The sequence below is a fragment of the Oncorhynchus kisutch genome, linkage group LG27, assembly GCF_002021735.2.
Source record: "Oncorhynchus kisutch isolate 150728-3 linkage group LG27, Okis_V2, whole genome shotgun sequence".
NCBI classification, from domain to species: Eukaryota; Metazoa; Chordata; class Actinopteri; order Salmoniformes; family Salmonidae; genus Oncorhynchus; species Oncorhynchus kisutch.
The window spans coordinates 43,526,056-43,670,234 of NC_034200.2; the positions used below are offsets into that span (position 1 = coordinate 43,526,056).

The 144,179-nt window shown below is 45.3% G+C and overlaps 3 protein-coding genes and 1 non-coding gene across 11 annotated transcripts in view; all 4 read left to right on the forward strand.

Moving 5' to 3' along the window:
- The window catches only part of LOC109880791 (NADH dehydrogenase [ubiquinone] flavoprotein 2, mitochondrial), a 22,226-nt gene extending 9,173 nt beyond the window's left edge, over nt 1-13,053 (forward strand). For all 3 annotated transcript variants that reach the window (XM_031806772.1, XM_031806773.1, XM_020472978.2), the window contains 2 exons: nt 3,498-3,574; nt 12,771-13,053. In XM_031806772.1, the coding sequence (XP_031662632.1) occupies nt 3,498-3,574; nt 12,771-12,864 (171 nt within the window). In that variant the 3' untranslated portion in view covers nt 12,865-13,053. The remainder of the gene's footprint in view (nt 1-3,497; nt 3,575-12,770) is intronic.
- LOC116357857 (U6atac minor spliceosomal RNA) lies at nt 10,305-10,419 on the forward strand. Its single transcript, XR_004205899.1, has one exon. It is a non-coding gene; the product is annotated as a U6atac minor spliceosomal RNA (small nuclear RNA).
- Nucleotides 13,054-25,766: 12,713 nt separating the features above from the next.
- On the forward strand, nt 25,767-84,358 carry LOC109880789 (ankyrin repeat domain-containing protein 12-like). 5 transcript variants are annotated; one of them, XM_031806498.1, is made up of 15 exons: nt 25,767-25,922; nt 53,245-53,381; nt 55,907-56,063; nt 67,999-68,085; nt 69,203-69,349; nt 70,038-70,241; nt 70,661-70,803; nt 71,062-71,209; nt 71,962-75,208; nt 75,257-76,484; nt 79,406-79,657; nt 80,983-81,081; nt 81,387-81,563; nt 83,028-83,126; nt 83,463-84,358. In XM_031806498.1, the coding sequence occupies exons 2-15, from the start codon at nt 53,304-53,306 to the stop codon at nt 83,646-83,648; spliced, it is 6,252 nt and encodes a 2,083-aa protein (XP_031662358.1). In that variant the 5' UTR covers nt 25,767-25,922; nt 53,245-53,303; the 3' UTR covers nt 83,649-84,358. The 5 variants fall into 5 exon arrangements, with proteins under 5 accessions (XP_031662358.1, XP_031662355.1, XP_031662357.1 ...); XM_031806495.1 differs by having other exon boundaries at nt 71,962-76,484; XM_031806497.1 differs by having other exon boundaries at nt 71,962-76,484; nt 81,387-81,530.
- Nucleotides 84,359-99,756: 15,398 nt separating this feature from the next.
- Nucleotides 99,757-139,896, forward strand: LOC109880790 (twisted gastrulation protein homolog 1-A-like). 2 transcript variants are annotated; one of them, XM_031807274.1, is made up of 5 exons: nt 99,757-99,942; nt 102,997-103,181; nt 125,530-125,629; nt 126,021-126,281; nt 139,182-139,896. In XM_031807274.1, exons 1-5 carry the CDS (start codon nt 99,861-99,863, stop codon nt 139,361-139,363), a joined length of 810 nt encoding a protein of 269 aa, XP_031663134.1. In that variant the 5' UTR covers nt 99,757-99,860; the 3' UTR covers nt 139,364-139,896. The 2 variants fall into 2 exon arrangements, with proteins under 2 accessions (XP_031663134.1, XP_031663135.1); XM_031807275.1 differs by having other exon boundaries at nt 99,760-100,131.
- The last annotated feature ends 4,283 nt before the right edge of the window (nt 139,897-144,179 follow it).

The following is a 144,179-nucleotide window of genomic DNA, read 5'->3' on the forward strand; positions in this document are numbered from 1 at the left end:
AAAACGGTGCTCCTGGTACCTACTACCATAGCCTGTTCAAAGTAGAGGTCGACCGATTAATCGGAATGGCCGATTAATTAGGGCCGATTTCAAGTTTTCATAACAATCGGAAATAGGTATTTTTGGGCGCCGATTTAAAAAATAAAATATATATATTATTTTTTAGACCTTTATTTTACTAGGCAAGTCAGTTAAGAACAAATTCTTATTTTCAATGACGGCCTAGGAACAGTGGGTTAACTTCCTTGTTCAGGGGCAGAACGACAGATTTTCACATTGTCGGCTCGGGGGATCCAATCTTGCAACCGTACAGTTAACTAGCCCAACGCAATAACGACCTGCCTCTCTCTCGTTGCACTCCACAAGGAGACTGCCTGTTACGCGAATGCAATAAGCCAAGGTAAGTTGCTAGCTAGCGTTAAACTTATCTTATAAAAACAATCAATCATAATCACTAGTTAACTACACATGGTTGATGATATTGCTAGATATTATCTAGTGTGTCCTGCGTTGCATATAATCTGACTGAGCATACAAGTATGTAAGTATCTGACTGAGCGGTGGTAGGCAGAAGCAGGTGCATAAACATTCATTCAAACAGCACTTTCGTGCTTTTTGCCAGCAGCTCTTCGTTGTGCGTCAAGCATTGTCAAGGACCTCTGGCAGTCTCTATGGGGGTGCCACAGGGTTCAATTCTTGGACCGACTCTCTTCTCTGTATACATCAATGAGGTCGCTCTTGCTGCTGGTGAGTCCCTGATCCACCTCTACGCAGACGACACCATTCTGTATACTTCCGGCCCTTCTTTGGACACTGTGTTAACAACCCTCCAGGCAAGCTTCAATGCCATACAACTCTCCTTCCGTGGCCTCCAATTGCTCTTAAATACAAGTAAAACTAAATGCATGCTCTTCAACCGATCGCTACCTGCACCTACCCGCCTGTCCAACATCACTACTCTGGACGGCTCTGACTTAGAATACGTGGACAACTACAAATACTTAGGTGTCTGGTTAGACTGTAAACTCTCCTTCCAGACCCATATCAAACATCTCCAATCCAAAGTTAAATCTAGAATTGGCTTCCTATTTCGCAACAAAGCATCCTTCACTCATGCTGCCAAACATACCCTTGTAAAACTGACCATCCTACCAATCCTCGACTTTGGCGATGTCATTTACAAAATAGCCTCCAATACCCTACTCAACAAATTGGATGCAGTCTATCACAGTGCAATCCGTTTTATCACCAAAGCCCCATATACTACCCACCATTGCGACCTGTACGCTCTCGTTGGCTGGCCCTCGCTTCATACTCGTCGCCAAACCCACTGGCTCCATGTCATCTACAAGACCCTGCTAGGTAAAGTCCCCCCTTATCTCAGCTCGCTGGTCACCATAGCATCTCCCACCTGTAGCACACGCTCCAGCAGGTATATCTCTCTAGTCACCCCCAAAACCAATTCTTTCTTTGGCCGCCTCTCCTTCCAGTTCTCTGCTGCCAATGACTGGAACGAACTACAAAAATCTCTGAAACTGGAAACACTTATCTCCCTCACTAGCTTTAAGCACCAACTGTCAGAGCAGCTCACAGATTACTGCACCTGTACATAGCCCACCTATAATTTAGCCCAAACAACTACCTCTTTCCCAACTGTATTTAATTTTAATTTATTTATTTATTTTGCTCCTTTGCACCCCATGATTTTTTATTTCTACTTTGCACATTCTTCCATTGCAAAACTACCATTCCAGTATTTTACTTGATATATTGTATTTACTTTGCCATCATGGCCTTTTTTGCCTTTACCTCCCTTCTCACCTCATTTGCTCACATTGTATATAGACTTGTTTATACTGCATTATTGACTGTATGTTTGTTTTTACTTCATGTGTAACTCTGTGTCGTTTTATCTGTCGAACTGCTTTGCTTTATCTTGGCCAGGTCGCAATTGTAAATGAGAACTTGTTCTCAACTTGCCTACCTGGTTAAATAAAGGTGAAATAAATAAAATAAATAAATAAAAATTGTTGTAATTGTCATTATTACAAATGAATAAATAATTGTCTGATTAATCAGTATCGGCTTTTTTGGTCCTCCAGTAATCGGTATCAGTATCAGCGTTAAAAAATCATATTCGGTCGACCTCTAATTCAAAGGTAAATAGACTGGTGTTGTGGCGTTACTGGGTAAATAGACTGGTGTTGTGGTGTTACTGGTGTTGTGGCGATACTGGGTAAATAGACTGGTGTTGTGGCGTTACTGGTGTTGTGGCGATACTGGGTAAATAGACTGGTGTTGTGGTGATACTGGGTAAATAGACTGGTGTTGTGGCGATACTGGGTAAATAGACTGGTGTTGTGGCGTTACTGGTGTTGTGGCGATACTGGGTAAATAGACTGGTGTTGTGGCGTTACTGGGTAAATAGACTGGTGTTGTGGCGTTACTGGGTAAATAGACTGGTGTTGTGGCGATACTGGGTAAATAGACTGGTGTTGTGGCAATACTGGTGTTGTGGCGATACTGGGTAAATAGACTGGTGTTGTGGCGATACTGGGTAAATAGACTGGTGTTGTGGCGATACTGGGTAAATAGACTGGTGTTGTGGCGATACTGGGTAAATAGACTGGTGTTGTGGCGTTACTGGGTAAATAGACTGGTGTTGTGGTGTTACTGGTGTTGTGGCGATACTGGGTAAATAGACTGGTGTTGTGGCGTTACTGGTGTTGTGGCGATACTGGGTAAATAGACTGGTGTTGTGGTGATACTGGGTAAATAGACTGGTGTTGTGGCGATACTGGGTAAATAGACTGGTGTTGTGGCGTTACTGGTGTTGTGGCGTTACTGGGTAAATAGACTGGTGTTGTGACGTTACTGGGTAAATAGACTGGTGTTGTGGCGATACTGGGTAAATAGACTGGTGTTGTGGCAATACTGGTGTTGTGGCGATACTGGGTAAATAGACTGGTGTTGTGGCGATACTGGGTAAATAGACTGGTGTTGTGGCGATACTGGGTAAATAGACTGGTGTTGTGGCGATACTGGGTAAATAGACTGGTGTTGTGGCGATACTGGGTAAATAGACTGGTGTTGTGGCGATACTGGGTAAATAGACTGGTGTTGTGGCGATACCGGGTAAATAGACTGGTGTTGTGGCGATACTGGGTAAATAGACTGGTGTTGTGGCGTTACTGGGTAAATAGACTGGTGTTGTGGCGTTACTGGGTAAATAGACTGGTGTTGTGGCGTTACTGGGTAAATAGACTGGTGTTGTGGCGATACTGGGTAAATAGACTGGTGTTGTGACGTTACTGGGTAAATAGACTGGTGTTGTGGCGTTACTGGTGTTGTGGCGATACTGGGTAAATAGACTGGTGTTGTGGCGTTACTGGGTAAATAGACTGGTGGTGTTACTGGTGTTGTGGCGATACTGGGTAAATAGACTGGTGTTGAGGCGATAGGATGTTATTGTGACGTTTCTGTCCTCTGCTTTCCAGGAAGACCTGAGTCCAAAAGACATCGATCAGATCATTGATGAGCTGAAAGCTGGGAACGTTCCTCCGCCTGGGCCCAGGTATGAACGTCTACCCTCCTGTCTGTCTCATGAACACAAACAGCATGTCGTTTAGCAGGGAACTATAAAGACGAGAACTGGACTGGTGCTCGTCCTGTCCCTGCAATGCAACGGCATTATGTTACTTGTCTAGCAGGGGAACTATGAAGACTGTTTGGGGATGTAACGATTTCACCGTCGGTCCCTGGTTTAAATGTTAGTAGTGCACTAGTCCGGGAGCCCAAACCGATCCAAATGAAGCATTCATGGGACAGAAAACAGATTCAAAAGTTATGAAAATCGGGCCTCCCGGGTGGTTAAGGGCGCTCTAGAGACTCTGGGTTTGCGCCCTGGCTCTGTCGTAACCCGCCGCGACCGGGAGTTCCGTGGGGCGACGCACAATTGGCCTAGCGTCGTCCGGGTTAGGGAAGGCTTGGTCGGTAGGGATATCCTTGTCTCATCGCTCACCAGTGACTCTTGTGGCGGGCCAGGCGCAGTGCGCGAGTTGTAGCGATGAGACAAGATAGTAGCTACTAAAAAAAAACTATTGGATACCACGGGGTAAAAAAATATGAAAATCACCGCTTCACTAATGTTTTTACTCATGGTCCCCCCCCCCCCCGGAAAATATCTCCTATCTGTTGTGACCGAATTGATATGTCCTCTCCTTCAGTTTAGTAGACTTATCGAACGTTATGCATGTAACTGCGTTGTAATAGGCTACATGAGTCGGCAACCTTTTCTCATGCCACTTCTACAGTTATGATTTTCACATCTTCACATTTTTTGTGAAACAGTTTCACTTAATTTATAATAATGTCTTCATATCTCAATCAAAATTATATCTAAATGAAGAATTATAGTCCTAAAAAGTAACTTCTATTGCGAATGCCAATATGTAAAAAAGAATCTACATAAAGCCAACAAATAAACATTGCAGACTGCCAGTAGAAAATATCCTGATTAAAAAAAAATCTATATCCTATAAATCACATTTGCTACATGGCCTGTCTGCAACGAATTTGAAATATTGTGTCAACTAACTTGGGTCAGCTTGCCAAGTGAACTTGCAACAATATATAAAATATTCAGGAACGCTCAGTTTCCACAGCTGTAGGCTATTTGCGTACAGGATAAGAAGCAGTGCTTGACCTTGGCAGAAGCTCACCGGAGCGGAGTACGGGCGCCTCACGTTTTCTACTGCTTGAGCTCCTGTTCCTCTTTATAGAATATTATCTAAAACAGTATTGTGGAGTTCCTGTTCCTCTTTATAGAATATTATCTAAAACAGTATTGTGGAGTTCCTGTTCCTCTTTATAGAATATTATCTAAAACAGTATTGTGGAGCTCCTGTTCCTCTTTATAGAATATTATCTAACAGTATTGTGGAGTTCCTGTTCCTCTTTATAGAATATTATCTAACAGTATTGTGGAGTTCCTGTTCCTCTTTATAGAATATTATCTAACAGTATTGTGGAGTTCCTGTTCCTCTTTATAGAATATTATCTAAAACAGTATTGTGGAGTTCCTGTTCCTCTTTATAGAATATTATCTAAAACAGTATTGTGGAGTTCCTGTTCCTCTTTATAGAATATTATCTAAAACAGTATTGTGGAGCTCCTGTTCCTCTTTATAGAATATTATCTAACAGTATTGTGGAGTTCCTGTTCCTCTTTATAGAATATTATCTAAAACAGTATTGTGGAGTTCCTGTTCCTCTTTATAGAATATTATCTAAAACAGTATTGTGGAGCTCCTGTTCCTCTTTATAGAATATTATCTAACAGTATTGTGGAGTTCCTGTTCCTCTTTATAGAATATTATCTAACAGTATTGTGGAGTTCCTGTTCCTCTTTATAGAATATTATCTAACAGTATTGTGGAGTTCCTGTTCCTCTTTATAGAATATTATCTAACAGTATTGTGGAGTTCCTGTTCCTCTTTATAGAATATTATCTAACAGTATTGTGGAACTCCTAAATCTAATACAGTACCAGCATTCAAAATGAGTACCGGAACCTATTTCTAGTGGTGTAAAATACCCCAAAAACTACTTGAGTATCTTTACATTTACTTCACCATTCCTAAAGAAAATATTGTACTTTTTTAACTCTCATACATTTTCCCTGACGAGCCAAATGACTCGTTACATTTTGAATGCTTAGCAGGACAGGGAAATGGACCCACGTATCAAGAGAACATCCCTGGTCATCCCTACTTCCTCTGATCTGGAGGACTCACTAAACAGAGAACATCCCTGGTCATCCCTACTTCCTCTGATCTGGCGGACTCACTAAACAGAGAACATCCCTGGTCATCCCTACTTCCTCTGGTCTGGCGGACTCACTAAACAGAGAACATCCCTGGTCATCCCTACTTCCTCTGATCTGGCGGACTCACTAAACAGAGAACATCCCTGGTCATCCCTACTGCCTCTGATCTGGAGGACTCACTAAACAGAGAACATCCCTGGTCATCCCTACTTCCTCTGATCTGGAGGACTCACTAAACAGAGAACATCCCTGGTCATCCCTACTGCCTCTGATCTGGAGGACTCACTAAACAGAGAACATCCCTGGTCATCCCTACTTCCTCTGGTCTGGAGGACTCACTAAACAGAGAACATCCCTGGTCATCCCTACTGCCTCTGATCTGGAGGACTCACTAAACAGAGAACATCCCTGGTCATCCCTACTTCCTCTGGTCTGGCGGACTCACTAAACAGAGAACATCCCTGGTCATCCCTACTTCCTCTGGTCTGGCGGACTCACTAAACAGAGAACATCCCTGGTCATCCCTACTTCCTCTGGTCTGGCGGACTCACTAAACAGAGAACATCCCTGGTCATCCCTACTTCCTCTGGTCTGGCGGACTCACTAAACAGAGAACATCCCTGGTCATCCCTACTTCCTCTGGTCTGGCGGACTCACTAAACAGAGAACATCCCTGGTCATCCCTACTTCCTCTGGTCTGGCGGACTCACTAAACAGAGAACATCCCTGGTCATCCCTACTTCCTCTGGTCTGGCGGACTCACTAAACAGAGAACATCCCTGGTCATCCCTACTTCCTCTGGTCTGGCGGACTCACTAAACAGAGAACATCCCTGGTCATCCCTACTTCCTCTGGTCTGGAGGACTCACTAAACAGAGAACATCCCTGGTCATCCCTACTTCCTCTGGTCTGGCGGACTCACTAAACAGAGAACATCCCTGGTCATCCCTACTTCCTCTGGTCTGGCGGACTCACTAAACAGAGAACATCCCTGGTCATCCCTACTTCCTCTGGTCTGGCGGACTCACTAAACAGAGAACATCCCTGGTCATCCCTACTGCCTCTGATCTGGAGGACTCACTAAACAGAGAACATCCCTGGTCATCCCTACTTCCTCTGGTCTGGCGGACTCACTAAACAGAGAACATCCCTGGTCATCCCTACTTCCTCTGGTCTGGCGGACTCACTAAACAGAGAACATCCCTGGTCATCCCTACTTCCTCTGGTCTGGCGGACTCACTAAACAGAGAACATCCCTGGTCATCCCTACTGCCTCTGGTCTGGCGGACTCACTAAACAGAGAACATCCCTGGTCATCCCTACTTCCTCTGGTCTGGCGGACTCACTAAACAGAGAACATCCCTGGTCATCCCTACTTCCTCTGGTCTGGCGGACTCACTAAACAGAGAACATCCCTGGTCATCCCTACTTCCTCTGGTCTGGCGGACTCACTAAACAGAGAACATCCCTGGTCATCCCTACTTCCTCTGGTCTGGCGGACTCACTAAACAGAGAACATCCCTGGTCATCCCTACTTCCTCTGGTCTGGCGGACTCACTAAACAGAGAACATCCCTGGTCATCCCTACTTCCTCTGGTCTGGCGGACTCACTAAACAGAGAACATCCCTGGTCATCCCTACTTCCTCTGGTCTGGCGGACTCACTAAACAGAGAACATCCCTGGTCATCCCTACTTCCTCTGGTCTGGCAGACTCACTAAACAGAGAACATCCCTGGTCATCCCTACTGCCTCTGATCTGGCAGACTCACTAAACAGAGAACATCCCTGGTCATCCCTACTTCCTCTGGTCTGGCGGACTCACTAAACAGAGAACATCCCTGGTCATCCCTACTTCCTCTGGTCTGGCGGACTCACTAAACACACATGCATCTTTTGTAAATAACGTTGGGGTGTGCCCCTGGCTATCTGTACATTTTAAAAACAAGAAAATTATGCCGTCTGGATTGCTTAATATAAGACATTTGAAATGATTTATACTTTTGATACTTAAGTATATTTAAAACCAAATACTTTGACTCAAGTACTATTTTACTGGGTGACTTGAGTAACTTTATTAGGGTATCTATACTTTTACAATTGGGTACTTCTTTCATCACTGCAAATTTCAGTCCAAGTCCAGCACTGATAAGAGGTAATCAGGTAGGACTATTTGTATGGATCAGAGCACTGATAAGAAGTAATCAGGTAGGACTATTTGTATGGTGTATCTATTGGATCAGAGCACTGATAAGAAGTAATCAGGTAGGACTATTTGTATGGTGTTCAGAGCATGACATTGTTCCCTTTCACGTTGAGTGGTTATCGAAAGGGAGAGAGCTGGAAACATCTTTCAAATACATTGAGGAACTATTGACATTTTCAATGGATGGAAAAACAGACTTCGTTCACTTTCTGTTTGAGGTGAAGAAAACATTGAGAAGCTCCACAGCTCATTGGTGGTGGGGCGTTAATCAATCAGAAACACTATCAGATCCCCAAATGGGCACATTATTATGCCTCTGTTTTCACGCAGGCCAGGTAGCCTATAGGTCTACTTTTATGTGTCATCAGGTAGTCTATAGGTCTACTTCTATGTGTCATCAGGTAGTCTATAGGTCTACTTCTATGTGTCATCAGGTAGTCTATAGGTCTACTTCTATGTGTCATCAGGTAGTCTATAGGTCTACTTCTATGTGTCATCAGGTAGTCTATAGGTCTACTTCTATGTGTCATCAGGTAGTCTATAGGTCTACTTCTATGTGTCATCAGGTAGTCTATAGGTCTACTTCTATGTGTCATCAGGTAGTCTATAGGCCTACTTCTATGTGTCATCAGGTAGTCTATAGGCCTACTTCTATGTGTAATCAGGCCAGGTAGACTATAGGTCTACTTCTATGTAATCAGGTAGTCTATAGGTCTACTTCTATGTGTCATCAGGTAGTCTATAGGTCTACTTCTATGTGTCATCAGGTAGTCTATAGGTCTACTTCTGTGTCATCAGGTAGTCTATAGGTCTACTTCTGTGTCATCAGGTAGTCTATAGGTCTACTTCTATGTGTCATCAGGTAGTCTATAGGTCTACTTCTATGTGTCATCAGGTAGTCTATAGGCCTACTTCTATGTGTAATCAGGCCAGGTAGTCTATAGGTCTACTTATATGTAATCAGGTAGTCTATAGGTCTACTTCTATGTGTCATCAGGTAGTCTATAGGTCTACTTCTATGTGTCATCAGGTAGTCTATAGGTCTACTTCTATGTGTCATCAGGTAGTCTATAGGTCTACTTCTATGTGTCATCAGGTAGTCTATAGGTCTACTTCTATGTGTCATCAGGTAGTCTATAGGCCTACTTCTATGTGTAATCAGGCCAGGTAGTCTATAGGTCTACTTCTATGTGTAATCAGGCCAGGTAGTCTATAGGTCTACTTCTATGTGTCATCAGGCCAGGTAGTCTATAGGTCTACTTCTGTGTGCTCGTCCTTATTCAACATTCACAGGAGCGCTCCAAATAGAAGACAATAAATAAATTGACAGAATTTACGTGTTTCTCACAAGTAAGTTGTGCGCTGTGCAGATCCCATCCTATGGAATAACAGCTGCATAGTGAGGATCCCAGCCTACAGAACAACAGCTGCATAGTGTGGATCCCAGCCTATAGAATAACAGCTGCATAGTGTGGATCTCAGCCTATAGAATAACAGCTGCATAGTGAGGATCCCAGCCTATAGAATAACAGCTGCATAGTGCAGATCCCAGCTTATAGAATAACAGATGCATAGTGCAGATCCCAGCCTATAGAATAACAGCTGCATAGTGTGGATCCCAGCTTATAGAATAACAGATGCATAGTGTGGATCCCAGCCTATGGAATAACAGCTGCATAGTGCGGATCCCACATATGGCCAGCTATGTCAACTTCAACATTGACTTATTCTGCAATAGATGGCATTCAATTGGTAACATACATTTATGTATTCTTCTAATGCCTCTTAAGGGGAAAGTAATCTAAAAGTAACTGAATAATCAGATTACGTTACTGATTTACAACTGGACAGGGTAACTAGTAACTAACGGATTACATTTAGAGAGTCACCTACCAGCCCATAGAGAATACACAGCGAGTAGCAGCAGTGTAGAAAACAAAGGGGTGCCGGTGGTGCCGGTAGTGCCGGTGGTGCCGGTGGTGCCGGTAGTGCCAGTAGTGTCGGTGGTGCCGGTAGTGTCGGTGGTGTCGGTGGTGCCGGTAGTGCCGGTGGTGCCGGTGGTGCCGGTAGTGTCGGTGCAATCCAAGAGGCCATTTCATTCATTGTTCTGTTAACTGCTGGACGAAAACAAACTCAACTAGTCGACTAAATGGGTTCAGCCCTAAAGTTAACGTTCCTGTATCGTAACAGAGCCCATGTGTATGGATAGATGTGTGTGTGTATAGATGTGTGTGTGTGTGTGTGTGTAGATATGTGTATATAGATGCGTATTGAATGATTCATGAAAGGAGAGATGCACATCCCTATAAAATGATAGACAATCACTAGTGCTTGTTACACACAAAGGGTTGATGGTTGAATACTATTAAATAAAAAATAAAACGTTTTTTTGTCATAAATCTTGATAAATGAGAACTTCTCAACTGGCCTACCTGGTTAAATAAAGGTGTTCTCAACTAGCCTACCTGGTTAAATAAAGGTGTTCTCAACTAGCCTACCTGGTTAAATAAAGGTGTTCTCAACTGGCCTACCTGGTTAAATAAAGGTGTTCTCAACTAGCCTACCTGGTTAAATAAAGGTGTTCTCAACTGGCCTACCTGGTTAAATAAAGGTGTTCTCAACTAGCCTACCTGGTTAAATAAAGGTGTTCTCAACTGGCCTACCTGGTTAAATAAAGGTGTTCTCAACTAGCCTACCTGGTTAAATAAAGGTGTTCTCAACTGGCCTACCTGGTTAAATAAAGGTGTTCTCAACTGACCTACCTGGTTAAATAAAGGTGTTCTCAACTGGCCTACCTGGTTAAATAAAGGTGTTCTCAACTAGCCTACCTGGTTAAATAAAGGTGTTCTCAACTAGCCTACCTGGTTAAATAAAGGTGTTCTCAACTAGCCTACCTGGTTAAATAAAGGTGTTCTCAACTGACCTACCTGGTTAAATAAAGGTGTTCTCAACTAGCCTACCTGGTTAAATAAAGGTGTTCTCAACTAGCCTACCTGGTTAAATAAAGGTGTTCTCAACTAGCCTACCTGGTTAAATAAAGGTGTTCTCAACTGGCCTACCTGGTTAAATAAAGGTGTTCTCAACTAGCCTACCTGGTTAAATAAAGGTGTTCTCAACTAGCCTACCTGGTTAAATAAAGGTGTTCTCAACTAGCCTACCTGGTTAAATAAAGGTGTTCTCAACTAGCCTACCTGGTTAAATAAAGGTGTTCTCAACTAGCCTACCTGGTTAAATAAAGGTGTTCTCAACTAGCCTACCTGGTTAAATAAAGGTGTTCTCAACTAGCCTACCTGGTTAAATAAAGGTGTTCTCAACTAGCCTACCTGGTTAAATAAAGGTGTTCTCAACTAGCCTACCTGGTTAAATAAAGGTGTTCTCAACTGGCCTACCTGGTTAAATAAAGGTGTTCTCAACTGGCCTACCTGGTTAAATAAAGGTGTTCTCAACTAGCCTACCTGGTTAAATAAAGGTGTTCTCAACTAGCCTACCTGGTTAAATAAAGGTGTTCTCAACTAGCCTACCTGGTTAAATAAAGGTGTTCTCAACTGACCTACCTGGTTAAATAAAGGTGTTCTCAACTAGCCTACCTGGTTAAATAAAGGTGTTCTCAACTAGCCTACCTGGTTAAATAAAGGTGTTCTCAACTAGCCTACCTGGTTAAATAAAGGTGTTCTCAACTGGCCTACCTGGTTAAATAAAGGTGTTCTCAACTAGCCTACCTGGTTAAATAAAGGTGTTCTCAACTAGCCTACCTGGTTAAATAAAGGTGTTCTCAACTAGCCTACCTGGTTAAATAAAGGTGTTCTCAACTAGCCTACCTGGTTAAATAAAGGTGTTCTCAACTAGCCTACCTGGTTAAATAAAGGTGTTCTCAACTAGCCTACCTGGTTAAATAAAGGTGTTCTCAACTAGCCTACCTGGTTAAATAAAGGTGTTCTCAACTAGCCTACCTGGTTAAATAAAGGTGTTCTCAACTAGCCTACCTGGTTAAATAAAGGTGTTCTCAACTGGCCTACCTGGTTAAATAAAGGTGTTCTCAACTAGCCTACCTGGTTAAATAAAGGTGTTCTCAACTAGCCTACCTGGTTAAATAAAGGTGTTCTCAACTGGCCTACCTGGTTAAATAAAGGTGTTCTCAACTAGCCTACCTGGTTAAATAAAGGTGTTCTCAACTGGCCTACCTGGTTAAATAAAGGTGTTCTCAACTGACCTACCTGGTTAAATAAAGGTGTTCTCAACTGGCCTACCTGGTTAAATAAAGGTGTTCTCAACTGGCCTACCTGGTTAAATAAAGGTGTTCTCAACTAGCCTACCTGGTTAAATAAAGGTGTTCTCAACTAGCCTACCTGGTTAAATAAAGGTGTTCTCAACTAGCCTACCTGGTTAAATAAAGGTGTTCTCAACTGGCCTACCTGGTTAAATAAAGGTGTTCTCAACTGGCCTACCTGGTTAAATAAAGGTGTTCTCAACTAGCCTACCTGGTTAAATAAAGGTGTTCTCAACTGGCCTACCTGGTTAAATAAAGGTGTTCTCAACTGGCCTACCTGGTTAAATAAAGGTGAAATAAAAAATGTAAACATATTCCAGGCTTTGGATCTCAGGCTGCAATAGAATGTTGTGTTTTAACTTACTAATGATACACTTGACCAGGGTTTGATTATTTAATCTAGAATGAAATATACTGTATATAGACTCACATTCTATATATATATATATATATTTTATTTTTTTATCTTCCAGGAACGGGCGTTTCTCCTGCGAGCCAGCAGGAGGACTGACGAGTCTGTCTGAGCCTCCCCCTGGACCTGGTTTCGGTGTCAGAGCTGATCTATAGAGACCTACAGTGTATTTCAACAACTCCCTAGCCCCTATATAGTGCACTACCGAAGCCCATAGGGCTCCAGTTCAAAGTAGTGTATTTAAAAAATATATATAAAAATATATATATATATATACTGTATAAGAACCGTACTGTTCAGGGGAAATATTGTAAATAAAATGTCGATGTGCTCATGGGGTGTCAGACTGTCTCCTTGTGTGTCAATTTAGATAAGACACTAATTATCTGTCTCAAAGAGAAATCAACACCGATTTGATACAGTAGTTCTATTAGAAAACGTTTACTACACTGTCAACAACATGCAGATCAAGAAACTATGTCATTTAAAAGTCAGAAAAAAAACTGCCGGAAAGAATAGGAACTCGTGTGAATTTTGTTAAAGTTGCCACAAGCCTCACACAGAAATGTATTCTTATTGAGAGCATCAATAGATGGGGTAAAATGCGTACAGTACCAGTCAAAAGTGGACACAACTACCAGGGTTTTCCTTTGTTGTTTTACTATTAGAATAGAAGAGAAACTATAACACACGGAATCAAAAATATTACATCAAAATATTTTTTAGATTTTTCAAAGGAGCCACCTTTTGGCTTAATGACAACTTTGCACAATCGTGGCATTCTCTCAACCAGCTTCACGAGGTAGTCACCTGGAATGCATTTCAATTAACAGGTGTGCCTTGTTTAAGCCAATCAGTTGTGCTGTGACAAGGTAGGGGTGGTATACAGAAATATCCCTATTTGGTAAGACCAAAGCTGTGTTTGAATACTAACTTCCCTAACACTACTATTTGTGAAGTGAATTGAGTATATAGTATACTTATTGGTCATAGTTTAGTATGCCAAAAGCTCCCGGATGACGTACTAAATTCGCCAAAATACTAAGTATACGTGCAGTGGACACTATTTCCATGCTTATAGGACCCATAATGCAATTATTCAGAAAATGGGCGTGGCTTCGTGTTTTCAGATTAGATGAAAAATGGTGGAAAATATGCAGCCAAAGTCAGACACATTCATTGCTCATAAACATATGTTAAGAAAATTGCAATATGTAATAAAGTAATGCCTTTTCAAATACGTTACACGTTATGTTGGCTGACAATTTGTTAGCTATGCTGTCCTTACGAACCGCATTAGCATTACAGCAGTATGTACCGGTATGTTAGCTAGCTACTAATACATCGAACATGCCAGGCAGTATATTAACTAAACTACCCAACAACGTTTATTGACATCATTAGCCATTGAATCGTACAACTTTACCACTTAGCTATCTACTCTGATTTCAGAGCACTCTCCCACAGAATAACTGATGAATTTACGAACATTCAATACCTGTTGAATATGGCCGGTGTGTGCAAAAAAAAAGCGTAATTAAATTGTTGCCAGCAGCACATTTAGTCACCAACGCTCTGGATAACACAAACAACCTAACCAGCTTTGCTAGGGGGAGAAAAATGGTCAGAGTGAGGTGTTCTCTCATGATGTGTCTGGCCAACGTTAGCCAGTTAGCTTTGGTGCTTGACTGCCGGTTGAACCCTCGGATCAACCGTAGCTCCTCCGCCAGAGCGTCCAGTGTGCGCTCTGAACGCTCCGAGAGTTTGAATTTACGAACAAACCCGAAATCGTAAAATGTTTAGCTAGTAATTTGTTAAAATAACAAGCGGTTGCATAGCGAAAGCATAGACTTTCCGGGTAGACAGGCGTAGCTCAACTGAAAGGATACCATTCGTTTCCAGTATACTAAAATGAACTAATAGTATGTAGTATATACTCATTAAATATGTAGTATGCACTATGTTAGAATGGGTATTCGAACACAGCTCAAGTCTACATTATGGCAAGAAGAGCTCAAATAAGCAAAGAGATACGACAATCCATCACTACTTTAAGACATGAAGGTCAATCAATCTGGAAAATTTCAAGAACTTTTTTAAAGGTTTCTTCAAGTGCAGTCGCAAAAAACGTCAAGCGCTATGAAAGGAAGACCCAGAATTACCTCTGCTGCAGAGGACACGTTCATTAGAGATACCTGGCTCTCATGAGGACCACCACAGGAAAGGAAGACCCAGAATTACCTCCGCTGCAGAGGACACGTTCATTAGAGATACCTGGCTCTCATGAGGACCGCCACAGGAAAGGAAGACCCAGAGTTACCTCTGCTGCAGAGGACACGTTCATTAGAGTTACCTGGCTCTCATGAGGACCACCACAGGAGAGGAAGACCCAGAGTTACCTCTGCTGCAGGGGATAAGTTCATTAGAGTTACCTGGCTCTCATGAGGACGGCCACAGGAAAGGAAGACCCAGAGTTACCTCTGCTGCAGAGGATAAGTTCATTAGAGTTACCAGCCTCGCAGTTCAAATTATTTGTGTCATAATTTGGCCGTCAGTTTATATACGAAAATATATTTCCTCATATTAGTGCATCGCAGTTGCTAGCTGTGCCACAAGAGATCCTGGTTCGAATCCAGGCTCTGTCGCAGCCGACCGCGACCGGGAGACCCATGGGGCGGCACACAATTGGCCCAGCGTTGTCCAGGTTAGGGGAGGGTTTTGGCCCGCAGGGATGTCCTTGTCCCATCATGCTCTAGCGGGACAGGTGCATGCACGCTGACACATTCGCCAGGTGTACGGTGTTTCCTCTGACACAGTGGAGTGGCTGGATTCCAGATTAAGCAGGCATTGTGTCAAGAAGCAATCCGGCTTGTATGGCTCTCGACCTTTGCCTCTCCCGATTCCGTATGGGAGATGCAGCGATGAGACAAGACTGTAACTACCAATTGGATACCACAAAATTGGGGAGAAAAAGGTACAATTTTAAAAAATACAAATCTGAATTCAAGGCACACTTAACCAGCATGGCTACCGCAGCGATAGCCCATCTGGTTTGCTCTTAGTGGGACTATCGTTTGTTTTTCAACAAGAAAATGACCCAACACACCTCCAGGCTGTGTAAAGGCTATTTGATAAGGAGAGTGATTGAGTGCTGCATCAGATGACCTGGCCTCCACAATCACCCAGCCTCAACCTAATTGAGATGGTTTGGGTTGAGTTGGACTGCAGAGTGAAGGAAATGCAGCCAACAAGTGCTCAGCATATGTGGGAACTCATTCAAGACTGTTGGAAAAGCATTCCTGGTGAAGTTGGTTGAGATAATGCCAAGAGGGCGCAAAGCTATCATTTTGGCAAAGGGTTGCTCCTTTGAAGAATATCAAATTTAAAATATATTTTGATATGTTAAACACAGTATAATATGATTCCTTATGTGTTATTTCATAGTTTTGATGTCTTCACTATTATTCTACAATGTAGAAAATAGTCAAACATGAAGAAAACCCCTTGAATGAGTCGATGTGTCCAAACTATTGACTGGTACTGTATATAAACAAATACTCCTGCAATGGAACTGCAGAAACTGTGAATGATCCGTTGCTTCTGAAGCATAGATAGATATGATGCAATGACCTCCTGTTCAATACCATCGCAACCCCCACAAAAGGCCCTTATGTTTCAACTGCAAAAGCCATTCAAGCCTTAATGGCTTGTCACAGTGTCTAGCCACTGCCCCCCCCCCCCATTCCAATTTTCCTCTTGTGATTTTAAGCTTGTTCATCTTCTGCAACATAATGTCAGAGAGGAAGAGGCAAAGCAAGAGGTTTTATTCCGCCCAAAAGTTGTCTATGAAAATAAGCCCATGATATGGTGAGTTTTTGTTGGTCGACAACAAAAAAATATATTGCTAATTTGCTACGTGAGGCTCATTCAATCTAATAGAAATGTAGTAATGATTAGGATGTTATTGAATGCACTGATATAAGTGGGTGCACGTTTGCCTGGCTACTCAGACTCCTTGCTCTGGCCAACGCTATGCTACGCCTGGAAGAATTTGGTCTGAAGCCCCATTTTTTAAATATTTATTTAATGTATTTTTGTATATAAAAATATATATTAGTTGTTTTGGGGGGGTGATAAAACATGTTACTTTTTCCTCAACTTGCTTCTAACTTTATAGCAAGTCAAGCTAGCTTGCACTGCAGAGCAGCTAGCTAAAAGCGAGGCTAGTTTGAAGATACCACTGTAGCTATAGCGACCTCCACCTAATAATTATTATAAAAAACAAATGTCATTACCATCAAACTTGAACGGAAGGCAGTCATAATTGGCTTATTAAGAAAAGTACTCATTTATAGGAATGGGTAATTGTTTACTAGTTCCTACCGAAAACCACATTTTTATTTTCTTCTGTGGTTTGGTAACTTCCTGTTCTTCGACAGACTCAAAGATATTAGAGAGAGGAGGAGAGAGGTAATCCCATTGGGTAATGAATGGAGGCACGTATAACGTCCCACCCAGCAGACTAGACAAATCACATTCACTTTGTCATGCTGCGTCACGCGGTTGCTGAGCTAATTGTCCTTCAATCCCTTCTCAAAATCAGGTTGAGTCGACAAACCTGCCTATTTCCCTCAAGTATGTAATGTCACGATTCCAAAGCTATACGATATTACAGAGAACAAGTTACAGACATACAGTAGAGAGGCTATATACAGTAGAGAGGCTATATACAGTAGAGGCTATAAACAGTAGAGGCTATATACAGTAGAGGCTATATACAGTAGAGAGGCTATATACAGTAGAGACTATATACAGTAGAGAGGCTATATACAGTAGAGAGGCTATATACAGTAGAGAGGCTATATACAGTAGAGAGGCTATATACAGTAGAGACTATAAACAGTAGAGGCTATATACAGTAGAGAGGCTATATACAGTAGAGAGGCTATATACAGTAGAGAGGCTATATACAGTAGAGACTATATACAGTAGAGAGGCTATATACAGTAGAGAGGCTATATACAGTAGAGGCTATATACAGTAGAGAGGCTATACACAGTAGAGAGGCTATATACAGTAGAGAGGCTATATACAGTAGAGAGGCTATATACAGTAGAGAGGCTATATACAGTAGCGAGGCTATATACAGTAGAGAGGCTATATACAGTAGAGGCTATATACAGTAGAGAGGCTATATACAGTAGAGGCTATATACAGTAGAGAGGCTATATACAGTAGAGGGGCTATATACAGTAGAGACTATATACAGTAGAGGCTATATACAGTAGAGGCTATATACAGTAGAGGGGCTATATACAGTAGAGGCTATATACAGTAGAGAGGCTATATACAGTAGAGGTTATATACAGTAGAGAGGCTATATACAGTAGAGAGGCTATATACAGTAGAGAGGCTATATACAGTAGAGGCTATATACAGTAGAGGCTATATACAGTAGAGGGGCTATATACAGTAGAGGCTATAAACAGTAGAGGCTATATACAGTAGAGAGGCTATATACAGTAGAGGCTATAAACAGTAGAGGCTATATACAGTAGAGAGGCTATATACAGTAGAGCCTATATACAGTAGAGAGGCTATATACAGTAGAGAGGCTATATACAGTAGAGACGCTATATACAGTAGAGACGCTATATACAGTAGAGAGGCTATAAACAGTAGAGGCTATATACAGTAGAGGCTATAAACAGTAGAGGCTATATACAGTAGAGGCTATAAACAGTAGAGGCTATAAACAGTAGAGGCTATAAACAGTAGAGGCTATATACAGTAGAGAGGCTATATACAGTAGAGACGCTATATACAGTAGTGAGGCTATATACAGTAGAGGCTATATACAGTAGAAATTATATACAGTAGAGGCTATATACAGTAGAGGCTATATACAGTAGAGAGGCTATATACAGTAGAGAGGCTATATACAGTAGAGGCTATATACAGTAGCGAGGCTTTATACAGTAGAGGCTATATACAGTAGCGAGTCTATACAGTAGAGGCTATATACAGTAGAGGCTATATACAGTAGAGGCTATATACAGTAGAGGCTATATACAGTAGAGGCTATATACAGTAGAGAGGCTATATACAGTAGAGAGGCTATATACAGTAGAGGCTATATACAGTAGAGAGGCTATATACAGTAGAGAGGCTATATACAGTAGAGATGCTATATACAGTAGCGATGCTACACAGTAGCAAGGCTATATACAGTAGAGAGGCTATATACAGTAGAGGCTATATACAGTAGAGAGGCTATATACAGTAGAGACTATATACAGTAGAGAGGCTATATACAGTAGAGAGGCTATATACAGTAGAGAGGCTATATACAGTAGAGAGGCTATATACAGTAGAGACGCTATATACAGTAGAGACGCTATATACAGTAGAGAGGCTATAAACAGTAGAGGCTATATACAGTAGAGGCTATAAACAGTAGAGGCTATATACAGTAGAGGCTATAAACAGTAGAGGCTATAAACAGTAGAGGCTATAAACAGTAGAGGCTATATACAGTAGAGGTTATATACAGTAGAGAGGCTATATACAGTAGAGACGCTATATACAGTAGTGAGGCTATATACAGTAGAGGCTATATACAGTAGAGGCTATATACAGTAGAAATTATATACAGTAGAGGCTATATACAGTAGAGGCTATATACAGTAGAGAGGCTATATACAGTAGAGAGGCTATATACAGTAGAGGCTATATACAGTAGCGAGGCTTTATACAGTAGAGGCTATATACAGTAGCGAGTCTATACAGTAGAGGCTATATACAGTAGAGGCTATATACAGTAGAGACTATATACAGTAGATGCTATATACAGTAGAGGCTATATACAGTAGAGAGGCTATATACAGTAGAGAGGCTATATACAGTAGAGGCTATATACAGTAGAGAGGCTATATACAGTAGAGATGCTATATACAGTAGCGATGCTACACAGTAGCAAGGCTATATACAGTAGAGAGGCTATATACAGTAGAGGCTATATACAGTAGAGAGGCTATATACAGTAGAGAGGCTATATACAGTAGAGACTATATACAGTAGAGAGGCTATATACAGTAGAGAGGCTATATACAGTAGAGAGGCTATATACAGTAGAGGCTATATACAGTAGAGAGGCTATATACAGTAGAGACTATATACAGTAGAGAGGCTATATACAGTAGAGAGGCTATATACAGTAGAGAGGCTATATACAGTAGAGAGGCTATATACAGTAGAGGCTATAAACAGTAGAGACTATATACAGTAGAGAGGCTATATACAGTAGAGAGGCTATATACAGTAGAGACTATATACAGTAGAGAGGCTATATACAGTAGAGAGGCTATATACAGTAGAGGCTATATACAGTAGAGAGGCTATACACAGTAGAGAGGCTATATACAGTAGAGAGGCTATACACAGTAGAGAGGCTATATACAGTAGAGAGGCTATATACAGTAGAGGCTATATACAGTAGCGAGGCTATATACAGTAGAGAGGCTATATACAGTAGAGGCTATATACAGTAGAGAGGCTATATACAGTAGAGAGGCTATATACAGTAGAGAGGCTATATACAGTAGAGGGGCTATATACAGTAGAGACTATATACAGTAGAGGCTATATACAGTAGAGGGGCTATATACAGTAGAGGCTATATACAGTAGAGGCTATATACAGTAGAGAGGCTATATACAGTAGAGGTTATATACAGTAGAGAGGCTATATACAGTAGAGAGGCTATATACAGTAGAGAGGCTATATACAGTAGAGGCTATATACAGTAGAGGGGCTATATACAGTAGAGGCTATAAACAGTAGAGGCTATATACAGTAGAGAGGCTATATACAGTAGAGGCTATAAACAGTAGAGGCTATATACAGTAGAGGCTATATACAGTAGAGGCTATATACAGTAGAGAGGCTATATACAGTAGAGAGGCTATATACAGTAGAGAGGCTATAAACAGTAGAGAGGCTATAAACAGTAGAGGCTATATACAGTAGAGGCTATAAACAGTAGAGGCTATATACAGTAGAGGCTATAAACAGTAGAGGCTATAAACAGTAGAGGCTATATACAGTAGAGGTTATATACAGTAGAGAGGCTATATACAGTAGAGACGCTATATACAGTAGTGAGGCTATATACAGTAGAGGCTATATACAGTAGAGGCTATATACAGTAGAAATTATATACAGTAGAGGCTATATACAGTAGAGGCTATATACAGTAGAGAGGCTATATACAGTAGAGAGGCTATATACAGTAGAGGCTATATACAGTAGCGAGGCTTTATACAGTAGAGGCTATATACAGTAGCGAGTCTATACAGTAGAGGCTATATACAGTAGAGGCTATATACAGTAGAGGCTATATACAGTAGAGGCTATATACAGTAGAGGCTATATACAGTAGAGAGGCTACATATAGTAGCGAGGCTACATATAGTAGAGAGGCTATATAAAGTAGTGAGGCTACATACAGTAGAGAGGCTCTATACAGTAGGGAGGCTATATACAGTAGAGAGGCTATATACAGTAGCGAGGCTATATACAGTAGCGAGGCTATATACAGTAGCGAGGCTACATAGTAGAGAGGCTATATACAGTAGAGAGGCTACATATAGTAGAGAGGCTATATACAGTAGAGAGGCTACATATAGTAGAGAGGCTACATATAGTAGAGAGGCTATATACAGTAGAGAGGCTGTATACAGGCACTGGTTAGTCAGGCTGATTGAGGTAGTATGTACAAGTGTATATGGTAAAAGTGACTATGCGTGTATGATGAACAGAGAGTAGCAGTAGCTTAAAAGAGGGGTTGGCGGGTGGCGGGACACAATGCAAATAGTCCGGGTAGCCATTTGATTGGCTGTTCAGGAGTCTTATAGACTGTGGGTGGGGTTATATCCTTCCTGTTTGGCCCTGTCCGGGGGTGTCCTCGGATTGGTCCACAGTGTCTCCTGACCCCTCCTGTCTCAGCCTCCAGTATTTATGCTGCAGTAGTTTATGTGTCGGGGGGCTAGGGTCAGTTTGTTATATCTGGAGTACTTCTCCTGTCCTATTCGGTGTCCTGTGTGAATCTAAGTGTGCGTTCTCTAATTCTCTCCTTCTCTCTTTCTTTCTCTCTCTCGGAGGACCTGAGCCCTAGGACCATGCCCCAGGACTACCTGACATGATGACTCCTTGCTGTCCCCAGTCCATCTGACCGTGCTGCTGCTCCAGTTTCAACTGTTCTGCCTTATTATTATACGACCATGCTGGTCATTTATGAACATTTGAACATCTTGGCCATGTTCTGTTATAATCTCCACCTGGCACAGCCAGAAGAGGACTGGCCACCCCACATAGCCTGGTTCCTCTCTAGGTTTCTTCCTAGGTTTTGGCCTTTCTAGGGAGTTTTTCCTAGCCACCGTGCTTCTACACCTGCATTGCTTGCTGTTTGGGGTTTTAGGCTGGGTTTCTGTACAGCACTTTGAGATATCAGCTGATGTACGAAGGGCTATATAAATTGATTTGATTTGATTCTTATGGCTTGGGGGTAAAAACTGTTGAGTATACTTTTTTTCCTACACTTGGCACTCCAGTACCATTTGCCATGAGAGAACAGTCTATGACTGGAGTGGCTGGGGTCTTTGACCATTTTTAGGGCCTTCCTCTGAGACCGCCTGGTGTAGAGGTCCTGGATGGCAGGCAGCTTAGCCCCAGTGATGTACTAGGCCATACGCACTACCCTCTGTAGTGCCTTGCGGTCAGAGGCCGAGCAGTTGTCATACCAGGCAGTGATGCAACCAGCTCTCGATGTTGCAGCTGTAGAACCTTTTGAGGATCTCAGGACCCATGACAAATCTTTTTGGCTTTGTCTTACCCTCTTCATGACTGTCTTGTTGTGTTTGGACCATTCTAGTTTGTTGGTGATATGGACACCAAGGAATTTGAAGCTCTTAACCTGCTCCACTACAGCCCCGTCGATGAGAATGGGGGCGTGCTCAGTCCTCCTTTTCCTGTAGTCCACAATCATCTCCTTAGTCTTGGCTACGCTGAGAGATATGTTGTTATTCTGGCACCACCCGGCCAGGTCTCTGACCTCCTCCCTATAGGCTGTCTCGTCGTTGTCTGTGATCAGGCCTACCACTGTTGTGTCGTCTGCAAACTTAATGATGGTGTTGGAGTCGTGCCTGGCCATGCAGTCGTGGGTGGCAGGTGTCTTCACTGACATTTTCAACATGTCCCTGATTGAGTCTGTAATACCAACATGGCAAAATAAATACACAAAGGCAACCCAAAGGCAAACTGCCTATATGACTACAGACCCGTAGCACTCACGTCTGTAGCCATGAAGTGCTAATTATGTCACATCTCAAAAAAAATAAAAAATGGTAACGTTGTATTTCTTGTTCACAAATTTCATGCTCATGCTGGGTATTTTAGCCAGCGCCCAATTGACTCCCATTCACTCCTTGAAGGAGTCCTCTCTTTGTCCTAGCATCACCCTGAATGCACTGCGCTACCCATTACGACAAATGGGCAACATACACAATGGGCGTTAATACGATTCCAATGGAGTTTCCCCATCTCCTCAAAAGTATATCTGACAGACTCTGGCTGGACTGAGGACGACGCAAAGTTTGGAAAATGTGTCTCGCAAACGGAGCCTTAAACCGCAAGCGGGTGTGTGCTGCCATCCTGTTAGAAGGTAACAGATTATTTTATTACAATGGTTAAATTGGATTTTCATTGTGTTCAATGGTGTTATTTGCCCCCTAGTGGAGCTTTCTGGTACTTAGAAAGACTACGCAAACAGGAAGTACAGAATTTGTTCCGCACGCATAGAAGCAGCTACAAACAAAGCTACGGTGCAGGTCTTTCAATGTAGTTATTTCTTGTCACGCTTCAGCCTTGGAAGCAACTCTATCAATAACAAGATTATCATCATTAGCTAAATGCTTGAATCGAACTTACAAACAAATATTTTCCAAGGCTGAGGCGTTTAAGTTTATCGTGATGGTAATGACGTTTGTTTTTATTAGGTTGAGGTTGCTAGCTACAGTGGTATCTTCAACCTAGCCTCGCTTTTAGCTAGCTGAGTTGAGGGAGGAAAAAAAGTAACTAAAACAAAACATGTTTTATCATTTGAAACAATATATTTATCCTGTCTTGAATGAAAAGGTAATATTTTGCACTTTGGGGTTTCCTGAACGTGGGCATTCCTGCATCTGCAGGAACACCTCTTTATGCTTCTATTGGTCCATTTTAAAGCTAGGAGGAGGAGGAGGCACTTCAGTACAATAGGTGGGCGGTAATGCACCATTGGATGCCAACCGCAGATAAACCCACAGAAGAAGAGGCAGACTGTCCTTTGCCCTCGCCTGTCGGGCACTTTTTCCCCGCAGTTCTGTTAATGATGGCAGTTGTTCTGTAAACATTTAGGACACTGGGTGCTAGCTAGCTAGCTAGTTAGAAAGATAGGACTCCAGTACACTGTGCAAGCAGGAGGTGGGGATAGTTAGGTAGCTAGCACACCGGTAGACAGTGTCCTTCGCCCTCGTCTGTCGGGCACTGTTTTCCCGCAGTTCTGTTAACGACTCTGGTACATAATAGCAAGCAAAATAGGTACCTAAATAGAGATAGCTAGGACACCGGTGTCCTTTGCCCCCGGCCTGTCGGGCTGTTTTCACACAGTTCTGTAACGACAGCGAGGGCATGTATTTGGCAAGCGGGAGCGAAGGACACTGTGTACTAGCTGGTTAGCTAGCTAACTAGGACACAGCAGGCAGGATAGGTAGCTAGCTAGGACACTGGTAGACAGTGTACCTTGCCCTTGCCTGCCAGGCACTGTTAGCTAGCAAGGAGGTCTCCGGTACACAGCAGGCGGGAGGCTGGGGCGACACCGGTAGAAAGTTCAACTGTCTGTTTAGTAGCGCAGCAATACTCTGTGAAGATGACATAAGACATCACAGTGGTACCGTGAGTCTTCAGGCTAGACGCATGTGGCATTTTGGCAAGTCTGATAAAAAAAATAAACAAATACTTTATATCAGAGTTGTCTCTTGTCATAGAGATAGATAGAAGACTCATGATGGGTATGACCGCTTATAGCATGGACATTGCAATTGAGGCCTTCCACAATTTTAAATGTGTCAAATGGATGGGGATACCTATGAGTTGAGAATTATCAGCCAATGAGGAAGAAAATGGAGATGGCTTTCAATGCAACAGCGTCACGGACGCTATAATGACACAGATAACAAAGATGAGTCCTATATCTATCTCTATGGCCTGTAGATACACGCGTATCTACCCTCTCATTGGCCACAATGGTCCCACCTGATCTCGCCCCCTCCTCCTCATGCCTTCCATCTTTGAGGACATGTATTTCTATTGTTCGAGCGGGCACTCGAATCTCTTGTCAATATAATAAACAATCTTTCATAGTGTTCTCCCAATCGCGCATGCGCTTTAATACCCATATAATGCAAATATCACTGCGCCACAACAATTCGATATAGACAGAGCGGCAGGAATGATGCAACACATCGACGGAACTAGAATACAGTGTCTATGCATTCATATAAATGACAATTGAATGCACATAGTCAGATTTTACCTCTCTGTTATGTCTTCATTCGACATGTTCGAAAAACATTCCCTAAAGCCGCAGAGCGGAGCGGAAAGGATGACGCGCCCAGCGTCACCCACCTCTCCCTCTCCGATATGCACCCCAAAAGTTGACTTGCAAAATACTCACCATTCGGTATCTATACACGCAATAAAACACGACTTTAAAATGTACATACTAACCTAACGAAGATTTTTATTTTATTATATCGAAGCCATTTCTATCAGTTCCGGGAAATGTTTAAAATGTGGTAAATAGCTTGACATACCCATTTTCCAGCAGACTTTAGACCCTTAAAAAAAAAAAGATTGTCAGGACTCACGTGACCAATATGACTGTTCTCCGCCAATGGGAGCGACGTTTGCATGATTTGCTGGGGGGAGTTTCTTCTTGAAGACGAAGGACGGACTGGGGATGTTTTCAAACCCAGCAATAAACTGGACGTCACACATAGCCCGTAGTCTAGCTACTGTTCATGTTCAATATTTTGGGAAATTACTGTTTTACAAGCTACGTAGTTTTATCTTCACGATCTGAATGAACAGGCAGAACCTGATGGGTATTGAAAAGGTAAGCAGAAAGTTAAATGTTCATATTTATTTAGATTTGATTGCTCATGATCATAGGTAAAACCCCAGCTAGCAAGCTAATCAACTTTGACGTTAGCTATGGCCACAACTTTTATTGTTATTTTTGGACTTGTATGTCACCTACTTTTTTTTTATGGACGCATTTAAGTAACAGGTGTTTTACTTATGTGTCAAAGTTGCTTTTATGCTAATAATATGAATAATTATAGCTGTGTGTTGAAGGGAAAAGCTGGGTGACAACTGGTGGCTAACTAGTTAGCTTCAGCTAGCCTGTAAGGTATTCGCCTCAGCGGGCTTTTGTCTACACGGGATGTTTTTTTGTTGTTTTTGTTCTCCATGTAACTTACACATTGAACGATTAAAAAAAAATATATATATATATATCTCTTTAAAGTATTTTTTCCCCCTGCAACAGACTATGGTTACACAGTAAATTGACCGAGACTTTTGCCAGGTAGCAAATTCGACACATTTTATGTAACGTAGTCTACGTAGTCTCCAGAAGGAATAGCTAACGTCAACTTAACTACTGTAGCCCTCATTACAGGCGTTCCAGCGCCGAACGTAGCGTAAGTATGCTATTCTCTAAACACTATCCACGTTAACCCGGGCTAACTAGCTAGCAAGCTAACTGTATTCGCGTCCATTTATGTCCATATACGTTTAAAACGTCTGAATATTTGCCACGTTGGATATGTAAAACAAAAATGCACATAATAATAACAATTATAATTATTTGCTATTTGTAAATCTGACAACAGTACAGCCAAGGTACAGCAGCGAGTGAAGCATTTTTTTTGGGGGGGGGGGGTGTGTGTTGGTTGAACCGCTTGTCTGTCTGGTGTGACCGTCCTTCGCTCTGGAAACCTTTTGTCTAAAGGACGTATCACTCAGATCCTATACAAAAACCAAGCCACCAGTGCGAGCTGAATAATACTTCACGTCTCTCGTTCATGACAATGACAGAATAAATACATTGTATTATAGCCACAATGGGTGCAGAATGAACTGTCTCCATGAAGTATGATGAAATATCAAATCAAGGGTGATGTCATTTCTACCCTCCCATGCTGTTGCAGTATTTTGTATAGCCTAATATCAGAGCAATACAGGTTGAAATTGATATCCAGCTATTGTCTTCAGTGAGGCAGCAATGATAATGACACTGAATCTATGCATTTAGTTGCAAGTAGGGCTCCGCTTATCTAAATAGTTTTCCCCTTTTTCCTACTACCAAATATAGCTGTATGCCTTTCACCCTAAATAATCAAAATCATAGTAATGTGTGTGCAATAAAGAAGTTAATTACAGAATGCATAGTGACTAACCCTAGGGTTTGTCTTAAACACTTAACATGTTGAAAACAAACCCTCTCCCCCAAAATACTAGTCCTATATATTTTCCTATATACTTTAAAAATGGGCCTTTGATACCACCCTGAATTGTTATTTAGCTCGATGACAGAATTCTGGTTTGAATGTCTGTTTAACTTTGATCATCACTACACTAAAATTGTATTTTGTTGTCACATCATGTTCCTCATTTGTGTTACTGTAGTACCAAGTACTTAAAACTCACTATCACTGAGTACATTATCACGAGTACATTTTGCATATTGAACTTATTATGTCAGTCTATGCAGTAGTTATGTGAACACCGTACTCTGCTTATCTTAATTGGCGTAAGGTCATAATCGGAGGTAAGCATATGCCGTTTAAAAACACCTGGTTTTCTGAGTAATCAAATTATTAGGACATGTAAATACCTTAATCGGCGTTCCAGCGGTGCGTTTGATTCGCCCATACACCAGGCAAGCACGCTTGGCGAGTGAGTTGTACTTGGAACAGCTGCATATATGCTTCTTTTAGAAGTAGCTTTCACATGTACTTTATATGTCCAAACTCAGAATCAAATATGCTTCCCAAAAATAACATGTTTGATGTGCTAGAATGTTTGTTTTTGATTAGTGATTTTCTGCATTTATCGGTGCCGTCAAGGTTGCCTGATTTCAGACGTGTCCATGAAAACAGGATTATTATGGAAATCGGTCTTCTTCCAAAGCATGTCAAAGTTGTAATCAAACTTGTTAAAAAAAATGTAATCTTTATTTAACTGGGCAAGTCAGTGAAGAACACATTCTTAGTTACAATGACAGCCTTGGAACAGTGGGTTAGCTGCCTTGTTCAGGAGCAGAATGACAGATTTTGACCTTCTCAGCTCGGTATTTCGATCTAACAACCTTTCGGTTACTGGCCAAAAGCTCTAACCACTAGGCTTCCTGCCACTCCTAATCTCACTTTCCACAATAATCGCATTATTGTATGCATGACACTGACAAAAAATAACCCACACATTTAGGGCTGGTATGATATCAGTATCGCAATATCCCCCCCCCCCCCCCCCCCCAAAAAAAAAATGATAACACAAAGCAGATTTCACTCTGTTCCTGAATGTAAAATAAATGAATCCATGTGACTCTGGATGACATCACAATGACGTTTGTTTCCAACATCCGTGTTGTTTTCCTTAAGAAGTTAAATCCCCCTTTTTTGTGTTTTTGTTTCCCTGTCACGATACAAATAGTGCGATACTGGTATCGTCCCGACCCTAATTCACATGCACGCGCATACCGACACAACACGCCCGCACGCTCTCGTATGCGGTTGCTACTCTCTTCTCTTATGATTATCTATCCTGATGTCTAGTCACTTTACCCTGCCGTTATGTACATTTATAGTAGAGATGTGCATCTTTCCCTTTTCAAGACGATACAGGAATGATACGTTTTTAGTTTGAATAGAGGAACGACTCGATAACATAATAATAATAACATAATAACATTTGTTTGTGTAAACGCATTCATTATCCATTCTAAATTTAAAGTCTGCTTCCGATGAAGCTTAGTGGCTTCTCTGATCTGGATCTGTCTGAGCTTCTCTGATCTGGATCTGTCTGAGCTTCTCTGATCTGGATCTGTCTGAGCTTCTCTGATCTGGATCTGTCTGAGCTTCTCTGATCTGGATCTGTCTGAGCTTCTCTGATCTGGATCTGTCTGAGCTTCTCTGTGTGTTTGTAAATGATGTCTATGTTGGCACCTGAGCTGAGTCAGAAGGGAAACTAGGCATCTAACACCTACTATCAGATAAGGAGGGGGGGCGGTGGCAGTGTGTGCTTTTTCTCCCCTCACTTTTTATCGGAAATCACCATCACCCACTAATTCATTTGTTGTTCAGCATGCACAATTACTTGTTGATTTAATGACTGTCAACTACAGTGCATTCGGAAAGTATTCAGACCCCTAGAATTTTTCCACCTTTTATGTTACAGCCTTATTCTAAAAATGGATGAATCCCCCTCAATCTACACACTATACCCCATAATGACAAAAACATTTCTTTAAACAAATCGTTGTCGAGTTGTGTTCCTGTTGGAAGGTGAATCTTTACCCCAGTCTGATGTCCTAAGTGCTCTGGAGCAGGTTTTTATCAAGGATCTCTCTCTGTACTTTGCTCAGTTCATTTTTCCCTCGATCCTGACTCGTCTCCCAGTCCCTGCCGCTGAAAAACAGCTATGGATTCATGGATTCAGGATTCATTCAGGCCAAAGAGTTCAATCTTGGTTTCATCAAACCAGAGAATCTTGTTTCTCATGGTTTGAGAGTCCTTTAGGTGCCTTTTGGCAAACTCCAAGCGGGCTGTCATGTGCCTTTTACTGAAGAGTGGCTTCCAGCTGGCCACTCTACCATAAAGGCCTGATTGGTGGAGTGCTGCAGAGATTGTTGTCCTTTTGGAAGGTTCTCCCATCTCCACAGAGGAACTCTGGAGCTCTGTCAGAGTGACCATCAGGTTCTTGGTCACCTACCTGACCAAGGCCCTTTTCCCCTGATTGCTCAGTTTTGCCAGCTCTAGGAAGATTCTTGGTGGTTCCAAAAATCTTCCATTTAAGAATAATTTTTTGGTACCATTCCCCAGATCTGTGCCTCGACACAATCCTGTCTCGGAGCTCTACGGACAACTCCTTCGACCTCATGGCTTGTTTTTTTTGCTCTGACATGCACCGTCAACTGTGGGACCTTATATATGACAGGTGTGTGAGAAACATCTCAAGGATGATCAATGGAAACAGGATGCACCTGAGCTCAATGTTGAAAATAATGTATTTCTTTTTTTTTAATGAATTATAGTGTGTTGTGTGTAGATTGAGGATTTTTTTTTCCATCTATTTTAGGATAAGGCTGTAACGTAACAAAATGTGGAAAAAGTCAAGTCTTGAATACTTTCCGAACACACTGTATACTTATTATTTTTTACCGGGGACTTTCAGACGAGTCTTGTGAGGCTTGTGGGCAAAACAACCTACATATACAGTACCAATCAAATGTTTGGATACCTACTCATCCAAGGGTAAAAAAAAAAAAAGGTTACTATTTTCTACATTGTAGAATAATATTGATCAACTTATGAAATCATGTAGTAACCAAAATAAAGGAAAAGCAGCCAACAAGTGCTCAGCATATGTGGGAACTCCTTCAAGACTGTTGGATAAGCATTTCTCATGACGCTGGTTGAGAGAATGCCGAGACTGTTCAAAGCTGTCATCAAGGCAAAGGGGTGGCTACTTTTGAACAATCTCAAGTATAATTTTTTTTGTTTTTTTGTGGTGTCTCATGGCCTGGCAAAACACCACTCTAGCTCTGCCACATCTCACTGCACATGCAGAACGGCGATATTTGCAGATGTGGTAAATTGAGACTCCGTCCGTGCAAAAAAACCCCAACTAAAAATAGATTATCTGTTAATCTAAACTTACATCGGTTTCAGTAACAACCAGTGAGCAATGGCAATTACTTGCCATTCATCTTGGACTCTCACAATGAGTATAATGCCCTGTTATGCCTTATTTGGATTAATTTCTTAGTCATTTAGTATTAATTCCTCTATCAGTAAAACTGACTTTAAAAATAAATAAATTAAAGGGGCATTTCTAAAATGTTCTACTTCATATTTATCTGTGTTTCCAATGACCTCCTCAACCAATTAGTAGACAATGCCTACTCATGAATAGTTAAAATCACACGATGCACACTGATGTCATCAAAAACACTTCTCTTCCTTCCTGTTTTTTTATTTTTTTTAATTTTTTACTACAGAACATAGAAATGTGTTTACATGTTGGGGGTGAGTTCACAAATATTATGTAGGATGTTATGATTCACACCTATCTAAAGGCACTGCATCTCAGTGCTAGAGGCATCACTACAGACAACCTGGTTCGATTCCAGGCTGTAGCGCAACCGACCTGCGATTGGGAGTCCCAAAGGGTGGCATACTATTGGCTCAGCGTCGTCTGGGTTTTGACCTGGGGTAGGCAGTCATTGTAAATAAGAGTTTGTTTAAGCACCAGCTCACAGATTACTGCACCTGTACATAGCCCATCTATAATTTATCCCAAACAACTACCTCTTCCCCTACTGTATTTTGCTCCTTTACACCCCATTATTTCTATTTCTACTCTGCACATTTTTCCACTGCGAATCTACCATTCCAGTGTTTTACTTGCTATATTGTATTTACTTCGCCACCATGGCCTTTTTTTGCCTTTACCTCTCTTATCTCACCTCATTTGCTCACATTGTATGTAGACTTATTTTTCTACTGTATGTCAAAAACACTGTATTAACTTGGTCTTGCCCAGATCTCACGTCAGCATACTTGCAACAATGTATTGAATATTCTGGGGCCTCTGTGTTTCCTGTACCAGTGAGCTCTGGACAGACACAGCTGTAGACTATTTGGGATAAGTAATCAGACCTGTTTTTATGACGTTACCACTGGATTAGAGCACCCCCCCCCCCCACCACACAGATTTTTGTTCACTTGCTGTTTTGAGGTGAAGGAAGTTATTACTTTTGAGAAGCTCCACATTTAAAATGGTGAGTTAAGACCATCAGAAATGGTATCATATCCCCAGAGGGACACATTTATAGGCCTACATTTGCAGGCAGGCCAGATAGAGTAGGTCTACTTCTATGCGTAATCAGGTTTGTGCTCTTACTCAAAGATTTGACCAGAGCAAACAAAAAAATGAATAATTTGTCAATAACTAAAAGGTTGTGCGCTCTGCAAACATGTCCACTCTTACAACGACAACGTTAAGACGGTAATATGACTATATTGAATGGATTTAACAGAACTTACTGTAGCCAAACAAACACTGTAAATTCCGATAATTTCAAATCAACAGTAAATGTACTACTGTTGATACAGGTTTGCCATTCAGACTGAATCAGACTGCTGTCTCGTGTGCCATACATTTTTATTTTTTAATACATTTTTTTTTATATACACTGCTCCAAAAAATAAAGGGAACACTTAAACAACACCATGTAACTCCAAGTCAATCACACTTCTGTGAAATCAAACTGTCCACTTAGGAAGCAACACTGATTGACAATACATTTCACATGCTGTTGTGCAAATGGAATAGACAACAGGTGGAAATTATAGGCAATTAGCAAGACACCCCTAATAAAGAAGTGGTTCTGCAGGTGGTGACCACAGACCACTTCTCAGTTCCTATGCTTCCTGGCTGATGTTTTGGTCACTTTTGAATGCTGGCGATGCTTTCACTCTAGTGGTAGCATGAGACGGAGTCTACAACCCACACAAGTGGCTCAGGTAGTGCAGCTTATCCAGGATGGCACATCAATGCGAGCTGTGGCATGAAGGTTTGCTGTGTCTGTCAGCGTAGTGTCTAGAGCATGGAGGCGCTACCAGGAGACAGGACAGTATATCAGGAGACGTGGAGGAGGGCAACAACCCAGCAGCAGGACCGCTACCTCCGCCTTTGTGCAAGGAGGAGCACTGCCAGAGCCCTGCAAAATGACCTCCAGCAGGCCACAAATGTGCATGTCTGTTTCTGACCGTTTGAGCAGACTCCATGAGGGCCCGACGTCCACAGGTAGGGGTTGTGCTTACAGCCCAACACCGTGCAGGACGTTTGGCATTTGCCAGAGAACACCAAGATTGGCAAATTCGCCACTGGCGCCCTGTGCTCTTCACAGATGAAAGCAGGTTCACACTGAGCACATGTGACAGTCTGGAGACGCCGTGGAGAACGTTCTGCTGCCTGTAACATCCTTCAGCATGACCGGTTTGGCGGTGGGTCAGTCATGGTGTGGGGTGGCATTTCTTTGGGGGGCCGCACAGTCCTCCATGTGCTCGCCAGAGTTCGCCTGACTGCCATTAGGTACTGAGATGAGACCACTTGTGAGACCATATGCTGGTGCAGTTGGCCCTGGGTTCCTCCTAATGCAAGACAATGCTAGACCTCATGTGGCTGGAGTGTGTCAGCAGTTCCTGCAAGAGGAAGGCGTTGATGCTATGGACTGGCCCGCCCGTTCCCCAGACCTGAATCCAATTGAGCACATCTGGGACATCATGTCTCGCTCCATCCACCAACGCCACGTTACACCACAGACTGTCCAGGAGTTGGCAGATGCTTTAGTCCAGGTCTGGGAGGAGATCCCTCAGGAGACCATCCGCCACCTCATCAGGAGCATGCCAGGCGTTGTAGGGAGGTCATACAGACACGTGGAGGCCAAACACACTACTGAGCCTCATTTTGACTTGTTTTAAGGACATTACATCAAAGTTGGATCAGCCTGTAGTGTGGTTTTCCACTTTAATTTTGAGTATGACTCTAAATCCAGACCCTCCATGGGTTGATAAATTTGATTTCCATTGATAGTTTTTGTGTGATTTTGTTGTCAGCACATTAAACTATGTAAAGAAAAAAGTATTTAATAAGAATATTTCATTCATTCAAGATCTAGGATGTGTTATTTTAGTGTTCCCTTTATTTTTTTGTTACTGCTCGATTAAAAAAAAAAAAAAATCTTTGCCAGCCAAGGAGTCTACCAGTTGACTAAATGGGGTCAGCCCCAATAGGCAGACATCCATTGGTAGTTTGATGTAAACAAGATGGTGGCCTCCTCAGGGTCCCCCCCTTTTATCTGTTTACATACAGAGGCATCTTGGTAGTTTGATCTCAGTATATGGTAAAACCTAACTATGGTAAATACTTGTTTGAACTAACCTACCTAATGTAAACACTACATTGTTTTTGTCAAGTAAGTGCGTACATTGATGGACCACTAGAGTGGTAGGTCTAGTTGTTTGTTACCATGTCTTAGGCCTACCTAAAGGTTTCTGGCAAGTAACAGCAGCATGTCCACCTTTTCTGCCCCAGAGTAGCAAACTCCGCAGGATGATAAACTAGTAAATGTTGACTGAGATTTGTAGTTTGGCCATCCTTTGCCTTAGTAATCTGTTTCCATATTCTCCAAGTGATTTTGGTCAGGACTACTGGCTCACCTTGATCATTTAGCGTGAAGCTGAAGAACTGGTGACGACGTGCTTTTCTTTCCCACCGAGTCCGCTATCGTTTTATTCATATTTAACTGAGGCTGGCTCTGCCGTAGTTGCTGAGGCTGGCTCTGCCGTAGTTGCTGAGGCTGGCTCTGCCGTAGTTGCTGAGGCTGGCTCTGCCGTAGTTGCTGAGGCTGGCTCTGCCGTAGTTGCTGAGGCTGGCTCTGCCGTAGTTGCTGAGGCTGGCTCTGCCGTAGTTGCTGAGGCTGGCTCTGCCGTAGTTGCTGAGGCTGGCTCTGCCGTAGTTGCTGAGGCTGGCATTGTTTTATTCTGATTTAGATGTCTAGATGCGTTTCATAGCAGAGATCAAGTTTATAAATTGTCTGGCTGGGCTGATGAGACAGTGGATTGCACAGTCAGATGGAACAGCGTACATAGGCATTTTAACGTCATGGATTTAGCTGGTGGTAACTTGTGGAATAGACACCGGCTGGAATGCGGTTTTAACCAATCAGCATTCAGGATTAGACCCACCCGTTGTGTAACTGTTTCTAAAAGCTATGCTAATATAACTATTTTAGTATTTTTACGGAGGAGAAGTATAGCCCTACCAATTGGAAAATCATTCTGCAACTCGATTTAAAAATAACTAGGAATAGCAATGTGTCCTTTTTGTACTGTGTTTTCCTGCCAATTGTCCCCTCCCTGTGCAATTTGTCTGAGGTCTTTCCTTCCCGTGGGAGAGACGTTTTCTCAGCTTCCCATTTGAACTGTTTTCAGCTATTTTCACTGTCTCTGCTACTGTATTTAAAACCCTTATTACTCCCACATCCTACATTCATGACCCCCCCCCCCCCTGTGCGAGTAAATTTCAATTGGGTCGCATTGCTGTGAGCTGCACAATCTACACAGTCATATAACATCATAAAATCCAATTGTTGGCAAAACCCAGCTGTCACGTTGTCATGGTTGACGAGAGGAGGTTCTCCACTTTCTGTGGGTATATTTGACATGGCTTTGAGATACTTGGCACACAAAATGATTATGTACATTGGCCATACCGATTGCAGAGGCCTCATTGGACAGCGGGCTTACATGGACTGTTTTTAGTAAATGGCTACTAGCAGTGGGTAGTATATTTACAGTTGGTGATCTAGCTGTGTTTTGAGTTTCTACTTACTCGGGTAGATATTAGCCCCAAATAAATTTGCCTAATGATGTTAGTGCATATAAAGATACATTTTTCAATACCGATTTATTGGAAGACCAAAAAAATCTGATACCGATTTTAATCGGCCAATTATTTATTTATTTGTAATAATGACAATTACAACAATACTGAATGAACACTTATTGTAACTTAATATAATACATCAATGAAATCAATTTAGCCTCAAGTAAATAATGAAACATGTTCAATTTGTTTTAAATAATGCAAAAACCAAGTGTTGGAGAAGAAAGTAAAAGTGCAATATGTGCTAACGTTTCAGTTCCTTGCTCAGAACATGAGAACATATAGCTGGTGATTCCTTTTAACAGGAGTCTTCAATATTCCCAGGTATGAAGTTTTAGGTTGTAGTTATTATAGGTCAATTTCTCTCTGTTTTGTATTTCATATACCTTTGACTATTGGATGTTCTTATAGGCACTTTAGTATTGCCAGTGTAACAGTATAGCTTCCGTCCCTCTCCTCGACCCCCTACCTGGGCTCGAACCAGGAATACATCGACAACAGCCACCCTCGAAGCAGCGTTACCCATCGCTCCACAAAAGCAGCGGCCCTTACAGAGCAAGAGGAACAACCACTCCAATTCTCAGAGCGAGTGACGTTTGAAATGCTATTAGCGCACACCCCGCTAACTAGCTAGCCATTTCACATCGGTTACACCAGCCTAATCTCGGTAGTTGATAGGCTTGAAGTCATAAACGGCTCAATGCTTGAAGCACAGCGACGAGCTTCTGGCAAAACGCACTAAAGTGCTGTTTGAATGAATGCTTACGATCCTGTTGGTGCCTACCATTGCTCAGTCAGACTGCTCTATCAAATCAGACTTAATTATAACATAATAATACACAGAAATACGAGCCTTAGGTCATTAATATGGTAGAATCCAGAAACTATCATCTCGAAAACAAGACGTCTATTTCAGTGAAATACGGATCCGTTCCATATTTATCTAACGGGTGGCAACCATTAGTCTAAATATTCCTGTTACACAACCTTCAATGTTATGTCATAATTACGTAAAATTCTAGCAATTTAGGCGTCCCAAACTGTTGCATGTCCACTGACTCTGCGTGCAATGAACGCAAGAGAATTGACACAATTTCACCTGGTTAATATTGCCTGCTAACCTGGATTTCTTTTAGCTAAATATCCAGGTTTAAAAATATATACTTCTGTGTATTGATTTTAAGAAAGGCTTTGATGTTTATGGTTAGGAACACATTGAAGCAAGACAGTCCTTTTTCGCGAATACGCACCGATTTATATGCAACGCAGGACACGCTAGATAATATCTAGTAATATCATCAACCATGTGTAGTTAACTAGTGATTATGATTGATCTTTTTTTTATAAGATAAGATTAATGCTAGCTAGCAACTTACCTTGGCTTACTGCATTCGTGTAACAGGCAGTCTCCTCGTGGAGTGCAATGTAATCAGGTGGTTAGTTAACTGTAAGGTTGCAAGATTGAATCCCTGAGCTGACCAGGTGAAACTCTGTCGTTCTGCCCCTGAACAAGGCCGTTAACCCACTGTTCCTAGGCCGTGATTGAAAATAAGAATTTGTTCTTAACTGACTTGCCTAGTTAAATAGAGGTGTGTAAAAAAAACGATGATATGATAACTTGAAATCAGCCTTAATTAATCTCCATTCCGATCAATCGGGCGACCTCTAATGAAGATACAGGCAAATTAATCTCTTTGTTGGGAAACAATATATATTTTAAATGACACCAATTCTGGAACTGTATTTTAACTGTCAAATTTAACATCATAATGACTGGATTAGTTTGCACATATAAAAAATATATATTGCATGAAAAGATAACTTATTTCCTGAGTACCATCTCTGTTGTCATCACACATTTAAAAAAATAAACCGCTGTGAATGACTAAGATGTTAAAATATATTTATATTGCTTGCTTCCACAGAAAGAACGAATTGTTGCGATGTAAAATCACTGACTGAATGAATAAATGTTAGGTCTAGAACCCTCTCCCCAGTGTCCCATAGCCTTGGCTTGTATTTAGTTTAGGTATGTACAGAACACTCAGTACCTACTTGTACACAGATCTGTATATTGATTGAGGAACACGTGATTCTTCGTAGCCAAACTGTATATGTAAGGCCTAACTGGTCGGCTTCGTACCACAGACTTCTCGCTTTTTAGGAAACCAATGTCTTCACCATTTTGTTTTAGATCAAGTGGGAATTCTCATTTTGGGCCGAGGGTGACGTTGGTTTTTACCTCACCATGAAAGCGTGATTCCTAAAGGATCTCAGTTACATATACAGTTGTGGCTACAAAGAATCACGTGTTCCTCAATCTACAGCATGTATTTCTATCTGAACCGTCAAGGTTACATCATGTATTTCTGACTATGCAAGGCCCTAGTTTAATTTGTCTGAACAAGCCTCCAAACATGCCAGCTGTCTATGCAAGAAGAATCATCTGTTCTACATGATATATTTCTATGAACCTTCAGAAGAATCATCTGTTCTACATTATATATTTCTATGAACCTTCAGAAGAATCATCTGTTCTACATGATATATTTCTATGAACCTTCAGAAGAATCATCTGTTCTACATGATATATTTCTATGAACCTTCAGAAGAATCATCTGTTCTACATGATATATTTCTATGAACCTTCAGAAGAATCATCTGTTCTACATGATATATTTCTATGAATCTTCAGAAGAATCATCTGTTCTACATGATATATTTCTATGAACCTTCAGAAGAATCATCTGTTCTACATGATATATTTCTATGAACCTTCAGAAGAATCATCTGTTCTACATGATATATTTCTATGAACCTTCAGAAGAATCATATGTTCTACTTCTATGAACCTTCAGAAGAATCATATGTTCTACATGATATATTTCTATGAACCTTCAGAAGAATCATATGTTCTACATGATATATTTCTATGTGAAACTCTCGGGCCAACTGACTGTTTGTTTCAGACCACGTTCGTGTCATTTGGGCTGGTTTTTATGACTTCATGATGTAGTAGTATAGTCATGCTGTTTGTCTCACTGTGACGACGGAACACACCAAGCAGTCATTTCCTGTGATAGGTACTTGTGGTGTTACTACTAGGCACGCAGGACAAGAATCTCCAGTAACTTTACTCATACTGATTCAAAGACAAACCTACACGTTCCTCTTTTTTTTTCTTTTTACACCATGCATTGTGTCTCCTTAGGGACAGTTGTTTGAAAGTATTACGTAACATCAGTCCCAGCAGTTAAGTTAAGACTACTTTTGACACGCACATTTTGTTTTACTATCCTTGTGGGCATCAAATCAAATGTATTTATAAAGCCCTTCTTACATCAGCTGATGTCTCAAAGTGCTGTACAGAAACCCAGCCTAAAACCTCTAACAGCAAACAATGCAGGTGTAGCAGCACGGTGGCTAGGAAAAACTCCCCTAGAAAGGCAGGAACCTAGGAAGAAACCTAGAGAGGAACCAGGCTGAGGGGTGGCTAGGATAAACTCCCTAGAAAGGCAGGAACCTAGGAAGAAACCTAGAGAGGAACCAGGCTGAGGGGTGGCTAGGATAAACTCCCTAGAAAGGCAGGAACCTAGGAAGAAACTTAGAGAGGAACCAGGCTCTGAGGGGGGGAGGTTACACGGCACCAAACAATTGATTCCTATTCAAAATCTTTCTTCTTCCCCCTAATTATAAACCTAAACTTGTCTTTTTTCTTCTTGTTGGGACTGGAGAAATGTCCTCTCCTTGTCTTTTACTTTCCTTGTGAGGCCTTCAGGTCCAACCACACAGACATATCACTCAGAAAGAGAGAGAATTTATTTGGCTCAATGCAGCAGGGTGTGAATGAGGCTGTGAAACTGAAAGTGTTATGATATGAACAGTCGGTACGATCTGCCCTGCAGTTGGCTTTAGCTCCCCCATCTCACTAACTGTGAGGCTTCAATGTGTGTTCAGAGAGAGACGCGGTGGTAGGGGGGGGAGGCCTACAGATTACACAGCAGCATGTTAGTCAAGCCAACAGCAGAATATGTTAGTCTTGGTTTTGTTTAACACTCTCTCTCATGGCTCTCTCCCTTCATCCTTGTTACTTTTTCTCTCTCTCTCTCTGTTTCTCTCTCTCGCTCTGTCTCTGTCTCAGCAGTATAAATTCAAACTTTATTAGTCACCTGCGCAGAATACAACAGGTGTAGTAGACCTGACAGTGAAATGCTGAATACAACAGGTGTAGTAGACCTGGCAGTGAAATGCTGAATACAAGAGGTGTAGTAGACCTCACAGTGAAATGCTGAATACAACAGGTGTAGTAGACCTGACCGTGAAATGCTGAATACAACAGGTGTAGTAGACCTTACAGTGAAATGCTGAATACAACAGGTGTAGTATTCAGCATTTCACTGTAAGGTCTACTACACCTGTTGTATTCAGCATTTCACTGTAAGGTCTACAACAGGTGTAGTAGACCTTACAGTGAAATGCTTACTGACAAGCCCTTAACCAACAGTGCAGTTCAATAAGAGTTCAAATAATATTTTCAGAAAAAGTAACACATTAATGAGTTGATGTGCAGGGGGGATACTGGTACCGAGTTGATGTGCAGGGGAACAGGTTAGTTGTGGTCATTTGTACATGGAGGTAGGGGGGGGGGGGGTGATAGTAACAGCAGTGTACAAATTAAATGGGGGGGGTTGTCAATGTAATACTCCGGTGGCCATTTTGATTCATTGTTCAGCAGTCTTATGGCTTGGGGGTAGAAGCTGTTAAGGAGCCTTTTGGTCCTCCGGTGCCGCTTGCCATGCAGAGAGAACAGTCTATGACTGGGGTGGCTGGAGTCTCTGGCAACTGCCATACATACTGCCATACACACTGCCATACTATGACAGGGGTGGCTGGAGTCTCTGGCAACTGCCATACATACTGCCATACTATGACTGGGGTGGCTGGAGTCTCTGGCAACTGCCATACATACTGCCATACTATGACAGGGGTGGCTGGAGTCTCTGGCAACTGCCATACTATGACAGGGGTGGCTGGAGTCTCTGGCAACTGCTATACATACTGCCATACTATGACTGGGGTGGCTGGAGTCTCTGGCAATTTTTTGGTCCTTCCTCTGACACAACATTATATAGGTCCCGGATGGCAGGAAGCTTGGCCCCAGTGATGTGCTGGGCCGTACGCACTACCCTCTGGAGCACCTTACGGTCAGATGCCGAGCAGTTCCCATACCAGGCGGTGATGCAACAGGTCAGGATGCTCTCGATGGTGCAGCTGTAGAACCTTTTGAGGATCTGAGGACCCATGACAAATCTTTTCAGTCTCCTGAGGGGGAAAAGGTGTTGTGCCCTCTTAACGACTGATTGGACCATGATAGTTTGTTGGTGATGTGGACACCAAGGAACTTGAAGCTCTCAACCAGCTCCACTACAGCCCCGTCGATTATTAGTGGGGGCCTGTTCGGCCCGCCTTTTCCTGTAGTCCACGATCAGCTCCTTTGTCTTGATCACGTTGAGGGAGAGGTTGTGGTTCTGGCACCACACTGCCAGGTCTCTGACTTCCTCCCTATAGGCTGTCTCATCGTTGTTGGTGATCAGGCCTACAACTGTTGTCGTCAGCAAACTTAATTATGTTGTTGGAGTCGTGCCTGGCCATGCAGTCGTGGGTGAACAGGGAGTACAGGAGGAGACTGAGCACACACCCCTAAGGGGCCCCAGTGTTGAGGATCAGCATGGCAGATGTGTTGTTGCCTACACTTGCCACCTGGGGGTGGCCTGTCAAAGTCCAGGATCCAGTTGCAGAAGGATGTGTTTACTCCCAGTTCCCATAAAATCGCTGAAGTTGGAGACTTATCTCCCTCACCAACTTCAAACATCAGCTATCTGAGCGGCTAACCGATCGCTGCAGCTGTACATAGTCTATTGGTAAATAGCCCACCCTTTTTCACCTACCTCATCCCCATACTGTTTTTATTTATTTACTTTTCTGCTCTTTTGCACTCCAATATCTCTACCTGTACATGACCATCTGATCATTAATCACTCCAGTGTTAATCTGCAAAATTGTAATTATTTGCCTACCTCCTCATGCCTTTTGCACACATTGTATATAGACTCCCCCTTTGGTTTCTACTGTGTTATTGACTTGTTAATTGTTTACTCCATGTGTAACTCTTTGTTGTCTGCTCACACTGCTATGCTTTATCTTGGCCAGGTCGCAGTTGCAAATGAGAACTTGTTCTCAACTAGCCTACCTGGTTAAATAAAGGTGTTCTCAACTAGCCTACCTGGTTAAATAAAGGTGTTCTCAACTAGCCTACCTGGTTAAATAAAGGTGTTCTCAACTAGCCTACCTGGTTAAATAAAGGTGAAATAAAAAAACAAAATAAAAATAAAGCTCATTACTAAAGCTATGGGCTGTAGTCAATGAACAGCATTCTCACTCAGGTGTTCCTTTTGTCCAGGTGGGAAAGAGCACTGTGATGTGCGATTGCGTTGGTCTGTGGATCTGTTGGGGCGGTATGCGTATTGGAGTGGGTGTAGGGTTTCTGGCATGATGGTGTTAATGTGAGCCATGACCAGCCTTTCAAAGCATTTCATTGCTACAGATGTGAGTGCTGCGGGTCGGTAGTCGTTTAGGCAGGTTACCTTAGTGTTCTTGGGCACAGGCACTATGGTGGTCTGTTTGTAACATGTAGGTATTGGACTCGGTCAGAGAGAGGTTGAAAATGTTATTGAACACACTTGCCAGTTGGTCAGCACATGCTTGGAGTACACATCCTGGTAATCTGTCTGGCCCTGTGGCTTTTGTGAATGTTGACCTGTTTTTAAGGTCTTGTTCACATCGGCTACGGAGAACGTCATCATACAGTCGTCCGGAACAGTTGGTGTTCTCATGCATGCTTCAGTGTTGCTTGCCTCGAAGCGAGCATATGAAGCATTTGGCTCGTTTGGTAAGCTCTAGTTTCCCTTTGGTAGTCCGTAATATTTTTTTCAAGCCCTGCCAAATGGGGGCAGGAAGCCTAGTGGTTAATGCGTTGAGCCAGTAACCGAAAGGTTGCTAGATCTAATCCCCGAGCTCACAAGGTAAAAATCTGTCGTTCTGCCCCTAACGAGGCAGTTAACCCACTGTTCCTGGGCCGTCATTGTAAATAAGAATTTGTTCTTAACTGACTTGCCTAGTTAAATAAAGATTAAATAAACATCCGAGCGTCAGAGCCGGTGTCGTAGGATTCAATCTTAGTCCTGTATTCACACTTTGCCTGTTTGATGGTTCATCTGAGGGCATAGCGGTATTTCTTGTAAGCGTCCAGATTAATGCCTTTAATCCATGGCTTCTGGTTGGGAAATGTACATACGGTCACTGTGGGGGATGACATCATTGATGCACTTATTGATGAAGCCAGTGACTGAGGTGGTGTCCTCCTCAATGCCATCGGAACAATCCCGGAACATATTCCAGTCTGTGCTAGCAAAACAGTCCTGTAGTGTAGCATCCGCACCATCTGGCCACTTCCATATTGAGTGAGTCACTGGTACTTCCTGCTTTAATTTTAGCTTGTTAGTTGGAATCGGGAGGATAGAATTATGGTCAGATTTTCTAAATGGAGGGCAGGGGAGAGCTTTGTACGGATCTCTGTGTGTGGAGTAAAGGTGGTCTAGAGTTTTTTTCTTCTGGTTGCACATGTGACATGCTGGTAGAAATGAGGTGAAACGGATTTAAGTTTGCCTGCATTAGCCGTCGGCCACTAGGAGCAACGCTTCTGGATGAGCATTTTCTTGTTTGCTTATGGCCTTTTACAGCTCAATGAGTCTTAGTGCCAACATCAGTTTATGGTGAAAAATAATATAGATGGTGTTGTCGACAGCTTATCATGAGGTACTCTACCTCAGGCGAGCAATACCTCGAGACTTCTTTAATATTAGGCATTGCGCCCCAGCTGTTATTGACAAATAGACACACACCACCGCCCCTCGTCTTACCAGACGTAGCTGCTTTGTCCTGCCGATGCATGGAGAAGCTAGCCAGCTCCTATATTATCCGTGTCGTTGTTCAGCCACATCTCGGTGAAACATAAGATATTACAGTTTTTAATGTCCCATTGGTAGGATAGTCTTAATCGTAGATCGTCCAGTCTGTTTTCCAATGACTGCACGTTGGCTAATAATATGGAGAGAAGTGGTGGCTCACAGAACGGGACCGCTGAATGGTGAAGCGTGTAGCGTGTAAAAATGATCTGTCCTCGGTTGCAACACTCACTACAGAGTTCAAACAGTCTCTGGAAGCAACGTCAGCACAACAAGTACTGTTCTTCAGGAGCTTCATTAAACGGGCCAGATCTACATATGGCATCTGATCCCTGCCTGGCATCGCCCCCCCGGCCCGTCTTATCCCTGCCTGGCATCGCCCCCCCGGCCCGTCTTATCCCTGCCTGGCATTGCCCCCTCGGCCCGTCTGATCCCTGCCAGGCATCACCCCCTCGGCCCGTCTGATCCCTGCCTGGCCTCGGCCCGTCTGATCCCTGCCTGGCATCGCCCCCTCGGCCCGTCTGATCCCTGCCTGGCTGATCCCTGCCTGGCATCGCCCCCTCGGCCTGTCTGATGCCTGCCTGGCATCACCCCCTCGGCCCGTCTGATCCCTGCCTGGCATTGCCCCCTCGGCCCGTCTGATCCCTGCCAGGCATCACCCCCTCGGCCCGTCTGATCCCTGCCTGGCTGATCCCTGCCTGGCATCGCCCCCTCGGCCCATCTGATCCCTGCCTGGCTGATGCCTGCCTGGCATCGCCCCCTCGGCCTGTCTGATGCCTGCCTGGCATCACCCCCTCGGCCCGTCTGATCCCTGCCTGGCATTGCCCCCTCGGCCCGTCTGATCCCTGCCAGGCATCACCCCCTCGGCCCGTCTGATCCCTGCCTGGCATCGCCCCCTCGGCCTGTCTGTTTTGATCCCTGTCTTGATGTCCCAATTTACAACTTGTTCTCTATCCAGTGCACTACTTTAGACCAGAGCCCTATTCCCTATATAGTGCACTACTTTAGACCAGAGCCCTATTCCCTATATAGTGGTACTACTATAGACCAGAGCCCTGTTCCCCTATATAGTGGTACTACTATAGACCAGAGCCCTATTCCCTATATAGTGCACTACTATAGACCAGAGCCCTATTCTCTATATAGTGGTACTACTTTTGACCAGGGCCCTATTCTCTATATAGTGGTACTACTTTTAGACCAGAGCCCTATTCCCTATAAAGTGGTACTACTTTAGACCAGAGCCCTATTCCCTATATAGTGCACTACTATAGACCAGAGCCCTATTCCCTATATAGTGGTACTACTTTAGACCAGAGCCATATTCCCTATATAGTGGTACTACTTTTGACCAGGACCCTATTCTCTATATAGTGGTACTACTTTTGACCAGAGCCCTATTCTCTATATAGTGGTACTACTTTAGACCAGGGCCCTATTCCCTATAAAGTGGTACTACTTTAGACCAGAGCCCTATTCCCTATATAGTGCACTACTTTTGACCAGGGCCCTATTCCCTACATAGTGCACTACTTTTGACCAGGGCCCATAGAGCTCTGTAAAGGGATTAGGGCGCCATTTGGGACGTAGCTTCTCTCTTCCCCGGTGCTGCCTCTACATGTGTGGATTACTGGCCACATGTTAAAGTATAGTGTGTGTGCTTTTCTTTCTCTCCCTCTCTCTCTGTGTGTGTGTGTAGCGGGGAGCTGGGGCTGTGTGTGTGTGTGTGTGTAGCGGGGAGCTGGGGTTGTGTGTGTGTGTGTGTGTGTGTGTAGCGGGGAGCTGGGGCTGTGTGTGTGTGTGTGTGTGTGTAGCGGGGAGCTGGGGCTGTGTGTGTGTGTGTAGCGGGGGGCTGTGTGTGTGTGTGTGTAGCGGGGAGCTGGGGCTGTGTGTGTGTGTAGCGGGGAGCTGGGGCTGTGTGTGTGTGTGTAGCGGGGAGCTGGGGCTGTGTGTGTGTGTGTGTAGCGGGGAGCTGGGGCTGTGTGTGTGTGTGTAGCGGGGAGCTGGGGCTGTGTGTGTGTGTGTAGCGGGGAGCTGGGGCAGTGTGTGTATGTAGTGGGGAGCTGGGACAGTGTGTGTAGCGGGGAGCTGGGGCAGTGTGTGTATGTGTGTAGCGGGGAGCTGGGGCTGTGTGTGTAGCGGGGAGCTGGGGCAGTGTGTGTATGTAGTGGGGAGCTGGGGCAGTGTGTGTAGCGGGGAGCTGGGGCAGTGTGTGTATGTGTGTAGCGGGGAGCTGGGGCTGTGTGTGTATGTGTAGCGGGGAGCTGGGGCAGTGTGTGTATGTGTGTAGCGGGGAGCTGGGGCAGTGTGTGTGTGTGTAGCGGGGAGCTGGGGCAGTGTGTGTATGTAGTGGGGAGCTGGGGCAGTGTGTGTAGCGGGGAGCTGGGGCAGTGTGTGTATGTGTGTAGCGGGGAGCTGGGGCTGTGTGTGTATGTGTAGCGGGGAGCTGGGGCTGTGTGTGTATGTGTGTAGCGGGGAGCTGGGGCAGTGTGTGTATGTGTGTAGCGGGGAGCTGGGGCTGTGTGTGTATGTGTAGCGGGGAGCTGGGGCTGTGTGTGTATGTGTGTAGCGGGGAGCTGGGGCAGTGTGTATGTGTGTAGCGGGGAGCTGGGGCAGTGTGTGTGTGTGTAGCGGGGAGCTGGGGCTGTGTGTGTATGTGTAGCGGGGAGGTGGGGCAGTGTGTGTAGCGGGGAGCTGGGGCAGTGTGTGTAGCGGGGAGCTGGGGCAGTGTGTGTAGCGGGGAGCTGGGGCAGTGTGTGTAGCGGGGAGCTGGGGCAGTGTGTGTAGCGGGGAGCTGGGGCAGTGTGTGTAGCGGGGAGCTGGGGCAGTGTGTGTGTGTGTAGCGGGGAGCTGGGGCAGTGTGTGTATGTGTAGCGGGGAGCTGGGGCAGTGTGTGTATGTGTAGCGGGGAGCTGGGGCAGTGTGTAGCGGGGAGCTGGGGCAGTGTGTAGCGGGGAGCTGGGGCAGTGTGTGTATGTGTAGCGGGGAGCTGGGGCAGTGTGTGTGTGTGTGTAGCGGGGAGCTGGGGCAGTGTGTAGCTGGGGCAGTGTGTAGCTGGGGCAGTGTGTAGCGGGGAGCTGGGGCAGTGTGTGTATGTGTAGCGGGGAGCTGGGGCAGTGTGTGTGTGTGTAGCGGGGAGCTGGGGCAGTGTGTGTGTGTGTGTGTGTGTGTGTGTGTGTGTGTAGCGGGGAGCTGGGGCAGTGTGTGTGTGTGTAGCGGGGAGCTGGGGCAGTGTGTGTGTGTGTAGTGGGGAGCTGGGGCAGTGTGTGTGTGTGTGTGTGTGTAGCGGGGAGCTGGGGCAGTGTGTGTATGTGTAGCGGGGAGCTGGGGCAGTGTGTATGTGTAGCGGGGAGCTGGGGCAGTGTGTGTATGTGTAGCGGGGAGCTGGGGCAGTGTGTGTGTGTGTGTGTAGCGGGGAGCTGGGGCAGTGTGTAGCTGGGGCAGTGTGTAGCTGGGGCAGTGTGTAGCTGGGGCAGTGTGTAGCGGGGAGCTGGGGCAGTGTGTGTATGTGTAGCGGGGAGCTGGGGCAGTGTGTAGCGGGGAGCTGGGGCAGTGTGTGTGTGTGTAGCGGGGAGCTGGGGCAGTGTGTGTGTGTGTGTGTGTGTAGCGGGGAGCTGGGGCAGTGTGTGTGTGTGTGTAGCGGGGAGCTGGGGCAGTGTGTGTGTGTGTAGCGGGGAGCTGGGGCTGTGTGTGTGTGTGTGTGTGTGTGTGTGTGTAGCGGGGAGCTGGGGCAGTGTGTGTATGTGTAGCGGGGAGCTGGGGCAGTGTGTGTATGTGTAGCGGGGAGCTGGGGCAGTGTGTGTGTATGTGTAGCGGGGAGCTGGGGCAGTGTGTGTGTGTGTGTAGCGGGGAGCTGGGGCAGTGTGTGTGTGTGTAGCGGGGAGCTGGGGCAGTGTGTGTGTGTGTAGCGGGGAGCTGGGGCAGTGTGTGTGTGTGTAGCGGGGAGCTGGGGCAGTGTGTGTGTAGCGGGGAGCTGGGGCAGTGTGTGTGTGTGTGTGTGTAGCGGGGAGCTGGGGCAGTGTGTGTATGTGTAGCGGGGAGCTGGGGCAGTGTGTGTATGTGTAGCGGGGAGCTGGGGCAGTGTGTGTATGTGTAGCGGGGAGCTGGGGAAGTGTGTGTGTGTGTGTAGCGGGGAGCTGGGGCAGTGTGTAGCGGGGAGCTGGGGCAGTGTGTAGCGGGGAGCTGGGGCAGTGTGTAGCGGGGAGCTGGGGCAGTGTGTAGCTGGGGCAGTGTGTAGCGGGGAGCTGGGGCAGTGTGTGTATGTGTAGCGGGGAGCTGGGGCAGTGTGTAGCGGGGAGCTGGGGCAGTGTGTGTGTGTGTAGCGGGGAGCTGGGGCAGTGTGTGTGTGTGTGTGTGTGTAGCGGGGAGCTGGGGCAGTGTGTGTGTGTAGCGGGGAGCTGGGGCAGTGTGTAGCGGGGAGCTGGGGCAGTGTGTGTGTGTGTAGCGGGGAGCTGGGGCAGTGTGTGTGTGTAGCGGGGAGCTGGGGCAGTGTGTGTGTGTAGCGGGGAGCTGGGGCAGTGTGTGTGTGTAGCGGGGAGCTGGGGCAGTGTGTGTGTGTGTGTGTGTAGCGGGGAGCTGGGGCAGTGTGTGTGTGTGTGTGTGTAGCGGGGAGCTGGGGCAGTGTGTGTGTGTGTAGCGGGGAGCTGGGGCAGTGTGTGTATGTGTAGCGGGGAGCTGGGGCAGTGTGTGTATGTGTAGCGGGGAGCTGGGGCAGTGTGTGTGTGTGTGTGTGAGGCTGCAGCATTCATTGTTATCCCTCCTCCCTTTCCCACTCCAACCTCCACCTCTTCTCTTCTCCCCCTCCACTCGTCTCGTCTTCTCTCCTCCCTCTTCTCTACCCTCTCAGTAATCAGGCTTTTGCTCTTGCCTCCATCCTACCACTCTACAGGGGTCTGACGGGGAGTGTGTGACATTTTACTCTGACAGCCAGCGCAGGATAAAAGCGCCCGCATGCCCTTCCAGCAGCATACAGACTTTTACCCACGTGGCATTGCTGTTTAGTCTTAATGCAGTGTGTCATTCAGCGTATTAGTGTCACTCTGCTGTGTGGAGGATTAGGACTGAAGATCTTTGGGCCAAACGATCTAAATGTCACATTCTGTTTATCATAATTCTTGTGGATTGGTCCTCCCTTTTCGGGTGATTTGTTTCGACTGTTTAGAAAATGATCTTGCCTGAAACCTGAAGATTTTGGTCCCTAGGTATTGGCTTTACCTCAACTGGGCTAGCAGTTTTTAGCATGCAGGAGCCCCGGGTTCAAATCCTAGATTTTGGTCCCTAGGTATTGGCTTTACCTCAACTGGGCTAGCAGTTTTTAGCATGCAGCATGCAGGAGACCCGGGTTCAAATCCTAGTCTGTCACAAGGACCCATGAGCATCAACATGGGAAGTTCATAGGATTATGTCTCATGAAAAGTCTATTATTTTGAATTTAAGGAATGTATCACAGATTTTAACTGTTTTTCATCCACAAAATTATGAAATAGCAAAGGATTTGATTTCTGTTCTAACATATAGAAATGGGGTCTTTGGAAAAACATCTACCTGAGTGTTAAATCAGTTATCAAATTGCTAATAGAATTTCCAAATAATCTCTACTGGAATTAGTACAGTTGAATTGGCTACAGGGGGAAATCGTAGTGGTCACAAAACACCAGTCTCAACAGTGAAGAGGTTGACTCCGGGATGCCAGCCTTCTAGGCAGAGTTGCAAAGAGAAAGCCATATCTCAGACTGGCCAATAAAAAGAAAAGATTAAGATGGACAACTGGACACAACCACTGGACAGAGGAACTCTGCCTAGAAGGCCATCATCCCGGAGTCGCCTCTTCACTGTTGACGTTGAGACTGGGGTTTTGTGGGTACTATTTAATGAAGCTTCCAGTTGAGGACGTGAGGCATCTAAGTGGCTAGGTGTCAGCTATGCATGTGGTTTGCTAACCTGCTAGCTAAGTGGCTAGGTGTCAGCTATGCATGTGGTTTGCTAACCTGCTAGCTAAGTGGCTAGGTGTCAGCTATGCATGTGGTTTGCTAACCTGCTGGCTAAGTGGCAGCTATGCATGTGGTTTGCTAACGTGTTAAGCAGTCACCTAGCTTCATCTGGCTAGTGAGGCTCGACCTGACCGGTGTTGCGAAGCTAGCCACAATAGTGGAATTTGGGGTTTGCCTTCAAAATAAAAGTACCTATTTGAAAATGATAATCACCTCCCCAGTCAGCCTATTGTGTGTATTGACAATCATAATGCACTGTATAGCTTTACCTAAGGATTGGGGATCAATGAAATGGGGTAACAGTCTACTCAATACCCAATATATTTTTTTCCCAATGTCCTCCCAGAGTTTTCAGACTCCAAAACATCCACGCAGTATTGTTTTTCCTCAGGAATAGTGTTCAGTACACGTAGATTGACAATAAATGTGGCTCAATTCAGTTGTTTCAGAGTCCCGCAATAAGAGCTACGACACTAATGTTCTCTGGGTGTCACTGAGTAGACTGATACCCCACGTCACTGATCATCAAAGATTTAGTTGTTTCCCTAACCCGCAGAATACTGATCATGATCACTGATCATCAAAGATTTGTCAAATTAACTAATTATTGTCTTGTTGATTTTATAACATTCCAACGTTGTTTAGCATGATCTATTCAATTATGGCATAATTCTACTGTTTGTATGCATTTGCGTCTCTGTCAACGACATACTTTTATTTTGAAGGCTAACCGCTAGTCCAATATTGTGGCTCATCTTTGTGGCTAGCTTCACATAGATGGTCCGACCACCATTAATCAAATAAGAACTGCGTTATAAATTAGGGTTATTTTAGATGATGACACCTAGCTATAGCTAATTATAGCTACTGAAGCTACTGATTGTAAATGTTCTATGTTTTTGGGGATGAACATTGTTTTACATCCATGAGCTAGCTAGCTTTTTATTATGACCAGTACTGTAGGTGCACCAGACAAATTTACTAGCATTATAGCAGACGAATCATTGTGACATATGAAATACAAGTGATAGTGTAATCATTGTGACATATGAAATACAAGTGATAGTGTAATCATTGTGTAATAACTACGTCAAATTAACGAACGTGTTAAATTATTATGTGACGTGCAGTCATATTCAGGTCCTGATTGGTCAACAAGCTTATTTGACACGCAAAGACCCAATCCTGGTTGGGGAATGAAACTGAACAAATGCACAATGAAACAGCACAGCAAGTAAGTGAAAGAAACAGGTTTTGATGTTTTACTGGTAATGGGGACATACGTAAATACCAACAAAATACCTTTTTGGTCAGCGTGGTGTGTGTGTAACCTTTAATTAACAAGTCAGTTAAGAACAAAGTCTTATTTACGATGACGGCCAAACCCGGACGACGCTGGGCCAATTGTGCGCCGCCCTATGGGACTCCCAGTCACGCCCGGATGTAATACACCCTGGATTGGAACCAGGGACTGTAGTGACGCCTCTTGCACCGAGATGCAGTGCCTTAGACCGCCGTGTGTGTTAAATCTGTAACTGTAGTAGAATGCTTAAAAGGACGCTGAAATATTTAATATTATTTATCGGCATCAGTTATTTTGGAAAATTATTGAATATCGGCCAAACAATTGTTAGTGATACTGGTTCTTGTATAATCTTTCATTTTCTTCCATATATTGTTGAGGTGAAAACTAGGATCCCTCATTGATGTCACTTAAATCCACTTCAATCAGTGTAGATGAAGGGGAGGATACATGTTAAATAAGGATTTTTAAGCTTTGAGACCATTTTAGACATGGCTTGTGTATGTGTGTCGTTCAGAGAGTGAATGGGCAAGACAACAGATTTAAGTGCCTTTGAACGGGCTATGGTAGTAGGTGCCAGGAGCACCGTTTTGAGGGTGTCAACAACTAAAACGCTGCTGAGTTTTCCTACCCAACAGTTTCCCGTGTGTATCAAGAATGGTCCACCACCCAAAAAGACATCCAGCCAAATTAACACAACTGTGGGAAGCATTGGAGTCAACATGGGCCAGCGCTTGACACCTTGAAATGTCCATGCCCTTACTATGAGGTTTAAGTGCCTTTTTGAACAGGGATATGGTAAGTAGGTGCCAGAGGTTTGTGTCAAGAACTGCGACACTGCTGTGTTTTCAGTTTCCTGTATGTATCAAGAATGGTCCACCACCCAAAAGGACATCCAGCCAACTTGACTCAACTGTGGGACGCATTGGAGTCAACATGGGACCAGCATCCCTGTGGAACGCTTTCAACACCTTGTGGAGTCAACATGGGACCAGCATCCCTGTGGAACGCTTTCAATATTAGGGAAGTGTTAATGTTTTGTCGCAAGAAAAAGTCTTGGGTGTACGAATTGATAATCTGGAAGCTTCAGTTTTATTATATAAATTCTGAGTATACTTTTTACAATTTTTATAATGTCTTCGGTGGGGTATTATTATGGAGAATAAATATAACTTTGGGAGCCATGGTTTATTCTTCCTGTAAGATTCATGGGAAGCTTGTTCCATTTGATCTGCTTTCATATTGTTGAAATGGAATAGTTATCTTTTATTTGTCTCTTAATAACCATCCTAACTATTGGTTTTGTGGTCCACATTAAAAGATTCCTTTAGATTATAAATTATTTTATTTTTTATTTTTTTTCCCCCATGTACATTTTTATAGATGAGATTTTCGCATATTCTTGGGTGTTCCACGAAAAAAATGTGCATCTGAAAATCATAACTGGCACGCGGGTAGAAATGGTAAGAATGGAGAAGGTTTCCGATCCCCTGGTGAAGCCGGTTAGAATCTGTGAAGGCGAGCAGCAGTGGTCAGGAAGAGGTTTATCTCTTCTGGTTAGGCTATATTGATCTCTTGCTCCCTCTTGTGTCATTTGTGTGTCAGAATTATTTAATCACAGTGTGCTTAAAGCATCAGAGAAGCACAGTAGTGTATGTATGTATGTATGTATGTATGTATGTGTGTGTGTGTGTGTGTGTGTGTAGTTGATTTTATTAACACAGAGGGTATCTAGGGAGTTTTTCCTAGCCACTGTGCTTCTCCACCTGCATTGCTTGCTGTTTGGGGTTTTAGGCTGGGTTTCTGTACAGCACTTTGAGATATCAGCTGATGTACGAAGGGCTATATAAATAAATTTGATTTGATATATAGGGGGAAAAAACTATCAATTCGTCAAAAGAACCGACTGCTCTCGGGTGACCAAGATTTTTTTGTTCTCGGGGACAGCCCTAGTCTACCTCCATTTCCTGGTGCTCATCCACATCCACTCGGTACTGGTACCCTGTGTGTATATAGCAAGGTTATTGTTCTTCTGTGTTATTTTTCTCTTTGCGTTGTTGGGAAGGGACCGTTAGTAAGCTATTCACTAGTCTAGACATGTTTACGATATGACAAACTTGAATTCATATATTTTTCAATCATTTTGAATAGTAAAGTAATGTCTTTCTACACAATATCACAACTGATTTTTGCCGATCTGGGAGGTGAAGTTGAATTGAATCATTTAGATGTGTATTTTGGATCAGAATGTACCAGAGGCCCGCCACAACTAGAGCTTGTTCCAGAATCTCCTTGGCTGGCTACTTTTTCTATTTGGCTCGCTACTCTGTACGTACGGAAAACACTGTGGCATTATTGACATCTTTACCGTTGTTGTTGTAGGTCCATGATGAGTGTGCTGGGCCGTAGCTAGTCACGCGGTGGGAGGGAGGACGCCCAGGATGGCGTCCGCACCACCAGCACAATGCACCATGGCCAAACCTGGGACAGACCGAGATGGAGCCATGGTTGGGAAGAAGGTATGCTATACAGTTCCTTTTAGAACTATTCACACCACTCGACTTTTCCCACATTTTGTTGTGTTACAGCCTGAATTTAAAATGAATTCAATTGAAAGAGAGAATTCACTGGCCTACACACAATAACCCCATAATGTCAACGTGGAATTACATTTTTACAAATGAATTAAAAATTAAAAGCTGAAATGTCTTGAGTCTATTAGTATTCAACCCCATTGTTATGGCAAGCCTAAATAAGTTCAGGAGTAAAAATGTTCTTAACAATAATAATGTTTAACATTATGTTTGAATGACTACCTAATGTCTGTACTCCACACATACAATTATCTGTAAAGTCCCTCAGTCGAACAGTGAATTTCAAACACTGAATCAACCACAAAGACCAGGGAGGTTTTCCAATGTCTCGCAAAGTGCACAGATTGGTGGATGGGTAAAACAATTAAAAAGCAGATATTTGAATATCCCTTTGAGCATGGTGAAGTTATTAATTACACCTTGGATGGTGGATCAATACACCCAGACACTACAAAGGCATCCTTCCTAACTCAGTTGCTGGAGAGGAAGGAAACACTGCTCATTTCACCATGAGGCCAAAGGTGACTTTAAAACAGTTAGAGTTTAATGGCTGTGTTAGGAGAAAATTGAGGATGGAATTACTAACCTAATTGACAGTGTTAAAACTTATTTGGGATACGGTGGGACGGTAGCGTCCCACCTGGCCACCATTCGGTGAGATGGCAGAGCGCCAAATTCAAATTAAATATAAATATTTCATGAAATCACAAGTGTAATACATCAAAATAAATCTTAAATTCTTGTTAATCCAGCCGCTGTGTCAGATTTCAAAAAGGCTTTACGGCGAAAGCAAACCATGTGATTATCTGAGGACAGCACACAAATGCATAACAAATCATTTTCAACCAGGGAGTTGAGACACAAAAGTCAGAAATAGCAATATAATAAATGTCTTACCTTTGAAGATCTTCTGTTGGCACTCAAAGGTCTCAGTTACATTACAAATGGTCCTTTTGTTCGATAAAGTCCTAATTTATATCCATAACTCAGTTTAGCTGGTGCGCTTCAGTCAATAATCCACTGGTTTCCATCGGTCAAAATGCATGCAAAATGAATCCCAAACGTTACCAATAAACTTATCCAAACAAGTCAATCAACGTTTATAATCAATCCTTAGGTACCCCAAAACGCAAGTAAACGATCAAATTTAAGACTGAGAATCGTTATTGTCTTTACCAGAGAGAGCGCGTTCTTATCTTGGCGCGTTTATCTTGGCCATGCACATGGAAACACTACAGCCAAAATGAGAGCCCTTAGAAAAACTACTTCTTCTCCCTCATTTTTCCAAAACCACCCTGAAACTCTCTCTAAAGACTGACATCTAGTGGAAGCCCTAGGAACTGCAATCGGGCACAGTTTCGCCCTATTATAAAAGTGCCAGCCATTGAAATCAGTGGTAGGATGAAAAACCTTTTTTGGGGGGATGGTTTGTCCTCTTGGTTTCGCCTGCCATTTCAGTTCTGTTATACTTACACACATTATTTTAACAGTTTTAGAAACTTTGGTGTTTTCTATCAAAATCTATCAATTATATGCATATCCTATCTTCTAGGCCTGAGTAGCAGGCAGTTAACTTTGGCTATGCTTTTCATCCGGATGTCAAAATACCACCCCCTATCCCAAAGAAGTTAAGGAGGAAGCCTGTACAGAATTTAAAAAATGTCCTGCTGAAAGGTGAATTAATCTGACTGACCCCGATTTTCCTCTAGGATTTTGCCTGTGATAAGCTCCATTCTGTTTCTTTTTTTTAACCTGAAACTCCCCAGTCCTTAACAATTTCTAGTATACCCATAACATGATGCAGCCACCACTGTGCTTGAAAATATGGAGAGTGGTACTGTGTTATGTTCAGGGAAACCCAATACAACACTTTGTATTCAGGACAAAAGGTGAATAGAATTTTTTTGCTGTATAACTTTATTGCCTTATTGCAAAGTACTGAGGAGTTTGTCATTGTAAAAAATAAACAGAAATGAGCTAAGCACAGGCAAAATCCTAAAGGAAAACCTGGATCAATCTGAGATAATGAATTCACCTTTCAGCAGGACAGTAACCTAAAACAAGGTCAAATCTACACTGGAGTTACACACCAAGAAGACTGAATGTTCCTGAGTTAAAGTTAGTTTTGACTGAAATCTACTTGAAAATCTATGGCAAGACCTGAAAAATGTTTATCTAGCTCAACAACCAATTTTGACAGAGATTGAAATAAGTTTAAAAGAACAATGGGCAAATGTTGCACAATCCAGGTGTGAAACTATTCGAGACTTGCCCAGAAAGATTCACAACTGTAATTGCTGCCAAAGGTGATTCTAACATGTTTACTCAGGGCTGATGTAAGGACACATGTAAATAATTTAAAGTTCACATTACAATGAAAATACAAAAACATTTTTATTGGCTTAATTTGGACTTAACTCCTTAATTCTTGATTTTTCCTTTTTCTCCAGAACAAAGATAAGATTTCCCCGTTCACAAAGACTCTGAAGCTGGACCGGAGTAAGTTGTTGGGGGTTAAGGAAGGAAAACCACCCAAGTCTTCCATGAAACGCAAACTGTCCTTCACCATGAGCCCCCCTCGCAACGAGGAGAGACACTCCGACACAGGTAACGACCCACGAGCTACTCACCTGGCAGCTAAGCAACTGTGTGTGAGAAGACGATGGGGTATCTTTATTATTTTCCATAAATATCCTCTTGTCTTCATGAATATAATTAAGCGTTAAGGCCAGAGGGGTGTGGTATATGGCCAATATACCACGGCTAGGGGCTGTTCTTATGCATGACGCTACGCGGTTACAGCCCTTAGTCGTGGTATATTGGCCATATACCACATTCCCACACAGGTTATCCTATATGCATGTTATCCTATATGCATGTTATCCTATGTACAGGTAGTATATACAGGTTATACTACACTGTTATCCAAGATGGCATAGCAGTTCAGATGTCTTTTGTCCTCGTCTTGTCGTGTCCCATATATATATATATATATATATATATATATATATACACATACCTTTTTCACATTTTTTTAATTTTCCATAAACTCATCTTCAAAACACTCTCCTGCAACCCGCCTCACCAATTTATATTTATAAAAAAGTATTATTTACCTCAGATCTGTAATCCTCCAAGAAGCTAGCCAAGAGGGTAGCCAGAAGCTAATCAGAAGCTAGTTCAGAAGCTAGTTAACTTCTTTACTGGCAAATCGTTAGTACTCAGCTAACCACGGTTTGTGGTCATCGGCTGTCCTTTGGCTCGAGAATCTATCGGCAGTTTTGTACGGCGCAGCTCGGAACGGAACATACCGGACCAATTTTTCTCTCCATGTCCCTGGATTTCGGCCGCTGGCTCTGGACATTCATACCTGGATCTCACAGCTAGCTAGCTGCTATCCGTGTGACTATCGGCTTTCGTCGATTCCGGAGCAAACATCAATTGTTCCGGAGCTAGCCAGCTGAAGAGTTCCATCAATCACTCCTGGGCTGCAGTCACCTATCCGGACCTGTTTTGCTGCCTACGCGGAGCCCCACCGGGCCTTCACAGCTGGACTGCCGATGTTGTCTACCCGAGGGAGTTTTCCGGCTGGCTCCTCCGGCGCGACATTGCCTGGGCGCCCATCTGCGGCCTGCTAGCCGTTGGCTGTCTTATCGGCTGCTATCTGAATAGACAATCGGACAATTTTTTTTATTTTATTTTTATTTTCTTCTTGGGCCTCTAACTATATCTATTGTTTTTATTTTTGTTGTTGTGTGATTTGGATTAATCCCCTCTACCACACGGAACCCCACTGATCTACTGACGGAACGCAAGAGGTGGCTAACAACAGACCTCCATCCTATGCTAGCTTGCTACCGATTTAGCTGTCTAAATCGCCGTGACCCCCCAACCAACCTCTCCACTCACCGGGCCCTTTTGATCACTCGACTAAGCATGCCTCTCCTTAATGTCAATATGCCTTGTCCATTGCTGTTCTGGTTAGTGTTTATTGGCCTATTTCACTGTAGACCCTCTAGTCCTGCTCACTATACCTTATCCAACCTATTAGTTCCACCACCCACACATGCAGTGACATCTCCTGGTTTCAATGATGTTTCTAGAGACAATATCTCTCTCTTCATCACTCAATACCTAGGTTTACCTCCACTGTATTCACATCCTACCATACATTTGTCTGTACATTATACCTTGATGCTATTTTATCGCCCCCAGAAACCTCCTTTTACTCTCCCTTCCAGACGTTCTAGAAGACCAATTCTTGTTGCTTTTGGCCGCACCCTTATTCTACTCCTCCTCTGTTCCTCTGACGATGTAGAGGGGAATCCAGTCCCTGCAGTGCCTGGCTCCACTCCTATTCCTCAGGCGCTCTCTTTTGACGACTTCTGTAACCGTAATAGCCTTGGTTTCATGCATGTTAACATTAGAAGCCTCCTCCCTAAGTTTGTTCTATTCACTGCTTTAGCACACTCTGCCAACCCGGATGTTCTAGCTGTGTCTGAATCCTGGCTTAGGAAGACCACCAAAAATTCTGAAATTTTAATTCCAAACGACAACATTTTCAGACAAGATAGAACTGCCAAAGGGGGCGGTGTTGCAATCTACTGCAAAGATAGCCTGCAGAGTTCTGTCCTACTATCCAGGTCTGTACCCAAACAATTTGAACTTCTACTTTTAAAAATCCACCTCTCTAAAAACAAGTCTCTCACCGTTGCCGCCTGCTATAGACCACACTCTGCCCCCAGCTGTGCTCTGGACACCATATGTGAACTGATTGCCCCCCATCTATCTTCAGAGCTTGTGCTGCTAGGCGACCTAAACTGGAACATGCTTAACACCCCAGCCATCCTACAATCTAAGCTTGATGCCCTCAATCTCAAACAAATTATCAATGAACCTACCAGGTACCTCCCCAAAGCCTTAAACACGGGCACCCTCATGGATATCATCCTAACCAACTTGCCCTCTAAATACACCTCTGCTGTCTTCAACCAAGATCTCAGCGATCACTGCCTCATTGCCTGCATCCGTAATGGGTCAGCGGTCAAACGACCTCCACTCATCACTGTAAAACGCTCCCTGAAACACTTCTGCTAGCAGGCCTTTCTAATCGACCTGGCCGGGGTATCCTGGAAGGATATTGATCTCATCCCGTCAGTAGAGGATGCCTGGATATTTTTTTTAAATGCCTTCCTAACCATCTTAAATAAACATGCCCCATTCAAGAAATTTGGAACCAGGAACAGATATAGCCCTTGGTTCTCCCCAGACCTGACTGCCCTTAACCAACACAAAAACATCCTATGGCGTTCTGCATTAGCATCGAACAGCCCCCGTGATATGCAGCTGTTCAGGGAAGCTCGAAACTATTATACACAGGCAGTTAGAAAAGCCAAGGCTAGCTTTTTCAACCTGAAATTAGCTTCCTGCAACACTAACTCAAAAAAGTTCTGGGACACTAAAGTCCATGGAGAATAAGAACACCTCCTCCCAGCTGCCCACTGCACTGAAGATAGGAAACACTGTCACCACTGATAAATCCACCATAATTGAGAATTTCAATAAGCATTTTTCTACGGCTGGCCATGCTTTCCACCTGGCTACTCCTACCCCGCTCAACAGCACTGCACCCCCCACAGCAACTCGCCCAAGCCTTCCCCATTTCTCCTTCTCCCAAATCCGTTCAGCTGATGTTCTGAATGAGCTGCAAAATCTGGACCCCTACAAATCAGCCGGGCTAGACAATCTGGACCCTTTCTTTCTAAAATTATCTGCCAAAATTGTTGCCACCTCTATTACTAGCCTGTTCAACCTCTTTCGTGTCGTCTGAGATTCCCAAAGATCGGAAAGCAGCTGCGATCATCCCCCTCTTCAAAGGGGGACACACTCTTGACCCAAACTGCTACAGACCTATATCTATCCTACCATGCCTTTCTAAGGTCTTCGAAAGCCAAGTCAACAAACAGATTACCGACCATTGCGAATCTCACCATACCTTCTCTGCTATGCAATCTGGTTTCAGAGCTGGTCATCGGTGCACCTCAACCACGCTCAAGGTCCTAAATGATATCTTAACCGCCATCGATAAGAAACATTACTGTGCAGCCATATTCATTGATCTGGCCAAGGCTTTCGACTCTGTCAATCACCACATCCTCATCGGCAGACTCGACAGCCTTGGTTTCTCAAATGATTGCCTCGCCTGGTTCACCAACTACTTCTCTGATAGAGTTCAGTGTGTCAAATCGGAGGGTCTGCTCTCCAGACCTCTGGCAGTCTCTATGGGGGTGCCACAGGGTTGAATTCTTGGACCGACTCTCTTCTCTGTATACATCAATGAGGTCGCTCTTGCTGCTGGTGAGTCTCTGATCCACCTCTACGCAGATGACACCATTCTGTATACTTCCGGCCCTTCTTTGGACACTGTGTTAACAACCCTCCAGGCAAGCTTCAATGCCATACAACTCTCCTTCCGTGGCCTCCAATTGCTCTTCAATACAAGTAAAACTAAATGCATGCTCTTCAACCGATCGCTACCTGCACCTACCCGCCTGTCCAACATCACTACTCTGGACAGCTCTGACTTAGAATACGTGGAAAACTACAAATACTTAGGTGTCTGGTTAGACTGTAAACTCTCCTTCCAGACCCATATCAAACATCTCCAATCCAAAGTTAAATCTAGAATTGGCTTCCTATTTCGCAACAAAGCATCCTTCACTCATGCTGCCAAACATACCCTTGTAAAACTGACCATCCTACCAATCCTCGACTTTGGCGATGTCATTTATAAAATAGCCTCCAATACCCTACTCAACAAATTGGATGCAGTCTATAACAGTGCAATCCGTTTTGTCACCAAAGCCCCATATACTACCCACCATTGCGACCTGTACGCTCTCGTTGGCTGGCCCTCGCTTCATACTCGTCGCCAAACCCACTGGCTCCATGTCATCTACAAGACCCTGCTAGGTAAAGTCCCCCCTTATCTCAGCTTGCTGGTCACCATAGCATCACCCACCTGTAGCACGTGCTCCAGCAGGTATATCTCTCTGGTCACCCCCAAAACCAATTCTTTCTTTGGTCGCCTCTCCTTCCAGTTCTCTGCTGCCAATGACTGGAACGAACTACAAAAATCTCTGAAACTGGAAACACTTATCTCCCTCACTAGCTTTAACGTGTTAAGGGTACAGGTTCCCCAAGGGGTACCCCCCCCCCTCAACTGAAACAGTGGCGCACAGAATGCAAAAATATTCTTAGAAATATTTAACCTCGACACATTAACAAGTCCAATAGCTCAAATGAAAGATAAACACCATCTAGCCAGCAAGTCAGATTTCTAAAATGTTTTACGGCGAAAACATAGCACATATTTATGTCAAACCACCACCAAAGACGCAGCTAATTTGAATAGCCATGTTGAACAAAAGATGCAATCAACAAACGCAGGATTAAAAGAAAAATAATTCACTAACCTTTTGAAAATCTTCATCAGATGACAGTAATATGACTTTACACAGTACATTTGTTTTTTTCAATAATATGCAATTTATTATATCCATAAATCTCTGTTTACAATGACGCCATGTTCAAAAAATGCTACTCAAATGTCCTGAGAAATGATAGCTCCGCCAGATAACGTCAGATAACAAGCAATACACATCATAAACTTTGACTACATATACATGTTCTACATATAGTTAGAAAGATACACTGCTTCTTAATGCAACCGCTGTGTTACATTTATTTTTAACGTTACATTAGCAATATGTCTCCGCTATGTTGGAGTCCACAGAAACACAAAATTACCACGTAAATATTCCCTTACCTTTGATGTTCTTCGATCAGAAGTCGTGGAAGGAGTCATACTTACCAAAAACTGCGTTTGGCTTTCAAGTCTGTCTTTGGGTTATCAAACGCGACAAATTCCGGCTGAAATGCAGCCAAAATTCTAGGGGTTGCGCATCAAAACTTCAAAATTACATATTATATGTCGACTAAACTGGTCAAACTAAGTGCAGAATCAAGCTTTAGGATGTTCTAAATGTGCAAAACAATTCTCAGCTCGAACAGACAAACTGACATCGTTTGGTGAATCCTGGAACAAGGAGAGCTCCAGACGTGACGCGCGCATGAGAGTACATGTATTTTCGCGTGACCCGAAGGTTTTAGCCCGCCAAAGGGTGAGGAAGCGCGCGATTTTCACAATGAAACGCCCCATTGAAAGGAGACATCGCGCTGAAGAGAAACTGTTCCCAGATCCGTAGCTGGTTGGGAAGGGTGGGGGCGATGACGTCAAAGTTGGCCCAACTTTCCTGATGACGAGAGAGTTTGGGAGAATGGCTGCCCTGAGAGTTCTGCTTTACATACAGACATAATTTGAACGGTTTTAGAAGCTTTAGAGTGTTTTCTATTCAATAATTATTATTATATGCATATATTAGCAATTTGACAGATTTTTTTTCTGTTTGCTATGGGCACGCAATTCCTCCAAAGGGGGCAGTATTCTGCCTAGCTCTAACTGATTTTAAGCACCAACTGTCAGAGCAGCTCACAGATTACTGCACCTGTACATAGCCCACCTATAATTTAGCCCAAACAACTACCTCTTTCCCTACTGTATTTAATTTATTTTGCTCCTTTGCACCCCATTTCTACTTTGCACATTCTTCCATTGCAAATCTACCATTCCAGTGTTTTACTTGCTATATTGTATTTACTTTGCCACCATGGCCTATTTATTTCCTTTACCTCCCTTATCTCACCTCATTTGCTCACATCGTATATAGACTTGTTTATACTGTATTATTGACTGTATGTTTGTTTTACTCCATGTGTAACTCTGTGTCGTTGTATGTGTTGAACTGCTTTACTTTATCTTGGCCAGGTCGCAATTGTAAATGAGAACTTGTTCTCAACTTGCCTACCTGGTTAAATAAAATAAATAAATAAATTTGGGAAAGTATTCAGACCCCTTGACTTTTCCACACTTTGTTACGTTACATCCTTATTCTAAAATGGATTAAATACTTTTGTTCACTCATCAATCTAAACACTTACCCCTTAATGACATCACAATACCCCTTAATGACATCACAATACCCCTTAATGACATCACAATACCCCTTAATGACATCACAATCTCCTTAGTGACAAAAACATATCACATTTACATAAGTATTCAGACTCTTTACTCAGTACTTTGTTGAAGCACCTTTGGGAGCGATTACAGCCTTGAGTCTTCTTGGGTATGATGCTACAAGCTTTTTACACCTGTATTTGGGGAGTTTCTCACAAGCTCTGTCTTGTTGGAGAGATGTTAAATTTGGCGCCGGTGTTCCTAAAAATAAATAAATAAATTCGACACTGATCAAATCTCAGGTGTACTGAGCGCTAACTTGAACATTTTGAAAACTCTGCTCAACTTCCAACGCAGTGAACACTGTTGGTATGAAGTGGCCAAGTAGGCTACTGTGGCTATTTGATCATAATGTTGACCTACCAGAGTGGCCTACCGTTTAAAAACAATGGAGAACATGCATCCCATAATATGTTAACATGGAAATGGCTGTTCTATCATTAATATACAATGTGCAGGTCTTCAATATAGGCCTACATTCCATGAGACTTTTGAAGAAGAAAAAACATGCAGGGCTTCACATGAACCTGTTTATCCACTTGTCCTTCAGACAACGAGGTGACTGAAAATGGTGTTTGATGCAGGAAACCACTTTCTAAAATACAGTATTGTTCCTGTTATTACAGGGAATCAGACAAACTACTTTCTGCCGATTGGCTACTTGGCTTATTCCAATTATGCTACTTTCTGCCGGTTGGCTACTTGGCTTATTCCAATTATTCTACTTGGCTTATTCCAATTAATCTACTTTCTGCCGGTTGGCTACTTGGCTTATTCCAATTAATCTACTTTCTGCCGGTTGGCTACTTGGCTTATTCCAATTATGCTACTTTCTGCCGGTTGGCTACTTGGCTTATTCCAATTATGCTACTTTCTGCCGGTTGGCTACTTGGCTTATTCCAATTATGCTACTTTCTGCCGGTTGGCTACTTGGCTTATTCCAATTATGCTACTTTCTGCCGGTTGGCTACTTGGCTTATTCCAAATATGCTACTTTCTGCCGGTTGGCTACTTGGCTTATTCCAATTATGCTACTTTCTGCCGGTTGGCTACTTGGCTTATTCCAATTATGCTACTTTCTGCCGGTTGGCTACTTGGCTTATTCCAATTATGCTACTTTCTGCCGGTTGGCTACTTGGCTTATTCCAATTATGCTACTTTCTGCCGGTTGGCTACTTGGCTTATTCAAGCCTGTCTCAATACAACACCGCTCCTTTTTAAGACAAAAAAAAAAAAAACTCTACCTGACTGTCTTTTCAAAGGTGTCGAGACATGTACATTTATATCCTAACTGGCAAAGGATATGAACAAGATGTACACGCTTGATCTCAAAACAAGCTCAATTTTTTTTCTCCCATTTTGCCATTTCAAGTGCATAGGCTATAGTCAACGGTATACATGTCAGAGGCCCACACGTCTGAGCTGTAACGCAGCGAGACAATGTCAAAATAATCACAATCAAGTCTACCGTAATTTCTCCGTGCCTTTGCCATGATGAGGGTGACAAAATGACTACCGTAATCAGAATGATGGGAAGTTTGAGCGCGCTCGATTTACGTCACAATATGTGACGGTGTTCAGTTTTTTTGGCGGTATGAATCTTGTGAAAGTGGGAAAAATCCATAAATTTGCCGCGTCATTGTATAAACCGCGAGGTTCAAATTGTGGGGAAAAAGTAGCGGCTTATAGTCCGGAAATTATTTTTTTTAATAATTTAAAAAATAAGTAAAAAATGTATTTTTTCGGTAAAGTCAAAGTCCAGACCAAATTCCAATTGAGATGTTGTGGCAGGACTTGAAACGAGCAGTTGATGCTTTAAAACCCACACATGTCGCTGAGTTAAAGCAGTTCTGCATGGAAGAGTGGGCCAAAATTCCTCCACAACGACTTAAGAGACTGATCAACAACTACAGGAAGTGGTTGGTTGGAGTCCTTGCAGCTAAAAGTGGACTGATCAACAACTACAGGAAGTGGTTGGTTGGAGTCCTTGCAGCTAAAGGTGGACTGATCAACAACTACAGGAAGTGGTTGGTTGGAGTCCTTGCAGCTAAAGGTGGACTGATCAACAACTACAGGAAGTGGTTGGTTGGAGTCCTTGCAGCTAAAAGTGGACTGATCAACAACTACAGGAAGTGGTTGGTTGGAGTCCTTGCAGCTAAAGGTGGACTGATCAACAACTACAGGAAGTGGTTGGTTGGAGTCCTTGCAGCTAAAGGTGGACTGATCAACAACTACAGGAGGTGGTTGGTTGGAGTCCTTGCAGCTAAAGGTGGACTGATCAACAACTACAGGAGGTGGTTGGTTGGAGTCCTTGCAGCTAAAGGTGGACTGATCAACAACTACAGGAGGTGGTTGGTTGGAGTCCTTGCAGCTAAAGGTGGACTGATCAACAACTACAGGAGGTGGTTGGTTGGAGTCCTTGCAGCTAAAGGTGGACTGATCAACAACTACAGGAGGTGGTTGGTTGGAGTCCTTGCAGCTAAAGGTGGACTGATCAACAACTACAGGAGGTGGTTGGTTGGAGTCCTTGCAGCTAAAGGTGGACTGATCAACAACTACAGGAGGTGGTTGGTTGGAGTCCTTGCAGCTAAAGGTGGACTGATCAACAACTACAGGAGGTGGTTGGTTGGAGTCCTTGCAGCTAAAGGTGGACTGATCAACAACTACAGGAGGTGGTTGGTTGGAGTCCTTGCAGCTAAAGGTGGACTGATCAACAACTACAGGAGGTGGTTGGTTGGAGTCCTTGCAGCTAAAGGTGGACTGATCAACAACTACAGGAGGTGGTTGGTTGGAGTCCTTGCAGCTAAAGGTGGACTGATCAACAACTACAGGAGGTGGTTGGTTGGAGTCCTTGCAGCTAAAGGTGGACTGATCAACAACTACAGGAAGTGGTTGGTTGGAGTCCTTGCAGCTAAAGGTGGACTGATCAACAACTACAGGAGGTGGTTGGTTGGAGTCCTTGCAGCTAAAGGTGGCACAAACAGTTGTTGAATGTAAAGGGGGAATTACTTTTTCACACCGGGGGAACTGGGTGTTTGCATAACTTTTGTTTTACGAAATAAGTATGTAATTGTTGTTATTTGTTCACTCAGCTTCCCTTTATCGAATATTAAGTTTTGGTTGAAAATCTGATAACATTCTGTATCAAAAAGATGCAAAAGTAGAGAACTAGAAAAGGGGCAAATCCCTCGGGACTGAAGGAGCTACCCAATGTTTGTTTTTTTGTTTGTTCTGAGTTTGGACATTTTGCAAAATGTCGCGAATTTGAGCGAGAGACATTGCAAATGAGCACTTTTTTTGATGGATGTTTGTCTGAAGGAAGAACCGTAATGGAGAGGGGGGGGGGGGAATGCAAGGAAATCAAAATGGTTGCAGCTATACAAACAACTCATCCAATGGGCTTTTGACTTCTCAAACTTCATTAATTCAGCCACTTTAGGGAGAAGAACTGTGTGATGCTTGCCTTGGTTTATTTTTTGTTGTGGCCAGCAAATGCACATGTGCATGCGGACTAGTGAAAGCAAAATAGACTGTCTTCAAGACGTGTCACTTGCTTGTTCGGCCAGCCACCTTCTACCAAATAGTTTAGTTACACAGTCCAGAGTGCATAAGAGACGAGAGGTGAGGTCCAGGTCATTAGGACCCGGCGGTCGTTAGTGCTGAGTACCAGGTCATTAGGACCCGGCGGTTGTTAGTGCTGAGTACCAGGTCATTAGGACCCGGCGGTCGTTAGTGCTGAGTACCAGGTCATTAGGACCCGGCGGCCGTTAGTGCTCAATTAGCTGCAGGAACAGGGTTGGAGAGCCAATAGCATACAGAGTTTGGGTGGAATATCACTGCAAGAGGCTGCTGGCTCCTCGGCGGAGGGGAGAGTTTTGATGGATATGCTATGAAACCGGAGTCGTCTACCTGGCTGATATGTTTTTATTAAATTTCTCTACTTTTTATTAAATTTGTCTCTACTTTCTCAAATCAATAGCCTATAGTCGCGTCATGCAGCCCATATGGGGCGGCAGCGTAGCCTAGTGGTTAGAGCTTTGGACTACTAACCGAAAGGTTGCATGTTCGGATCCCCCGAGCTGACAAGGTACAAAATCTGTCGTTCTGCCGCTGAACAAGGCAGTTAACCCACTTTTCCTAAGTCCGTCATTGTAAATAAGAATTTGTTCTTAACTGACTTGCCTAGTTAAATAAAGGTAAAAAATATGGTTTGTATCATTCACAACTAAAGTTGCCAGGACCTGGTTCAAAAATTCACTATGCTCAACATCACTCGCTCCGGAATGATATCTTTTCTATTTCATTTAGCGAAATTCAAATATATTCTTCTTATTGTAAAATCATATCAAATAACTGCTTGGGTCTTAAATGCTTATATCTATAACCAGATAACATACAGTATCTAGTCAGATAAATGAACAAGCCTACAGTCTATATCATAGAGCCAGATAACCAGATAACATACAGTATCTTGTCAGATAAATGAACAAGCCTACAGTCTATATCATAGAGCCAGATAACCAGATAACATACAGTATCTTGTCAGATAAATGAACAAGCCTACAGTCTATATCATAGCCAGATAACATACAGTATCTAGTCAGATAAATGAACAAGCCTACAGTCTATATCATAGAGCCAGATAACCAGATAACATACAGTATCTTGTCTGATAAATGAACAAGCCTACAGTCTATATCATAGAGCCAGATAACCAGATAACATACAGTATCTTGTCAGATAAATGAACAAGCCTACAGTCTATATCATAGAGCCAGATAACCAGATAACATACAGTATCTTGTCAGATAAATGAACAAGCCTACAGTCTATATCATAGAGCCAGATAACCAGATAACATACAGTATCTTGTCTGATAAATGAACAAGCCTACAGTCTATATCATAGAGCCAGATAACCAGATACCATACAGTATCTAGTCTGATAACACACATTAGACTAACTCATATTCTGTTCTTCTGAAAAACATTTCCTTCGTATTGTGTTTCTTTAGACCTGACTAAATAAATTGATTTATTGTGATGGTGTGTACTTTATAAAACATATGTTTATGATCCAACGGCGCATGTCAGCGTGGACAATAACTGTCTGCCAACATGGCCGCTGCAGCCCTTAATCACTGATCGTCTGTGTGTTTTGTGTGAAGGAGCGTTTTTGCGAGAAAGTTCAGCGTGCCTTAATGCTGTGCTTTCTGCCTGCTTTCCTCTCCTCTACTCTCCCCTTCCTCTACTCTCCCCCTTCCTCCCTCTACTCTCCCCCTTCCTCCCTCTACTCTCCCCCTTCCTCCCTCTACTCTCCCCCTTCCTCCCTCTACTCTCCCCCTTCCTCCCTCTACTCTCCCTCCTTCCTCCTCCATCCCTCCCGTGTCTCTGCTCTGCCCAGTAGATGAGTCAGTCCCAGACCAGTCCACTGAGTCCTGGGGAGAGTCTGAGGGGAGGTTAGTGACTCCCTGCAGGATGTACTCAGCAGGTAACTGTACTGCAGCTTCTGCCTGGGTCCCCTAGACATGTGTATGTAGGTGTCTTGTCTCGACGTAGTGACTTCAGCAGCTTGTAGGCCACACTATCTGCTATGCTGTAAACACACATGCTGTGCTGTAAACATATGTGGTGTGTGTCTTGTCCGGGATCACATCAAGTTGTATCATGCCAGGTCTAACCCACGCTGCTGTGCTACACTGTAAACACACATGAGCATGTGACCGGTACTCCCTGCCTGCTCTCTCTGGCTTCCTTCTCCCTGTCTGTCTGCTCTCTCTGGCTTCCTTCTCCCTGTCTGTCTGCTCTCTCTGGCTTCCTTCTCCCTGTCTGTCTGCTCTCTCTGGCTTCCTTCTCCCTGTCTGTCTGCTCTCTCTGGCTTCCTTCTCCCTGTCTGTCTGCTCTCTCTGGCTTCCTTCTCCCTGTCTGTCTGCTCTCTCTGGCTTCCTTCTCCCTGTCTGTCTGCTCTCTCTGGCTTCCTTCTCCCTGTCTGTCTGCTCTCTCTGGCTTCCTTCTCCCTGTCTGTCTGCTCTCTCTGGCTTCCTTCTCCCTGTCTGTCTGCTCTCTCTGGCTTCCTTCTCCCTGTCTGTCTGCTCTCTCTGGCTTCCTTCTCCCTGTCTGTCTGCTCTCTCTGGCTTCCTCCTCCCTGTCTGTCTGCTCTCTCTGGCTTCCTCCTCCCTGTCTGTCTGCTCTCTCTGGCTTCCTCCTCCCTGTCTGCCTGCTCTCGCTAGCTAGCTCACGTCATACAGGTCTGTATGTTGTTGACTTGATCCTATTATTAGTGATACGGTACCAACTTTGCCGACTACAGAATGTTTTTCTTTGTTCCCTCCTCTACTTGCTAACAGTTGTTTTTTTTGCGCGTCATGGAGAGATGGTGTGAATGATGAGGTTGGGGGGGGGGAGAACCACTGGGTCACCTGTTGTTGATGATCTTGGTTGTGTCCTATATGGCACCCTGTCCCCCTATATAGTGCCCTACATTTGGCCAGGCTCCATAGTGCTTAGGTGCACTATATAGAGAATAGGGTGCAATTTGGGATTCACACCTTGTTGGTTTGGAGAGATGTGTATTTGTCTCTAAGTCTAACCCTGTCCTAACTCTGTAGATAAAGATGGCCCGGATAAGAAGAAAGTCAAGAAAGAGTCTGGGGGGAGTAAGAAGGCCCCGGTTAATCTTCTGTTTGGCTACCCGCTGTCGGAACGCAAGCAGATGGCCCTCCTGATGCAGATGACCGCCAGGGACAACAGCCCAGGTTAGTCAGAACACATTCATGCCCTGTCTCCTCCTCCCCTCTCTCTCTCCCTCTTTCCCTCTTTCCCCCTCTCTCTTTCCCTCTCTCTCTTTCCCTCTCTCTCTTTCCCCCTCTCTCTCCTCTCTCATACCCTCTCCCTCTCTCTTAAGGAAAGCTTTGACTATGTACAGACTCAGTGAGCATAGCCTTGCTATTGAGAAAGGCCGCCGTAGGCAGACATGGCTCTCAAGAGAAGACAGGCTATGTGCTCACTGCCCACAAAATGAGGTGGAACCTGAGCTGCACTTCCTAACCTCCTGCCCAATGTATGACCATATTAGAGAGACATATTTCCCTCAGATTACACAGATCCACAAAGAATTAGAATATTATTACCGTCTCTCTTACCCTCTCTTACCCTCTCTTACCCTCTCCCTCTCTCTTACCCTCTCTTACCCTCTCCCTCTCTTACCCCTCTCTCTTATCCTCTCTCTTACCCTCTCTCCTCTCTTACCCTCTCCCTCTCTCTTACCCTCTCCTGTATCCTCGTATCAACCTATAGGGATGTGGTAAGGACTATAGTTATAAGGATGCGTCGTAATGCTAAACAACAGCCTTAAAGATAATGGACCTCCCAGTGTCAGTTTGTTTTGGATGAGTGTTAGATCATCTCTAGTCTTTTGACTCTTTCTCTCTCACCTCCCCTCAGACTCGACCCCTAGCCACCTGTCCCAGGCCCCCCCGGTGCAGAAGAAGCTCCCCAGCAGCACGGCCTCCAGAGCGAGGGACAAGGTGAACAAGAGGAACGAGCGTGGCGAGACGCCGCTACACATGGCCGCCATACGAGGGGATGCCAAACAGGTCAAGGAGCTTATCAGCCTCGGAGCTGACGTCAACATTAAAGACTTCGCGGGTAAAAGAACACCTGGCCTTGAGACAACGATAAGGGTCTCTTATAGTGCAGAGATTTGCAGAAGTGTTGAGGATTCAGGTCATACTCAATGTTACGTTGCCCAGTAGTACTTTGTGTAAATGTGTCCCGTAGAAACAATGAATCAAGTATTTCATAGGTTAGTACTGTGTAGTTTGGGACGGCAGGGTAACCTAGTGGTTAGAGCGTTGGACTAGTAACCGAAAGGTTGCTGGATCGAATCCCCTAACGGACGAGGTAAAAATCTGTCGTTCTGCCGCTGAACAAGGCAGTTAACCCACTGTTCCCTGATTGGCCGTCATTGTAAATAAGAATTAGTTCTTAACTGACTTACCTAGTGAAATAAAAAAAATAGTATGATAATTATGTTATTACCATTTTAAAAATGCATCCTCTGTCAGGCTGGACTCCCCTTCACGAGGCATGTAACCTAGGTTTCTTCGACGTGGCCAAGGTTCTGATTGCAGCCGGAGCAGAGGTCAACACTCAGGGTCTGGATGACGACACTCCGCTCCACGATGCCTCCAGCAGTGGACACACAGACGTAAGGGTTACTTCCCTCCCTTCCCTGCCGCTCGCTCACTCTATAACCAGGATTACGTTAACTGACTCATTCCGTCAACTAACCATTGAGTAATGATGATACAACTTGGTCTAAAGAAAATGTCATTTTTCTATATTTCAAATCAAAATCACATTTATTTATATATTATTTCTTGTCCTAAACCCATTTTCACAATTATCTGTTCATTCAAGACCATAACGGGTTCATTAACCACTTGTCCGATTCTCTTCCGTCTAGATTGTCAAGCTGCTGCTGACACACGGAGGAAATGCGTTCCAGGCCAACAAGCGAGGGGAGCGGCCTGTAGACGTAGCTGATTCTCAGGCGCTGGAGCTCCTCCTAAAGGGAGAGGTGCCCCTCTCAGACCCAGAGGATAGCCCCTCAGGTAGGGTGTCCTGTAGAGGGAAGCCCTCCACCCCCCGGTAGGGTGTCCTGTAGAGGGAAGCCCTCCACCCCCCGGTAGGGTGTCCTGTAGAGGATAGCCCCCCACCACCGGTAGGGTGTCCTGTAGAGAAAAGCCCTCCACCCCCCGGTAGGGTGTCCTGTTGAGGAAAGCCCTCCACCCCCCGGTAGGGTGTCCTGTTGAGGAAAGCCCTCCACCCCCCAGTAGGGTGTCCTGTAGAGGATAGCCCCCCCCCCCCCCCCAGTAGGGTGTCCTGTAGAGGAAAGCCCTCCCCAGTAGGGTGTCCTGTAGAGGAAAGCCCTCCCCAGTAGGGTGTCCTGTAGAGGAAAGCCCTCCCCAGTAGGGTGTCCTGTAGAGGAAAGCCCTCCCCAGTAGGGTGTCCTGTAGAGGAAAGCCCTCCCCAGTAGGGTGTCCTGTAGAGGAAAGCCCTCCCCAGTAGGGTGTCCTGTAGAGGAAAGCCCTCCCCAGTAGGGTGTCCTGTAGAGTTGCATCTTTGCCATTAGATGGTGTTTTTATCGTATTTAAAAAAGTTTATTCTATTTTGTGATTTCAAAAATAAACGTGTAGATAGATCTCTCATTTGTTATATTTGTTTGCATATGGTAATTTTACCTTTTTTAATTAAACTTAATTTAAAAACAAGGTTTGTAATTATTGTGTTCCTCTATACTATACAAACACTGGCAATCAAACAAGATTTTAATTCTTCCATTGTCCTTGTGTTCTCTCTACAGAGTCAGAAGACCCTCCGTCGGTGAATCCCTCCAGCGTGGACGTTGATGACGACCACCTGGATGACTCGGACGTGGGAAAGGACTCTGACGGAAAGCAGAGCACCGTGAAGGCCTCATCCTCCATGTCCGGCCTGGATGAGTATGAGTTCAAAGACGAAGAGGACTTGAGTAAAGCCCTGAACGATCGACACATCCTCCGGAGAGAGCTGAGGGAGAAGGAAAGGAATCATTTGGTGAAGCAGAGCAATAAAGGGGGCGGGAGCGGCTCAGTCCAGTCCTTGAAGTCTAAGAAATCGTCCCGTGTTCGCTACTGCAGCTCGGATAGTTCCAGTGATGAGATGGAGATGCCAACAGAGAGAAGAAGCTCTCCGACCTGCTCCAACGGCTCTGAGGGACACAAGGCGTCAGACGCCAGCAGGACTAAGAAAGAGAACCTCTGCAGCCTCACGACTTCCGAACAGAAAGACAAAAGCAGCAAAGTCAAGAAAAAGAACAAGAACCAGAGCAAGAACAAGGAGAACCAGGAGGACGAGAAGGAGAACAGCAAAGCTCTGGTGTTTTCCGTAGCCACCGTGTCTGTGTCTGAGACACACATGGACAAGAACAGCCGAGGACTCTGTGGGGACGAGGACTCGTTCAAAATCTCCTTCAGTCCCAAGGACGACTCGTCCGTCCACCTTTTCCACCTGTCTGCCACCGTCAAGTCCCCTAAGCTCAACTACGGTCTGGCCGACAAGCAGCCGTCCTCCAACCCGCTCAAACAGGAGAACGCCAAGATGACATGCGTTTCGATTACCGAAGGCCCCTGTCCGCCAGATGGTGTCAAGTACAACCACTACAACCCAGAGTCTGAGTTCTGCACGGAGAGCTCCAGTAGTAAAGGCTGCAAGCACAAGGAGAAGAGCAAGCACCACCAGAAGGACATCGCCGTGGACTGTAGCGTCGGGGGCGGCGGATCCAGTCCGCATAATAAAGAACGCAGCGTGGTCCACAGCTCTGACGGTGGTGCCTTACGGAAGACGGACAAAGATGGCAAAGTGGTCAAAAAACATAAACTAAAACACAAGGAGAAGAACAACCACTGCAGGGAGTATGAGGCGGACAGGGAGAGGAACCGCCACCGGCAGAAGGAGGGCGGCAGGAAGGAAGGCCAAAAGAACCAGGAGTTCGACAGGGAGTTCTGGAAAGAGAACTTCTTCAATGACGACGAACCTCCGCCTCCAGGGAAAACTGAGACCGAGAGGGAGGACGGCTCTCCTGTGAAGGAAGAGAGGGGGACGAAAGAAATATACCCCTCTAGCATCGGCAAGGAGACGAGGCTGAGAGAGGTGCAAGAGAAGGATAGAGACAAGGTGGTGAAGAAGGAAGGGAAGGAAACTTCTCTCTGTAAAGAGAAAGGAGGAAAAGATGGGAAGCCCATTGAGCGTGAGGAGAGGACAGAGTGCCTCAGCTCCACCTCTGGACGGACTACCTCACTTCCTGAGGAGACGCAGCATAACACTACAAGCGTGAAAGATGAACCGGAGGATAAACCGGTAACTGAGACCACGTCTACGGCTGATCTAGCCCGACTGGATGCCTCTGAGAAAGACCAGCGGGACAAATCTGACAGGAGGCCTTCTGTAAAGGAACGGGAGACTGAAAAGACTGATAAAAAGAATCCCGAGAAGGAGAAGAAGGTTAAGATGGAGCACCTGGAGAAATCAGAGAATTCGCAAAATTCCATGGATCGCTGGAGGGAGAAGGAGAGGATGGCGTCTGGCTCATATCATTTGTCCCCTGGTGACAAGAACCACAAAGAGAGCGAAAAGCTCAGAGCCTTGTCAACGATAAAAAAACACGAAGAAAGCAAGGACAAGAAGAGCAAAGAGAAGCCCGATAAAAAGAGCGAGAGGGAGTACAGAGACAAAGATAGGATAGGCTGGGATAACAAAGGAAAACCACCTTCAGAGAAATGCACTGATCAAAGTAAATTGGATCGTGCTAAGGAGAAAGACAAAGACTGCGATAAGAAGAAAAGGGAAAAATCTAAAGACGGCTCTTCATCTTCCTCCAGCTCTAACCTGAAGCTCCCCTTGGAGGAGAAGAAAGGCTATGTGTCTGAAAGTGGCAAGACCACACCAGCAAAACTGCTAAAGGAGGAGGTCCTGAAAACGCTAGAGAAAGACCGAGACCGAAGAGACAGAGAATCCAGAGACTTTGACCGGCACAGAGATCGAGACAAAGATCGACACAAGAGCGACAAGGACCGTTCCAAGGAGGGCAGCAAGGCCTGTAAGACCAAATCCAACGAGACTGAGACTGACCGAGACAACAGGTCCAAAGCTAAAGCCTCGGCTGCCACCCGGGAAGAGAAGCGACCCAAAGAGAAACGTCTGGTCAACGAGGACCTGAGGCAGACCAGCTTCGAACGAATGCTGAGTCTGAAGGACCAGGAGATTGAACAGTGGCACCGGAAGCATCTAGAAAAGATCAAACAGAAGGAGAGAGAGAGGATGAAACAACGACCCTCTACGACAACCGACCCAGGGAAGCTCAAAAGCAAAGCCAAGACTATGTCCTTGTCATCTGGAGAACAGTGTTCGAGCAAAGAACTGCTTCGCTCCAAGAGCTCCGAAGGCTCTGGCGACGCTCATGGCCGAGACAAACCTATAAAGGAGAGCACCAGCTCCAGGACCATGTCCCTAGACGGGAAAACACTCTCCTCCCTCACTGGGAAGTTGATGGCTGGTATTGAGAACAGCTTGAGCAGGTCCCCCAGGCCGGAGAGCGAGCGGTCGGGTCTCATGTCCGTGTCCATGTTCTCCATGGCCAGTTCTGAGGACTCCTGTCAGGCAACCATGTTGACGCCGAGACCCGTAGAGTATGACTCGGATATGACCCTGGATGCCTCCCAGGACTCTCAGCCGCTTTTCCTACTGTCTTCCCTCCTCTCACAGTCTAGATCACCTGCCGTTCATGACAAAGACCACAACGGTCTTCCAGACTCAGCTCAAGGTAACAGGACTCCGCTGCAGAGCCGACACACTTCCCCTTACCTTATAGCTATTCTGGACGAGGAAGCAAACTCTGCGTCGGCAGGTAAACATTTTGAAACTCTGTCAAAGGCCAGCGTGGTGCCTGCTGCTCAACCAAATGAAGAGCCTTCAGGTTTTCAGCTTCCTTCAGAAACCTGTGCAGATCTGGAGGAGAGCCAGAGTCAAAGGGGTCCTACTCAGATGCTTCCAAATCTCCCTAATGCAAGAACATATGCAGATCTCAACACTGAGAGTGAAGGTAACACCGCTCCAAGAACCAATGCAGATCTCAAAACTGAGAGCGAAGGGAACACCGCTTCAGGTGTCCATCTTCCACCTCAAGCGTCCAACACCAGAGATCCTCTTGTAAAGGACTCCGCAACACTTCAACAGGCTAGTGTCCAACAGCTAGCTACGCCAGAACAGAGAGGGTTTTCTTCCACCTCTGATCCTTTCCTAATACGGGACGTCCAGTGTATCCCCGTTGAGACCTTCACTGCGGCGCCCGAATGTAGCACAAAGTACTTGCCCTCTGAGGACATGACGCCACTGGTAACATTATCTTCTCTATCCTGTCAACTGCCGTTCTCCAGCAACGAAACCACCTCATCTCTCTCTGCTAGCCAGTCACGGGAAACCCTTCCAAACATCAGTACGGTGACCTCACAGCAGACGAAGACAGAGATTGGTGGAGATTTGGCTCTTGATCCTAAAGACACAACTCCAGTTGAGAGTGCAGCCAGCAGCTCTGAAAACAGAGCAGCTGTAGAGAGCCTTGACAGTGTGTTAGGAGCGTCTCGACCAGGAGAGATGGACAACCCAGTAGCCTCCACCAGCAGTGTTAGTACAGAGGAATCTATGCAGAGTAGAACCAATGAATCTCAAGAGGACATGGACACTGACGCAAGCTTTCAGGATTGTAAGCAATCCAGATTCTCCAGTGACATTGTCGACTCCAGCGATCCTCAACCGGGGAAAAACGATCATGCTAGCCAGCATACACTATCTACTGTGTCGCGATGGCCGTGCCTTGAACACAAATCGGAAGAAACTTCTGATACACCTGACAACACATTGGAGAAGAGCAGAGGTCCTGAGGTCATGTCAACAGGAAGGACTAGTTGTCTGTCTTCGTCAGAGGGCAGTAATATGGTCACCGTCCCTGAGGTGAAATTAGAGCCATGCCCAGAGCCAATGGAAATGGCTTCTACCTCTGAGGAGAGATCAGAAGGACAGACACTGTCCGGTGCTTCTGGACAGTTCAGTAACTTCCAGCAAGGCTTGCAGACAGACCAGAGTGGTAGTAGTGGTAGTTACAGCTGCAGTGGGTTTTCTGGTAGCTCTTCCCCCCAGTCTGGGGACAGAGACTCTGACTCCTCCGGGGCTAAGGCCAAGGTCCGCTCCGTAACCATGGAAGAGGACCAGGACCTCCAGCAGACCCACCCCAGGAAGAGGAAAATGCCAAGGATGTCTACCTCAAACCAGGCCGGAGGCAGCACACAACAGGTGGGTTCCTCTGGAGGATAATGGAGGGGGAGAGGTTGGAGGTGAGGGAGGAAAAGAGGGATGGGTGTATGGCTGAGCGAGAATGAGGTTTAGGAGGGAGACTGGGAGGAAGTGGAAAGGAAGAAGAGCGAGAATGGAGCAGTAGATTTAGTAAAGGAGGGGATACTGGATATATATCTTAACTTATCTTGGTAACAGTAAAGTTTCTTATCTCCTCTACATTACATTACGCCTCCCCTACCTTACGCCTCCCCTACCTTACGCCTCCCCTACCGTGTGCCTCCCCTATCTTACCGTGTGCCTCCCCTATCTTACCGTGTGCCTCCCCTATCTTACCGTGTGCCTCCCCTATCTTACCGTGTGCCTCCCCTATCTTACCGTGTGCCTCCCCTACCTTACCGTGTGCCTCCCCTACCTTACCGTGTGCCTCCCCTACCTTGCCTTACCGTGTGCCTCCCCTACCTTGCCTTACCGTGTGCCTCCCCTACCTTACCTTACCGTGTGCCTCCCCTCCCCTACCTTACCGTGTGCCTCCCCTCCCCTACCTTACCGTGTGCCTCCCCTCCCCTACCTTACCGTGTGCCTCCCCTACCTTTCCGTATGCCCTCCCCTACCTTACCGTGTGCCTCCTCTACCTTACCGTGTGCCTCCCCTCCCCTACCTTACTGTATGCCTCCCCTCCCCTACCTTACCGTATGCCTCCCCTACCTTAGTGTGCCTCCCCTACCTTAGTGTGCCTCCCCTACCTTAGTGTGCCTCCCCTACCTTACAGTGTGCCTCCCCTACCTTACAGTGTGCCTCCCCTCCCTTACAGTGTGCCTCCCCTACCTTAGTGTGCCTCCCCTCCCCTACCTTACCGTATGCCTCCCCTCCCCTACCTTACCGTATGCCCCCCCTCCCCTACCTTACCGTATGCCCCCCCTCCCCTACCTTACCGTATGCCTCCCCTCCCCTACCTTACCGTGTGCCTCCCCTACCTTACAGTGTGCCTCCCCTCCCCTACCTTACAGTGTGCCTCCCCTCCCCTACCTTACCGTGTGCCTCCCCTCCCCTACCTTACCGTGTGCCTCCCCTCCCCTACCTTACCGTGTGCCTCCCCTCCCCTACCTTACCGTGTGCCTCCCCTCCCCTACCTTACCGTGTGCCTCCCCTCCCCTACCTTACCGTGTGCCTCCCCTCCCCTACCTTACCGTGTGCCTCCCCTCCCCTACCTTACCGTGTGCCTCCCCTCCCCTACCTTACCGTGTGCCTCCCCTCCCCTACCTTACCGTGTGCCTCCCCTCCCCTACCTTACCGTGTGCCTCCCCTCCCCTACCTTACCGTGTGCCTCCCCTCCCCTACCTTACCGTGTGCCTCCCCTCCCCTACCTTACCGTGTGCCTCCCCTCCCCTACCTTACCGTGTGCCTCCCCTCCCCTACCTTACCGTGTGCCTCCCCTCCCTACCTTACCGTGTGCCTCCCCTCCCCTACCTTACCGTGTGCCTCCCCTCCCCTACCTTACCGTGTGCTCCCCTCCCCTACCTTACCGTGTGCCCCCCCTCCCCTACCTTACAGTGTGCCTCCCCTCCCCTACCTTGCCGTGTGCCTCCCCTCCCCTACCTTGCCGTGTGCCTCCCCTCCCCTACCTTGCCGTGTGCCTCCCCTCCCCTACCTTGCCGTGTGCCTCCCCTCCCCTACCTTGCCGTGTGCCTCCCCTCCCCTACCTTGCCGTGTGCCTCCCCTCCCCTACCTTGCCGTGTGCCTCCCCTCCCCTACCTTGCCGTGTGCCTCCCCTCCCCTACCTTGCCGTGTGCCTCCCCTCCCCTACCTTGCCGTGTGCCTCCCCTCCCCTACCTTGCCGTGTGCCTCCCCTCCCCTACCTTGCCGTGTGCCTCCCCTCCCCTACCTTGCCGTGTGCCTCCCCTCCCCTACCTTCCCGTGTGCCTCCCCTCCCCTACCTTCCCGTGTGCCTCCCCTCCTCTACCTTAGCGTGTGCCTCCCCTCCTCTACCTTAGCGTGTGCCTCCCCTCCTCTACCTTAGCGTGTGCCTCCCCTCCTCTACCTTAGCGTGTGCCTCCCCTCCTCTACCTTCCCGTGTGCCTCCCCTACCTTCCCGTGTGCCTCCCCTCTTCTACCTTACCGTGTGCCTCCCCTCCCCTACCTTACCGTGTGCCTTCCCTCCCCTACCTTGCCGTGTGCCTCCCCTACCTTCCCGTGTGCCTCCCCTCCCCTACCTTCCCGTGTGCCTCCCCTCCCCTACCTTCCCGTGTGCCTCCCCTCCCCTACCTTCCCGTGTGCCTCCCCTCCTCTACCTTACCGTGTGCCTCCCCTCCCCTACCTTCCCGTGTGCCTCCCCTACCTTACTGTGTGCCTCCCCTCCTCTACCTTACTGTGTGCCTCCCCTCCTCTACCTTACTGTGTGCCTCCCCTCCTCTACCTTACTGTGTGCCTCCCCTCTTCTACCTTACCGTGTGCCTCCCCTCTTCTACCTTACCGTGTGCCTCCTCTACCTTACCGTGTGCCTCCCTTACCTTACCGTGTGCCTCCCCTACCTTACCTTACCGTGTGCCTCCCCTCCTCTACCTTTCCGTATGCCACCTTACCGTGTGCCTCCCCTCCCCTACCTTACCGTGTGCCTCCCCTCCTCTACCTTACCGTGTGCCTCCCCTACCTTACCTTACCATGTGCCTCCCCTCCTCTACCTTACCGTGTGCCTCCCCTACCTTACCTTACCGTGTGCCTCCCCTCCTCTACCTTTCCGTATGCCTCCCCTACCTTACCTTACCGTGTGCCTCCCCTCCCCTACCTTACCGTGTGCCTCCCCTCCTCTACCTTACCGTGTGCCTCCCCTCCTCTACCTTACCTTACCGTATGCCTCCTCTACCTTACCGTATGCCTCCCCTCCCCTACCTTACCGTATGCCTCTTCTCGTCTTTGCTCAGGGGATGGAGAAGCCTCAGCTGTCTCTGGCGGCCATCGTTGACTCTCTGAAGCTGGAGGAGATTCAACCGTACCAGACGGAGAGGGCCAACCCTTACTACGAGTTCCTGCACATCCGCAAGAAGATCGAGGATAACCGCAAAGTGCTGCTGAGCGTCATCCCCCAGCCGCCGCAGTATTACGATGAATACGTGACGTTTACAGGATCCTACCTGCTAGACGGGAACCCCTTCGGCAAACTCTGTGTTCCGACTGTGAGTCTGCAGTTTGATCATTAAAGGGTTCGGTACTCCTTGACTGAAAATCTCTATTGACACTTAAGAGCATCTCCACTCCTGTGTTTTATTATTTTATCTCCTCTGTCCTCTCGTGGATCTCCTCTGTCCTCTCGTGGATCTCCTCTGTCCTCTCGTGGATCTCCTCTGTCCTCTCGTGGATCTCCTCTGTCCTCTCGTGGATCTCCTCTGTCCTCTCTTGGATCTGATCTGTCCTCTCTTGGATCTCCTCTGTCCTCTCGTGGATCTCATCTGTCCTCTCGTGGATCTCATCTGTCCTCTCGTGGATCTGATCTGTCCTCTCGTGGATCTCATCTGTCCTCTCGTGGATCTGATCTGTCCTCTCGTGGATCTCATCTGTCCTCTCGTGGATCTGATCTGTCCTCTCGTGGATCTGATCTGTCCTCTCTTGGATCTCCTCTGTCCTCTCTTGGATCTCCTCTGTCCTCTCTTGGATCTCCTCTGTCCTTTCTTGGATCTGATCTGTCCTCTCGTGGATCTGATCTGTCCTCTTGGATCTGATCTGTCCTCTTGGATCTGATCTGTCCTCTTGGATCTGATCTGTCCTCTTGGATCTGATCTGTCCTCTTGGATCTGATCTGTCCTCTTGGATCTGATCTGTCCTCTCGTGGATCTGATCTGTCCTCTCGTGGATCTGATCTGTCCTCTCGTGAATCTCCTCTGTCCTCTCGTGAATCTCCTCTGTCCTCTCGTGGATCTCCTCTGTCCTCTCTTGGATCTGATCTGTCCTCTCGTGGATCTGATCTGTCCTCTCGTGGATCTGATCTGTCCTCTCGTGGATCTCCTCTGTCCTCTCGTGGATCTCCTCTGTCCTCTCGTGGATCTCCTCTGTCCTCTCGTGGATCTCCTCTGTCCTCTCTTGGATCTGATCTGTCCTCTCTTGGATCTGATCTGTCCTCTCGTGGATCTCCTCTGTCCTCTCGTGGATCTCCTCTGTCCTCTCGTGGATCTCCTCTGTCCTCTCGTGGATCTGATCTGTCCTCTCTTGGATCTGATCTGTCCTCTCGTGGATCTCCTCTGTCCTCTCTTGGATCTGATCTGTCCTCTCTTGGATCTGATCTGTCCTCTCGTGGATCTCCTCTGTCCTCTCGTGGATCTCCTCTGTCCTCTCTTGGATCTGATCTGTCCTCTCGTGGATCTCCTCTCTTTTCCGTTTGAACGTTTCTTTATCGCTAATGTCCTCCACACAAGACACTCCTGCATTAAAGGGTCTTATTAAACAATCTTCAAATGTTTCATGATGTTGAACTGTTTAATGTTTAAATTAATTTGTCTCTTAACAGATAACTCCCCCTCCGTCTCTACCGGACCAACTGAAGGAGATGTTTAAACAACAGGAAGTTGTTCGTATGAAGTTACGCTTGCAACACAGCATTGAACGGGTATGTGGAGTGAATTTAAACTCCGTCCTATTTCATTTTCCTTTTATAGCTTGATCGTACTTATTTAGGAACTGTTATTTACGTTGAAATACTGGTTGACGTTACAAATACAAGTAGGAGATGCTTTCGTTTTCTTCTGTCCACTCCTTATTCTAGTCTAACTCCACTCCACCCTTTTCCTCCACTCCTTATTCTAGTCCAACTCCACCCTTTTCCTCCACTTCTTATTCTAGTCCAACTCCACCCTTTTCCTCCACTCCTTATTCTAGTCCAACTCAACTCAACTCTTCTCTTCTCTCTTCCAGGAAAAGTTAATTGTTTCCAACGAACAGGAAGTGTTACGAGTTCACTACCGGGCTGCCAGAACACTAGCCAATCAGACGCTCCCGTTTAGTGCGTGCACCGTGCTACTGGACGCCGAGGTGTACAACATGCCGCAGGATGCCCAGGCAAGTGGCATGATGTCACGTACTGTAGAATCAGTAAGTTTGTATCAATCAGTCACTATTTATAATGTACTGTAGAAACAGTCATTTTGTATCAATAAGTCATATTTGTTTAAAATGTATAATCAGTAAGTTGGTATCGACCAATCAATAGATCACATTTATTTAAACTAAAATAATGTAGAATTCCTAAGTTGGCATCAATCAACTAATCGAATGTATTTATAAATCCCTTTGCTAACAGCAGTTGTATTTTAATATGGTTCAACAGAACCGTAACTAACGCTGCCCGTTCTGATCCATAATGGTTGAACAGAACCGTAACTAACGCTGCCCGTTCTGATCCATAATGGTTGAACAGAACCGTAACTAACGCTGCCCGTTCTGATCCATAATGGTTGAACAGAACCGTAACTAACGCTGCCCGTTCTGATCCATAAAGGTTCAACAGAACCGTAACTAACGCTGCCCGTTCTGATCCATAAAGGTTCAACAGAACCGTAACTAACGCTGCCCGTTCTGATCCATAAAGGTTCAACAGAACCGTAACTAACGCTGCCCGTTCTGATCCATAAAGGTTCAACAGAACCGTAACTAACGCTGCCCGTTCTGATCCATAAAGGTTCAACAGAACCGTAACTAACGCTGCCCGTTCTGATCCATAAAGGTTCAACAGAACCGTAACTAACGCTGCCCGTTCTGATCCATAAAGGTTCAACAGAACCGTAACTAACGCTGCCCGTTCTGATCCATAAAGGTTCAACAGAACCGTAACTAACGCTGCCCGTTCTGATCCATAATGGTTCAACAGAACCGTAACTAACGCTGCCCGTTCTGATCCATAATGGTTCAACAGAACCGTAACTAACGCTGCCCGTTCTGATCCATAATGGTTCAACAGAACCGTAACTAACGCTGCCCGTTCTGATCCATAATGGTTCAACAGAACCGTAACTAACGCTGCCCGTTCTGATCCATAATGGTTCAACAGAACCGTAACTAACGCTGCCCGTTCTGATCCATAATGGTTCAACAGAACCGTAACTAACGCTGCCCGTTCTGATCCATAATGGTTCAACAGAACCGTAACTAACGCTGCCCGTTCTGATCCATAATGGTTCAACAGAACCGTAACTAACGCTGCCCGTTCTGATCCATAATGGTTCAACAGAACCGTAACTAACGCTGCCCGTTCTGATCCATAATGGTTCAACAGAACCGTAACTAACGCTGCCCGTTCTGATCCATAATGGTTCAACAGAACCGTAACTAACGCTGCCCGTTCTGATCCATAATGGTTCAACAGAACCGTAACTAACGCTGCCCGTTCTGATCCATAATGGTTCAACAGAACCGTAACTAATGCTGCCCGTTCTGATCCATAATGGTTCAACAGAACCGTAACTAACGCTGCCCGTTCTGATCCATAATGGTTCAACAGAACCGTAACTAACGCTGCCAGTTTTCGGTAACATTGTATTATCAATGTTGTGTTTCTAGGGAGACCAAGATGGCAAGACGTCTGTGAGGGATCGTTTCAACGCCCGCCAGTTTATGTCCTGGTTGCAAGACGTGGACGACAAGTTTGATAAACTCAAGGTACGCTTGGTCTCTGTAAACGTGGCCCTTCTTGCAGCAGTAAAACTAATGTTGGAACGTAATACTCAATCTACGGTGGTTTTTGTTCATCCATTCGGTCTGATGCAGTAAGTGGCTACATATCGGTTTTGGGGAGAGCTTGGACTCTATTTCCGATAGTACTTCTCGTTTTTAAATGTATTCATTTGGCAAAACAAGCATCTCAATAATGTCAAAATGGTCTGAATTGGGTTTTAGGGTGAAGTTCATGTCTCATACCTTTCTCCTTCTCTCTGTAACTCTTCTCCTTTCCTCCTCCATCTTATTAATACCCCCTTCCCCCCCCCCCCCCCCCAGACGTGTCTTCTGATGAGGCAGCAGCATGAGGCAGCAGCTCTTAATGCTGTCCAGCGTCTCCATTGGCAGCTGAAACTCCAGGAGCTGGATCCAGTCGTGTACAAGTCCACCTCCATCTTCGAGATACCCGAGTTCTACATCCCCCTGGTAGAGGTCAACGACGACTTTGACCTCACGCCCATATGACCCGTGACCTTTAGGCTACACGACCCACGGTAAGGGTCAGGCAGAGGACTGATGAGGACGGATCATCTAGTGGCCATCTACCTCGAACAGGAATGAAGTGATGGAGGGGGTCACATGTTAGAAGGAATAAAGTAGAGAGAAGAAAGGTCAAGCACTGAAGATGACGGAACTTGGGGGTGTGGTTAGAGAGCACCGCTCTTGGGGGTGCGTGGTTAGACCACCGCTCTTGGGGGGTGCGTGGTTAGAGAGCACCTCTCTTGGGGGGTGCGTGGTTAGAGAGCACCTCTCTTGGGGGGTGCGTGGTTAGAGAGCACCTCTCTTGGGGGGGTGCGTGGTTAGAGAGCACCTCTCTTGGGGGGTGCGTGGTTAGAGAGCACCTCTCTTGGGGGGTGCGTGGTTAGAGAGCATCTCTCTTGGGGGGTGCGTGGTTAGAGAGCACCTCTCTTGGGGGGTGCGTGGTTAGAGAGCACCTCTCTTGGGGGGTGCGTGGTTAGAGAGCACCTCTCTTGGGGGGTGCGTGGTTAGAGAGCACCTCTCTTGGGGGGTGCGTGGTTAGAGAGCACCTCTCTTGGGGGGTGCGTGGTTAGAGAGCACCTCTCTTGGGGGGTGCGTGGTTAGAGAGCACCTCTCTTGGGGGGTGCGTGGTTAGAGAGCACCTCTCTTGGGGGGTGCGTGGTTAGAGAGCACCTCTCTTGGGGGGTGCGTGGTTAGAGAGCACCTCCCTGTGGAGACTACCATCCCTGTTCCCGCTGCACCTTCCTCACCAGGCAGGGTTACGAAAAAAAAGAATTTGTTTTCAAGTGCGTTTTGTTCAATACATAATGTACAGACTTGTGCTCTTAATTATTATTTTTTAACTTATTTTCTACGTAAAGATTGTGCATTTGTAAATAACCCATGTAATTATGGTTTTGAACTTGTACAGGGAAAAAATAAGTAATAGATATTTTAATCGTAAAAGGTTATTTTGTTTTGTCTGGACCAAAGTTGGTTTTTATATTGAGTCGGTGTCAAGTTCCTTGTTATTATTGTTAAAGGCGATGTTATTGACTTAACTCTTGAAGCATGTGTTGGATCGGATTTGGTTCCGTTTGGTTCCGTTGATTCTTCCGTCTCCATTTCCCCTCTGGACTGGAGTTGGATCCAGGCATCACAACAAGGTGTTCATTCTAATGGAGTTGGATCCAGGCATCACAACGAGGTGTTCATTCTAATGGAGTTGGATCCAGGCACCACAACGAAGGTGTTCATTCTAATGGAGTTGGATCCAGGCACCACAACGAGGTGTTCATTCTAATGGAGTTGGATCCAGGCACCACAACGAAGGTGTTCATTCTAATGGAGTTGGATCCAGGCATCACAACGAAGGTGTTCATTCTAATGGAGTTGGATCCAGGCACCACAACGAGGTGTTCATTCTAATGGAGTTGGATCCAGGCACCACAACGAAGGTGTTCATTCTAATGGAGTTGGATCCAGGCATCACAACGAAGGTGTTCATTCTAATGGAGTTGGATCCAGGCACCACAACGAGGTGTTCATTCTAATGGAGTTGGATCCAGGCACCACAACGAGGTGTTAATTCTAATGGAGTTGGATCCAGGCACCACAACGAGGTGTTAATTCTAATGGAGTTGGATCCAGGCATCACAACGAGGTGTTAATTCTAATGGAGTTGGATCCAGGCATCACAACGAGGTGTTCATTCTAATGGAGTTGGATCCAGGCACCACAACGAGGTGTTAATTCTAATGGAGTTGGATCCAGGCACCACAACGGTGTTCATTCTAATGGAGTTGGATCCAGGCACCACAACGAAGGTGTTCATTCTAATGGAGTTGGATCCAGGCACCACAACGAGGTGTTAATTCTAATGGAGTTGGATCCAGGCACCACAACGAGGTGTTAATTCTAATGGAGTTGGATCCAGGCATCACAACGAAGATGTTCATTCTAATGGAGTTGGATCCAGGCACCACAACGAGGTGTTAATTCTAATGGAGTTGTGATTTTTGGATGCTGCTGTTGTCTTTGCAGGCTGGTAGCTTTTACTCCCCAGAAGAAGCTGTACCGTTGAGTCATTCGTCGTCATTCGCTCCCCTTAGTTTGCAACAAAAGAGTGCATCTGAAATGGCACCCTATTCCCTATATAGTACACTACTTTTCATCAGGAATCTATACTGGCTCTAGTGAAAAGTAGTGCACTATATAGGGGATAGGGTGCCATTTGGGATACTGGAACACTCCGTGTACAGCCTCTATCCCGTGTGTGTGTAGTCCAGTGGTTGTGTCATAAAAAAATACAACGTTTGTTGTGGCTTCTATTAGGAGAAGAAAATACCCATCCTTTTCCAGTTTTAATGTGAGAATTTAATGCAACAAAACCTATTTTTTCAAATGTCATTTTGAACAGAAGTTCTAAAAAAATGTCTATTTTAATATTTACTTGTTACATGACATGTACATATTTGTTATATATATATATATATATAATTGAATAAATTTTATTGGTTGTGAATTCAAATCTTGTCTTGGTAGTTTTGGTTTCATCAGCTTTTTTGTGTCTATTAGCAAACCGTTATTATTGTGTTTTTATATGCCTGACGACTACTGCTGAATTGTATTATTTATTAATTATCAGGCATCACAACGAGGTGTTCATTCTAATGGAGTTGGATCCAGGCACCACAACGAGGTGTTCATTCTAATGGATGGGGGGGGGGGGGGAAGAGAAATTAGGATTTTGTAAAGTGATTGTTTTTCTTTGGTAGGATCTGTCGGTGATATAACCGTATCCTTCCAGTAGGTGGCGACATACACATCCCAGTAATGATGTCCCTAAATCAATGCTGTTAAATTGTTCAACCAGATGTTTAAGCTCCTGAATGGATCTGTCACTTACTGAGTTGTGTTGATTTGGCTGACTAACATCTCCCTCTACAATAGCAAAATAAGATGTGTATATTACCTTGTGTGGGGAAGCACATCAGCGGTGCGTCTCTCAGTGGGGGATGCCTATACACTGCTACTTGATGGCTTCCCAGTTGCCTTTTCACCCCTAACGTGTACAGAATGCCCCCTGTTCGCGGGTTCTCTTGAAGAGCCAACAGACCCCGCCACACTGATTTCATCTCACCTGCCTACCCGCCTGTCCAACCAATTGGAGAGCGAGGGCTTCAGTGCCCAAAAGACTGTTCTAGTATGGGCAGCGGCATTTTTGAAGTAGGTACCAGGGTGGGACTTCCTGTGGGTTAAGGAAGGATCACAAAATTCCATCCAGATCATCAGGAGGGATCAGCCAATGAATTATACTTGTGAGTAAAAACGTTCCATAACTGCAGATGGCAGTAAATCACCATCCTGGTCTTTATACCTGTTCAGACAAGCCTCTAGGGGGCAGTAAATCACCATCCTGGTCTTTATACCTGTTCAGACAACAGCCTCCAGGGGGCAGTAAATCACCATCCTGGTCTTTATACCTGTTCAGACAACAGCCTCCAGGGGGCAGTAAATCACCATCCTGGTCTTAATACCTGTTCAGACAACACCCACCAGGGGGCAGTAAATCACCATCCTGGTCTTAATACCTGTTCAGACAACACCCACCAGGGGGCAGTAAATCACCATCCTGGTCTTAATACCTGTTCAGACAACACCCACCAGGGGGCAGTAAATCACCATCCTGGTCTTTATACCTGTTCAGACAACACCCTCCAGGGGGCAGCACCCTGACAGTTTGTTTACCGACTCGTAGTAGAAGAAGAAGTTGGACTGCAAAATGGAGATCAATGGTGATGCCGCGCTCTCACCGACACCATAATACTGCCGTGTTCTCACCTACAGCATAATACTGCCGCGCTCTCACCTACAGCATAATACTGCCGCGCTGACACCTACACCATAATACTGCCGCGCTCTCGCCGACACCATAATAATGCCGTGCTGACACCTACACCATAATACTGCCGTGCTCTCACCTACAGCATAATACTGCCGCGCTGACACCTACAGCATAATACTGCCGCGCTGACACCTACACCATAATACTGCCGCGCTCTCGCCGACACCATAATAATGCCGTGCTGACACCTACACCATAATACTGCCGTGCTCTCACCTACACCATAATACTGCCGTGCTCTCACCTACACCATAATACTGCCGCGCTCTCACCTACACCATAATACTGCCGCGCTCTCACCTACACCATAATACTGCCGTGCTGTCACCTACACCATAATACTGCCGTGCTCTCACCTACACCATAATACTGCCGTGCTCTCACCTACACCATAATACTGCCGTGCTCTCACCTACACCATAATACTGCCGTGCTCTCACCTACACCATAATACTGCCGTGCTCTCACCTACACCATGATACTGCCGTGCTCTCACCTACATGATACTGCCGTGCTCTCACCTACACCATAATGGGACAGATACCATATCTATACAGTGGAGTAATACAAATGAATGTGATATGAGGCTTTCGCTTAATGATTGAGTGTATGATTTAAGTTTGTGGGTGTGGTATGAAGGTTGGAGATATTGTTTATTTCGACATTATAAAGACCAGTGTTTTAGATGCATGCCAAACTGTTAGGTCCTACATAAATCTGGCCCAACAGAGCTTTCTTTTCAGTACCATGGAGTGAATCCTTACCATCGCTACACCTGGCTATCAGTGGAGTCTTGTCTGGCAGCCAAACAGTTCGTTCAGCCTCATTTACTGCCTTTTTAAAAAACATAGCTGATATGGCTGACTTGCTTAAACAAATGTGGTTTCTACTGACAATTGAGATGTACAAACTATGGCGTAATAGGACGACAAGTGGATAAGAGGCAATCTGTAATTTAGATTAAGACATTAATGAGCGAGCTAGGACTGACGTTGTCAGTATAACTATTTGTTCAGCACTTTTGAAATGTAAAGTTACAGAATTCAGAACATGGTCCGTTCTTAGTGTATTCCCTGTACAACAAGTCAGAACTGTAGGACAAATAAAGGGGGCATATAAACACAATGAAAGCTCTTACAATAGTCAATGATTTAATTTCTCTAAAACACACAACATACACTTACAGTGGGGCAAAAAGTATTTAGTCAGCCACCAATTGTGCAAGTTCTCCCACTTAAAAAGATGAGGCCTGTAATTTCCATCATAGGTACACTTCAACTATGACAGACAAAATGAGATTTTTTTTCTTCAGAAAATCACATTGTAGGCTTTTTAATGAATTTATTTGCAAATTATGGTGGAAAACCTACGTTTTGGAGCTGCCTAACAGCTCGCGTAAACTAGCAGGTGGTAAATAGCCACGTGCCGTTTCGGCGTTCTGGCAGCATATAGCAGCACGTTCGATGGTGCATCAAGAATTCAGCAAGTTTGTATGAAGGTCTGGTTATCAAATGGGTAAATAGGTTAATCCGTTCTCCATTTCATGAATGTATTCACAGGTAAATAGTAAATATGCTCCAAACCACTCTGGTGACAAACTAACTTTGCTGCCCTGTTTCCAATCGTCCACATGGCTGGGAGAACAACCTATTCAAGTAAGTAAATACACTTTTAAAATGCTTTTAAAAACGATGTATGATTAGCTTACTAGCTACAGTGCAGGCTAAGTCAAATGAGCTGCTAAATTAGCTAGCCAACTTGAAATACTGTATAGATAGCTAGCTAAGTGAATACAATTTTTACCAGATACCTTACTTCATATTCGCTATCTATCTTGATGTATTTATCACTGTAAAAAGCTAACTCAAAATACATTTGTAGGTAGCTAGCTAACAGCCATGGAGGAGAGTGAAAGGATAGCAGCACCAACTGTCAGTGAGAGAGGAGGCTATTCTGGATAGGGCAGGTACTTTTGTGTTGTTCCCTAGAAGTGATGATGAAGATAAAACAGTGAGGTCTAATTTGAGTGAATGAAGTCAGTTTCTTGTGAGGTTTTCTGTCCTCAGACACAGAGCTGTGGTTCTCAGTCCTGGTCTTGGGGATGCAATCCACAATGACCTGGTAATGTAAAAGTCTAATAATTACATTATCTTCCATATTCCTACACATATAGTTGAAGTCGAAAGTTTACATACACAAGTTTTAATGACTCCAAACTAAGTGTTTCAACAAGTCACAAAAGGTTAAGGGAATACCAGATACAGTTGAAGTCGGAAGTTTACATACACTTAGGTTGGAGTCATTAAAACTAGTTTACATACACTTAGGTTGGAGTCATTAAAACTAGTTTACATACACTTAGGTTGGAGTCATTAAAACTAGTTTACATACACTTAGGTTGGAGTCATTAAAACTAGTTTACATACACTCAGGTTGGAGTCATTAAAACTAGTTTACATTCACTTAGGTTGGAGTCATTAAAACTAGTTTACATACACTCAGGTTGGAGTCATTAAAACTAGTTTACATACACTTAGGTTGGAGTCATTAAAACTAGTTTACATTCACTTTGGTTGGAGTCATTAAAACTAGTTTACATACACTTAGGTTGGAGTCATTAAAACTAGTTTACATACACTTAGGTTGGAGTCATTAAAACTAGTTTACATACACTTAGGTTGGAGTCATTAAAACTAGTTTACATACCCTTAGGTTGGAATCATTAAAACTAGTTTTTCAACCACTCCACACATTTCTTGTTAACAAACTATAGTTTTGTCAAGTCGGTTAGAACATCTACTTTGTGCATGACATAAGTAATTTTTCCAATAATTGTTTGCAGAGATTAATTCACTTAGAATTCACTGTATCACAATTCCAGTGGGTCAAAAGTTTACATACACTAAGTTGACTGTGCCTTTAAATAGCTTGGAAAATTCCAGAAAATTATATAATGGCTTTAGAAACTTCTGATAGGCTAATTGACATCTTTTGAGTCAATTGGAGGTGTACCTGTGGATGTATTTCAATGCCTACTTTCGAACTCAGTGCCTCTTTGCTTGACATCATGGGAAAATCAAAAGAAATCAGCCAAGACCTCAGGAAAAAAAATTGTAGACCTCCAAGTCTGGTTCATCCTTGGGAGCAATTTCCAAATGCCTGAAGGTACCACGTTCATCTGTACAAACAATAGTATGCAAGTCTAAACACATTGGGGACCACGCAGCAGTCATACCACTCAGGAAGGAGACACGTTCTGTCTCCTAGACATGAACGCACTTTGGTGAAAAAAGAGCAAATCAATCCCAGAACAACAGCAAAGGACCTTGTGAAGATGCTGGTGGAAATGTAACAGGTTAAAGGAAATATTCATAGCCTGTTATACATTAAAAAGTATTAGTAAGTTCATAGTATGTGAGGATCTTAAAACATCTAAGGTTAAAAAGATGCATTCAGTATCAGTTGATAAAGATTGATAACATTCATATAATTGTGTTAAAGTTCAAATCTGTCAAAGGGTATGAATTGTGAGAGTAATGTGTCTCTCTCTCTCTCTCTCTCTGTAATGTGTAAACGTTATATTGATTACTTGATTTTGTAGTGCCTAAAAGTGTTAATCTGTGATCTACGAAATGCTCTTAATCTATGAGCCGGAGATCGATTGCTCTGGTCTCCACCCATATTCCTGGGGAAAATCGAAGTCTTTTCTCATTACACTAAACGTTGATTTGAGAATACAACACCGTATCACTCTCGTGATTATTTCTAACATGTTTTCAGGTACTTTATTGATGATAAAAATAGTAATTTAAATGTTATAACTCACTAACATGTCAAGAGTGTTTAAGGTGTGTCTTAGTAACGTCTTGAGGAAGTTAGAGTTAAGTTTGAAGAGAGTAATATGATTCCTACTCGGTTGAAGTGAAGAATAGCATCGTACTGAGAGTAGCTGCCATTTTATGTCGATTGTGAATGAACATGTACGTTGTTAATAAGATATTTTGCTGTGTTATTTGTATAATGGGTTTTCTGTTGTTTTGTAATGTGTTACTTTTGTGAAATGATTGAACTAAACGTTGAATTGAGAATACAACACCGTATCACTCGTGATTATTTCTCCCCTGTTTTCAGGGGCGCAACAGAAACAGGTACAAAGTATCTATATCCACAGTAAAACGAGTCCTATATCAACATAACCTGAAAGGCCACTCAGCAAGGAAGAAGCCACTGCTCCAAAACTGCCATAAAAAAACAGACTACAGTTTGCAACTGCACATTGGGACAAAGATCGTACTTTTTTTAGAAATGTCCTCTGGTCTGATGAGACAAAAATAGAACTGTTTGGCCATAATGACCATTGCTATGTTTGGAGGAAAATGGGGAGGCTTGCAAGCCGAAGAACACCATCCCAACCGTGAAGCACGTGGGTGGCAGCATCATGTTGTGGGGGTGCTTTGCTGCAGGAGGGACTGGTGCACTTCACAAAATAGATGACATCAGGGAGGAAAATGATGTGGATATATTGAAGCAACATCTCAAGACATCAGTCAGGGCAGGTCAGGAAGTTAAAGCTTGGTCACAAATCAGTCTTCCAAATGGACAATGACCCCAAGCATACAAATCAAATCAAATGTATTTTATATAGCCCTTCGTACATCAGCTGATATCTCAAAGTGCTGTACAGAAACCCAGCCTAAAACCCCAAACAGCAAGCAATGCAGGTGTAGAAGTGCACAGTGGCTAGGAAAAACTCCCTAGAAAGGCCAAAACCTAGGAAGAAACCTAGAGAGGAACCAGGCTATGTGGGGTGGCCAGTCCTCTTCTGGCTCTGCCGGGTGGAGATTATAACAGAACATGGCCAAGATGTTCAAATGTTCATAAATGACCAGCATGGTCGAATAATAATAAGGCCGAACAGTTTGACTTACTTCCAAAGTTGTGGCAAAATGGTTTAAGGACAACAAAGTCAAGGTATTGGAGTGGCCATCACAAAGCCCTGACCTCAATCCTATAGAAAATATGTGGGCAGAACTGAAAAAGCATGTAAGGAGGCAAGGAGGCCTACAAACCTGACTCAGTTACACCAGCTCTGTCAGGAGGAATGGGCCAAAATTCTCGCAAATTATTGTAGGAAGCTTGTGGAAGGCTACCCGAAACGTTTGACCTAAGTTAAACAATTATATAGCAATGCTACCAAATACTAATTGAGTGTATGTAAACTTCTGACCCACTGGGAATGTGATGAAAGAAATAAAAGCTGAAAGAAATAATTCTCTCTCCTATTATTCTGACATTTCACATTCTTAAAATAAAGTGGTGATCCTAACTGACCTAAGACGGGGAATTGTTACTAGGATTAAATGTCAGGAATTGTGAAAAACTGAGTTTAAATGTATTTGGCTAAGGTGTATGTAAACTTCCGACTTCAACTGTACCTGGAGATTCCTTCAAAACGATTGCCTACAGTTGCCGTGGCACTGAAAGATTGGGTGACCAGGGCCATCTGGGACTGCCTCCTGGGGGAATTCAGGCGTGTGAAGGCTACCTGTGTCCTGTATAACTTCCTGAGGATGGACAAGAGGGGATCTGCAGCTCGTCGCTGTATGTTTCAAGGATGGGGTCCAACAACGCAGCATGGGAGATCTTCTTCAAAGAGGTTCAAAGAACTGTTCCAACATTGTAGACTACAGTCGTGGCCAAAAGTTTTGAAAAGAACACATATACATTTTCACAAAGTCTGCTGCCTCAGTTTGTATACATGGTTACCTGCAAGGAAACACGTGCTGTCATTGCTTTGCACACAAAGGGCTTCACAGGATATTGCTGCCAGTAAGATTGCACATAAATCAACCATTTATTGGATCATCAAGAACTTCAAGGAGAGCGGTTCAATTGTTGTGAAGAAGGCTTCAGAGCACCCAAGAAAATCCAGCAAGCGTCAGGACCATCTCCTAAAGTTGATTCAGCTGCGGGATCGGGGCACCACCAGTACAGAGCTTGCTCAGGAATGGCTATAGGCAGGTGTGAGTGCATCTGTTGACCGATTTATGATTTTTCAATGCCGATAACGATTATTGGAGGACCAAAAAAGACGATACAGATTTATAAATATAAATAATGACAATTACAGCAATACTGAATGAACACCTATTTGAACTTAATACATCAATAAAAACAATTTAGCCTCAAATAAATAATGAAACATGTTCAATTTGGTTTAAATAATGCAAAAACTAAGTGTTGGAGAAGAAAGTAAAATTGGAATATGTGCCATGTAAAAAAGTTCCTTGCTCAGAACATGAGAACATATGAAGGCTGGTGGTTCCTTTTAACACGAGTCTTCAATATTCCCAGGTATGACGTTTTAGGTTGTAGTTATTGTAGGACTATTTCCCTCTATACCATTTGTATTTCATTAACCTTTGACAATTGGATATTCTTATAGGCACTTTAGTATTGCCAGTGTAACAGTATAGCTTCCGCCCCTCTCCTCGCCCCTACCTGGGCTCGAACCAGCAACACAACAACAACAGCCACCCTCGAAGCAGCGTTACCCATGCAGAGCAAGGGGAACAACTACTCCAAGTCTCAGAGCGAGTGACGTTTGAAACGCTATTAGCGCGCGCTAACTAGCTAGCCATTTCACTTCGGTTACACCAGCTTCATCTCGGGAGTTGATAGTCTTGAAGTCATAAACAGTGCAAGGCTTGACGCACAACGACGAGCTGCTGGCAAAACGCAACAAAGTGATGTTTGAATGAATGTTTACGCGCCTGCTTCTGCCTACCACCGCTCAGTCAGATACTTGTATGCTCAGTCAGATTATACCCAACGCAGGACATGCTAGATAATATCTAGTACTATCATCAACCATGTGTAGTTAACTAGTGATTATGATTGATTGTTTTTTATAAGATAAGTTTAATGCTAGCTAGCAACTTACCTTGGCTTACTGCATTCGCGTAACAGGCAGTCTCCTCGTGGAGTGCAACGAGAGAGAGGCAGGTCGTTATTGCGTTGGGCTAGTTAACTGTATGGTTGCAATATTGGATCCCCTGAGCGGACAAGGTGAAAATCTGTCATTCTGCCCCTGAATGAGGCAGTTAACCTACTGTTGATAGGCCGTCATTGAATAAGAATGAAATAATGTGTTCTTAACTGACTTGCCTAGTTAAATAAAGATTTCTAATTGTTATGAAAACTTGAAATTAATTAATTAATCGGCCATTCCGATTAATCGGTCGACCTCTAATCTGCACGCACAGTGAGGCGAAGACTTTTGGAGGATGGCCTGGTGTCTAGAAGGGCAGCAAAGAAGCCACTTCTCTCCAGGAAAAACATCAGGGACAGACTGATATTCTGATAAAGGTACAGGGATTGGACTGCTGAGGACTGGGGTAAAATCATTTTCTCTGATAAATCCCCTTTCCAATTGTTTTGGGGCATCCGGAAACAAGCTTGTCCGGAGAAGACAAGGTGAGCGCTACCATCAGTCCTGTGTCATGCCAAAAGTAAAGCATCCTGAGACCATTCATGTGTGGGGTTGCTTCTCAGCCAAGGGAATGGGCTCACTCACAATTTTGCCTAACACAGCCATGAATAAAGAATTGTACCAACACATCCTCTGAAAGCAACATCTCCCAACCATCCAGGAACAGTTTGGTGAGAAACAATGCCTTTTCCAGCATGATGGATCACCTTTCCATGAGGCAAAAGTCATAACTAAGTGGCTCGGGGAACAAAACATCAATATTTTGGCCAGGAAATGGCCAGGAAACTCCCCAGACCTTAATCCCATTGAGAACTTGTGGTCAATCCTCAAGAAGCTGGTGGACAAACGATTACCCACAAATTCTGACAAACTCAGTGGGCTGCCATCAGTCAGGATGTGGCCCAAAAGTTAATTGACAGCATGCCAGGGCGGATTGCAGAGGTCTTGAAAAAGAACGGTCAACACTGCAAATATTGATTCTTTGCATTAACTTCATGTAATTGTCAATAAAAGTCTTTGACACTTATGAAAATGCTTGTAATTATACTTCAGTATTCCGTAGTAACATCTGACAAAAATATCTAAAGACACTGAAGCAGCAAACTTTGTGGAAATTAATATTTGTATCATTCTCAAAACATTTGGCCAACTGTACGCTATGCATAACCAAATGCTATTTTAAGAGCCTTCCACATTGCAATAAGAGTATTCTTCCATTTACTTAGCTATGTCAACGGCAGTTATTCAATTCATAGTTTCTCTCCCTTTCTACTTCTCAGGTGATGGTGCTGAGTAGGTAAGGGTGTGATGTCTGTACAAAAAACAAAAACGGCCTATTTTAAGTCACCCATATTGCAAACATTTAGAACAATTAGACACATTATAACCCACACCTACAAACTCGTATCAATCTGATTGATGGATTGGATTGTGTTGTGCAGTAAGCAGGTTCAGGTGTATAACTGTGGCTCCTTCCACCTTCAAAGAATAGGCAAGAGGGCCAACCATGGAGAATAGTGAGACACTTCATTATTTAAATAACTCTACGCTATATTGTTTGCCCTCATGTCTGCATGTTTTTCAGCATAAATTATACACTTAGTATGTGTTACGTTCCCCAGATTATGTGTTGTAGTTTGTGTATTTACATGTGTTTATCTTAGGAAATGGCTTCCTGAAATCCCTCAAGCAGCTGATTGGTCGACTCCAGGGCTAATTGGAGAGCTGTTCTGTGAGTTTGTTGCTCAGATAGAGCTTATTTGACGTCCTTTGTTTCTTAGTTTGTTTGTGAAATTGTTTTATATTCTGTTTCATTTGTTCCCAGGGGGGAAGGGGAAGGCACCTTGGGAGTGTTTAGGCAAGAGGCCCGCGGGCATACATATACCCGTAGCATATTCGCTGTCTAGGCACACTAGGTAAGACCTGGGCGGACCACCCCTTGTATTTTGGTTAGGGCACCAGGTGGTGCTAAATTAGGTAAGTAGTGGGTAGGCAGGTAAGATAGGAGAGGGGGCTTTGAGATTTACTTTCTTTGCTTTGGTTCCGTCCAGCCCCTTTTCCCCATATTACCGTGTAAAGGAATAAAGTCCTTGTAAACGGTACCACATTCTGCATGTTGTCATCCTTACTCGCACCTACAGTCCATACCTTTTTCGCTTCATGGAGAGTTTAGTTGTAGCAGGGTGTTGCGTTCCCTCTTCATAGAGGCGTGCGTAACAGTATGGACTCCAGGGGAGGCCACACGCACAGATTCCTGTTGAACATTGTGTCTCTACCTTATTTTCTCAATAACAGTCTCTCCTTCACTTCATCCCTCTCTCCCCCTTCTCCCTAAATCCTCTAGGTTATATCAGCTGTGTTGGTGAACCCGCATCTGAACTGGCTACATAGAGGACACAGCATGATCAGAGGTGAGAGGTAATTTTGTCGGGTCAACAGGAAGTATTATTAAAGAGATGCTTTACATTGTAATACAGACAGAGATGTAGTAGTCCCAGAGTTAATGATCCCAGGTCAGTTTATATTATACAGGAAGTATTATTAAAGAGATGTAGTAGTCCCAGAGTTAATGATCCCAGGTCAGTTTATATTATACAGGAAGTATTATTAAAGAGATGCAGTAGTCCCAGAGTTAATGATCCCAGGTCAGTTTATATTATACAGGAAGTATTATTAAAGAGATGCTTTACATTGAAATACAGACAGAGATGTAGTAGTCCCAGAGTTAATGATCCCAGGTCAGTTTATATTATACAGGAAGTATTATTAAAGAGATGCTTTACATTGAAATACAGATAGAGATGCAGTAGTCCCAGAGTTAATGATCCCAGGTCAGTTTATATTATACAGGAAGTATTATTAAAGAGATGCTTTACATTGAAATACAGACAGAGATGTAGTAGTCCCAGAGTTAATGATCCAAGGTCAGTTTTGCATTTCACCTCCTGATGATTATGATGACTGACCGTGTTAGAAAAACTAGGCTTAATCATGCTCTCTCTCTCTCTATCCATCTGTCTCTCGTCTGCAGGTATGTTTAGATGTGAGAGAGGAAGCCAGTCCACGTCATCGCCACCTCACCCCCTCTAAGATATCCTTCAGGCCGACTGGGAGCCCAAGGCTGGTTAGGAGACACCACTAGAGACTCTATTAGGGTAGCACTGTGATTCATTAATCATATGCTGCCTTCCCTGCTCCTTTGTTCTTACCTCTTTCCCTTTGTCTTTTACACCTCTTTCTTCCTATGTTTTCATAATGCACAACAGATGTGCATTGAAGTACAGATTTAACTTGTATTTATATAATATTATAATATTTATAATCCATGTAATTATGTATTTATAACACCTGGGATAATGAACTTCTTTCAATAAAGTGTTTCACATTCTCCACTGGTTGAAATGAAGTATCTTATTGAAATACAATCCTGTGTCCTCAGATTAATGCAGATGAAGGGACTTAGATATGCATAGGTATTTTTCTGTATATATGAACTACAAATCAGCCTTTACTTAAATCATGTTTTTGGTCTATTGCATAGTTACAATGTGTAATCATTGATGTCCCAGGAGCAGGAGTGGTAAACACTGTTGAAGTGTATAATTATAATACATACATCATCATTATAATTATTATCATTATAATTATTATCATTATTATTATTCATATTATCATTATTATTATCATTATTATTATTATCATTATTATTATTCATATTATCATTATTATTATCATTATAATTATTATTATCATTATTATTATTATTATTATACATGCAGACACAGCATCACTCAAAGACTGGAGTTTGATACTCCTGGTATTGGATACGACTGAAAAATAACCTCAAAGACATGCATACCTAAACTGCACCTTTATTTACCAAGGTAGGGTACATGATCAGTGAATATATTCAATGTACAGGCTACAATGTGAGGATCTCATGCATCGTAATAACTACATGTATATACAACTTTGCATCCTTGGCACAAAGTTATATTATATTCTACTCAGTCCAAAGGCCTCATTCATGTCTTTCAGACTGTTTTGAAGTTGATACAACCGGCTATGATAGCTGAGGTTCTGAACTAATATTTATACCAAACGTTTTAGGGTCCCAGATCGGCTACACATCCATAGGCATACAGTTATTTTAATCCACTGCATGAAAATAGTTAGCTAGCTATGTTACTTCAACTGCATTGCATGGCAAATATCAGCAAGGCAAGATTACAAAATTGTACATTCAGCTAGCCAGCTAGCTTGCTAAATATGGATTTTTTGTGAATTAACTTTATGACAAAAAAAAAAGCATTATTGTTTGTCTCTAGAATAACTAACATTCCTGTCCACTGTACATGTTTTGCATGATTCGTTATGAAGTTATCACTTACATTTGCTTCCATCCTAGTATTTTTGTCAGCCATCTTTGCTGAAGAAAGTCTCCAGCCTTGGGTTGCATTGCGTCACATTCAATCACTGGAACCACTCGATTTGATTGGTCATCGCCCAGCGGTCTCCGCTGGTGATTTGCATAAAGTTGGAAAATGTTTTTAAAAATTCACCGCTTCCCACGCCACGTTCACGCCTGTTGCAGATTCACCCATCCCCCGACTTCAACCCTCGACTTTCGTACACAGTCAGTTGCTTTCGCCTGACACGGAACCCAAACCGGCTGCGCACGTGCGCAAATTTCTTTTGTCCCCCTACACCAACCACGATCATGACACGCATGTTAAAATATCAAAACAAACTCTGAACCAATGTCATTAATTTGGGGACAGGTCGAAAAGCATTAAACATGTGTGGCAATTTAGCTAGCTAGCTTGCACTTGCTAGCTAATGTTAATTTGTCCTATTTAGCTAGCTTGCTAGCTAATTTGTCCTGGGATATAAACATTGAAATGTTATTTTACCTGAAATGCACAAGGTCCTCTACTCTGTCAATTAATCCACACATAAAACGGCCAACCAAATCGTTTCTAGTCTCCTCCTTCCAGGCTTTTTCATCTTTGAACTTAGATCCCCATATATCTAAACTTTCATTGTATTACCACAACAACCTGCAAAACAGTTGCTCTTCCAATCACCCATGTTGCTATAACCAATGAGGAGATGGCACGTGGGTACCTGCTTCTATAAACCAATGAGGAGATGGGAGAGGTAGGACTTTCGGCACGATCTGCGTCAGAAATAGGACTGCTTTCTATTTTAGCCCTTGGCAACGCAGAAGCTCGTTGGCGCACGCGCAATAGTTGAATAACATGGATTTCTAAATGTATTTTGCGACGCTTGCGCACGCGACGTGTCCGGTCTGGTCAGCATGTTACCACTCAAACACGTCCTATGTGTCCAACTAACTAACGTACCAAGCTGCTGGACTACTCTGGATGTGAAAATGAACGGTGTGTCTTTAAGGCGTCCTACTACCCTGTAGATGTGTGTTGCTGTGGCAGAGAAACTGACGCCCGGGACCCTGTAGTCCACGTTATTATTCCATCCTGAACCGGCGAGGAAACTGGCGGCGTTGCGTTCATAGGAGATACAGCCGTCAATCAAAAACAAACGTCCCAAACTATTGCAACTCTGTCGCGGTGAGTGTTAAACAATCTCATCTTGTCTCATGTGGCGTTACTTGATGAATCGGTGTTGTGCGTACGAGGAAACGGTTTAGGTGTTCTAGGTAGGCGTTTTAGCCCTTAGGAAAGCGACGTGTAAAACGACTAGTAGAAGGTATGCTAAGCTACTTACTGTAAGTGCAGTGTCATTAACGAAATGACTATAACTTGTGGTTTTCACAATGGTCTTCTCCTCTTTCCATTGTGAAAAATGAAAGGGCAAGGCAAATGCTACTCTAATAATCTCTCACTTGGGGCACATAGATCTTCTAACTGCCCGGGCTGCTTCAGTGTATTTGTAGTAATAGAAACACACACAAAAACAACAACAAATATCACCGCTGAGACATTTTTATTCATTACATCAAATGGGAGCCTACATTATTGTCAATATGTTGTAACCGAACAGGATTTCATAACAATACTGTTTGTTATTGATTTGATAGAACTTTTTTTTATCTTGACGTAATTGCCTAATAAAGGTTGTCATTTTCGGTGTCTTGTCATAGAGGATGTAAATTCTCTGCATTATTCACAGCAGAAGCGGACTGTTCTGTGTGTATATGCAGTGGTGGGGAAAAGTACCCAGTTATCATACTTGAGTAAAAGTAAAGATATCCTTAATAGAAAACGACTCAAGTGAAAGTCAACCAGTAAAATACTACTTGAGTAAAAGTCAAAGTATTTGGTTTTAAATATACTTAAGTATCAAAAGTAAATGTATAAATCATTTCAAATGTCTTATATTAAGCAATCCAGACGGCATGAATGACTTGCTTTGTTTGATTAACGGAAAGCGACAGGCGACACCAACACTCTGATATCATTTACAAACTAGTGAGTCCTCCAGATCAACACCGGGTCCGGCCACCAGGGGGAGTCTTCACACACCAACACTCTGATATCATTTACAAACTAGTGAGTCCTCCAGATCAACACCGGGTCCGGCCACCAGGGGGAGTCTTCACACACCAACACTCTGATATCATTTACAAACTAGTGAGTCCTCCAGATCAACACCGGGTCCGGCCACCAGGGGGAGTCTTCACACACCAACACTCTGATATCATTTACAAACTAGTGAGTCCTCCAGATCAACACCGGGTCCGGCCACCAGGGGGAGTCTTCACACACCAACACTCTGATATCATTTACAAACTAGTGAGTCCTCCAGATCAACACCGGGTCCGGCCACCAGGGGGAGTCTTCACACACCAACACTCTGATATCATTTACAAACTAGTGAGTCCTCCAGATCAACACCGGGTCCGGCCACCAGGGGGAGTCTTCACACACCAACACTCTGATATCATTTACAAACTAGTGAGTCCTCCAGATCAACACCGGGTCCGGCCACCAGGGGGAGTCTTCACACACCAACACTCTGATATCATTTACAAACTAGTGAGTCCTCCAGATCAACACCGGGTCCGGCCACCAGGGGGAGTCTTCACACACCAACACTCTGATATCATTTACAAACTAGTGAGTCCTCCAGATCAACACCGGGTCCGGCCACCAGGGGGAGTCTTCACACACCAACACTCTGATATCATTTACAAACTAGTGAGTCCTCCAGATCAACACCGGGTCCGGCCACCAGGGGGAGTCTTCACACACCAACACTCTGATATCATTTACAAACTAGTGAGTCCTCCAGATCAACACCGGGTCCGGCCACCAGGGGGAGTCTTCACACACCAACACTCTGATATCATTTACAAACTAGTGAGTCCTCCAGATCAACACCGGATCCGGCCACCAGGGGGAGTCTTCACACACCAACACTCTGATATCATTTACAAACAAAGCATGTGTTTAGTGAGTCCTCCAGATCAACACCGGGTCCGGCCACCAGGGGGAGTCTTCACACACCAACACTCTGATATCATTTACAAACTAGTGAGTCCTCCAGATCAACACCGGGTCCGGCCACCAGGGGGAGTCTTCACACACCAACACTCTGATATCATTTACAAACTAGTGAGTCCTCCAGATCAACACCGGGTCCGGCCACCAGGGGGAGTCTTCACACACCAACACTCTGATATCATTTACAAACAAAGCATGTGTTTAGTGAGTCCTCCAGATCAGAGGCTGTAGGGATGACCGGGGATGTTCTCTGTTTAGTGAGTCCTCCAGATCAGAGGCAGTAGGGATGACCAGGGATGGTCTCTGTTTAGTGAGTCCTCTAGATCAGAGGCAGTAGGGATGACCGGGGATGTTCTCTGTTTAGTGAGTCCTCTAGATCAGAGGCAGTAGGGACGACCAGGGATGTTCTCTGTTTAGTGAGTCCTCTAGATCAGAGGCTGTAGGGATGACCGGGGATGTTCTCTGTTTAGTGAGTCCTCTAGATCAGAGGCTGTAGGGACGACCAGGGATGTTCTCTGTTTAGTGAGTCCTCTAGATCAGAGCCAGTAGGGATGACTGGGGATGTTCTCTGTTTAGTGAGTCCTCCAGATCAGAGGCAGTAGGGATGACCAGGGATGTTCTCTGTTTAGTGAGTCCTCTAGATCAGAGGCAGTAGGGATGACTGGGGATGTTCTCTGTTTAGTGAGTCCTCCAGATCAGAGGCAGTAGGGATGACCAGGGATGTTCTCTGTTTATTGAGTGCTCCAGATCAGAGGCAGTAGGGATGACCAGGGATGTTCTCTTGATGTGTATCAATTGGACCATTTTCTTGTCAACATGTAATGAGTACATTTGGGATGTCAGGGAAAATGTATGGAGTAAAAAGTACATTATTTTCTTTAGGAATGTAGTGAAGTATCTATCAGATTTGTATCCCCACACACACACACTCCTCCCACTAACACACTTCTGTCTTGTGTGTTGAGTCAGGTGGACAGACACACGTTGCATTGCTGTGTGTTGAGCCGACCATCAGGATGAGGCCTGGTCAGCTGTGTGTTCTGGTCCCAGCTTCCACTACCCTCCTCTTCCTCCTGGTCCTGTCAGGACCTTCTCAGACCAGCGCCTGTAACAAGGCCCTCTGCGCCTCCGACGTCAGCAAGTGCCTCATACAGGTGTGTGGTGTGTGTGCCAGCCATATCTTGGTGATGTGTAGAAGAGGGTAATGTGAACACTTGTGATGTCATCAATCCAGCCAACTTTTTTTTTTGTTGAACAGACTCAAAACCAAACTATCTTTGCATTACAACTGTGTGACTGTGTCTTGTATATATTTTTATCCTATTATTGGATTTTCACTTTTCCCTCCACTAGTTTGTTCATGTGGTTATCCAGTTGCATTATGTGCCTTTACAACACAGTGGTAAGGAAAAAGTATAAAAGACTCCCCCTGGTGGCCGGACCCGGTGTTGGAAAGCCAGGAGCTGCCATCAAGCTCTAGCGTTCTACCAGGGTTGAAAGACCCTGAGTAAAAGAAGAAAAAGGTATTTGAACCTTTTAGAATGACCTGGATTTCTGCATAAATTGGTCATAAAATGTGATCTGATCCTCATCTAGGTCACAACAACAGACACACAGTCTGATTAAACTAATAACACAAACAATGATACGTTTTCCTGTCTTTATTGAACACACCGTGTAAACATTCACAGTGCAGGGTGGGAAAAGTATGTGAACCCTTGGATTTAAAAACTGGTTGACCCTCCTTTGGCAGCAATAACCTCAACCAAACTTTTTCTCTAGTTGCGGATCAGACCTCCTCAACGGTCAGGAGGAATTTTGGACCATTCCTCTTTACAAAACTGTTTCAGTTCAGCAATATTCTTGGTATAATAATATTCTTGGTATGTTTGGTGTGAACCGCTCCCTGGAGGTCATGCCACAGCATCTCAATCGGGTTGAGGTCAGGACTGACTGGGCCACCCCAGAAGGTCAGGACTGACTGGGCCACCCCAGAAGGTCAGGACTGACTGGGCCACCCCAGAAGGTCAGGACTGACTGGGCCACCCCAGAAGGCATATTTTCTTCTGTTCAAGACATTCTGTTGTAGATTTACTTCTGTGTTTTTGGGTTGTTGTCCTGTTGCATCACCCAACGTCTGTTGAGCTTCAATTGGCGGACAGATAGCCTTACATTCTCATGAACAATGTCTTGATGAACTTGGGAATTCATTTTTTCGTCAACGATAGCAAGCTGTCCAGACCCTGAGGCAGCAAAGCAGCCCCAAACCATGACGCTCCCTCCACCAGACTTTACAGTTGGAATGAGGTTTTGATGTTGGTGTGCTGGGCCTTTTTTTTCTCCACACATAGTGTTGTATGTTCCTTCCAAACAACACAACTGTAGTTTCATCTGTCCACAGAATATTTTTCCAGTAGCGCTGTGGAACATCCAGGTGCTCCTTTGCAAACTTCAGATGTGCAGCAATGTTTTTTTTTGGACAGCAGTGGCTTCTTCCGTGGTGTCCTCCCATAAACACCATTCTTGTTTCATGTTCTACGTTTTGTAGACTTGTCAACAGAGATGTTATCATGTTCCAGAGATTTCTGTAAGTCTTTAGCTGACACTCTAGGATTCTTCTTAACCTCATTGAGAATTCTGCACTGTGATCTTGCAGTCATCTTTGCAGGACAGCCACTCCTAGGGAGAGTAGCAACCGTGGTGAAATTTCTCCATTTATAGACAATTTGTCTTACCGTGGACTGTCTTTTAGAGATACTTTTGTAACCCTTTCCAGCTTTATGCAGGGCAACAACTCTTAATCTTAGGTCTTCTGAGATCTATTTTCTTCGAGGCATGGTTCACATCAGGCAACGCTTCTTGTGAATAGCAAACTCATTGTGATTTTAAAACATTTAAAACATTTTTTTTTTTAAATGGGGCAGAGCAGCTCTAACCAACATCTCCAATCTCGTCTCATTGATTAGACTCCAGGTTAGCTGACTCCTGACTCCAATTAGCTTTTGGAGAAGTCATTAGCCTAGGGGTTCACATACTTTTTCCAACCTACAATGTGAATGTTTAAATGATGTATTCAATATAGACAAGAAAAATACAATAATTTGTGTGTTGTTAGTTTAAGCCCACTGTGTTTGTCTATTGATGTGACTTAGATTAAGATCAGATCAAATGTTATGTCATATTTATGCAGAAATCCAGGTAATTCCTGAGGGTTCATACACCTTTTCCTTGCCACTGTAATTCTATACATTATTCCATAAAAACAACAGCTATTCACTCTTAGAAAATAAGCTGCTTATCTATAATCTAAAAGTGTTCTTTGACTTTCCCCATAGGAGAACCCTTTATGGTTCCAGGTAGAACCCTTTATGGTTCCAGGTAGAACCCTTTATGGTTCCAGGTAGAACCCTTTATGGTTCCAGGTAGAACCCTTTATGGTTCCAGGTAGAACCCTTTATGGTTCCAGGTAGAACCCTTTATGGTTCCAGGTAGAACCCTTTATGGTTCCAGGTAGAACCCTTTATGGTTCCAGGTAGAACCCTTTTTGGTTCCAGGTAGAACCCTTTTTGGTTCCAGGTAGAACCCTTTTTGGTTCCAGGTAGAACCCTTTTCGGTTCCAGGTAGAACCCTTTTCGGTTCCAGGTAGAACCATTTTCGGTTCCAGGTAGAACCCTTTCCACAGAGGGTTCTACATTTACAATATAGCTGGGTTCTACAGCTACAATCTGTAGCTGCAGTTCTTTGAACTACAACAGGCAGAAATACACTCAGACACACTGAACTGTACTACACTGTTCACACTGCATTTGTTTTCTATGTTAACTTTTACCATATAACCTTCTTGTTGAATAGCCTTTTCTCTTTTTCAGTTACCATTTAAATATTGTCTTAGGATATATCATAATGTTTAACATATGTTTGATGCTACAGAGCCTATGCAGCTTATAATCATTTCTAGGGGAGTTTTTCCTAGCCACCGTGCTTCTACACCTGCATCTCTAGGTTTCTTCCTAGGTTCCTGCCTTTCTAGGGGAGTTTTTCCTAGCCACCGTGCTTCTACACCTGCATCTCTAGGTTTCTTCCTAGGTTCCTGCCTTTCTAGGGGAGTTTTTCCTAGCCACCGTGCTTCTTACACCTGCATTGCTTGCTGTTTGGAGGGGTTTTAGGCTGGGTTTCTGTACAGCACTTTGAGACATCAGCTGATGTAAGAAGGGCTTTATAAATACATTTGATTTGATATAAATATGTAATGTGAATCCAGAAAGACAGACAACCTTCGAAGGTCGATAGAAAAGGTCCATGGTGGTTTTGTGCAGAGCCACTCTGGCTGTGTTTTACAGCCCGATCTGATTTGTCAAAAGCGAACTAGCTAACTTGCTTAGTCAAGCCTAGCTAACATTACGTTCCTCTTCTTGTGCAGTTGTGGCGTTTAGGTCTGGAAATGATTGATTTCTAGGATGGAGAAGCTGTCTGAAGTTAAGTATGAGGATTCCAGTAGGGTATTTATGTAGCACACAGGAGGACATTTGTTTTCTCTGATTATTAGGTGTGCTTGCTGAAGGCAAAGCACGACTCTCGATATGTTACATAGTCATTTTGATATTTGATTTCTGTAGCCCGCTCTAGAGCTTAAACGGTTTGTAAGCTATTAACGCCAAAAACCAACTTCCAAATGTCCAGACTGCACCAACTCGGTTTGTTTTGATGTTTTAACTAACATTTATATTTTTTGAATTATAACAATATTTAAATGAGCCCTCAATGCATTTCACTGGCAATTTTTTTTTTTTTTACCATCTACTTGAATGGTATTTTTTTGGGGACCTAGCTCCTCCTACACCATTTTAAGCTATCAACACCAAACCAATGTTGCGATGTTCAGACTGGCCCGACTGATTGTCAAAGGATATTTGATACTATGTATAATCTTTGAATTATAACCATTTAAAACCATATAAATAATAATAGTTTCTATCCCAGATGCTCCTTGATAAATTAAACTACAACTCCCAGATGCTCCTTGATAAATTAAACTACAACTTTCAGATGCTCCTTGATAAATTAAACTACAACTCCCAGATGCTCCTTGATAAATTAAACTACAACTCCCAGATGCTCCTTGATAAATTAAACTACAACTCCCAGATGCTCCTTGATAAATTAAACTACAACTCCCAGATGCTCCTTGATAAATTAAACTACAACTTTCAGATGCTCCTTGATAAATTAAACTACAACTTCCAGATGCTCCTTGATAAATTAAACTACAACTCCCAGATGCTCCTTGATAAATTAAACTACAACTTTCAGATGCTCCTTGATAAATTAAACTACAACTTCCAGATGCTCCTTGATAAATTAAACTACAACTCCCAGATGCTCCTTGATAAATTAAACTACAACTTCCAGATGCTCCTAGATAAATTAAACTACAACTTCCAGATGCTCCTTGATAAATTAAACTACAACTTCCAGATGCTCCTTGATAAATTAAACTACAACTTCCAGATGCTCCTTGATAAATTAAACTACAACTTCCAGATGCTCCTTGATAAATTAAACTACAACTTCCAGATGCTCCTTGATAAATTAAACTACAACTTCCAGATGCTCCTTGATAAATTAAACTACAACTTCCAGATGCTCCTTGATAAATTAAACTACAACTTCCAGATGCTCCTTGATAAATTAAACTACAACTTTCAGATGCTCCTTGATAAATTAAACTACAACTTTCAGATGATCCTTGATAAATTAAACTACAACTTTCAGATGCTCCTTGATAAATTAAACTACAACTTTCAGATGCTCCTTGATAAATTAAACTACAACTTTCAGGTGATCCTTGATAAATTAAACTACAACTTTCAGGTGATCCTTGATAAATTAAACTACAACTTTCAGATGCTCCTTGATAAATTAAACTACAACTTTCAGATGCTCCTTGATAAATTAAACTACAACTTTCAGGTGATCCTTGATAAATTAAACTACAACTTTCAGATGCTCCTTGATAAATTAAACTACAACTTTCAGGTGATCCTTGATAAATTAAACTACAACTTTCAGATGCTCCTTGATAAATTAAACTACAACTTTCAGGTGATCCTTGATAAATTAAACTACAACTTTCAGGTGATCCTTGATAAATTAAACTACAACTTTCAGGTGATCCTTGATAAATTAAACTACAACTTTCAGGTGATCCTTGATAAATTAAACTACAACTTTCAGATGCTCCTTGATAAATTAAACTACAACTTTCAGGTGATCCTTGATAAATTAAACTACAACTTTCAGGTGATCCTTGATAAATTAAACTACAACTTTCAGGTGATCCTTGATAAATTAAACTACAACTTTCAGGTGATCCTTGATAAATTAAACTACAACTTTCAGGTGATCCTTGATAAATTAAACTACAACTTTCAGGTGATCCTTGATAAATTAAACTACAACTTTCAGGTGATCCTTGATAAATTAAACTACAACTCCCAGATGCTCCTTGATAAATTAAACTACAACTTTCAGATGCTCCTTGATAAATTAAACTACAACTCCCAGATGCTCCTTGATAAATTAAACTACAACTTTCAGATGCTCCTTGATAAATTAAACTACAACTCCCAGATGCTCCTTGATAAATTAAACTACAACTTCCAGATGCTCCTAGATAAATTAAACTACAACTTCCAGATGCTCCTTGATAAATTAAACTACAACTTCCAGATGCTCCTTGATAAATTAAACTACAACTTCCAGATGCTCCTTGATAAATTAAACTACAACTTCCAGATGCTCCTTGATAAATTAAACTACAACTTCCAGATGCTCCTTGATAAATTAAACTACAACTTCCAGATGCTCCTTGATAAATTAAACTACAACTTTCAGATGCTCCTTGATAAATTAAACTACAACTTTCAGATGATCCTTGATAAATTAAACTACAACTTTCAGATGCTCCTTGATAAATTAAACTACAACTTTCAGATGCTCCTTGATAAATTAAACTACAACTTTCAGGTGATCCTTGATAAATTAAACTACAACTTTCAGGTGATCCTTGATAAATTAAACTACAACTTTCAGATGCTCCTTGATAAATTAAACTACAACTTTCAGATGCTCCTTGATAAATTAAACTACAACTTTCAGATGCTCCTTGATAAATTAAACTACAACTTTCAGATGCTCCTTGATAAATTAAACTACAACTTTCAGGTGATCCTTGATAAATTAAACTACAACTTTCAGGTGATCCTTGATAAATTAAACTACAACTTTCAGGTGATCCTTGATAAATTAAACTACAACTTTCAGGTGATCCTTGATAAATTAAACTACAACTTTCAGGTGATCCTTGATAAATTAAACTACAACTTTCAGGTGATCCTTGATAAATTAAACTACAACTTTCAGGTGATCCTTGATAAATTAAACTACAACTTTCAGGTGATCCTTGATAAATTCTCTCTCTCTCTCCCAAAAAAAAACGTTTTTTAAAACTATAAACAATTAAATTAGCATAAAATAAATAATCAACACTAACTCTTTAACTGTTCAGTCTAGAAACACAAAAAACAACTTTCACAAGTTCAGGCTATCCTAACTTTTCAATTCTTAAACACTTATCAACGATAACTATATACATCATTACAACCTTAGTCTTAACTGGATTTAACATTTTTATTTTAGTACATGTATTAAAAAAATTTAAACCGGAATCCTTATTTACACAAGTATTCAATATAACCTGTATATGTTTCTAGATTAGCATAAAATAACCCACCAACAGTAACCCTTGAACCGTTCAAGCTAGAGACACCAAACCAACTTTTACATCTTCAGGCTAGCCTAACTACAACTCTTAAAAGATGTTTATAAACAGTGATAATTAGCATACATTTGCATGAAACTTCATGGATTTCTAGTTTCCTTTTAAAAATGATATTCTAACCAAAGGTTCCTGTTTTGATAAATGTAATAGTGGGTTAGGTCTGCTCTCTATTAGCTAATAGCAGACCTAGTTTCCTCCCTGTTTCACACCTGGTAGTTCTCTGTAACCTAGAGGGCAACCAGTGGTCCATCTCCTCTATACCACCCACCTGGTAGTGTGGTGGATGGAACTACCAGCTCTCTGTAACCTCGAGGTTAACCAGTGGGTCTGTCTCCTCTATACCACCCACCTGGTAGTGTGGTGGATGGAACTACCAGCTCTCTGTAACCTCGAGGTTAACCAGTGTGTCCATCTCCTCTATACCACCCACCTGGTAGTGTGGTGGATGGGACTACCAGCTCTCTGTAACCTCGAGGTTAACCAGTGTGTCCATCTCCTCTATACCACCCACCTGGTAGTGTGGTGGATGGGACTACCAGCTCTCTGTAACCTAGAGGGCAACCAGTGGGTCCATCTCCTCTATACCATGTTTCACACCTGGTAGTTTGGTGGATGGGACTACCAGCTCTCTGTAACCTAGAGGGCAACCAGTGGTCCATCTCCTCTATACCACCCACCTGGTAGTGTGGTGGATGGGACTACCAGCTCTCTGTAACCTAGAGGGCAACCAGTGGGTCCATCTCCTCTATACCATGTTTCACACCTGGTAGTTTGGTGGATGGGACTACCAGCTCTCTGTAACCTAGAGGGCAACCAGTGGTCCATCTCCTCTATACCATGTTTCACACCTGGTAGTGTGGTGGATGGGACTACCAGTTCTCTGTAACCTAGAGGGCAACCAGTGGTCCATCTCCGCTATACCATGTTTCACACCTGGTAGTGTGGTGGATGGGAACCAGTGGTCCATCTCCTCTATACCATGTTTCACACCTGGTAGTGTGGTGGATGGCAACCAGTGGTCCATCTCCTCTATACCATGTTTCACACCTGGTAGTGTGGTGGATGGCAACCAGTGGTCCATCTCCTCTATACCATGTTTCACACCTGGTAGTGTGGTGGATGGCAACCAGTGGTCCATCTCCTCTATACCATGTTTCACACCTGGTAGTGTGGTGGATGGCAACCAGTGGTCCATCTCCTCTGTACCATGTTTCACACCTGGTAGTGTGGTGGATGGCAACCAGTGGTCCATCTCCTCTATACCATGTTTCACACCTGGTAGTGTGGTGGATGGCAACCAGTGGTCCATCTCCTCTATACCATGTTTCACACCTGGTAGTGTGGTGGATGGCAACCAGTGGTCCATCTCCTCTATACCATGTTTCACACCTGGTAGTGTGGTGGATGGCAACCAGTGGTCCATCTCCTCTATACCATGTTTCACACCTGGTAGTGTGGTGGATGGCAACCAGTGGTCCATCTCCTCTATACCATGTTTCACACCTGGTAGTGTGGTGGATGGCAACCAGTGGTCCATCTCCTCTATACCAGGTCTCTTGTAGGATGAGAATGTCTGTATTTTTATTTGGTGAAGTCTGGGTTCCTGCTCCTTAGGCCAAAGCCAGATGAACTCCCTCTCTCTCTGTCTCTGTCAATTCCAAGGGCTTTATTGGCATGGGAAATATGTTTACATTTCCAAAGCAAGTGAAATAGATAATAAACAAAAGTGAAATAAACAATATAAAATGAACAGTAAACATTACACTCACACATTTCAAATGTCATATGTCTATATACAGTGTTGTAAAGATGTACAAATAGTTAAAGTACAAAAGGGAAAATAAATATAGGTTGAAGAACAAACACCATTGTAAATACACTGGTTGACCTTTTTTCTTGTGGCAACAGGTCACAAATCTTGCTGCTGTGATGACACACTGGTATGTAACCCAGTTGATATGAGAGTTTATCAGAATTGGATTTGTTTTCAAATTCTTTGTGGGAAATATGTGTCTCTAATATGGTCATACAGTTTGGCAGGAGGTTAGGAAGTGCAGCTCAGTTTCCTCCTCATTTTGTGGGCAGTGGGCACATAGCCTGTCTCTCTACCACCACATCTTTCCATGCATGAAACCTGTCTGTAGACACTGGATATTCCGTGTGTGTTCTGAGTATTTATAGACTTGCTGCTTTGAACTCTCAGACGCTTGTTAACTTGTCCGTGAAAGCAACAGTCTCTCCTAGTGATTTAATGGGCTAGTGACACATCCACAACAACCAGAGTCATTGGTCTGGGGGGGGGGGCAGTGCCCCTGTGACAACAATTTTGGACCCCCTTGTGGCCCACCTAAATGTGGAGTACGAAATAATTTTTACATCACTAATTTTTGCTATTGTTCTTTTTTTACATATGTTATTAGACAGTGGCAACGATGATGATTATGAACATGGCCTTTTGCCTGCTAATGCCTGCAATGCAGTGAAGAAAACAATATGACAACAATAATGTCTATGTAACTTGCCCCTCTAACAGTACAACTGGCCCCAGCTTGGCCCACCACAGTTGAAATGGTCTAGAACCACCACTGTAGGCCGGCCCAGCGGCTTGTTCAATCCAGACCCGTAGCCTGCCCTGTCTGTGTGAAGTCGTTGTGGTGTTAGCTGTAGCCTGCCCTGTCTGTGTGAAGTCGTTGTGGTGTTAGCTGTAGCCTGCCCTGTCTGTGTGAAGTCGTTGTGTGGTGTTAGCTGTAGCCTGCCCTGTCTGTGTGAAGTCGTTGTGGTGTTAGCTGTAGCCTGCCCTGTCTGTGTGAAGTCGTTGTGTGGTGTTAGCTGTAGCCTGCCCTGTCTGTGTGAAGTCGTTGTGTGGTGTTAGCTGTAGCCTGCCCTGTCTGTGTGAAGTCCGTTGTGGTGTTAGCTGTAAGTCTCCAACTTCCAGTCTACTCACTCCAGACCTCCAGACCCAGCCAGATGTTAGTAGGGTGGGGCAGCAATTTCACAGTTCTACATGACTACTGCCCTGTCTGTGTGAAGTCGTTGTGGTGTTAGCTGTTGGGCAAGGCTACACACACACGCTCTGTCTGCACACACGCTCTGTCTGCACACACGCTCTGTCTGCACACACGCTCTGTCTACAAATCAAATCAAAATGTATTTGTCACATACACATGGTTAGCAGATGTTAATGTGAGTGTAGCGAAATGCTTGTGCTTCTAGTTCTGACAATGCAGTAATAACCAACGAGTAATCTAGCTAACAATTCCAAAACTACTACCTTATAGACACAAGTGTAAAGGGATAAAGAATATGTACATAGATATATGAATGAGTGATGGTACAGAGCGGCATAGGCAAGATGCAGTAGATGGTATCGAGTACAGTATATACATATGAGATGAATAATGCAGGGTATGTAAACATTATATTAAGTAGCATTGTTTAAAGTGGCTAGTGATATATTTTACATCAATTCCCATTATTAAAGTGGCTGGAGTTGAGTACGTGTGTTGGCAGCAGCCACTCAATGTTAGTGGTGGCTGTTTAACAGCCTGATGGCCTTGAGATAGAAGCTGTTTTTCAGTCTCTCAGTCCCAGCTTTGATGCACCTGTACTGACCTCGCCTTCTGGACGATAGCGGGGTGAATAGGCAGTGGCTCGGGTGGTTGTTGTCCTTGATGATCTTTATGGCCTTCCTGTGACATCGGGTGGTGTAGGTGTCCTGGAGGGCAGGTAGTTTTCCCCCCGTGATGCGTTGTGCAGACCTCACTACCCTCTGGAGAGCCTTACGGTTGTGGGCGGAGCAGTTGCCGTACCAGGCGGTGATACAGCCCGACAGGATGCTCTCGATTGTGCATCTGTAGAAGTTTGTGAGTGCTTTTGGTGACAAGCCGAATTTCTTCAGCCTCCTGAGGTTGAAGAGGCGCTGCTGCGCCTTCTTCACGATGCTGTCTGTGTGGGTGGACCAATTCAGTTTGTCTGTGTATGCCGAGGAACTTAACTTACTACCCTCTCCACTACTGTTCCATCGATGTGGATAGGGGGGTGTTCCCTCTGCTGTTTCCTGAAGTCCACAATCATCTCCTTAGTTTTGTTGATGTTGAGTGTGAGGTTATTTTCCTGACACCACACTCCGAGGGCCCTCACCTCCTCCCTGTAGGCCGTATCGTCGTTGTTGGTAATCAAGCCTACCACTGTTGTGTCATCCGCAAACTTGATGATTGAGTTGGAGGCGTGCGTGGCCACGCAGTCGTGGGTGAACAGGGAGTACAGGAGAGGGCTCAGAACGCACCCTTGTGGGGCCCCAGTGTTGAGGATCAGCGGGGTGGAGATGTTGTTACCTACCCTCACCACCTGGGGGTGGCCCGTCAGGAAGTCCAGTACCCAGTTGCACAGGGCGGGGTCTCGAGCTTGATGACGAGTTTGGAGGGTACTATGGCGTTAAATGCTGAGCTGTAGTCGATGAACAGCATTCTCACATAGGTATTCCTCTTGTCTTTGTTGTATGCTCACACTGCTATGCTTTATCTTGGCCAGGTCGCAGTTGCAAATGAGAACTTGTTCTCAACTAGCCTACCTGGTTAAATAAAGGTGAAATAAATAAAAAATAAAATAAAATTGTCCAGATGGGTTAGGGCAGTGTGCAGTGTGGTTGAGATTGCATCGTCTGTGGAACTATTTGGGCGGTAAGCAAATTGGAGTGGGTCTAGGGTGGAGGTGATATGGAGGTGATATGGTCCTTGACTAGTCTCTCAAAGCACTTCATGATGACGGAAGTGAGTGCTACGGGGCGGTAGTCGTTTAGCTCAGTTACCTTAGCTTTCTTGGGAACAGGAACAATGGTGACCAGCCAGCTGGTCTGCGCATGCTCGGAGGGCGTGGCTGGGGATGCCGTCTGGGCCTGCAGCCTTGCGAGGGTTAACACGTTTAAATGTTTTACTCACCTCGGCTGCAGTGAAGGAGAGTCTGCATATTTTGGTTGCGGGCCGTGTCAGTGGCACTGTATTGTCCTTAAAGCGGGCAAAAAAGTTATTTAGTCTGCCTGGGAGCAAGGCATCCTGGTCCGTGACGGGGCTGGTTTTCTTTTTGTAATCCGTGATTGACTGTAGACCCTGCCACATACCTCTTGTGTCTGAGACGTTGAATTGAGATTCTACTTTGTCTCTATACTGACGCTTAGCTTGTTTGATTGCCTTGCGGAGGGAATAGCTACACTGTTTGTATTCTATCATGTTTCCGGTCACCTTGCCCTGATTAAAAGCAGTAGTTCGCGCTTTCAGTTTCACGCGAATGCTGCCATCAATCCACGGTTTCTGGTTTGGGAATGTTTTAATTGTTGCTATGGGAACGACATCTTCAACGCACGTTCTAATGAACTCGCTCACCGAATCAGCGTATTCATCAATGTTGTTGTTTGACGCAATACGAAACATATCCCAGTCCACGTGATGGAAGCAGTTTTGGAGCGTGGAATCAGATTGGTAGGACCGGCGTTGAACAGACCTCAGCGTGGGATCTTCTTGTTTTAGCTTTTGTCTGTAGGCCGGGAGCAACATAATGGAGTCGTGGTAGCTTTTCTGAAAGGAGGGCGGGGCAGGGCCTTATATGCATCGCGGAAGTTAGAATAGCAATGATCCAAGGTTTTACCAGCCCTGGTTGCGCAATCGATATGCTGATACAATTTAGGGAGTCTTGTTTTCAGATTAGCCTTGTTAAAATCCCCAGCTACAATGAATGCAGCCTCAGGATATGTGGATTCCAGTTTGCAAAGAGTCAAAAAGTTCGTTCAGAGCCATCGATGTGTCTGCTTGGGGGGGAATATATACGGCTGTGATTATAATCGAAGAGATTTCCCTTGGTAGATAATGCGGTCGACATTTGATCGTGAGGAATTCTAAATCAGGTGAACAGAGCTCTGTCTGCACACGCACACGCTCTGTCTGCACACGCACACGCTCTGTCTGCACACGCACACTCTCTGTCTGCACACGCACACTCTCTGTCTGCACACGCACGCTCTGTCGGCACACGCTCTGTCGGCACACGCTCTGTCGGCACACGCTCTGTCGGCACACGCTCTGTCGGCACACGCTCTGTCGGCACACGCTCTGTCGGCACACGCTCTGTCGGCACACGCTCTGTCGGCACACGCGTTCTCCTCCAACCGACTACTTTCTGCAGTCGTGGCCAAAAGTTTTTATAAAGACTCAAATATTAATTTCCACAAAGTTTGCTGCTTCAGTGTCTTTAGATATTTTTTGTCAGATGTTACTATGGAATACTGAAGTATAATTACAAGCATTTTCATAAGTGTCAAAGGCTTTTATTGACAATTACATGAAGTTGATGCGAAGAGTCAATATTTGCAGTGTTGACCCTTCTTTTTCAAGACCTCTGCAATCTGCGCTGGCATGCTGTCAATTAACTTCTGGGCCACATGATGGCAGCCCAGTTTCCTGGCCATGGACCCAAAATATCAATGTTTTGTTTCCCGAGCCACTTAGTTATCACTTTTGCCTTATGGCAAGGTGCTCCATCATGCTGGAAAAGGCATTGTTCATTTATCAAACTGTTCCTGGATGGTTGGGAGAAGTTGCTCTCGGAGGATGTGTTGGTACAATTCTTTATTCATGGCTGTGTTAGGCAAAATTGTGAGTGAGCCCACTCCCTTGGCAGAGAAGCAACCCCACACATGAATGGTCTCAGGATGCTTTACTTTTGGCATGACACAGGACTGATGGTAGCGCTCACCTTGTCTTCTCCGGACAAGCTTTTTTCCAGATGCCCCAATCAATCGGAAAGGGGATTCATCAGATAAAATGACTTTACCCCAGTCCTCAGCAGTCCAATCCCGATACCTTTATCAGAATATCAGTCTGTCCCTGATGTTTTTCCTGGAGAGAAGTGGCTTCTTTGCTGCCCTTCTTGACACCAGGCCATCATCCAAAAGTCAGATGCACTCACACCTGCCTGCTGCCATTCCTGAGCAAGCTTTGTACTGGTGGTGCCCCGATCCCACAGTTGAATCAACTTTAGGAGACGGTCCTGGCGCTTGCTGGACTTTCCTGGGCGCCCTGAAGCCTTTTTCACAACAATTGAATGGCTCTACTTGAAGATCTTGATGATCTGATAAATGGTTGATTTAGGTGCAATCTTATTGGCAGCAATATCCTTGCCTGTGAAGCCCTTTTTGTGCAAAGCAATGATGAAGGCACATGTTTCCTTGCAGGTAACCATGGTTGACAGAGGAAGAGCAATGATTCCAAGTGTAACCGTATAACTTTAGACTGTTCCCTCGCCCATACCCGTGCGCGTACCAGGGACCCTCTGCACACTTCAACAACAGTCACCCTCGAAGCATCGTTACCCATCGCTCCACAAAAGCCGCGGCCCTTGCAGAGCAAGGGGAACCACTACTTCAAGGTCTCAGAGCAAGTGACGTCACCGATTGAAACACTATTTAGCGTGCACCACCGCTAACTAAGCTAGCGTTTCACATCCATTACACAAGCACCACCCTCCTTTTGAAGCTTCCAGTCTGTTATTCAAACTCAATCAACATGACAGACTGATCTCCAGCCTTGTCCTCGTCAACACTCACACCTGTGTTAACGAGAGAATCACTGACATGATGTCAGCTGGTCCTTTTGTGACAGGGCTGAAATGCAGTGGAAATGTTTTTTGGGGCGGGGATTCAGTTCATTTGCATGGGAAAATGGGACTTTGCAATTCATCTGATCACTCTTCATAACATTCTGAACTATATGCAAATTGCCATCATACAAACTGAGGCAGCAGATTTTGTGAAAATTAATATTTGTGTCATTCTCAACTTTTGGCCATGACTGTTGTATACACTTTCTCCTCCGACTGACCTCCAACGGACTACTTTCTAGTATACACATTCTCTTTCAAGCTCCACTCTTAATTTCACTTCCAGATTGCTGTTCTTTTCAACACGTCGCTACAGAATTAGACCGCTTCTCTGAGTACTTTGGTCTGTTTAGCTGGGTCAGTAACGGCCTGTTTAGCTGGGTCAGTAACGGCCTGTTTAGCTGGGTCAGTAACGGCCTGTTTAGCTGGGTCAGTAACGGCCTGTTTAGCTGGGTCAGTAACGGCCTGTTTAGCTGAGTCCGTAACGGCCTGTTTAGCTGGGTCCGTAACGGCCTGTTTAGCTGGGTCCGTAACGGCCTGTTTAGCTGGGTCCGTAACGGCCTGTTTAGCTGGGTCCGTAACGGCCTGTTTAGCTGGGTCCGTAACTGTTGATCACACTGAGAGTTCACTGTATTTTACAGTTGGAGAATCATCAACTGTTATCTTCCTCATCTTTCCTCCCGAATACCTTCAAGGTTACTGGACATACAAGCGTTCATATTACCACTGATTTGCAGTGATATGCATTTTGAGAGGCAAACACTTCCATAGTTCCATTTCAGTAGCCTGTCTAACTAGTCAAAGCAGAAATAGGGCTTTAGTCGTGAAACATTGAGACTGTATTTCCATGACGAAGGAGAGTATCGGAGAGAATAATCTTTCCTCCTTACTGGCTCCATATGTGTTTACTGGACAAGCAGTCCACCCCAGAAGGAGTCATAACAAACACTTATATGGTTGCTATGAAAGTCTGTGCGTGCCATCGATCATATCTGTAGACAGCACTGTGTTCAAGGGGAATTTCACCCTGGGGAAAATTTGGGCTTGTTTTCATAATGTCCGAGGCATTTCTAGGACAGTGAGATGTGTTTCACACACAATTGCCCAGGAGGAATGCAGGTCTGAGTGATGGCTTTTGGAAGGCAGGTCAGAGTGATGGCTTTTGGAAGGCAGGTCAGAGTGATGGCTTTTGGAAGGCAGGTCAGAGTGATGGCTTTGGAAGGCAGGTCAGATGGCTTTTGGAAGGCAGGTCAGAGTGATGGCTTTTGGAAGGCAGGTCAGAGTGATGGCTTTTGGAAGGCAGGTCAGAGTGATGGCTTTTGGAAGGCAGGTCAGAGTGATGGCTTTTGGAAGGCAGGTCAGAGTGATGGCTTTTGGAAGGCAGGTCAGAGTGATGGCTTTTGGAAGGCAGGTCAGAGTGATGGCTTTTGGAAGGCAGGTCAGAGTGATGGCTTTTGGAAGGCAGGTCAGAGTGATGGCTTTTGGAAGGCAGGTCAGAGTGATGGCTTTTGGAAGGCAGGTCAGAGTGATGGCTTTTGGAAGGCAGGTCAGAGTGATGGCTTTTGGAAGGCAGGTCAGAGTGATGGCTTTTGGAAGGCAGGTCAGGGGGGTGATGGCGGCTTTTGGAAGGCAGGTCAGGGGGGTGATGGCGGCTTTTGGAAGGCAGGTCAGGGGGGTGATGGCGGCTTTTGGAAGGCAGGTCAGGGGGGTGATGGCGGCTTTTGGAAGGCAGGTCAGGGGGGTGATGGCGGCTTTTGGAAGGCAGGTCAGGGGGGGTGATGGCGGCTTTTGGAAGGCAGGTCAGGGTGGCTTCTGGTGTATTGATGGGGGGGGGGGGGGGGCAGATCTCATAATGCATGTATTCCTGCTTTGTGGCATTTCCCAAAGGCTCTATGGGATACTGATCACACTATACGTTTTTAGATGTGGTTGTCCTTGTTCAATTGAGCCATTGGACTTACAGTGGGGCAAAAAAGTATTTAGTCAGCCACCAATTGTGCAAGTTCTCCCACTTAAAAAGATGAGAGGCCTGTAAATTTCATCATAGGTACACTTCAACTATGACAGACAAAATTAGAAAGAAATACTTATTTTCACCATAATTTGCAAATAAATTCATAAAAAATCCTACAATGTGATTTTATGGATTTTTTTTCTTCTCATTTTGTCTGTCATAGTTGAAGTGTACCTATGATAAAAATTACAGGCCTCATCTTTTTTAAGTGGGAGAACTTGCACAATTGGTGGCTGACTAAATACTTTTTTGCCCCACTGTATTTAAGAGATGTTCATATCTGCAGATTCACTCACTAAATATACAAACTGACATGTTTTTCCCTGTCTCTGACAGACAGACTACAACTGGGTGGTGCTTTATGTTCTGGCCCCGTCGCTCCCCAAGGTCGTTTATCTACTGAAACCCGTATTGTGTATTGCTGGCTAACAGATATTTTTATGTTTGCTAACTTAGGTAGGTTACATTAGCTAGCTAGCTAGACATATCTATGATCTATTGTATCTCGATTGTAAAACCTCTTCTCTTTTTAGTCATAGATATTAGAGGTCGACCGATTTATGATTTTTGATACTAATTATTGGGGGACCAAAAAAAGCAGATACCGATTAAACAGACGATATATATATATATTTATTTATTTATTTGTAATAATGACAATTACAATAATACTGAATGAACTTTATTTTTACTTAATATAATACACATTGGATGTTCTTATAGGCACTATAGTATGGCCAGCCTAATCTCAGGAGTTGATAGGCTTGAAGTCATAAACAGTGCTGTGCTTCAAGCATTGCTAAGAGCTGCTGGCAAACGCAGGAAAGTGCTGTTTGAATGAATGCTTACGAGCCTGCTGCTGCCTACCACCGCTCAGTCAGACTGCTCTATCAAATATCAAGTCATAGACTTAGTTATAATAAACGCACAGAAATACTAGCCTTTGGTAATTAATATGGTAGAATCTGGAAACTATAATTTCGAAAACAAAACGTTTATTCTTTCAGTGAAATAAATTCTTCTTTTTGCTGATTATCTGGTGCTTCTGTCCCCAACCAAGGAGGACCTACAGCAGCACCTAGAGAGTCTATCAGACCTGGGCCCTGACTGACCTGGGCCCTGACTGACCTGGGCCCTGACTGACCTGGGCTCTGACTGACCTGGGCTCTGACTGACCTGGGCTCTGACTGACCTGGGCTCTGACTGACCTGGGCTCTGACTGACCTGGGCTCTGACTGACCTGGGCTCTGACTGACCTGGGCTCTGACTGACCTGGGCCCTGACTGACCTGGGCCCTGACTGACCTGGGCCCTGACTGACCTGGGCTCTGACTGACCTGGGCTCTGACTGACCTGGGCTCTGACTGACCTGGGCCCTGACAGTAAAATCTCAGTAAGACAAAAATAATGGTATTCCAAAGAAAGGTCCAGTTGCCAGGACAACAAATACAATTTCCACCCAGACATCATTTTCCCTAGAGCAGACAAAAAAATATATACCTACCTCGGCCTAAACATCATCACCACAGGTAACTTCCACAAAGCTGTGAACGATCTGAGAGACAAGGCAGGAAAGAACATTAAAATTTGACATACCAATTAGAATCTGTCAAAAAAATATACTTCAATCAGTTATAGAACCCATTGCCATCATTTAGTCCGCTCACCAACAAAAAATGCACAAAATGGGACAAACACCCAACTGAGTCTCTGCATGTGAACCCCAAACAAAATATAAGAAACAAAATAATGCATGCAGAGCAGAATAAGGACGATACCTTCTAGTTGTCTAAATCCAGAGAAGAGCTGTTCAATTCTACAACCACCTAAAAGGAAGCGATGCCCAAACATTCCACCACAAAGCCATCACCTACAGAGAGATGAACCTTGAGAAGAGTCCCCCCGGCCAGCTGGTTCTGGGGCTCTGTTCACAAACACAAATGGACCCAACAGAGCCCCAGGCAAGCAACACAATTAGACCCAAACAAATTATGAGAACGCAAAAAGAGAACTATTTGACATTTTTTGGGGGGGTTGATTCTTTTCAGAGAGAATTTTAATGCTATTTGGCCCTAAACAGAGAGTACACAGTAGCAGTATACCTGACCACTGTAACTGACCCAAACTTAAGGAAAGCTTTGACTATGTAAAGACTCAGTGAGCATAGCCTTGCTATTGAGAGAGGTCACCATAAGCAGACTGTCTTCTCTTGAGAGCCCGGACTGTGTGCCCAATGTCCACAAAAGGAGGTGGAAACTGAGCTACACTTCCTAACCTCCTGCCAAATGTATGACCATATTAGAGACTTATTTCCCACAGATTACACAGACACACAAAGAATTAGAAAACAAATCAAACATTGATTTACTCTCATATCTGTTAGGTGAAGTGACATCACAGCAGCGAGATGTGTGACCTGTTGCCATGAGAAAAGGGCAGCCAGTGAAGAACAAACATTGTAAATACCACCAATATTTATCTTCCCTTTCAAACTACAACTATTTGCACATTGCTGGAACACTGTACATAGTTGATAATAAGACTTGAGATGTCTCAAAAAAAAAAAAAAAAACTGAGTGCCAAGTTTTACTGTTCATGTTTGTTTATGTTGTAGAAATTTGTTTCTTCTCACTTTTGTTTATTTATTTCACTTGCTTTGGCAATGTAAACCATGTTTCCCTTGCCAATAAAGCCCCTTTTGAATTGGAAGAGTGAGAATAGACAGAGAGAGAGAGAGAAGATGGAGAGAGTCAGACTGCAGACTGAGAGAAGGAGAGCAACTCATTGCCAGTCCAACTCACCCCAGCCAAACTCATCGCTCACTCTCTACCCCACCACGGTGGCTTTAGTTTGTTGCCAAAATGTGTTTTCACTTTTGTTGAAACAATGTACATGGGTCCTAGATTTTCCTTTTTGTTTGTGCTTTCCAAGACCAGATTTTATTAGAATTTAGCAGACTTGTACAGTGAAAATTCTTCTGGTTCACAATTGAATTGCTTGTGTGTTGTGAACTTGCCACGTGCCTGAACATGTACATGCATACAATATCATGTGTTAATGTTCCACTCCTAACCAGACATGAGGCTAGCGTGTCCAACTGTAACTCCATCCTTCCTAGAGAAGATACCATACAGTATCATGTGTTAATGTTCCACTCCTAACCAGACATGAGGCTAGCGTGTCCAACTGTAACTCCATCCTTCCTAGAGAAGATACCATACAGTATCATGTAGATTCCCCTTCCTTCCTAGAGAAGATACCATACAGTATCATGTGTTAATGTTCCACTCCTAACCAGACATGAGGCTAGCGTGTCCAACTGTAACTCCATCCTTCCTAGAGAAGATACCATACAGTATCATGTAGATTCCCCTTCCTTCCTAGAGAAGATACCATACAGTATCATGTAGGTTCCCCTTCCTTCCTAGAGAAGATACCATACAGTATCATGTAGGTTCCCCTTCCTTCCTAGAGAAGATACCATACAGTATCATGTAGGTTCCCCTTCCTTCCTAGAGAAGATACCATACAGTATCATGTAGGTTCCCCTTCCTTCCTAGAGAAGATACCATACAGTATCATGTAGGTTCCCCTTCCTTCCTAGAGAAGATACCATACAGTATCATGTAGGTTCCCCTTCCTTCCTAGAGAAGATACCATACAGTATCATGTAGGTTCCCCTTCCTTTCTAGAGAAGATACCATACAGTATCATGTAGGTTCCCCTTCCTTCCTTGAGAAGATGTGTTTGTTCCCTTCCTTCCTAGAGAAGATACCATACAGTATCATGTAGGTTCCCCTTCCTTCCTAGAGAAGATACCATACAGTATCATGTTTGTTCCCCTTCCTTCCTAGAGAAGATACCATACAGTATCATGTTTGTTCCCCTTCCATCCTAGAGAAGATACCATACAGTATCATGTGTTTATGTTCCCCTCCTCCCTAGAGAAGATACCATACAGTATCAGGTTTGTTCCCCTTCCTTCCCAGAGAAGATACCATACAGTATCATGTGTTTATGTTCCCCTCCTCCCTAGAGAAGATACCATACAGTATCAGGTTTGTTCCCCTTCCTTCCCAGAGAAGATACCATACAGTATCATGTGTTTATGTTCCCCTTCCTTCCTAAAGAAGATACCATACAGTATCATGTAGGTTCCCCTTCCTTCCCAGAGAAGATACCATACAGTATCATGTGTTTATGTTCCCCTCCTCCCTAGAGAAGATACCATACAGTATCATGTGTTTATGTTCCCCTTCCTTCCTAGAGAAGATACCATACAGTATCAGGTTTGTTCCCCTTCCTTCCTAGAGAAGATACCATACAGTATCAGGTTTGTTCCCCTTCCTTCCCAGAGAAGATACCATACAGTATCATGTAGGTTCCCCTTCCTTCCTAAAGAAGATACCATACAGTATCAGGTAGGTTCCCCTTCCTTCCTAAAGAAGATACCATACAGTATCAGGTGTTTATGTTCCCCTCCTCCCTAGAGAAGATACCATACAGTATCATGTAGGTTCCCCTTCCTTCCTAAAGAAGATACCATACAGTATCATGTGTTTATGTTCCCCTCCTCCCTAGAGAAGATACCATACAGTATCATGTGTTTAGGTTCCCCTCCTCCCTAGAGAAGATACCATACAGTATCATGTGTTTAGGTTCCCCTCCTCCCTAGAGAAGATACCATACAGTATCATGTGTTTATGTTCCCCTCCTCCCTAGAGAAGATACCATACAGTATCAGGTTTGTTCCCCTTCCTTCCTAGAGAAGATACCATACAGTATCATGTGTTTATGTTCCCCTCCTCCCTAGAGAAGATACCATACAGTATCATGTAGGTTCCCCTTCCTTCCTAAAGAAGATACCATACAGTATCATGTGTTTATGTTCCCCTCCTCCCTAGAGAAGATACCATACAGTATCATGTGTTTATGTTCCCCTCCTCCCTAGAGAAGATACCATACAGTATCATGTGTTTATGTTCCCCTCCTCCCTAGAGAAGATACCATACAGTATCATGTGTTTATGTTCCCCTCCTCCCTAGAGAAGATACCATACAGTATCATGTGTTTATGTTCCCCTCCTCCCTAGAGAAGATACCATACAGTATCATGTGTTATGTTCCCCTCCTCCCTAGAGAAGAGACCATACAGTATCATGTGTTTATGTTCCCTTCCATCCTAGAGAAGATACCATACAGTATCATGTGTTTATGTTCCCCTCCTCCCTAGAGAAGATACCATACAGTATCATGTGTTTAGGTTCCCCTCCTCCCTAGAGAAGATACCATACAGCATCATGTGTTTATGTTCCCCTCCTCCCTAGAGAAGATACCATACAGTATCATGTGTTTATGTTCCCCTCCTCCCTAGAGAAGATACCATACAGTATCATGTGTTTATGTTCCCCTCCTCCCTAGAGAAGATACCATACAGCATCATGTGTTTATGTTCCCCTCCTCCCTAGAGAAGATACCATACAGTATCATGTGTTTATGTTCCCTTCCATCCTAGAGAAGATACCATACAGTATCATGTGTTTATGTTCCCCTCCTCCCTAGAGAAGATACCATACAGTATCATGTGTTTATGTTCCCTTCCATCCTAGAGAAGATACCATACAGTATCATGTGTTTATGTTCCCCTCCTCCCTAGAGAAGATACCATGTGATATGAAGTTGCTCTGACTAGTAATAGAGGGTCTCTGTTATGAATGCTTGACTGTTTGTGTTTGATTTCTAACAGTGGAATGTAAATCTGGACAGAGACCTGCTGTTTTTCTGAAATGTTTCTAGACAGTACAGGGACAGTAACACTAGACAGGTCTCTGTGGAGACTTGGTTCTGTCTCTACACTAGACAGTACAGGGACAGTGGACAGGTCTCTGTAGAGACTTGGTTCTGTCTGTGAAAACCTCAGCTCTGAGAACAACATACTGTATCTTGTCAGTAGTTTATTGTATTGACTTGGTTGTTTGGTGTGTGTGTGTGTGTGTGTTGCAGGAGCTGTGTCAGTGTCGTCCATCCGATGGGAACTGTTCATGTTGTAAAGAGTGTATGCTCTGTCTGGGGACACTGTGGGAGGAATGCTGTGACTGTGTTGGTGAGTACTGTGTGTGTGTGTGTGTGACTGTGTTGGTAAGTCACATCTCAAACAGTATAATATGTGTGTTTATTCATGAAACACAACAATACCTCAGCTCAGTCAAAAACAATATGGTGGTTACCAGCCTCCTCAATTAGACAGGAATGTCTGTGGAGTTACTTAAATGACTGAGTGCACTTGGCAAGTTGTTTTCTGCACAGGTTGGTTTAAAAGTGGACTCGTTATTGGACTCTGAAAATTAAGGGAGGTATACTGAATTATAAACTGGGTGGTTCGAGCCCTGAATGCTGGTTGGCTGACAGCCGTGGTATATCAGACCGTATTGCATTTTTTACTGCTCTAATTACGTTGTAAACTCTCCCTCGTTCTCTCCCTCGTTCTCTCTCAGGGATGTGTAACCCTAAGAACTACAGTGATACTCCAGCCACCTCCAAGAGCACAGTGGAGGAACTCCATCGACCAATCCCCTCGCTGTTCCGAGCCCTCACGGAGGGCGACGCCCCTATCAACATGATGGTGGTGTCCTTTCCCGTTGCCGAGGAACTATCTCACCATGAGAACCTGGTCTCCTTCCTAGAGACTCTTGATAACCAGCACCAGAACATATCGCTCCCCGCCAGCAGCATCCACGGCAGCTACGACACTCAAGGTTGCGAAACCATAGAACTAGAATGATTTGACTGTGGAACCATGTTAGTAGAATGATTTGACTGTGGAACCATAGAACTAGAATGATTTGACTGTGGAACCATAGAACTAGAATGATTTGACTGTGGAACCATATTAATAGAATGATTTGACTGTGGAACCATATTAATAGAATGAATAGAATGTGGAACCATAGGAACCATATTAATAGAATGAATAGACTGTGGAACCATATTAATAGAATGAATAGACTGGAACCATAGGAACCATATTAATAGAATGAATAGACTGTGGAACCATATTAATAGAATAGTATGATAGATTCAATTTCTATGAATGGAACACCGTCGTCATTACAGAGACAGTTGGGCTTCCTTGCAGTGAACACTGTTTAGACGGTGATGTAAAACACTGAGTGGTTAGTTTACACTACATTCTAGAAGAAAAAGAAACGCACACCTATTAAGACGAGGTGCTGGCTAGCGGAGTAGGACACCTATTAAGATGAGGTGCTGGCTAGCGGAGTAGAACACCTATTTAGGCGAGGTGCTGGCTAGCGGAGTAGAACACCTATTTAGGCGAGGTGCTGGCTAGCGGAGTAGAACACCTATTTAGGCGAGGTGCTGGCTAGCGGAGTAGAACACCTATTTAGGCGAGGTGCTGGCTAGCGGAGTAGGACACCTATTAAGACGAGGTGCTGGCTAGCGGAGTAGAACACCTATTTAGGCGAGGTGCTGGCTAGCGGAGTAGAACACCTATTTAGGCGAGGTGCTGGCTAGCGGAGTAGAACACCTATTAAGACGTGGTGCTGGCTAGCGGAGTAGAACACCTATTAAGACGAGGTGCTGGCTAGCGGAGTAGAACACCTATTAAGACGAGGTGCTGGCTAGCGGAGTAGAACACCTATTTAGGCGAGGTGCTGGCTAGCGGAGTAGAACACCTATTTAGGCGAGGTGCTGGCTAGCGGAGTAGCACACCTATTTAGGCGAGGTGCTGGCTAGCGGAGTAGAACACCTATTTAGGCGAGGTGCTGGCTAGCGGAGTAGAACACCTATTTAGGCGAGGTGCTGGCTAGCGGGAGTAGAACACCTATTAGGCGAGGTGCTGGCTAGCGGAGTAGAACACCTATTAAGACGAGGTGCTGGCTAGCGGAGTAGAACACCTATTAAGACGAGGTGCTGGCTAGCGGAGTAGGACACCTATTTAGATGAGGTGCTGGCTAGCGGAGTAGATCACCTATTAAGACGAGGTGCTGGCTAGCGGAGTAGAACACCTATTTAGGCGAGGTGCTGGCTAGCGGAGTAGAACACCTATTTAGGCGAGGGTGCTGGCTAGCGGAGTAGAACACCTATTAAGACGAGGTGCTGGCTAGCGGAGTAGAACACCTATTTAGGCGAGGTGCTGGCTAGCGGAGTAGAACACCTATTAAGACGAGGTGCTGGCTAGCGAGTAGAACACCTATTTAGGCGAGGTGCTGGCTAGCGGAGTAGAACACCTATTTAGACGAGGTGCTGGCTAGCGGAGTAGAACACCTATTTAGGCGAGGTGCTGGCTAGCGGAGTAGAACACCTATTTAGGCGAGGTGCTGGCTAGCGGAGTAGAACACCTATTAAGACGAGGTGCTGGCTAGCGGAGTAGAACACCTATTTAGGCGAGGTGCTGGCTAGCGGAGTAGAACACCTATTTAGGCGAGGTGCTGGCTAGCGGAGTAGAACACCTATTTAGGCGAGGTGCTGGCTAGCGGAAGTAGAACACCTATTTAGGCGAGGTGCTGGCTAGCGGAGTAGAACACCTATTTAGGCGAGGTGCTGGCTAGCGGAGTAGAACACCTATTTAGGCGAGGTGCTGGCTAGCGGAGTAGAACACCTATTTAGGCGAGGTGCTGGCTAGCGGAGTAGACAACTTGAAAATAAGGAGAGCTGCACACTCTAGGAGCTCAGATGGAAAAATGTAATTACCAACGTTTCGACAGACAAGCTGTCTTCATCAGGGTATATCGAAACGTTGGATATTGTATTTTTACATCTGAGCTCCTAGAGTGTGCGGCTCTCCTTTATTTTCTAGTTTACACTACATGTCATCCCACTAGAGGAGAAACACCAAGTCGGATGTTGTGTTCAGTCTGGAGGGATGATGTTGGTGATGTGAACTGCCTTTTCCTTCTCTCCTCATCATCCTCCTCTTCTCCTCTCCTCCTCCCCTCCTTCTCCTCTCGCTCTCCTCCCTCTTCTCTCTCCTCCTCCCCTCCCTTCTCTCCCGTTCCTCCTCTTCTCTCTCCTCCCGTTCCTCTCTTCTCTCTCCCTCCCGTTCCTCCTCTTCTCTCTCCTCCCGTCCTCCTCTTCTCTCTCCCCCCGTTCCTCCTCTTCGCATCCTCCCGTCCTCCCTTCTTTCTCTTCCCTCCCATCCTTCTCCTCTCGCTCTCCTCCCTCTTCTCCTTCCTCATCCCCTCTTCTCCTCCCGTTCCTCCTCTTTCTCTCCTCCCGTTCCTCCTCTTTCTCTCTCCTCCCGTTCCTCCTCTTCTCTCTCCTCCCGTTCCTCCTCTTCGCTCTCCTCCTCCTCTTCGCTCTCCTCCCGTTCCTCCTCTTCGCTCTCCTCCCGTTCCCTCTTCGCTCTCCTCCCGTTCCTCCTCTTCGCTCTCCTCCCGTTCCTCCTCTTCGCTCTCCTCCCGTTCCTCCTCTTCGCTCTCCTCCCGTTCCTCCTCTTCGCTCTCCTCCCGTTCCTCCTCTTCGCTCTCCTCCCGTTCCTCCTCTTCGCTTCTCCGTCCTCTTCTCTTCCTCCCTCCCGTTCCTCCTCTTCTCTCTCCTCCCGTTCCTCCTCTTTCTCTCTGCTCCCGTTCCTCCTCGCTCTCCTCTCGTTCCTCCTCTTCTCTCTCCTCCCGTTCCTCCTCTTCGCTCTCCTCCGTTCCTCCCTCTTCGCTCTCCTCCGTTCCTCCCTCTTCTCTCTCCTCCGTTCCTCCTCTTCTCTCTCCTCCCGTTCCTCCCTCTTCGCTCTCCTCCCTCTTCGCTTTCCTCCCGTTCCTCCTCCATCATCTTCTCCTCCGTCCTCCTCATCATCCTCTCCTCCCGTTCCTCCCTCTTCTCTCTCCTCCTGTTCTTCCTCTTCGCTCTCCTCCCGTTCTCCTCTTCTCTCTCGCTCTCCTCCCGTTCTCCTCTTCTCTCTCGCGCTATCCTCCGTTCCCCCTCTCCTCCTCTCCTCCCGTTCCTCCTCTTCGCTCTCTCCCGTTCCTCCTCTTCGCTCTCCTCCCGTTCCTCCTCTTCGCTCTCCTCCCGTTCCTCCTCTTCGCTCTCCTCCCGTTCCTCCTCTTCTCTCTCCTCCCGTTCCTCTCTTCGCTCTCCTCCGTTCCTCCTCTTCTCTCTCCTCCCTCTTCTCTCTCCTCCCGTTCCCTCTTCTCTCTCCTCCCGTTCCTCCCTCTTCTCTCTCCTCCCGTTCCTCCCTCCTCTCTCCTCCCGTTCCTCCTCTTCTCCTCTCCTCCCGTTCCTCCTCTTCTCTCTCCTCCCGTTCCTCCTCTCGCTCTCCTCCCGTTCCTCCCTCTGCGTCTCTCCCGTTTCCTCCCCTCTTCTTCGTTCCTCCTCTTCTCTCTCCTCCCGTTCCTCCTCTTCTCTTCCTCCCGTTCCTCCTCTTCGCTCTCCTCCCGTTCCTCCTCTTCGCTCTCCTCCCGTTCCTCCTCTTCGCTCTCCTCCCGTTCCTCCTCTTCTCTCTCCTCCCGTTCCTCCTCTTCTCTCTCCTCCCGTTCCTCCTCTCGCTCTCCTCCCATTCCTCCTCTTCGCTCTCCTCCCGTTCCTCCTCTTCGCTCTCCTCCCGTTACTCCCTCTTCGCTCTCCTCCCTCTTCTCTCTTCTCCCGTTCCTCCTCTTCGCTCTCCTCCCGTTCCTCCCCTTCGCTCTCTCCCGTTCCTCCTCTTCGCTCTCCTCCCGTTCCTCCTTCTTCTCTCCTCCCGTTCCTCCTCTTCTCTCTCCTCCCGTTCCTCCTCTTCTCTCTCCTACGTTCCTCCTCTTCTCTCTCCTCCCGTTCCTCCTCTTCTCTCTCCTCCCGTTCCTCTCTTCTTCTCTCTCTCCTCCGTTCCTCCTCTTCGCTTTCCTCCCTCTTCTCTCTCCTCCCGTTCCTCCTCTTCGCTCTCCTCCCGTTCCTCCCTCTTCTCTCTCCTCCCTCTTCTCTCTGCTCCGTTCCTCTTCGCTCTCCTCTCGTTCCTCCTCTTCTCTCTCCTCCCGTTCCTCCTCTTCGCTCTCCTCCGTTCCTCCTCTTCGCTCTTCTCCCGTTCCTCCCTCTTCTCTCTCCTCCCGTTCCTCCTCTTTCTCTCCTCCCGTTCCTCCCTCTTCGCTCTCCTCCCTCTTCGCTTTCCTCCCGTTCCTCCTCTCATATTCTCCTCCCGTCCTCCTCATCATCTCTCCTCCCGTTCCTCCCTCTTCTCTCTCCTCCTGTTCTCCTCTTCGCTCCACTCCCGTTCCTCCTCTTTCTCTCGCTCTCCTCCCGTTCCTCCTCTTCTCTCTCCTCTCCTCCCGTTCCTCCTCTTCGCTCTCTCCGTTCCTCCTCTTCGCTCTCTCCCGTTCCTCCTCTTCGCTCTCCTCCGTTCCTCCCTCTTCTCTCTCCTCCGTTCCTCCTCTTCGCTCTCCTCCCGTTTCCTCCTCTCTCTCTCCTCCCTGTTTCTCTTCTCCCGTCCTCCCTCTCTCTCTCCTCCCGTTCCTCCCTCTTCTCTCTCCTCCGTTCCTCCCTCTCTCTCTCCTCCCGTTCCTCCTCTTCTCTCTCCTCCCGTTCCTCCTCTTCTCTCTCCTCCCGTTCTCCTCTTCGCTCTCCTCGTTCCTCCCTCTTCGCTCTCCTCCCGTTCCTCCCTCTTCTCCTGTTCCTCCTCTTCTCTCTCCTCCCGTTCCTCCTCTTCTCTCCTCCCGCTTCCTATCTTCTCTCTCCGTTCCTCCTCTTCGCTCTCCTCCCGTTCCTCCTCTTCGCTCTCCTCCCGTTACTCCTCTTCGCTCTCCTCCCGTTCCTCCTCTTCGCTCTCCTCCCGTTCCTCCTCTTCGCTCTCCTCCCGTTCCTCCTCTTCGCTCTCCTCCCGTTCCTCCTCTCTCTCTCTCCGTTCCTCCTCTTCTCTCTCCTCCCGTTCCTCCTCTTCTCTCTCCTCCCGTTCCTCCTCTTCTCTCTCCTCCCGTTCCTCCTCTTCGCTCTCCTCCCGTTCCTCCTCTTCGCTCTCCTCCCGTTCCTCCTCTTCGCTCTCCTCCCGTTCCTCCTCTTCGCTCTCCTCCCGTTCTCCTCTTCGCTCTCCTCCCGTTCCTCCTCTTCGCTTCCTCCTGTTCCTCCTCTTCGCTCTCCTCCCGTTCCTCCTCTTCGCTCTCCTCCCGTTCCTCCTCTTCGCTCTCCTCCCGTTCCTCTCTTCTCTCTCCTCCCGTTCCTCCCTCTTCTCTCTCCCTCCCGTTCCTCCTCTTCTCTCTCCCCCCGTTCCTCCCTTCTCTCTCCTCCCGTTCCTCCTCTTCTCTCTCCCCCCGTTCCTCCTCTTCTCTCTCCTCCCGTTCCTCCTCTTCTCTCTCCTCCCGTTCCTCTCTTCTCTCTCCTCCGTTCCTCCTCTTCTCTCTCCTCCCGTTCTCTCTCTTCTCTCTCCTCCCGTTCCTCCCTCTTCGCTTTCCTCCTCTTCTTCTCTCGCTTTCCTCCCTCTTCTCTCTCCTCCCGTTCCTCCTCTTCTCTCTCCTCCCGTTCCTCCTCTTCTCTCTCCTCCCGTTCCTCCTTTTCTCTCCTCCGTTCCTCCTCTTCTCTCTCCTCCGTTCCTCCTCTTCTCTCTCCTCCCGTTCTTCCTCTTCTCTCTCTCCCGTTTCCCTCTTCTCTCTCCTCCCGTTCCTCCTCTTCTCTCTCCTCCCGTTCCTCCTCTTCGCTCTCCTCCCGTTCCTCCTCTTCGCTCTCCTCCGTTCCTCCTCTTCGCTCTCCTCCCGTTCCTCCTCTTCGCTCTCCTCCCGTTCTCCTCTTCGCTCTCCTCTCGTTCCTCCCTCATCGCTCTCCTCCCGTTCCTCCTCTTCGCTCTCCTCCCGTTCCTCCCTCTTCGTTCCTCCCGTTCCTCCCTCTTCTCTCTCCTCCCGTTCCTCCCTCTTCTCTCTTCTCTCTCTCCCGTTCTCCTCTTCTCTCTCCTCCGTTCCTCCTCTTCTCTCTTCCCGTTCCTCCTCTCTCTCTCTCCGTTCCTCCTCTTCTATCTCCTCCGTTCTTCCTCTTCTCTCTCCTCCCGTTCCTCCTCTTCTCTCTCCTCCCGTTCCTCCTCTTCTCTCTCCTCCCGTTCCTCCTCTTCGCTCTCCTCCCGTTCCTCCTCTTCGCTCTCCTCCCGTTTCCTCTCTTCGCTCTCCTCCGTTCCTCTCTTCGCTCTCCTCCCGTTCCTCTCTTCGCTCTCCTCTCGTCCTCCCTTCGCTCTCCTCCCGTTCCTCCTCTTCGCTCTCCTCCCGTTCCTCCCTCTTCGCTCTCCTCCCGTTCTCCTCTTCGCTCTCCTCCCGTTCCTCCCTCTTCTCTCTCCTCCCGTTCCTCCTCTTCTCTCTCCTCCCGTTCCTCCTCTTCTCTCTCCTCCCGTTCCTCCTCTTCTCTCTCCTCCCGTTCCTCCTCTTCTCTCTCCTCCGTTCCTCCTCTTCTCTCTCCTCCCGTTCCTCCTTTCTCTCTCCTCCCGTTCCTCCCTCTTCTCTCTCCTCCCGTTCCTCCCTCTTCTCTCTCCTCCCGTTCCTCCCTCTTCTCTCTCCTCCCGTTCCCTCTTCTCTCTCCTCCCGTTCCTCCCTCTTCTCTCTCCTCCCGTTCCTCCTCTTCTCTCTCCTCCCGTTCCTCCTCTTCTCTCTCCTCCCGTTCCTCCTCTTCTCTCTCCTCCCGTTCCTCCTCTTCTCTCTCTCCCGTTCCTCCTCTTCTCTCTCCTCCCGTTCCTCCTCTTCGCTCTCCTCCGTTCCTCCTCTTCGCTCTCCTCCCGTTCCTCCTCTTCGCTCTCCTCCCGTTCCTCCTCTTCGCTCTCCTCCCGTTCCTCCTCTTCGCTCTCCTCCCGTTCCTCCTCTTCGCTCTCCTCCCGTTCCTCCTCTTCGCTCTCCTCCGTTCCTCCTCTTCGCTCTTCCTCGTTCCTCCTCTTCGCTCTCCTCCCGTTCCTCCTCTTCGCTCTCCTCCCGTTCCTCCTCTTCGCTCTCCTCCCGTTCTCCTCTTCGCTCTCCTCCCGTTCCTCCTCTTCTCTCTCCTCCCGTTCCTCCTCTTCGCTTCCTCCCGTTCCTCCTCTTCTCCTGTTCCTCCTCTACTCTCTCCTCCCGTTCCTCTTCTTCGCTCTCTTCCCGTTCCTCCCTCTTCGCTCTCCTCCCGTTCCTCCTCTTCTCTCTCCTCCCGTTCCTCCTCTTCTCTCTCCTCCCGTTCTCCTCTTCTCTCTCCTCCCGTTCTCCTCTTCTCTCTCCTCCCGTTCCTCCTTCTTCGCTCTCCTCCCGTTCCTCCCTCTTCGCTCTCCTCCCGTTCCTCCCTCTTCTCTCTCCTCCCGTTCCTCCTCTTCTTTCTCTCCTCCCGTTCCTCCTCTTCTCTCTCCTCCCGTTCCTCCCTCTTCTCTCTCCTCCCGTTCCTCCCTCTTCGCTCTCCTCTCGTTCCTCCCTCTTCGCTCTCCTCTCGTCCTCCCTCTTCTCTCTCGCTCTCCTCTCGTTCCTCCCTCTTCTCTCTCGCTCTCCTCTCGTTCCTCCCTCTTCTCTCTCGCTCTCCTCTCGTTCCTCCCTCTTCTCTTTCGCTCTCCTCTCGTTCCTCCCTCTTCTCTCTTGCTCTCCTCTCGTCCTCCCTCTTCTCTTCGCTCTCCTCTCGTTCCTCCCTCTTCTCTCTTGCTCTCCTCCGTTCCTCCTCTTCTCTCTCCTCCCGTCCTCCTTCTTCGCTCTCCTCCCGTTCCTCCCTCTTCGCTCTCCTCCCGTTCTTCCTCTTCTCTCCTCCCGTTCTCCCTCTTCGCTCTCCTCCCGTTCCTCCTCTTCTCTCTCCTCCGTTCCTCCCTCTTCGCTCTCCTCCCGTTCCTCCTCTTCTCTCTCCTCCCGTTCCTCCCTCTTCTCTCTCCTCCCGTTCCTCTCTTCTCTCCCTCCGTTCCTCCTCTTCTCTCTCCTCCCGTTCCTCCTCTTCTCTCTCCTCCGTTCCTCCTCTTCTCTCTCCTCCCGTTCCTCCCTCTTCGCTTTCCTCCCTCTTCTCTCTCCTCCGTTCCTCTCTTCTCTCTCCTCCCGTTCCTCCTCTTCTCTCTCCTCCCGTTCCTCCTCTTTCTCTCCTCCCGTTCCTCCTCTTCGCTCTCCTCCCGTTCCTCCTCTTCGCGCTCCTCCCGTTCCTCCTCTTCTCTCTCCTCCGTTCCTCCTCTTCTCTCTGCTCCCGTTCCTCCTCTTCGCTCTCCTCCCGTTCCTCCCTCTTCGCTCTTCTCCCGTTCCTCCTCTTCTCTCTCCTCCCGTTCCTCCTCTTCGCTCTCCCGTTCCTCCCTCTTCGCTCTCCTCCCGTTCCTCCCTCTTCTCCTGTTCCTCCTCTTCTCTCTCCTCCGTCCTCCTCTTCTCTCTCCTCCCGTTCCTCCTCTTCTCTCTCCTCCCGTTCCTCCTCTTCGCTCTCCTCCCGTTCCTCCTCTTCGCTCTCCTCCCGTTCCTCCTCTTCGCTCTCCTCCCGTTCCTCCTCTTCGCTCTCCTCCCGTTCCTCCTCTTCGCTCTCCTCCCGTTCCTCCTCTTCGCTCTCCTCCCGTTCCTCCTCTTCGCTCTCCTCCCGTTTCTCCTCTTCGCTCTCCTCCCGTTCCTCCTCTTCGCTCTCCTCCCGTTCCTCCCTCTTCGCTCTCCTCCCTCTTCTCTCTTCTCCCTCCCCTCTTCTCTCTCCTCCCGTTCCTCCTCTTCGCTCTCCTCCCGTTCCTCCTCTTCGCTCTCCTCCCGTTCCTCCTCTTCTCTCTCCTCCCGTTCCTCCTCTTCTCTCTCCTCCCGTTCCTCCTCTTCTCTCTCCTCCCGTTCCTCCTCTTCTCTCTCCTCCCGTTCCTCCTCTTCTCTCTCCTCCGTTCCTCCTCTTCTCTCTCCTCCGTTCCTCTCTCTTCTCTCTCCTCCCGTTCCTCCCTCTTCGCTTTCCTCCCTCTTCTCTCTCCTCCCGTTCCTCCTCTTCGCTCTCCTCCCGTTCCTCCCTCTTCTCTCTCTCCTCCTCTTCGCTCTCCTCCCGTTCCTCCTCTTCTCTCTCCTCCCGTTCCTCCTCTTCTCTCTCTCCCGTTCCTCCTCTTCGCTCTCCTCCCGTTCCTCCTCTTCTCTCTCCTCCGTTCCTCCTCTCTCTGCTCCGTTCCTCCTCTTCGCTCTCCTCCCGTTCTTCCTCTTCTCTCTCCTCCCGTTCCTCCCTCTTCGCTCTCCTCCCGTTCCTCCTCTTCTCTCTCCTCCCGTTCCTCCTCTTCTCTCTCCTCCCGTTCCTCCTCTTCTCTCTCCTCCCGTTCCTCCTCTTCTCTTTCCTCCCGTTCCTCCTCTTCTCTCTCCTCCGTTCCTCCTCTTCTCTCTCCTCCGTTCCTCCTCTTCGCTCTCCTCCCGTTCCTCCTCTTCGCTCTCCTCCCGTTCCTCCTCTTCGCTCTCCTCCCGTTCCTCCTCTTCGCTCTCCTCCGTTCCTCCTCTTCGCTCTCCTCCCGTTCCTCCTCTTCGCTCTCCTCCCGTTCCTCCTCTTTCTCTCCTCCGTTCCTCCTCTTCGCTCTCCTCCCGTTCCTCCTCTTCTCTCTCCTCCCGTTCCTCCTCTTCTCTCTCCTCCCGTTCCTCCCTCTTCTCTCTCCTCCCGTTCTCTCTTCTCTCTCCTCCCGTTCTCCCTCTTCGCTTTCCTCCCTCTTCTCTCTCCTCCCGTTCCTCCTCTTCTCTCTCCTCCGTTCTTCCTCTTCGCTCTCCTCCCGTTCCTCCTCTTCGCTCTCTCCCGTTCCTCCTCTCTCTCTCCTCCCGTTCTCTCTTCTCTCTGCTCCCGTTCCTCCTCTTCGCTCTCCTCCCGTTCCTTCCTCTTCGCTCTCCTCCCGTTCCTCCTCTTCTCTCTCCTCCCGTTCTTTCCTCTTCGCTCTCCTCCCGTTCTCCCTCTTCTCTCTCCTCCCGTTCCTCCTCTTCTCTCTCCTCCCGTTCTCCTCTTCTCTCTCCTCCCGTTCCTCCTCTTCTCTCTCCTCCGTTCCCTCCTCTTCTCTCTCCTCCGTCTATCCTCGCTCTTCCTCCCCGTTCCTCCTCTTCGCCTCTCCTCCCGTCCTCCTCTTCGCTCTCCTCCGTCCTTCCCTCGTCGCTCTCCTCCCGTTCCTCCTCTTCCGCTCTCCTCTCGTTCCCTCCTTCGCTCTCCCTGCTCCCGTTCCCCTCTTCGGTCTTCCTCCTCGTTCCTCCCTCTTCGCTCTCCTCCCGTTCCTCCCTCTCGCTCTCCTCCCGTTCCTCCCTCCTCTCTCTCTCTCCCGTTCCCTCCTCTCTCTCATCCTCCCGTTCCTCCCGTCCTCCTCTCTCTCTCCTCCCGTTCCTCTCTCTTCCTCCCGTTCTTCCCCTTCTCTCTCCTCCCTGTTCCTCCTCTTCTCTCTCCTCCCGTCTTCCCTCTCGCTCTCCTGCCCGTTCCTCCTCTTCGCTCTCCTCCCGTTCCTCCCTCTTCTCTCTCCTCCCGTTCCCATACCTTTCTCTCTCCTCCCGGTTCCTCCTCTCGCTCTGGTCTCCCGTTCCTCCCTCTTCTCTCTCCTCCCGTTCCCGCCTCTTCTCTCTTCTCTCTCCTCCCGTTCTCCTCTTCTCTCTCCTCCCGTTCTCCTCTTCTCTCTCCTCCCGTTCCTCCTCTTCTATCTCCTCCCGTTCTTCTCCTCTTCCTCTCCTCCCGTTCCTCCTCTTCTCTCTCCTCCCGTTCCTCCTCTTCTCTCTTCCTCCCGTTCCTCCTCTTCGCTCTCCTTCCGTTCCTCCTCTTCGCTCTCCTCCCGTTCCTCCTCTTCGCTCTCCTCCCCGTTTCCTCCTCTTCGCTCTCCTCCCGTTCCTCCTCTTCGCTCTCCTTCCTCTCGTTCCTCCCTCTTCGCTCTCCTTCCGTTCCTTCCTCTTCGCTCTCCTCCCGTTCCTCCCTCTTCGCTCCTCCTCCGTTTCCTCCCCTCTTCGCTCTCCTCCCGTTCTCCCTCCCTCTCTCTCCTCCCGTTCCTCCTCTTCTCTCTCCTCCCGTTCCTTCCCCCGTTCCTCCTCTTCTCTTCTCCTCCCGTTCCTCCTCTTCTTCTCTCCTCCCGTTCCTCCTCTTCTCTCTCCTCCCGTTCCTCCTTTCTCTCTCCTCCCGTTCCTCCCTCTTCTCTCTCCTCCCGTTCCTCCCTCTTCTCTCTCCTCCCGTTCCTCCCTCTTCTCTCTCCTCCCGTTCCTCCCTCTTCTCTCTCCTCCCGTTCCTCCCTCTTCTCTCTCCTCCCGTTCCTCCCTCTTCTCTCTCCTCCGTTCTCCTCTTCTCTCCTCCCGTTCCTCCTCTTCTCTCTCCTCCCGTTCCTCCTCTTCTCTCTCCTCCCGTTCCTCCTCTTCTCTCTCCTCCCGTTCCTCCTCTTCGCTCTCCTCCCGTTCCTCCTCTTCGCTCTCCTCCCGTTCCTCCTCTTCGCTCTCCTCCCGTTCCTCCCTCTTCGCTCTCCTCCCGTTCCTCCTCTTCGCTCTCCTCCCGTTCCTCCTCTTCGCTCTCCTCCCGTTCCTCCTCTTCGCTCTCCTCCCGGTTCCTCCTCTTCGCTCTCCTCCCGTTCCTCCTCTTCGCTCTCTCCCGTTCCTCCTCTTCGCTCTCCTCCCGTTCCTCCTCTTCGCTCTCCTCCCGTTCCTCCTCTTCGCTCTCCTCCCGTTCCTCCTCTTCGCTCTCCTCCCGTTCCTCCTCTTCTCTCTCCTCCCGTTCCTCCTCTTCGCTCTCCTCCCGTTCCTCCCTCTTCTCCTGTTCCTCCTCTACTCTCTCCTCCCGTTCCTCTTCTTCGCTCTCTTCCCGTTCCTCCCTCTTCGCTCTCCTCCCGTTCCTCCCTCTTCTCTCTCCTCCCGTTCCTCCTCTTCTCTCTCCTCCCGTTCCTCCTCTTCTCTCTCCTCCCGTTCCTCCTCTTCTCTCTCCTCCCGTTCCTCCTTCTTCGCTCTCCTCCCGTTCCTCCCTCTTCGCTCTCCTCCCGTTCCTCCCTCTTCTCTCTCCTCCCGTTCCTCCTCTTCTCTCTCCTCCCGTTCCTCCTCTTCTCTCTCCTCCCGTTCCTCCCTCTTCTCTCTCCTCCCGTTCCTCCCTCTTCGCTCTCCTCTCGTTCCTCCCTCTTCGCTCTCCTCTCGTTCCTCCCTCTTCTCTCTCGCTCTCCTCTCGTTCCTCCCTCTTCTCTCTCGCTCTCCTCTCGTTCCTCCCTCTTCTCTCTCGCTCTCCTCTCGTTCCTCCCTCTTCTCTCTTGCTCTCCTCTCGTTCCTCCCTCTTCTCTCTCGCTCTCCTCCCGTTCCTCCTCTCTTCTCTGGCTGGGTTATTATTACCTCCTCCTTCTAGTTTCCTTCTCTCTTCCTCTCCTCTTTCTGGTTTGGTCCTGAACCTTTGATCTAGCTCTTATAGAAAAAAAAAGACACTGCACTCATGAGTTTCCTGAGACCCCATATTGGTTAAATATTAGAGCGTTGGTTGGTTCCCACCACAGTGCCCAGCTGTTAACTCATTAGAAACACCAGATGTGCGTCCCAATGGGCACCCTAGTCCCTATGTAGTGAACCACTTTTGACCAGGGCCCAATGAAAAGTAGTGCACTGCATAGGGAATAGGGTGCCAATTGGGACGCAATCTAGAACACATGGTCACACTTAGTGTTAGCAGCACACCCATTGTCCTCAGTCATAAAAGCAAACCCTAAGGAAAACATTGGAAGGTTAATGATGACCGCTTTTAGCAGGTATCTACTTACTACGGATATAAATATGTTTTCATGGGATTTACTAGTTATGTTTTAAATATGTGGTTACTGAGAGAGCTGACCAGTGCCCTATTTTTTTTTCTCTATCCCTCCACCTTCCACCCTTGTCCCCCAGATAACATGTGTACGGTGGTCTACTTTGACGACTGCGTATCCATCCGCCAGTGTAAACTATACTGTGAGTCGATGGGAGGGTCGAAGTACCGCTGGTTCCACAACGCCTGCTGTCAGTGCATCGGCCCGGAGTGTCTGGACTACGGCAGCAAGGCTGTTAAGTGCATGAACTGTCTGTTCTGAAAACAGATGCTGGATGGATCCATGAACTGTCTGTTCTGAAGACGGATGGCTCCATGGTGGTGGAGACTGGCACCAAAAATATGGACCAAAACAATGGGTGGCTCCAGAGAGGGGCTACACGATGCTGAAGCCTCCTCAAAATTGCCTAGTCCCCCCCCCCAAAAAAAATATTGTATTAGTACATCATATATGACAGGACCCCTTATCTTCCCCCTTAGCTTGCCCCTTAGCTTGCCCCTTAGCTTGCCCCTTAGCTTGCCCCTTAGCTTGCCCCTTAGCTTGCCCCTTAGCTTACCCCTTAAGCTTCCCCAATGAAAAGTTTCTGTTGCCACCGCTGACCAAACATAAGAAGACTGACTGACACGGTCCAATATTCATTGTAACCATCAGAGCTAGCTGACTGAATTTATCTCTGATGTTTCTTTCATGAGAGTGAATAACGTCAAATATTTTCCTTCTTACTGATTTATTGTTTTATCATTATTTTATTCTGTGTATTTGAGATGTAAAAAAATAAAAATGTTTTTACTAGAGCTGTTTGTTGATAATGTTTTTTATTTTTTACAATAATTGTGCCAAATAAAATGTTTGACTTGGTATGGTTTGTATTAAGTTTAACCTTTTTCTACTCTGGCGTAATATAACAATATAAACCTCGTTATTTCACAGAACACACAGGACTTTAATAATACAGATATAACCAAAATTGTGTTTTGGAATTGATTGAATTTTGTCCCATTCTCCAGAGCTGGTGTAACTGAGTCAGGTTTGTAGGCCTCCTTGCTCTCACATGCTTTTTCAGTCCTGCCTACATATTTTCTATGGGATTGAGTTCAGGGCTTTGTGATGGCCACTCCAATACCTTAACATTGTTGTCCTTAAGCCATTTTGACACAACTTTGGAAGTATGCTTGGGGTCATTGTTCATTTGGAAGACCCATTTGCGACCAAGCTTTAACTTCCTGACTGATGTCTTGAGATGTTGCTTCAATATATCCACATCATTTTCCTCCCTTATGATGTCATCTATTTTGTGAAGTGCACCAGTCCCTCCTGCAGCAAAGCACCCCCACATCGTGATGCTGCCACCCCTGTGCTTCACGGTTGGGATGATGGTGTTTGGCTTGCAAGCCTCCCCCTTTTTCCTCCAAACATAACGATGGTCATTATGGCCAAACAGTTCAATTTTTGTTTTATCAGAACAGAGGACATTTCTCCAAAAAGTACGATCTTTGTCCCCATGTACAGCTGCAAACGGTAGTTTGCTTTTTTTATGGCGGTTTTGGAGCAGTGGCTTCTTCCTTGCTGAGTGGCCTTTCAGGTTATGTTGATATAGGACTCGTTTTACTGTGGATATAGATACAAAAGTATCTGTTTCTCCCAGCATCTTCACAAGGTCCTTTGCTGTTGTTCTGAGATTGATTCGTGCTTTTCGCACCAAAGTACTGGAAATATTACATTTGCATAAGTATTCAGACCCTTTACTCAGAACTTTGTTGAAGCAAATTTGGCAGTGATTACAGCCTCGAGTCTTCTTGGGTATGACGCTAGGCTTCAAGCTTGGCATACCTGTAGGAGTTTCCCATTCTTCTCTCTGCAGATCATCTCAATCTCTGTCAGGTTGGATGGGGAGCGTTGCCACACAGCTATTTTCAGGTCTCTCCAGAGATGTTCGATCAGGTTCAAGTCTGGGCTCTGGCTGGGCCAATCAAGGACATTCAATGACTTGTCCCGAAGCTACTCCTGAGCTGTCTTGGCTTTGTGCTTAGGGTTGCTGTCCTGTTGGAAGGTGAACCTTCGCCCCAGTCTGAGGTCCTGATCGATCAGGAGCAGGTTTTCATCAAGGATCTCTCTACTTGATAAAGGAATGTATATGTTTAAACGGTGTGAAATGTATTAGAATTATAAGACTATAATCCAATAATGTGTGTGTGAGACAAGTTAAGAGTGAGAAATGTATAGCTGAGAAAACAAAGGACAACTGAACTACACATGACTTGGTTATAACTCTGAAAACTTACAACAGAAAAGAGGGCCCTTCCAAGGCCTCTCTAATCTAGGGAGGAGAGGAACGGCTAGAAACTTCCAGGCTGGTAGTAAAGTGATAAACTAGGAATGTGAACTGTGGAAAACAATACAGCCCACCTAAAAGAAAGGTGGAGTTTCTATTGAGAATAATTCAGTTATGTGTTTGTGTGTGTGGGTGTTATAAAGACTGTGTTCTCAATTTTGACTTGAGAGCTCTCTGAATAAAGAACAACTAACCTTTTGCAGTATCTGAGACTTTGCCTAATTCTTATTTTGAACCTGAGACTTACAACCTCTGGGAATTGGTGAAAGCTTAAATTATTGTTTAGTTTAGAAAATTCTCGTGACAGTACTTTGCTCCGTTCATATTTCCCTCGTCTCCCAGTCCCTGCCTCTGAAAAACATCCCAACAGCATGATGCTGCCACCACCATGCTTCACCGTAGGGATGGTGCCAGGTTTCCTTCAAAAGTGATGCTTGGCATTTAGAATCTTTGCTTGGCATTCAGGCCAAAGAGTTCAGTCTTGATTTCATCAGACCAGAGAATCTTGTTTCTCATGGTCTGAGAGTCCTTTAGGTGCCTTTTGGTAAACACCAAGCGGCATGTCATGTGCCTTCTACTGAGGAGTGGCTTCTGACTGGCCAGTCTACCATAAAGGCCTGATTGGTGGTGCTGCAGAGATGGTTGTCCTTCTGGAAGGTTCTCCCATATCCACAGAGGAACTCTGGAGCTCTGATAGAGTGACCATCGGGTTCTTGGTCATCTCCCCAACCAAGGCCCTTCTCCCCCGATTGCTCAGTTTGCCAGAGTGACCAGTTCTCTTGGCGGTTCCAAACTTCCTCCATTTAAGAATGATGGAGGCCACTGTGCTCTTGGGGATCTTCAAAGCTGCAGAAATGTTTTGGTATCCTTCCCCAGATCTGTAGCCTCGACACAATTCTGTCTCGGAGCTCTACGGACAATTCCTTCGACCTCATGGCTTGGTTTTTGCTCTGACATGCACTGTCAACTGTGGGACCTTATATACACAGGTGTGTGCCATTCCAAATCATGTCCAATCAATTAAATTTACCACAGGTGGACTCCAAGTTGTAGAAACATCTCAAAGATGATAAATGCAAACAGGATGCAACTGAGCTCAATGTTGAGTCTCATAGCAAAGGTTCTGAATACTGATGTAAATAAGGTATTTCTGTTTTTTTTATTTTTGATAAATTTACAAAAACGTCTAAACCTGTTTTCGCTTTGTCATTATGAGTTATTGTGTGTAGATTGCTGAGGGGGAAAAAATAATTCAATACATTTTAGAACAGGGCTGTAAAATAACAGAATGTGGACAAAGGGGTTTGAATATTTTCCCGAATGCCCTGTATCTCTTGACCTGTGACCTGTCATAGGCTGACGTAAAAAAAAAAGGGCTTTGTAAAATACAATTGATTGACTGTCATCGGCAATGGTAGGTCATTCTATTGAAACAGTAGCTGTTTTGAGATTTCATTTGGTCTCTTCTTCTTCTGTGCTGTTGAGGCTGTCATATTTTTTGGACCTCATCTGGTGGATTTATGAGAATCTTTGATAAACATTAGAATCTTTGATAAACATTAGAATCTTTGATACACATTAGAATCTTTGATACACATTACACAAAAGGTAGCCTTTTGGCTAGTAACCGAGAGGTTCCTGGATCGAATCCCCAAGCAGACAAGGTAAAAATCGGTTCTGCCCCTTGAGCAAGGCAGTTAAAAATCAAATCAAATCAAATTGTATTTGTCACATACACATGGTTAGCAGATGTTGCGAGTGTAGCGAAATGCTTGTGCTTCTAGTTCCGACAATGCAGTAATAACCAACAATTAATCTAGCTAACAATTCCAAAACCACTACCTTATAGACAGTGTAAGGGGATAAAGAATATGTACATAAAGATATATGAGTGAGTACAGAGCGGCATAGGCAAGATACAGTAGATGGTATTGAGTGCAGTATATACATATGAGATGAGTATGTAAACAAAGTGGCATAGTTAAAGTGGCTAGTGATACATGTATTACAGAAAGATGCAGTAGATGATATAGAGTACAGTATATACATATACATATGAGATAAATAATGTAGGGTATGTAAACATTATATTAGGTAGCATTGTTTAAAGTGGCTAGTGATATATTTTACATCATTTCCCATCAATTCCCATTATTAAAGTGGCTGGAGTTGAGTCAGTGTGTTGGCAGCAGCCACTCAATGTTAGTGGTGGCTGTTTAACAGTCTGATGGCCTTGAGATAGAAGCTGTTTTTCAGTCTCTCGGTCCCAGCTTTGATGCACCTGTACTGACCTCGCCTTCTGGATGATAGCGGGGTGAACAGGCAGTGGCTCGGGTGGTTGTTGTCCTTGATGATCTTTATGGCCTTCCTGTGACATCGGGTGGTGTAGGTGTCCTGGAGGGCAGGTAGTTTGCCCCCCCGTGATGCGTTGTGCAGACCTCACTACCCTCTGGAGAGCCTTACGGTTGTGGGCGGAGCAGTTGCCGTACCAGGCGGTGATACAGCCCGACAGGATGCTCTCGATTGTGCATCTGTAGAAGTTTGTGAGTGCTTTTGGTGACAAGCCGAATTTCTTCAGCCTCCTGAGGTTGAAGAGGCGCTGCTGGGCCTTCTTCACGAAGCTGTCTGTGTGGGTGGACCAATTCAGCTTGTCTGTGATGTGTACGCCGAGGAACTTAAAACTTACTACCCTCTCCACTACTGTTCCATCAATGTGGATAGGGGGGAGTTCCCTCTGCTGTTTCC

Coding starts and splice junctions, on each gene's coding strand:
- LOC109880789 (XM_031806495.1), top strand. CDS start 53,304: ATGGCGTCCGCACCACCAGCACAATGCACCATGGCCAAACCTGGGACA. Junction 53,382..55,906: donor GAGCCATGGTTGGGAAGAAG/GTATGCTATACA, acceptor CTTTTTCTCCAG/AACAAAGATAAGATTTCCCC. Junction 79,658..80,982: donor GCAAACTCTGTGTTCCGACT/GTGAGTCTGCAG, acceptor GTCTCTTAACAG/ATAACTCCCCCTCCGTCTCT.
- LOC109880790 (XM_031807274.1), top strand. CDS start 99,861: ATGTTACCACTCAAACACGTCCTATGTGTCCAACTAACTAACGTACCA. Junction 125,630..126,020: donor GGAATGCTGTGACTGTGTTG/GTGAGTACTGTG, acceptor GTTCTCTCTCAG/GGATGTGTAACCCTAAGAAC. Junction 126,282..139,181: donor CGGCAGCTACGACACTCAAG/GTTGCGAAACCA, acceptor CTTGTCCCCCAG/ATAACATGTGTACGGTGGTC.